The sequence below is a fragment of the Pleurodeles waltl genome, chromosome 4_2, assembly GCF_031143425.1.
Source record: "Pleurodeles waltl isolate 20211129_DDA chromosome 4_2, aPleWal1.hap1.20221129, whole genome shotgun sequence".
Taxonomy (NCBI): Eukaryota; Metazoa; Chordata; class Amphibia; order Caudata; family Salamandridae; genus Pleurodeles; species Pleurodeles waltl.
The window spans coordinates 276986020-277130198 of record NC_090443.1 but is presented as its reverse complement, the minus strand read 5'-3'; the positions used below and the strand labels follow the sequence as shown (position 1 = coordinate 277130198).

Genomic DNA, 144179 nt, shown 5'->3' with positions numbered 1-144179 from the left:
CAAAAAAGGCACCTGGCGTCTCAAGGCCAGGTTGTGCAACATGCAACATGCAACGATGATCTGGCACATCTTCTTGGGTGAGTAGTACAGGGATCCACCTGTCAGATGGAAGCACCGTAATCTGGCCTTCAGGAGGCCAAAGGTTCTTTCAGTTATCTTTCTTGTTCGCCCATGTGCCTCATTGTAACTTTCCTCTGCCCTTGTCCTGGCATTCCTCACTGGGGTCAGTAGCCATGAGTGGTTGGGGTAACCAGAGTCACCTGCAAATATTCGAGGGATACATGTTAGCCACACCCTCACCCCTAGGGCCAACCCCACAGCCATATACCTACATCAACTGAGTGGGGACCATGGGCTCACCTATTAGCCAGACCTGGTGCCTCTGGAGTTGAGACATCACATATGGAATGCTGCTATTCCTCAAGATAAAGGCATCATGCACAGAGCCAGGATACTTGGCATTCACATGGGAGATGTACTGGTCTGCCAAACATACCATCTGCACATTCAGAGAGTGATAGCTTTTTCTATTCCTGAACACTTGTTCATTTCTCCAGGAAGGGGGGGGGGGGCGGGCAAATGCAATATGTTTACCATCAATGGCACCAATGATGTTAGGGATTTGTCCCAGGGCACAGAAGTCAGCTTTCACTGTAGCCAAATCCTCCACCTGGAGGAATACGATGTAGCTGCACATGTGTTTCAGCAGTGCAGACAACACTCTGGTCAACACGTTTTAGAACATAGGCTGTGACATCCCTGATGCCACGGCCACTGTCTCTTGGAAGGAACCACTTGCAGGAAATGGAGCACTGACAGGACCTGCACTAGAGGGGGGGTACATGTGGGCTGGCGGATAGCTGAAATCAAGTCTGGCTCCAGTTGGGCACACAGTTCTTGGATTGTGGCCCTATCAAGTCTGTAGCTCAGGATAATGTGTCTGTCCTCCATTGTCGCCAGGTCCACCAGGCGCCTGTACACGGGGGGATGTCTCCATCTCATATTCATCCTCAGCTGTTGAACTCTAGGGATAAAAACGGTGAGCAGAGGGGCATATTCACACATATGTTAAAATTAAAATGCATTTCTTCCTTTACAGAAACAGTATGTGACATTGAGAGTCAGTTGATGTGCCAATGTCTGCTGTGATACAGTTAGGTGCCTGTGCCACCCTGAAATAGTGGCTGCCTGACTCCTGAGGAGAGACAAGTGGAAATGAGGTAATTCCGATGGTGTTGTGCGCTGTAGTGGTCGGCGGTCGATGACCGCTGCGCAACTTCGCATTGGTTAACATTGGGTCCTATGGGTTCCAGGAGCCAATGGCGATGGACGCCGGTGGTGACGGTACGCACCGCCGCGGAAGTGATTGCCATTTTCTATCTGTTAACTCACTTGCTACCTGACCTTCAACAGGAGAGGACCTACATTGCAAGTACTGCAGTGACCTATGTCTGGAAGCAACAATGGCTCAAGTGTCTGGCAAAAGGGCCCAGACCTTCACTTCGGAGGAGTTGGAGAAACTGGTGGATGGGGTCCTACCCCAGTACACTTTAGTCTATGGTCCTCCAGACAAATAGGTGTGTGAGCATGATGCGTGCTCCATGAATGTATGGGGTGCTGTGTGTGTAAGCCTCATGTAGAGGGGGCCCTGGGGGTCCTGGGCAGAGTTAAAGTCTGTGTTGGCGGTTTCTGCTGTGGTCATGATTTCATTGTTTTTACTGCTGGTCTGTTGGCGGTATTACCGCCTCTTTAACATCGACCGTCAGAGTTGTAATGAGGGCCTATATGCCAAGATTTCCCTTCACAATCCCCTCAAGCTTAGTTTTCAACTGTACAAGGTTAATCTTTTGGGAGACATTTTCTTAGGCCGATGTGATAATAGTGCATCTGTATCAAATGCTTCAGTAGACTCTCTTTCCTTTTTTCTTAGTGCAGGGTCAACACCTATGATTGCTTTTCAGCCAATCCTAGCAATACAGTGCAAAGGTCAAGCTATCACAACTTGGCTCTCAACGCTAAGGGACCTATCACAGTGCAACACCCAAGTACGTGATGGCACAGAATGTACTGTAGTTTCAATAGTAACATTTTAAATAAACAACTGTTGCCTGCTTTACCTAAATTGAAAAGCAATTCACAGTTCAAGGATGTGAAATGTGCTTTCTACAGCACTCTCAATCTAACATCAGCAAACTCTCAACCTGCAAAGGCTTACTTCGAACCAATCCATGTGAGTACATACACACACAACAGTTTGATATTACATTCCTATCATGATGTGCCTGATGAAGCATTTTAAATATAAGCTTTTAACTTGAGGTTGACTGTTCTCTTTTCCCTGAGAAAGGAATAACCAGGAAGTTAAGTAACAAATCAATCATCCGAATTTACAGTGCAACCAATTTGATCAAAGAATGAAACCCAGGTCAGAAATAAAGTTACAGGGTTTTATTACAAATTAACACTCAGCTTAATGTAGACAAATCTCAAAAAAATACTATAGAGATAGAGAATAACCATTGGGTAGCCAAATCTCCTGAAGAAATATAGATGAGTCAGCATAAGGCAAACCAATAGCTCAGTCACAGCAATACAAAAGATTAACAGCAAAATCCGGTGCTCTGAGAACAGTTTCCGGTCTTCCCTCTTACACATGATTGCACATACATCATAAAGCTCAGTTAACCTAAAAAGTATGACTTCTCAAAATCAAAACTATGACTAAAATGAAAAAAACTAAAAAAGATTGGAACAAAGATCAGAAATGAAAAATGGAAATGAAGAAGGTGGTGAAAGGGAAGGTGTCAGTATTTCAGAAGCTCAGTCAAGAGTCTTCTTAAAGAGATTTCTGTGTAAGCCTAAGCCACACTCAGTGAAGCATGGAGAACAAAGGGGTAAGTTAGAAGTCTGGGCCTCTCTGCGTCCAAGAAAATCAGATCTACTCCCAATCAGTGAAAGTCCTAGTTAATAAAGCAAAACTCTATTAGGTAACACCTTCTTGGTCACACCATTACGTGCTCCATTGTATTTTCCTTCCCTCAGTGCAGTTGCAACCTCAACTCTTGTTCCCACAGGAGTCTTGAGAACGCAATTGTCCTTGGTTCTCTGGACAATATTTACATCATGTATGAGTAAGGGACAGTTGTTTCTCTCTTGGTCTCGCAATGTTCTTTCCTATTAACATTCTTCTCTCAGAATCTTTATGAATAAAACAATACTTCATCTTTTTCCAAACTAACATTTCATGTGAAGGCCCCTGTAATTAACTGGCACATTAACAGAAATGGAAAACAGTTTCTTATGTTAAAGAAATTCCAGCCTAGTAATGTCAATGTTCACACATTTTTCTCGAATGCACCTTTAATTTCACGTTATACTGTGCTCCTTTATTTATAAAATGTTGATTACATTTTCTCATAATAAACTTCATGTTACAGTTAGTATAAATGAAATACAATTTTAATATATGTACTTACATCTGGCTGAGGTCCACCTTTCTCAAAGTTATCGATGAACATTAGTGCAAACAACACACAATTGTTATTGTTTCGTGCAAAACACATTAAAATAACATAAGGATGGTTATACTAGTTCACTCAATGACTGTATTTCATTTAATAATAGTAAGAATACATTTTCTCCTAATAATACAGTGAATGTTCCTCACACCACAGTACATTAGTATAATATTAATTCACACATTATGTCCTGTATCATGGTCGCATGTAGATCAACATTGGGACGTCAGGTGTTGCAGCAAATCTACTTTGCTCCATGCCTGTAGTGCTTCACAGTACACACCTCACCTCTTAGCAGAGATTTCAACAAAGGAACCATATCATACGAAGACGGACTTCTATGAACTCAACAACTTAAATCACAGCTTTATATCACAATTGCATTAAGCGCAGCAAGCATAAGTGAAATCACACAGTGCAAGCCATTTTTGTTGCATCTCAAATGGTGCTTTCAGAGGGTGTGAAAAACACATCAAAATTACAATAACTGTGGTTCCTACAAGTCCATCAATCAAAGTCACATAGTTCTTAGATTCAAATTCAAACCGATTCATAACAACACACTCTATCCTGAACTACAAGTCCCAACATGCATCACTTTGTACTACGTTCCCTCACACTCTAGTGCATGCACAATTCCTTTCCCTATCAACACTCACAAAAACTGCTTAAAGAAACATGTTAGAAATGGGTTCTCTAGTTGGCAGAGGTATACACCCTGGTTCAATTAGGGAATACAATTCTAGTCAGGGTAAGTCACAACACAATCCAAATTATCCTGTGCCCACCCTCTGGTAGCTTGGCAATGAGCAGTCAGGCTTAACTTAGAAGGCAATGTGTAAAGTATTTGTGCAATAATTCATACAGGATACAGTGAAAACACCACAAAAATACACTGCACAGGTTTAGAAAAATAGATAATATTTATCTGAATAGAATAAGGTAAAAACGACAAAGATCCAACAAGCACAAGATTAAATATCACTTTTAAAAGGTTTAAAAGAATCTCAATCATTAGAAATAAACAGTTGTTTCTTTGTTGCATCCAGTATCTGGGATGCGTCCAAAATAACGATGCACACAGACTGCAGAGAAAGAGATGCGTGGAAAAATAAGGTGTTGCGTCGGATTTTCCGGCGCAGCCTCAGACGATACATCTTTTCTTTCCATGCTGCAAGGGTTTGTGTCATTTATCGGTGTGCAATCTTGATTCCTCACTGCGATGCAGGGATATGTGAACACCCAGGGATGATACGTTGAAAATCCTTGATGTGCTGGAAGAAGGAATAGGTGCTGCATCGATCCGGTAGAGGATGCATCTAATTTTTCATCGCAAGGCAGGCACTGCGTTGATTTTTCAGTCAGGAAGTCAGTGCTGCGTTGTTCTGGTCAGCTGTGCTGTGATTTCTGAGCCGCGATGCAGGCTTTGTGTCGATTTTCAATGCATAAGGAATATCTTGAAGAGGTGAAGTCTTTGGTGGCCCGGAGACTTCAGAAACAGCAGGCAAGCTCAATTCAAGTCCCCGGAGGGCAATTCAGGGGCAGGCAGAGTCCTTCCAGCAAAGTCAGAGGCCAGCAGGCCAGCAAGGCAACAGCAGGGCAGCAGTCCTTCTCAGCAAAACAGTCCAGATGAGATCTTTGGACATCCAGGCAGCTCCTCTGACAGGGAGCAGGTGTAGGTCCAGGAATGTCTGAATTGGTGGGGTCAGAGACCCAGTTTATATACTCAAAAATGCCTTTGAAGTGGCGGCAACTTCAAAGAGTGGTTTTAAAGTGCACAAGTTCCCCTTTCAGCCTAGTCCTGTCTGCCAGGGTCTCCGTGGAGGGTTATCAGTCCTTTGTGTGAGGGCAGGCCACTGGCCTTTGAAATGTAAGTGTCAGGCCCTCCACCCTTCCAGCCCAGGGAGACCCATTCAGTATGCAGATGAATGCAGATGTGACTTAGGCCCTCATTACAACCCTGGTGGTCGGTGATAAAGTGGCGGTAATACCGCCAATAGGCTGGCAGTAACTACTGCCAAATTATGACCATGGCAGTGAGAATCAGATAGACAGCCACTTTACCACACCAACCGCCAGGGAGAAAACAACAGCCACCACGGCGGTAGCCGGCAACAGCCAGGAGGAAGTCAATGTTCCACCCATCGTATCATGAGACAGGAAACTGCAACTTTTTCTGGGGTGGTACCAACGACATCAAAAGCCTGGCGGAAACACTGCAGAGAAGGGAAAGGACTCACCTTTGGAGACACAGTGAAGAACCATGCTGCCATGGAGCCCGAACTGTAAATATTTCCAATGATTTTCTACGTTCTGCTGAACAAACACCAACGACGGCGAAGACGACAACGGTGAGTACAGCTGTCTAGCACACACAGGGGAGGAAAAAGAGAGTGACACACACGCGCACAACACACACACCCACCCCAAACACCATACACACAATCAGCTGCAGTAATAAAACATCTTTACCCTGTACCCCTGAGGAATAATGCAAGGACAAAAGGAATGTGCAAAAGTGAGTGTAATAATAACAACACATTAGAAATACGAAAATCAAATGTAATGGTATATACATATGTACAGTTCAAGGGACACTGCCCAGTCCTCATTGTGTGTGGGCCACAGGGCCAGAGGCCAAAGTCCAAGGCCCCACTTGTCACCTGCACCAACACAGAGAGAATACTGCAGGGGCATCAGTTGGAAAATAGGCAGGCACCTCAGGGGGACAGGCACCGGGGGCACCTCAGCCGGCAGATGGAACAAGACCACTGGTTCTGGAGGGGGCAACATGCCCTGTGCTTGATCCTGGGGAGTGCAAGGCCACAGTTTCTCAAGTGGGTGACTTGCCCACATGCTCTGGAGGGGCAACATGCCCTGTGCTCGGTCCTGGGGAGTGCAAGGCCACAGTCTCTTAAGTGGGTGACTTGCCCACATGCTCTGGAGGGGGCAACATGCCGTGTGCTTGGTCCTGGGGAGTGCAAGCCCACAGTCTCTCAGGTGGGTGTCTTCTCCTCTGGTTCTGGAGGGGGCATTGTGCCCTGTGCTCTTGATCCAGGGGAGGCTGGGGTTGGTGGGTATCTTTCCCACTGGTTCTGGAGGGGGCATCGTGCCCTATGATGTTGGTCCTGGGCAGGCTGGGGTTGGTGGGTGTCTTACCCACTGGATTTGCAGGGGGCAGGCTGCACAGCAGCCCATGGAGGCAGGACTACATACCGTCCGCCGGTGGTAACGGCTGCTCAGTGGTGGTAGTGGTGCTGCTGCAGCTGCTGGTGGGGGGAGGCTCCAGCCCATCCCCTGCAGCCTCGGATGGCTGCCCACTGGTGGTGGCGGTGCTGCTGGTGCTGCTGTTGCTAGTGTTGGTAGGAGTAAGCTCCAGCCCATCCCCTGCAGCCTCGGATGGCTGCCCACTGGTGGTGGCAGTGCTGTTGGTGCTGCTGCTACAGTGGTGTGGGGGGGAAGCTCCAGACCATCCCCTGCAGCCTCAGACGGCTGCACAACCATGGTTGGTGGTGAGGACTCCATCTGAGTCCCTGCACCAGGCCCTTTGTCCTTCCTGCCTTCTGTTGCTGGCTCCTTGCCCTTCCTGGCAGCAGCTGGGGCTGGCTCCCTGCCCTTCCTGGCAGCAGCTGGTGCTGGCTCCTTGCCCTTCCTGGTAGCAGCTGGGGCTGGCTCCTTGCCCTTCCTGGCAGCAGCTGGTGCTGGCTCCTTACCCTTCCTGGCAGCAGCTGGGGCTGGCTCCTTGCCCTTCCTGGCAGCAGCTGGGGCTGGCTCCTTGCCCTTCCTGGCAGCAGCTGGGGCAGGCTCCTTGGATTTTCTGGGCCGCAGCTGGGGCAGGCATCCTTTACTTGAGGCTGCCTGGTGCAGGCTCCTTTAACCTCTGGACATGTGCCCTGGATCCTTTCCTACCACAAGTGGGTGTGGAGACTACTGTGCCCGTGGACTGGGTGGCTGAGGTGCTTGCCTGGGTTTTTGCCACCCTGGGAGGGGTAGGGAAGAGGTCAATGGGGGAGAGGAAAAGGGACATTGGGGTGGGAAGAGGGAGAAGGTTTGGCAGTGGAGGAAGCGAGAGTGGTTGTAGGAGGTGTCTGATGTATTTAGTTGCAGATGCATGGACTGGATGCTGTTGTGAGGTGGATGGCCGTTGGGTGTCTGAGTGCTTCCGTTTGTGTACCTTGGGAGGGGAGATGACAGACACAGTGGGAAAGGACACAGGGGATTTTTGCATGGCTGTTGTGGAGGTATCTGCCAGTGAGGTGTGTGTTCTGCTAGGTGTGGTGGTGATGCTGGTAGTGGATGAGGATGTAGTGCATGCAGGTGTGAGTGTAGACGGAACTGGGAGGGAGGTGGAGGAGGGGGAGACTGTGGAAATTGTGGATGTTGGTATGTCTGCATCTGGATGGTGTTTGTGTGAGTGCCTGTGGGTGATGTGTGGTGCTTGTGTTTGCCTGTGACACTCTTGTGTGTTACCTTGTGTGTATGCTCATCTGCCTGTGTGCTTGGGATAGGTTGGGGTTGAGGGGAATGGGATTGGGAAGAGGAAGAGGAAGTTGGAGGGGGAGGGTGGAAACAGGGACAATGGCTGCCATCAGCAAGGAGGCCAGAGCCTGGATTGATCTCTGTTGGGCCGTCAAGCCAGTGTGAATGCTCTCCAGGAATGCATTAGTCTGTTGCATCTGGGATGCCAGCCCCTGGATGGCATTTACAATGGTTGACTGCCCTACAGAGATGGATCTCTGGAGGTCAATAGCCTCCTCACTCTGGGCAGCACGGCTAACTGGGGCAGGGCCTGAGGTGCTGGGGCGAAGGAGATGCCCATCCTCCTGGGTGAGTGGGCATGGGCAACTCGCTGAGGGGCTGCTGGGAGGGCGGTGCTGGTACGGGGTGGCGGTTGTACCTGTACCTGGGATGGGCACAAAGGTGTCTGCCACCCTCAGGGAGCTTCCATCGGAGGAGGTATCTGTGCCCAAGATGTCCCCTCCTGTCTCTGGCGTGGTGCTCCCCTCGCCCTCCGTCCCACTGGTGCCCTCACTGTCGGTGGACTCTGCCTCCTGGGTCCTGTGGGATGCAGCTCCCTCCATCGCCAGTGCCTCTGCTCCTCCGCCAGACGATGCTAATGCACATAAGGACAGGGTGACAAAACAAAAAGGGGAGGGGAAGAGACAAATGATACACTGGGTCAATGGCTGCACCAACACCACCGTTGGCGTATACACCACTGTCACACACAGGGAACAGCCCTACACACTTTACAATGCACTACCTGGTATAATGCTAGCCACCAAGGTATGGGGAAGGGCACATACTGCCAAATGCAGTACACCTGGGACCCACAAAGCCCTGACCAGTTGTGGATGCCTACGAGCTAGGTAGCAGGATTATCACTCCAGAACCCTGGCCAACATGGGACCTACTGTGCAATGTCGGCCTGGCCCTGGGGCACCCACTGACACAAATGCCCCACCCGGGTACCCCCTACCATGGGTAAGTGGTAATTATGAGCACTGTACCCACCCCTTTGTGGCTGCTGTGAAGCCCTCAAGAGCCCATCCAGCTCTGGATAGGCCACTGCCAGTATGTGGGCCATCAGGGGGGTCACAGTTCGACAGGCACCCGTTCCTCGATAGGAGGCCATCCCCAGCTGGGCCTCCGCCATCTTCTGTGGCCAGCGTCTCAGGTCCTCCCACTGTTTCTGACAGTGGGTGCTCCGCCTGCCGTAGACCCCTAGGATCCGCATGTCCTTGGCGAAGGCACGACCATATACCCTTCTTTTGATGGGCGCTGGCCTGCAGAGAAATACACACAGGAAATGGTATTAGTCAGACCGTTCTGCCTGTTACACTTATGGCCCACCATACCCCTTCACATCACTATTTACACACATATGGCCCAGCACACAAGCTGTATGCTGCCCAGGGGACATCCACCCACCCCCCTAAACAAGGCCTTCACACACACCACTCCATGCATTCATGTCACATGCATCGTGCTCAAAGAGTACTCACCTGTTGGTCTGGAGGCCCATGCAGCAGTCCTTACTGGGGTAGGACCCCATCCACCAGTTGTTCCAACTCCTCCGAGTTGAAGGCAGGGGCCCTTTCCGCAGTCACACGAGCCATGGTAGGTTCCAGACACAGATCACAGCAGCACATGCAGTGTAGGTCCTCTCCTATGAAAGGTCAGGTAGCAAGTGAGTGATCAGATAGAAAATGACAGTCATGTCCATGGCGGTGCATACAGTCACCGCTGGCGTACATCACCATTGGCCACTGTACCCCTAGGGTCCAATTTTAACCAATGAGGAGTTGCACAGCGGTTCCCGACCGCCTACCGTAAGGGCGCACAGTGTCAGTGGAATTACCACACTTCCACCTGTCCCTCAACACAGGACAGCCAGATGCCATTTCGGGGGGGGTGCAGGCCCTGGATAATAACTGCGTCACAGTTAAAAATAGGACATACATGACAAATACCACCTAACCATTACAAATTAACATCATGCATTGTACTGTTGTGGGTCCGATATTCAGTTTGTGACCAGCTCCTCACTATTTTGTCCCTTAGACTGCAACTGCCTCAGATGAATAGGAGATGGAGACATACCCCCGTGTACAGACCCCTGGTGGACTTGGCAACACTGGAGGACAGGCACATTATCCTCACCTATAGACTTGACAGGGCCACAATCACAGAGCTGTGTGCCCAACTGGAGCCTGACCTGATATCTGCTATTCGTTACCCCACTGGGATCTCCCCTCTTGTGCAAGTCCTATCGGTATTCCATTTCTTGGCAACTGGTTATTTTAAAAGTGACAGTGGGCTTGGCAGCAGGAATGTCACAGCCAATGTTCTCAATAGTGCTGACAAAAGTGTTGCCTGCCCTGATTTAACACATGTGCAGCTACATTGTTTTACCCCAGGTGGAGGATTTGGCCACAGTGAAGGCTGACTTCTATGCAATGGGACATATCCCCAACATAATTGGGGCGATAGGTGGAACTCATATTGCATTTGTCCCACCCCGTCAAAATTAACAGGTGTTCAGAAATCGAAGGAGTTTCCACTTCATGAATGTACAGATGGTGTGTTTGGCGGACCAGTACATCTCCTATATCAATGCTAAGTATTCTGGGTCGGTGCATGATGCCTTTATCTTGAGGAATAGCAGCATTCCATATGTGATGTCTCAACTCCAGAGGCACAGGGTCTGGCTAATAGGTAAGCCCATGGTCCCCACTCAGTTGATGTAGGTATATGGGTGTGGGGTTGGCCCTAGGGGTGAGTGAGTGGCTAACATGTATCCCTCAAATATTTGCGGGTACTCTGGTTACCCCAACCACTCATAGCTACTGACCCCAGTGAGGAATACCAAAACAAGGGCAGAGGAACGTTACAGCAAATGTGATGGCCCAACTACAGAGGCACAGTGTGTAGCTAATAGGTGAGCCCTGGTTCCCACCCAGTAGGTGTTGGTGTATGGGTATGGTGTGGGCCATATAGAATAGTGTGTGGCTAAATGTGGTCCCTGGATATTTGAAGGTGACTCAGGTTACCCCAACCTATCATGGCTACTGACCCCTGTGAGGAATGCCAGGACAAGGGCAGAAGAACGTTACAATGAGGCACATGGGCGAACAAGAAGGATAATCAAACTGACCTTTGGCCTCCTTAAGTCCAGGTTCAGGTGCCTCCATCTAACTGGGGGATCCCTGTGCTACTCACACAAGATGGTCTGCCAGATAATCGTGACATGCTGCATGTTGCACAATCTTGCCTTGAGACGCCATGTGCCTTTTCTGCAGGAGGAGTAGGCTGGGGATGGCCGTGTTGCAGCAGTGGACCGTGTGGACAGTGAGGATGAGGAGGCAGAGGATGATGATGAACAGAACAGCAGTGATACTACAATACTTCCAATGACACACAGGTAAGACAGTGTTACTTCACATTTCATTGTCATTATGTAGATTATCTTTGGCACTGGCATGCTGTTATTTCCCACTGCTATGCCACTGCTATGCCTACTCACTGTACCCTTTGACAACTCATTTTGAAGATGTTGGTGCCCCACTATCGCTCCTGGTGTGATCACTGCAGCTAACTACAGGTCTTTCCTATGTGAACATTACTGTACAGTTGAATTGCAATGTTTGAACCTGGTTATATGAATACATACATAAAAAGTTTGACATACTCCATACTTGTATTTTTTCAAAGGTTGTTTATTGAAGTGCTAAGAAGAAGAGGGGCAAGTGCATTGGGATGGGGTGATGATGGAGAAAAGTCCAGGGTATTGTTCCAGTCTATGTGTGGCACAAGTGCATTGTCCATGGGGACATAGGAAGGGGAGCAATGGCATTTCAAGGTGGACAGGGTGAGAGAGTGGGACACAAAGGTGACAATCAGGAGAGTCTCATTTCCTGGCGGGGGTCTTGGCAATAGTCTCTGGCTTCTGCCTGGTTCGCAGGGAACGTTTGCGGGGTGGTTCACCTTCTGCAGGGGGAGTGGTGCTAGTGGCCTATTGGTCCTGTGGCGGGCCTCCTGTCAATTAGCGGCAGCGGAGGTGGAAGACAGTTCAGATGTCTGGCTAGTGGCAGGGGCTGTTGTGAGAGTGCCTCCCTCATAATCTTGGCCATGTCTGGGAGCACCCCTGCTATGGTGACCAGGGTGGTGGCCTGCACCACCCTGACCCCTGGTAATGGCCTGCAAGTCCTCCCTGACCCCTGGCAATGTCCCTCCTGCGCCTGCCTGTTCTCCTGCACGTTGTCCAGGATCTGGCCCAGCGTATCCTGGGAATATTGGTATGCTCCCAGGATCTCTGCAAGTGCCTCCTGGAGAGTCAGTTCCCAGGCTGTCCTCCCCCTGGTGCACAGCAGTCCTCCCAGTTTCCCTGTTTTCCTGTGCCTCAGTCCCCTGAACCGTGTGCCCACTGCCACTGACCCCAGGTCCCGGATTGTCTTGGGTATGAGGTGTCCCCTGGGGTCCCTGTAGTGGTGGACACACTGCTGATTGACGTGTCCTGGGGACAGAGGTTTGGGTACGCTGGGTGGGTGCTGTGGTGGTGTTACCAGATGGGGGAGGCTCTTTGGTGGTGTGTGACTGTGGCTGGGTAACGGACTGTCCAGAGGTCCCTGATGGGCCAGGTTGGTCATCCAGATTCAGGCGACCAGAGTTGCTGTCATCACTGTGGGGCTCTTCAGATGGGGGACTGGATAGTGCTGGCACCTCTTCTTCACTGACATTGGCTGGGATACCTGTGGGGATGTAAATGCTGTGTTGTTGTTTCTGTGTGTGACATATTTGGCATCAGTAGGTTGCCTTCTTTTTATGTATTTGCCCTGGCAGCTTTCACTTGTGTATATTGGTATGTGGTGGGCTAGCTGATTCTCTCTAGTGTGCATGCTTTAGTGATAGGTGTCCATGCAGGTCTGTGTGTGGTGTCCATGCATTGGTATGGCATGCAGTGCTTGGCATTGGGATGAGTGAGATGTGATGGTGGGGTATGTGGGAGGTGGTGAAATGATGGGAGTGAGGGTGAGGGTGGGGTTATGTAATGGCATGCAGGTAGGGGGGGTAGTAGTAGTATAGAGTTGACTTACCAGAGTCCAGTCCTCCTGCTACACCTGCCAGGCCCTCAGGATGCATGATTGCCAAGATTTGCTTCTCCCATGTTGTTAGTTGTGGGGGAAAAGGTGGGGGCCCACCGCCAGTCCTCTGTACAGAGAGTTGGTGGCTTGCTGCAATAGAATGCACCTTCCCCCGTAGGTCGTTCCACCCCTTCCTGATGTCTTCCCTTGTTCTGGGGTAATGCCCCACGGCATTGACCCTGTCCACGATCCTCCACCATAGTTTCTTCTTCCTAGCAATGGATATCTACTGCACCTGTGCTCCAAATAGCTGTGGCTCTAACCTGATGATGTCCTCCACCATGACCCTTCCCTCCTCCTCTGAGAATCTGGGGTGTCTTTGTGGTGCCATGGATGTTGTGTGAGTTGTGTAGGTGAGGGTGTGTAGGGTGATGTGTTGGGGTGTGTGATGTAGGGTGCCTGGGTGGTGTATAGGTGTAGGTGGTGTGTGGCTCTGGTTTTGTCTGTACTCATGGTGTCTGTCTCGTGGCAATGGTTTGTAGTCGTAAAGGGTTGTGGGTAATGTGGGTGTGTGTGTTATAGTAGTGTGGGTGTGGTGTGTGTGTATGGGTGTCAGCTGTGTGTTATTTAAATTGACCAATGTAGTATTGTTTTGTATGTGTGTGTGTGTATTTTGAGCACAGCGGTATGTACCGCCAATGGTTTACCGCCATTGAATGTCCGCCGTGGTGATTTGTGGGTCATAATGTGATGGCGTTGTTCTGTTGACATAACGGTTTGGGTTTTGATACCGCCAGTTTATCACTGACCTTTGGTGCGGCGGATTTGTGTGTGTGGCTGAATATTTACGGATTGGTGTGTGTTTGTCATATTATGGTGAACGGATATCCGCGGCGGCGGCAGTATGGTGGCGGCAGTCAGCATGGCGGTAAGTGGGATTTGCTGCCAATGTCATAATGAGGGCCTTAGTGTCCTGTGTTTGTGGTTTTCTGGGGGAAATCCACAAAGGATCTGTCAACCTGCACAGACCAGACGTTGATTGGAAACAGGCTGTAAGGCACGGAAGGTTTTAAGTGCAGAGAAATGCTCACTTTCTAAAAGTGGCATTGCTAAAATACTAATATAAAATCCAACCTCACCAATAAGCATCCTGGTCGTACTAAATATGACCTAGGTACCCCTTTCAGATCAGAATCTACCACTCAAAAAGTATATGAGGGTACTCCTAATGCCGGTCTATGAAAGGAGCAGGTCTCACAGTAGCGGAAAATGAATGCATTTAGGAGCTTTTCACTACCAGGACATGTAAAACACACATGTACATGCCCTACCTTTTACCTACATAGCGCCCTGCCCTACGGGTTACTCAGGGCCTTCCGTAGGATGACTTCTAAGTAGAAAAGGGTGAGTTTGAGGCTTGGCAAGTACTTTTAAACTTTTTAAATGCCAAGTTGGAGAGGCAGTGGAACTACACACACAGGCCATGCAATGGCAGGCCTGAGACATGGTTAAGGGGCTACTTATGTGGGTGGCACAATCAGTGCTGCAGGCCCACTAGCAGCATGTAATGTACAGGCCCTGGGCAGATGTAGTACACTTTACTAGGGACTTCTAAGTAAATCAAATATGCCAATTGTTGATGAACCAATGTTACCATGTTTAAGGGAGAGAGCATATGCACTATAGCACTGGTTAGCAGTTGTAAAGTGCACAGAGTCCTAAAACCAGCAAAAACAGTGTCAGAAAAGTGGAGGAAGGCAGGCAAAAATTTGGTGGATGACCACCCAAGGATGTCAGGTCTAACAAAACATAACACAGATTTATCAAGTCGTATGAAAAAACATGGGTAGTACTCTTGATGCTACTGTGTATTCATTAACCTGGCACTCACAGATACTAGACGTACTACTTGGAAGCAATTAGCATCCTGGGTGATTTCAACAGGCAGCAGCAGAGAGAGAAGGGGGGTGCATTACAAAATTGGTGGGGCCACTGGAGCAGCAAAGAACACTGGGAGGGAATTTGAAGAGGTGGGGAAAGGGTCCACTAGGCCTCCAGGGGACGAGGCAAGGAGATGGGGGCCACTAGGCATATTCTATTAGTCACAGAACAAGTCAAGTGGAAAGTGGTGAGATAAATATATGATAACAGGGCTCATGTGAAAAGGGAAGGAGAGGTGTCACAAGAATACCAGGCACAGGAAGGGAATTGTGGGGTAGATGGGTTTCCTACTTGTTCAGAGTATGAAAAAGATGTGGTCAGAGGGGAAGGAGGGAATGGAGGTCACTGAGCCACCAGGGATTGAAGCAATGGTGAGGGAGAGGAATACAAGTGACAAGGATCACAAGGGACAATGTCAGGATAGCGGGGAAGCCAGGAGAAAGTTGTAGAAGGTGGGCCAATTTGGAGGGCTTAGAGCAATTGAGACCCTTGTTAAACCTACTGTTGCTGAAATGAAGACCATTCAATGTGTGCTGGTGGAAATGAAGGCCAATCATGAGCAAGAGTGCAGGAATCTGTACAAGCTAGATAAAGGTGGGGGTGTGTGGAGTGTGGCAAGGTGCGGCGGGCAGAAGGAGCTGTTAGGGGCATCAGGGTGAGGACAAAGGAAGAGAAGACAGGGTGAAAGAGAGAGCAATAGAGAATTTACTAGGGGAAGAGACAGAGGAAATAGAGGCCCTTTCAGAGCACATGATAAATACGGTTTGGGATGGTAAAGGGCGGGGCAATGTAAAAGCAGAATAGCCACAGTATGTGGTTCACACAGCTAAAGTAAGCATGTTTGGAAAAAGCCAGCAGGGAAACTGATAGGGAGGGAGAAGAGTACATAGTGCCACCGAACTAGTGGCAGCTGTCGCCAATCTAAAGTGGTGGGGCTGGGCAGGGGGGAGGGCGTGTAGGGGAATTATAATAAAAAAATAAATTAAAAAAAAGGTTTACCTGCTGCTGCCGGCCGTCTCAGTTCTCCTCTCTTCCCACCATGGGTCATCAGCACAGGCTTCCTATCCAATCCAGATGCAGCTCTCCTGCTATACCAAGCCTGACAGCACTGATGGGATTGGCCTGAGTGGGCTGGTCAGATGCACGCTCAGGCACAGGGAGCGCGTACCTTTTCTCCACCCGGCTGTGCAACGCAGCTGGGTTGGAGAAAGATAAGTCCATATGTCTGTTTGGCCATCCTAAGACGGCTGGCCAAACTGAGATGCACACTTACAGTGTGCACCACTCCTCCTCCCTGCCATGACTCGGCTGGCCCGCCCTAGATTCCATTAGCTCAGTCAGTAAGCCAAAAATAAAAAGACAATACAAATTTTTATTATCACTTTATTTTTCACTGACTGACTGTGCAGGAGAGCGACACTCCTCCGCTATCACGAGGAGCTGCCCCAGCACAGAACGTCATACAGGAAGTAGGGAAAAGAAGTGACCAAGTGATCATTGGAGATGGAAATGCAGGGAGCATGAATGGAAAGAGAAACAGGATGCAGCCTCCGTTGAGGAAGGTGAGTAGGATTTTGTGGAAGGGTGACGGAGGTGGTAAGGAAGGAAAGGAAGGAAAGGAAGGGGCAGAAAAGCTGCAAGGTGGCTTGACAAAGGTGGAACATTGCAGGTGAAGAAAGCAGAGGACGCTTGTTCAAGCAGTCAGGTAAGGAAGTAGCACACAGAGTGGGAGACATGATACTAAAGTCATTGTTTCGGTTGCTGCCAGCCCATCCAGTTATGCAATGTAAATCTAAGCAGGAGGGAGTCTGGATAGGGTGGCACATTATCTTGATTACTTCCTGTTTACTGGGAAGATTGACTCAGGTGAATGCCAAACATCGTTAGAATGTTCCCGACACATGACAGCGAGACTGGTGTACCCTTGGTCTCAGACACTTACGAGGCCCCTGTTGTCCATTTTGGTAACTGATCTTGTTGGCGCATCGGACCTTGGCGCATCGAACTTACAAGGGGTCGCAAATAGGTCGATGAACCTCTTTAACTTGTTTAGGATGTTCTCGCCATAGCTCTAGAGCAGGAATCATTTAACTAAATAAGCAATAATCAACAATCGCTAGTGACCAATAAAATCAATAATCAATGGAGTCAGTAAATATTACTCACCATGACCTTTCAGTCATGAATAACCACACCTTCAGTAAAGTTTAGTAAGTTTATTTCCCTTATAATAACAATGCTAAAGTTGTGTAAATGAATCTCAGAATCAAATGAAACACATATAAGAAAATAACTGGTTGTCCAAAACGTTGGAAGAAATGCAATCTAATCAAAGCTTTAATCACAACGCATCCTATAGTTACCGTACATATCAATAGCAGAGTCAGCTGCAACGAAGTAATGACATACATAGAATTCAACAGGATAACTCATCAACTATTAGTCCCTGTAATTTGTTAGTCATTATGTGAATTTCCTCAACTAATTTCAGATTAGCATCAGCATGTTGGGCTTCATGCAAAACAATTTAGAACACAAAGTTTAGGAAAAACATCTAGCTATGGAATCAAAACAGTGCAGTTGGTACCAAGAAAGAGAAGGCAAAAATGCATAATAGTAACATTGTCATATGTACCTATCCACAGTATCGGTCAGCAAGCAGAATCAGTCTTCGTCCTCAGGTCATCAATCGATCAGCAAAACATCAGGCTCTCAGTCAGAGAGTATGAGCCCAATGAGAGAATCTCTAATCTCGTCTAAAGTCTATTTGTCTCTCAAACTCACAGTAATTCTAAGCCTGAATAATTTTCCTCTGTCGCATTGTTATAGCAAAGTCACCTAAACTATCCCCTAATTCCCTATTGGTCAGTCAATCATGCGTTTATACTCTACCCAATAATACTTCTATACCAAATCTATGAATTCTAATATTTCGTTCGTCAGGCTCGTCAGGTAACAGTTTTGTTACATCTTCAGCTCCAGTCAGTGTTTACATTATTCTCATCCTCGGAAAGTACATCTCACACACATTACACACAATTTGTTATACTGCTAGGAACATCATCTCCTGTTAGTTGGTTCTCATGAAAAGCTTCTGTTAAGCACTTTTAGCAAGACAATGGACAATTCACAGTTTAGATCACTCTGTCAGCATTTTATTAACCGCTAAGAAATACAGCTTCTGCATGAGGCCTGGCAAAACTAGGCCAAGACACTCGCTAAGTTAAGGCCTACAATTAATAAAGCTAAAACATACTTCATAATCCTTAATATGACATATTACTACATTAATCTAATACATTTTCAATATTTCATAAGTATTGATCATTAATTAGTACATATCGTGAACACTAGTGGCCATTCTTCGAGGTCACATTTTCAAACATGTGCATTATTTTTCTCTACATTATTAAATTTCTACAAAATTCATTATTCAGATTTACATAAACACTCATTAATAATTTCTAGTTAAGACACCTGCTTTAGCAATCTGAATACAGTTAAACAGGAGTTAAGGCTTCCTAGAGATAAAGTTCAAGACTTCAGTGCTTCTGCAAGGTTTTGTATGTTAGCAAAAAAGGAAATCTTGCTACAGCCATTAATTGGACAGTTAAACATTTTGATACAGGCTATACTGCTGGAGAAGCCTTTTTCAAGGTTAGCTATGGCTACAGCTGGACTGAGGCCCAGGCCACTCTTTACTAGGTTGTCCAAAGGGGTAAAAGAAGATTTGAAAGTGTGGGATCTCTTTTTGGCTGACCTTAATGTTGTTTAACTAGTGAGGGTGCTGGCTCTGTATATAGATAAAGCAGACAACATTGGCTTTGGGAACTCGTTAGGCAGAAAGTGGTGTGCAGAACAGTGGCCAGAATCATTGCAAGTTAAGGGCCTAATATAGAATGCTAACTTCCTGGAACTATTCCCCATTTTGACCGTAGTGATAGTACAGGAAGAGCAGTTGAGAGACAGAAGCAAACTCTTTTGGTCGGAAACTGGTCTGTAGTGAAGGTCTTGATTAAGCATTTTGTCAAATGTGCAAACATTATGCAGTTACGGAGGGTGCTAACTATGTAGGCTTTAAGGCTGAACATTTTGTTTACTTCACAGTTTGCTGAAGGCTGCAAAAACATCATTGCACATGCTTTGTCTTTTGGCAAGTTCAATGATTTCAAGAGGCTGGTGCCAGGTGCCAATAAAATCATGCCTTTCCCTTTGGCCTTTGGAATCTTGGCCACCCATAAATCAGCTAGAACTACACTTTCCTACAAAAAAACAGGTGGTAGGTATAAGGTGAGTATGGAAGAGTAAATGACTTGGTTCCGAATAGCAAGGGGTTCCAAAGCAGTGGCTTACTGAAGTCAGTGTGCTACTGTTGGGAAAGACCCTTTTGGCAGGGTTACCCCAAACTTGTTGCCTTCCTCCTCTTCTTTTTCTGACCTTGTTTTTGTTGGTTTTAGTACTCTGGGCACTTTACCGCAGCTAACCAGTGCTAATGTGCATGTGCTCTCTTCTCTAAACATAGTAACATTGGGTTACACCTGTTTGGCATATTTAATTTACTTGCAAGTCCCTTGTAAAGTGGTATACCATATACCCAGGGCCTGTAAATTATCTGCTACTATTGGGCCTGCAGCACTGATTGTGCCATCCACTTCAGCAGCCTTTAAACATGCCTCAAGCCTGTCATTGCAAGGCCTGTGTGTGCAGTTTCACTGCCACTTCAACCTGGAATTTAAAACTTCTTGCCAAGCCTTAAACTCTCTTTTTATTACATTTATGCCACCCATAAGGTAAGCCCTAGGTAGCCCAAAGGGCAGGGTGCTATGTAAGTAAAAGGTAGGACATGTACTTTTTAATTTTGCATGTCCTGGTATTGGAAAACTCCTAAAGATGTTTTTCACTACTGTGAGGCCTACTCCTCTCTTAGACCAGCTTTGGAAAATTCCTTAATATATTTTAAGCTGTAATTCCTGATCAGAGAGGAGTAGCTACATCATGTTTTGTATCATTGGAATGGTAATAATAAATCCTCTTTTCTGGTAAAGTCGAGTTTGAAATTACAATTTTAGAAATGACACTTTTAGAAAGTAGGCATTTCTCAGCTCTTTTTGCTCTCTGTGGCTTGCAGCCACTTCTAGGGTAGGTGAAAGCTATACTTTGTGTATTCGCCCTAGACAGCCACAAACACGGGAAGGGTGGGTTTGACAAAGGACTTATGTGCATTCTGATGGGCCTTCCTGGGCAGGAAGGGTGGAGGGTTGAGGGGAGCTGATACTTACATGTGAATAGGAAAGTGCCTGTCACACACAAATGGCTGATTACTTCCTATTGGTAGCCTGGCGCCAAGGCTAGGAAGAAAGGATTTTTGTGTACTTGAAGACCTTTCTTTGAAGTCACCCCCACTTCAAAGGCACATTTGAGTATAAGTACTGGGGCTCTGACCCTAGCAAATCAGTACACTACTGGACCTGGGAAGAACTCTGCTGGAGTAAAGACTGCTGTGCTGTAAGGATTGCCACTTGGCGTGGACTGATTGTTCCAGTGAAGTGCTACTCTGCTTTGCTGAGCTTCCCTGCTGCTCTCTGTCCTGCTGAGGACAAGGACTGGATCTATATCACTTCAACCCAGAGTGCCTCCAAGTGCCTGCTGGCTTGCCCCTTGTTCTCCTGCAGTCTCAGGGACATCAAAGAATTCCTGCAACTCTCCTTGTACTGCTGGACTCTGCCATCTGTGAGACCTACCCTTGCCTGATGTGCCCCTTCTAGTCCTAGGCCTTAGAAATAGGCTCTGCACATGTTTTCTGCAAAAACCAATGATTTGTCACCATTGTGCCAGTTAGAACAGACGCATCACCCCATTGATGCTGACGCAGAGGCTGCTCAATAGCAGCAGATTCACAGCCTGCATAGCCCGACGACGACTCTATGTGCGGCTCGACAATGGCACAGTGCATTTACTTCAACACAGTTCGGCCCAGGACCTGATTGCGAGGCTCGACAATAACGCATCTACCTATCTGCATAGATTAGAACTAACGTATTGTGTCCACAACGTCGATGCTTTGCTCCATCTTAGGTACTTTTCAGCAGACGCTGCATGGGTTCTGTAGCCAGCCTAACCTCCATCGTGGTCAGCGTGTACTATGAATTTGCACCGCTCCTTTGTGACCGAAGGGAACCTTTTGACAGCTAGTGACTTCTAAACAATAATTTAAGTTTTATTTTTTTAAAATTAATATATCGACTTCTACTGATTAGATTTTTGTCATTTTGGTCTTGTTTTACTCCAATAAATATGTTCTATTTTTCTAAACCTTTGTGAAGTCTTTTTGTGGTGTTTTCATTGTGTTACTGTGTGTTTGTGTTGCACACATACTTTACACATTGCCTGTTAAGTTAAGCCTGCCTGCTCTGTGCCAAGCTACAAGAGGGTGAGCACAGATTCATTTAGTTGTCTATCTGATTTACCCTGAGTAGGATTGTGATCCCTACTTGGATAGAGTGCACACCTCTGCTAACTAGAAAGCCAATTTCTAACATTGGTGATTAAGGTGATGATAGAACTTACTTGTGTTTGTGCAATACCATATAGTAACTCAGTGTTTACTGCTACTCCACACTTAAGACCAGTTCAAACCATTTTCAATGCTCCCTGTTCTGACATCTTTTGATTTTTTCCAAAGTCCTTTTGCCCAAGTCTAATTTTTCTGCAATGTCTATGGTCCTGCCTGACAATATGGAATTCGAGCTGGGCAATCTGGAAAGGCTAGAACTTGCACAGTTGAAATTGGAACAGGAGCAGGCCCTTGCTAAAATGGAGAAGGAGGAAGCTCTAGAGGAGAAAATGCTGGCTATGGGGGAAAGAAAAATGGCCCATATGCTCAGCATGAGAGAGATGGATATCAGAGCCCTGAGAGAGGGGTCCAGCAACAGCAATGGTGGCAGAATACCTGCAGTGTCCACTGGTAAGTCCAGAGTCAGGATATCTAAAGATTTGGTGCCCGGACATGTGGTGGGGGATGACATAGGCAAATGGTTGGCAGCCTATAAAGTGGCTTTAAAAGTACACAGGGTCCCAGAGAAGTTCTTGCTGGGGGAGGGGGGTAGTCTTTGTTGGTATATGCCCACAGTGGGGAGGGACACACTCCTACCATTAGAGGTGGGGAACCAGACCAACTACACTGCCATGAAGTCCATTTTAGTCAGTTAGTTTAGGTTGACCCTGAGAAGTACAGGCAACGGTTCAGGGCCATTCAGAAACTCTCTACATAAACATGGGTGGATTCCTCAGACTATGCTGCTAAGGCATTAGGGTTTGGTGAGCGGCAGCAAAGTTAGTGATTATGAAAAGTTGTGTAACTTATTTTTGAAGGCGCACATTCTTCATACTTGTTTTCCAGAGCTGCATCAACACCTGGTTGATGGTGAGCATTTTGACTCCAGGATGCTTGCTGAGGAGGCACTCATCTGGGTCAGCACCAAAGTATCCAGAAAGGTACCTGAAAGTGACCCCAAGAAGGGTGGTTCAGGTTTCCCCCAAGAGAGTGGGGGGGGTCAAGTAAGACCCAGACAGGTCTCAGGGTAAGAGGGACGGAAAGGGTTCACATGATAATTCTGAAAAGAAGGAGGGAGGTTCTGCTGGCCCAGGGCACCCCACGTCCAACCCCACTGCTTTGTGTTCCCAACTAGGACACAAGCAGGGGGGCTCTGTCTGTCCAAAGAGACCACCCACCGGTGAGAACTCTACAGGAATGGCCAATATGGCCTTAGGAGAAAATAGTTCCCAGGGCCAGGTCATAGAACATGCCATTATCTCCCTCAGCTGGGAGATAGACTAAGAGGGTGAGTTGGTGATCCCTGAGGGTAGGAGTTGTCACTTCCACCAGGTGGGAGTGAATATGGTCCCAATCACTGCTTTGAGGGATACTGGGGTTAACAGGACCATGGTTGTAGATGAGCTTGTCTCCCCAGAGCAATACACAGATGAGGTTTTTAGAGTGATTGCAGCCCATGGGTAGGACTTCTTCTACCCTATGGCCCTGGTGTCCCTAGAGTGGGTGGGGAGGTGACCCAGAGAAGGGTAATAGTTAGTCCCTTGATGCCCACTGACTGCATTCTAGGGAATTGGTTTCCCCAAGTGTCATGGGAACTTAGAGGGGAGGCTGCTGCAGGTGCCCTGACAATTCAGTTTCCTGGGAGTACCACTCTCCAACGGATGCTATAGAACTCCAAATGTAGGGGAAGGAGGAGAAAGGGCTCACCTCTGGCTCTTGTCCATCCCCAAGGGTACAGGACCTAAGTTGGAGGACCAGTTGCAGAATACCACCTCTCAACTGGTGGGAGGTGGAGTAGAGAAAGTATACAAGGCATCTGAGGCTACTGCCCCCCACTCTGAGAAACCACAGAGGACAGAGTCACATGGATGCTCTTGTTCTTGCTCTTGACACTGACAGCTGTCAGTTGCCTCTGTTGGCTGCTGTCCCTGTCAATAGAGTTTTCCGTGGGTTGGGGACAGAAGTCTGAGCCAAGGGGTGGAATGGGCCACACCACTTTGTTGGCCTTGGTGATACTGTCTACCTACTGGGATGCATCTGTGAGCAGATTAAAGTTAGGTGCTTCACAGATGGGGTCTACAAACGAGGAGAAGGGTTCCCCATAAGTCAATTCAGTGACCCCAGTGAGTACTGATGGAGGGATCCAACTGAGTTCAGAGAGGCATAGAACTGGCAAGTACCCCTGCAGTAATGGGTCATTGTCCAGGTTCTATCACCCTAAGAAGGAAGTACATCAAGGACCCTCTGGGTGGCTCAACAATGATACATTGCATTCACTTCATCAGGGTTCGACACAACATGGGACCTGACTGCGAGTCTAAACGAAGATACATCTGCCCTCAACATCGATGCTTTGCTCCATCTATGGTCATTTTTAGTGGACCCTGCATGGCTTCTGTAGCTGGACTACCCTCCATTGTGATCGGCCTGAACTTTGGATTTACACCAGTCTCTTTCAACCTCAAGTAACCTTTTGACCGCTAGTACCCTTCTTAGCACTATTTTGAGTTTTATTCTTTATAAATGAGGATCTCAACTTTTACTGATTGGATTTTTGTTGTTGTGGTCATGTTTTATTCAGTTAGATATTCGCTACTTTTTTAAACCTATGTGGAGTCTTTTTGTGGTGTTTTTCATAGTGATACTGTGTGTGTTACACAAACACTTTACACATTGCCTCTTACGTTAAGCCTGCCTGTTCTGTGCCAAACTATCAGAGGGTGAGCACAGGTTAATTTAGGTTGTATATCTGTTTTACCCTGACAAGGGTGTGGTCCCTACTTGGGCAGGGTGTAAACCTCTGCCAACTAGTGACCCAATTTATAACAGGTACAATTTAGTATTTGGGCCATAAAAAAGGGTAAGTGCAGATCATGGATGGCTCAAGGCTAGCTGCTCTAGGTTTTGTGGCCAAATCAAGGAATAGATACGTGTCACCAACAGGGTTCCTAGCCAGGAAGATGATGATAGGCTGGGGCACGCCAAGGAATGCCCCTCTGGATAAAAGGGAAAGGATTGTATTCCACACTCTGGAAGCTATAGTGCAGATATATTGCAAGGTTATGTGCATCACAGTAGGGGATTCCTTTTTTCAGTGTGCTTTGCTCTATCCTTATTTGGGACGCTGAGAGATAGTGAAGTGGTGATTAAGCGAAGATGTGTAAGCAAAGCCAGTGTGGTTCAGAAGAAATATGCTTGGGGAAGAAGGATAATATGGGCTTCAAGATATCATGGTCCAAGATCAGTCAAGTATGGGTGCATGGGTGGTCTTTGAAGCTCAACCAACATCACTTGTTTGCCCAGTTAGGATCACTGCAGACTACAAGGCTCCGAAGTTAGGAGAAGCACAGTTGGTTTATAGCAATTGGCCACCAGTAATGGCATAGCAGCTCAGTGCCATGTTTAAAGCAGTGCTCAGGAATGTGGATTAGATTGAAAGCTGTGTGGTAAGCATTCTTTTTTAATGTGCTTCTGAAGTGGCTGCACCAGGAGCGGATTACAGGACTATCATGAAGATCAGACGTTGGAAGTCACAATGTTATAAGTGTTATGGTCACAAGATAAATCAGTTAATGCAAGGTTCTCCTATGCTTTAATGCCCGTTTAGGGTTGCCAGCCTGGGTTCAACTGGTCATCAATAAGGGGACTCATGGGAATTTCCCCATCACAATGTTTTTCCCATGTTTTCTTTTCATGACTTGGTCGTTTTCACCCATGGCACAATGACATGACCTGGGGTTTGGCGCTTATAAGTCCTAAACTGTGTAATTGGTTGTAGCTGGCATAAAACGAGGGTCAACATACAACTGATGATGCATATGGTAAGGCTGCCGGGTTACTGAAAAAATGTTAAAGCTTCAAAAATATACTGCCTTATAGTCAGTAATATATAGGGCATTGGAAATATATTGCATCTGGCGAGCAGAAATATGAAAAATAAAAATAATCATTTAGGTTATATGCAGGAAAGCACGTCTCTTTGTATGATTACCCACCAAAGCTTTGGACTGATGCTGTTAGTTTTTCTACTCTGTAGTGCGCTGGGTCCTGCTGTCCAGGCCCCACTGCATGTACTCTAACCGAAAAAGTACACTGAAAATTATTAGTACCTGATTGGCTCATTTAACTTACTTAAAAGTCCTTAGTATAAGCTGTACCCTGGGATAATAGGTTAAATGTATGAGTGAACTGCAGGACTTGATTGTGCCACTACTACAGTGACCAAGTGAAAACGTGACTCTAGGCCTGCTACTGTAGCCTAGTCGGATAGCTTTAAACCTGATAGCGGGCAGAACAAACACTTTTGCTATGTTCCAATTTTGCTAGGTCAGAACCTTCGTTTTTAATATTAGTAAGAAACCCCTAGGGAAGGTCTACATAGCTCACCAGGCAGAGTGCTTAGTATTAAAGCATGCCTTGACAGTAAAAACACAAAATTGCCGTTTTCACTGTAACAAGGCTGGTGGTCCCATTGGCTAACATGGCGGTTAACAAGCCACAGTAGAAAGTGCTAACTTTCACTTAGGACCACCAAAGAGGAAACATCCTGAACAACGAAGTCTGAACAACGAGTTACGTGAAGGATGATGTCAGAACACCCAAAAACGTTGAACAGCGCTTTAAATAATCAACTACTGCCTTAATAACGATTATGTCTGAACAATGAATGCCTGAGCTGCGATTGTTGGGTAAGTTTATGTATATATATGTTTTACATAAAAGTTGTCTAGATTTATTTATGAAAATATAGGTATAGGTATATCGGTAATTTATATATATATATATAAAATATATATGTATATGTGTGTATATATATATATATTATTTTTTATATATATATTATATATATATAGTTATATATATATATAAATTGTAAATAGTAACTTATATTTTTATTTGGAAGGAAATTTAATAATTTGATTGTAATATTTTATTTTTATTTTTATTTTTAAATGTAATGTATTAATTTTAAAACACAAGGAGTATTTTTTTGTAGATTTTAATTAATAATAATTTTTGACAAAAAATATATTTTTTGGTAATTGTATTACTTTTATAGTTTCAAATAGGAACGGGCTGGAAGGGATATAGGAGTTATGGCTGAGGTAGTGTATTAATACTCAAGTATTAATTGTTATTTTAGATAAAAAATTTTTTTAAATAATCTAATAATTTATTTAGTTTTAGTGTATGTTAACATTTATTAAAGACATGTAAAGGTCTTCACTAGATGTTGGACCAAAGGTAGACAGATGTTAATAGTGGGAAGAATTTATAGTTTTTATTTTTTGGATTTATTTTGGGACATTATTTAAAATATTTAAAAACGTTTTCGGAGTATAAAACAAAAAAAGTGTTAAGAAAAATTGCAGCACTTTCATTTAGGGATGGGATGTAAGGGATAAAGGGGTAATTAGTGGGGAGTGTGTTAATACTCTAGTATTAATTTAAATACTTGCATAATATTTTTTATTACTTTTGAAATGATTTTAAAATTATTTCTAAAATATTTCTAAATGTGAATCAAATATTCAGATATGTAATAATCAATATGATATTTTTTATGAATTGTGACTTATAATTATGCAAAGAAATTAATCATATTATCAGAGAATTATTTATTCCAGGCAGCATTAGTAATACTGAAGTATTTAATTTTTAGGTAAAATATTTAAATATTTTTTGGGGTATAAATCAAAAAGCTTAGGAAAAATTGCTGCACTTTCATTTAGGGAACGTGATGCATGGGATACATGAGTAATGGGTGGGCGAGTGTATTAATACTCAGGTATTAATCTTATCACTTGTGTTTTATATTGTATTAACTTGAAATTGATTTTATTTCGCTTTTAAAAATATTTCTAAAATAATTCTAAGAGCTAATTAATTATTTAGAAATGTAATAATCAATAACATATTTGCTATGAATTGGGAATTATAATAATAATCATAATAATAAAATATTCATACTATCAGAGTCTTATTTATCCCAGGTACCAATAGTAATACTAGATTATTTTTGTGGAAAATATTTAAATATATTTTTGGGGCATATAAAACATAAAGCGTAAAACAAATTGCTTCACTTTTATTTAGGGGCGGGATACAGGGTAATGGGTGGGTGAGTTTAATAATACTCGGGTATTAATTTTAATACTTGTGTATTCTTTTTTATTAATTTTATGTTGATTTTATTTTGCTTTTAAAAGTATTTCTAAAATATTTCAAAACGCATATTAAATATTCAGTAATGTAATATTCAATAACATATTTGCTACAAATTGTGAATTACAATATTAAGAAAATAATCACATTATTTATAAATGAATGTTTACTAATTCTAATATTACATATTTTAATGTTTTTTTTAAACAAGTAATACTTTTTGTAAAACATTTTTTATCAAAAATACATTTAACAAAATGTATTCAAGCCATAATATTATTTTATGTGTTTGCATACAATTAAAAAAAATGAAAACACTATTTTCAGCTTTTTCAAAAATGTGTATTGTTATTAAATAATTAAATAACTGTGAAAAATACTTATTTATATTATATATTTTACTAATATGTAAAGTTTTTTACACAGTTATTTACATTTTTTAAAAACATTTCGAGTGCTATTTTTCACTCTTTACAATTGCTTTTAATGAAGAAAATTGTCCTTTTTCTATTTTCAGAGCTTTCCTCTGTCGAGTGGGTTTAGTGTCTCTTTCTTTAGTGGGTGGAGCATTACAGTCATGCTCAGAAGCAAGGAAAGATCTCACACGAGTAAGTCCTTACTAAGTTATTAATTTACGTATTTAGAAGGGGATCGTTAATTGTAGATAGAGAAAAGGGAGGTAGTTATACGGTATGTAATAGGATTTTGAAGGTATGTTTATTTTCAACCTTTGTTTTTATTCCCATACAGGTTGAATTAGAACTAGTACATGGAAGCTGTTTTAAAAAAACATTTTTAATAGTGGTAGCAAAATAAATGGCATATCACTGTTTTGAACTTTTTTTTTAGAATAAAAACGTACAGTTTCCGATTGTGATGCATGTTTTTTCCACATTACGCTTTACCAAATTTTATGTATTTTTTTTTCTTTGTAATCCTTTTTTAAAAGCTACATGTTTCTTTTTTTAACTAATCCCCTTGTGTGGTTTTTCCAATTTCATGTCTTTGTTCCCTTTCTTTGATTATGTTGCGGCAATGTTTTGTATTTTGAAAAGTGAATTAAATCATCTTTTTCTCAAACTATTGGGAACTGTTAGAAATTGGACTATGGAAAGATAATCCTTGATTTAAGCTAATAAAGGTGTTTCTTTTTTTCTTAGATGGTTTTTTATTCTTCTTTTTAGTGGGGGGAACACAAATTAATTTTTGGATTAATAATATGATTTCTTCGAGTGGATTAAGGCTATTCTACTTGCCCTTCCTTCAAGACATGAAATTGGCTACAGGTAGGAACTCTAACCTTTTTTATAATTTAGTTTTTAAAAAACTTAAAAAATTCCAATTTCATTCTTGTTTGAGTTAAAACTGGCAAGTAATTTAGATAGAGGTTAGTATTTGTTAGAAATGTAGTATGTATGCTATACTGTCAAGGAAATCAGAAGCCACCATTAAAGAAAATTCTTGTAGTTTAGCCAATAGTCTTTCTGACATTTCTTTACTTTTTTGTGTGGTGCGTGGGTTCAGGCTACCTGACAGTGACTGAGCAAGTCTCATTTCCTGGAAACTTTGCTCCTTCTTCAAAATTTCCATGAAATGATACAGGTTTGGCTGAGGCTTGCTAATTGCTCTGTTGAGGGAGTTGTGCCTTCCCTCAATGGCATTGTTAGTCTTTGCACCACCCTCTAAGCAGGTTGTGTAACAGTTCCACCATTCAATTGGAAAGCTTAGTTGCCTCCTGCAACCTGATCTGCGTAGGTGGCCAATCCAGATTTCCTCAAAGTAATTTAGTAACTCTGCCAATTTGTACTCATTTTGTGTAAAATAGCTAGATTCTGTGATGGATGTGTAGTACTCATCTACTTTGTCAGGTGGTACAAACATAATGCAGTTAGCTTTCTTAATTCAAATTGTAGTTTGCTGCTTGAGAAATATTCCTCAACCAAAGATGACCTTTGAGTTCTACACCAATATGTCCAAGAAAAATGAAAGAAGCATCCTGATATTTGTGTTTCAGGATATCATTTGATTATCGTGTTAATCATTGATAATTCAAAATCTATTATTACTTTTCTAGGACTTCTGTTGATAGTTTGGCTTTTGATTACTGTTAAAAATTCAGTGTAACCTGAGGACTGTTTGTTGGGCAGCAATGCATAGACTAGGGGGACTGTTGTGGTTATTTTTTGTTGCATGAATGGTGTAAATTTGGCTGATTTAAATGTTCAATCCTTAATCCAAATTTCACTATTCTTCAGAATACTAATTTCATCCCCCAATCACTGTCCAGCACCTATCCTGAGGTAAGTACCCAGTGGAGTTAGAGTAGTAATTTTGCCCCTTGGTTAATGTACAGCACCTGTCCTGAGGTACATACCCACCGGAGTGAGAATAGTCATTTTGCCCCCTGGTCAGTGTCTAGCACAGCACCTGCCCTGAGGTAAGTACCCAGCAGAGTGAGAATAATAATTTTGCCCCCTGGTCAATGTTCAGCACCTGCCCTGAGGTAAGTACCCAGCGGAGTTTGAACAGTAATTTTGCCCCCAACACTTGCCCTGAGGAAAGTACCCAGCGGTGTTAGAATAGCAATTTTGTCTCCCAGTCACCATCCAGCACTTGCCCTGAGGTAAGTATCCAGTGGAGCTAGAATAGTAATTTTGCCCCAGTCACTCTACAGCAAATGTCCTGAGGTATGTACCCTGCAATTGAAAATAGTAATTTTAACCCCTGGTCAATGTCCAGCACCTGCCTTGATGTAAGTACACAGTGGAGTGAGAATAGAAATTTTGCCCCCCAATCTCTGTCCAGCACCAACCCTGAGGTAAGTACCCAGCAGAGTTAGAATAGTAATTTCATCCCCCAGTCACTGTCCAGCACCTATCCTGAGGTACGTACCCAGTAGAGTTAGAATAGTAATTTTGGCCCCTGGTCAATGTCCTGCACCTGCCCTCAGGTAAGTACCCAGAAGAGTGAGAATAGTAATTTTGCCCCTTGGTCCATGTCCAGTACCTGTCCGGAGGTAAGCACCCAGCCGAGTGAGAATAGTAATTTTGTCCCCAGTCTCTGTCCAGCACCTGCCCTGAGGTAAGTACCCAGTGGAGTTAGAATAGTAATTTTGTCCCCCAGTCACTGTCCAGCACCTATCCTGAGGTAAGTACCCAGTGGAGTTAGAATAGTAATTTGCCTCCTGGTCATTGTCCAGCACCTTCCCTGGGGTAAGTACCCAGCGGGGTTTGAATAATAATTTTGCACCATGGTCAAAGTCTAGCACCTTTTCTGAGGTAAGTACCCAGCAGAGTGAGAATAGTAATTTTGCCCCCTGGTCAATGTCAAGCACCTGCCCAGAGGTGAGTACCCAGTCTTCAGGTCACCAATCGATCAGCATCACATCAGGCTCTCAAGTGCATGAGCCCAATGACAGAATCTGTAACTCTTCTCCCCAATATCGCATCAATTTCGGAACAAGGTCTCCTCCCCTAACATCTGCACCTAACATATATCTCCTTCTAACAACTGAAGTTTTCTCCCTTTGTCACAGCGTTATATCGAAGTCACTCAGACTATCCCCCAATTCCTAATTGGTCAATTAATCACACGATTCTTCTTCATCCAATAACCCTCGTATTTCAAATCTATAAATTCTGGTATTACTCAGTTCCCATGTAGTTGATTGGTTCACTTTACGATGTCCTTATCATCCGGCTCGTCAGGTATCGAAAATGTTGCATCTTCCTCTCCAGTCAGTGTCTCTATTGTTCGAGTCCTGGGAAAGTACACTCAGAATGCTTTTCATACTTTCTGCTACATTTTTATTCCATCATCTCCTGTCCGTTGGTTCATGCAAAGGTTTTCAGCTAAGCAAATTTTATTAAACAATGAGCAGTTCACGATTAGTTCAGCCTGTCAGTGTCTTAGCTTGAACATTTATATTCAGCTTTTGCACAAAGCCTGGCAAAACTAGGCCACGACTTTGGCTAAGTTAAGCTCTACAATATAATGCAAAACATAAGTGATATCTCTCAAATGACATACTTCTACATTATTTTGAAACATTTTTAGCATTTCACATATGTTAGTTTCTCTTTTAATATAATTCGTGAATCTTGGTAGTCACTCTCCGAGGTCACAATTTCAAACGTGCACGTTATTTTTCTACGTTAATCATTTTCTACATTTTTCATTATTCAGAATACATAAACATTCATTAATCATTTCTAATCAAGACATTTGCATTAACAGTGTGTTTTTGTTGTGGTTTAGGCTTCGTTATTTAGACTGTAGTGGTTCAGGCTTTGTTGTTGTTCAACATGCGCTGTAAACGCATGCGTTGTTTACGAAATTGTTGTTCCATCATATATTCCCAGAAAAGATATTAAGCATATTTATCAAATTAATTGTTAAATTAAACCTGACTCATTGGTGTGATTGGATTTAGGGTAACCTTTACTAGAATGGCACCACTTTGTTGCCCAAACCTTCTGTAGCCTTTCCTGTTTAGCTGCAACATCAACAGGGAACAAAGAGAACTTCTGATGGGAGTGGGTGTGACCTCCTCCAGCATGATGACTAGAGGGTGGTGGCCACTTTTTGCCCACGTTCAAGGAGGCTAAAGCCTTGGTGAAGCAAATGGTGATCTCATCTTTGCCTGCCCACTTCTTTGTGTAGGCAGACCGACTGGCATCTCCTCCAGTTCACCTATTGGACTCAAGGGTGATGCAGAATACACAAGGTAGTGGTGAGGGAAACAACTACCCACCAGAGAGGTTATGTCTCCCTGATTCAAGTTAACAAAATGCTGCAAGAGTACAGATGTAGACTACTGCAAATGATTCAAGAATCACTTAGACAGTGAGAGTTGTAGCGAATCAGCTTAGCACTTGCTTTTTATTTGCCTTGAAGGGGCAGCAGTTGTTTGTTAATCAGTGTTCTGATGGCAGGTTGCTTTTGCAAGGTCTCCGTATTTGAGGGCCCTTCTATCATATGGACAATGTATTCTTCTGTAGTATAGTGTATAAAACTCTTGGGCAACATTTTCTAAAGTCCTGATGATGATCTTATGATTCTGTAAGGATTGAAACTTAGTTGACTCTGCGCCTTGTCTCTATTGTAATGTTTATTGTAATAATGGCATAAGTGCTGCTTTTAATTATGACTGACCTCATTTCTTGGTTTTTTGTCACATACTAGTGCTAGTGCCTGAGTCTCTTTGTGTGTGCAATTGTTTGCTCTTTGTGTTTTCACCCACTTCTTTATTTGTTATTTCACAACAATAAAGATTTTATTGTGTCTATTAGACAAAATATATGGGCATAATAGTTTTCCCATTTTATTAGCAGTAAGTGTTCTGATGAGGGATCATTGTTCCTTTATAATAAGACTCAATGGACTGGCAAAAAGGACTGTGCCTGCTGTGCTCTTTCATGGCAGAAATGTTCCGCTTACTCCCGTAAGTGAAGAAATACTGCCCTGCTGCTCCCTCGACCCAGAAAAGAAAGGGTGTACTAAAGACTGGACTGCACCTGCTGAACCATAGAGACTCACAAATAGGACTGTCCCTGCAGTGGGCACTTGTGGAACAAGGAACCACTTGTGCCAGGACAGAAGAAGTGAGTCCTGACCTTCCTAAGGCTACAGATTTTCTGGCCCTGGCATTAGCTCCTGGGGTGGTCCACCCATTAGCTAAGGCATCGGGCCATGGCCTTCTAGTCGGCCTGAGGCAGAATCAACTTGACACCTGTAACACCAACTACACCTGGAGTTGCACTGGTGTAGTTGGTGTTACAGGCTCACCTACAGGTTGGTGTAGGGGCGTGATTACAAGTAACATGTAGGGGACTGAGGGGTTATCCACCCTAGTTGTGACACATTGCAGGTTTAAGTGGTAGGTGGCAAGCTAAACAGGAGTGCGCAGCCTGAGGCCCATCTTGCACAATACTCCCCGAGGTGTGAGCCTCTTGCTGGGGTGATTTATGTGGATGTGGCAAAGTGCGTGAGCTGGGACTCTAACTTTGCAGCACTTGCATATCCATCTGAAAACTGTAAAAAGGAAGAAACCCAGGAACATCTATTTCAAGTAAACTGAATGGGAAAATTGATCTTCAATTGAGTAAGAAAACAAGAGGTAGATGTGAGAACTTTGCATGTAGTGTAATGTAACAATGAAAAAGAAATACCAATAATGAAATGCCTACTTTTCAATGCAAGACCAATGAACAAGAATCACATGAACTACTCTTGAAAGCGGCACCAGACCTTACCTTCAATACAGAAACTTGGTTCAATGCCAATGATGATCCTAAGTCATGAAGCCATTCCCCCTGAATACGTCATAATGAAAAGATACCAAACCAATATGACAGGAGGAGGCTAGACTGCCATCTTTAAGACATCCATGAAAATCACACGCCTCAAAGACTTTGGGCCTGATTTAGATCTTAGTGGTATGACCGCCAACCAACCACAGTGGTGGACTCGAAAACACCGCTAAGTCAATGGTGTTTCGCCCTCCGTATTTAGATGTATTGCGGCAGAACCATGGACCACCACAACAGAGTGCTCTTCTGACCCTATTTAGATGTTACATCCTGCAGGCGGTCTACTGCCAGAGGATTGCAGATGGAGGGATACTATTGAGGGAGTTATAGGGCATTTTACAATGGCAGTGGCTATCACACTGAGGTAAGTGACACACATACATTGTACCTCAGCCATATATGGCCAACTGCACAGCACATAACAATGCACACAACATACACGCCATTATGCATTGCCATTCCACCACACCATGATATCAACATGCAGAAAACACACATTACCACACATTCATGACACAGTATAGACTCACCATTGATACTACACACACATACAATACAACCACAACAACCAACACAATGATACACTCATCTAACCAAAAACATGCACACAAAAGCTCACTTCGCAACAATTTCTGCAGAAGTCCTGTGCTCATATGCTGTGCCGACAAAACATACATAGCACATGCAGTATCCCTACCTTCGAGTCCGGCGACGGTGGGGTTGTGTGTAGTTTGTGGTCCAGTGGCAGCAGCGACAGCAAGTGATGTCCAATCAAGCCCATTTCAAAGCAGAAACATGGAAAGAGGTAGGTTTTTTGCCTCTTCCTCCTCCAATACACCAACTCAGGTGTGAAGGTTGGACCTCTATAGTTGGCATTGGCGGTAAGGCACATCCAAGTCTGCTCAGCAGTATGGGTGGCTGGAGACCCACCTTCAGCCCCTATTTCCAATGCCATTTTCAAGGCAGCCGGAAATTCTTGGTGGAGTCGGTGGGACTCGGGTGCTCGTTCGCCCGTGGTCCCGCCAACATCTAAATCGGGTGCTGGACCACCTAGAAGGTGGATGGGTTTTCCTTTCAAAAATCAACATCAGGAACATTACCATCAAGATCTAAATCAGGCCCCATTTCATGAATGACTGTAAATCCATGCCAGTAAGGTGATACCTAATTCCAACCTTTTCCCGCCCCTTCCTCCTGATCTACAGATAACCTCCAAGCAGTGAACAAATTAGGACTGCAACAATGGATTAATTGAAAAAACTCTGCTAACTCATATGTTATAACTAACTGATGGTACCCAGATAATCCCCGAATTGGAGAACTTGAACAAGAATGGAACCTCAAAACTAAGTGACTGCTTGAAATCCTCTGACTGCTGGATGCAAACAAACCACCTTGATCTCAACACCTCAGAAGCTGAGGTCCTAATGTGGAAACTGGCCAGTGGAATTAGGAAAACCATCAACAACCTCAAAAGAAGTAAAAACCCTAGGAATTATAATCAGCTAAGCCATATATATGATCCTCCAGATAAATCAATGAGCAACATAGACATTAAATACAGTAAGGATCCTATGTTATTGTTGGAAATTTGCCTTTTTTTTGCAGGATCATGCTATATTCGTGCCTTCTGTCGCTCAAACTGTTTTTGTTGCCTTTAGGACGCTGTGCACTTTGACCCTGCCAAGGAGAAATAAAGTATGTTTGCTCTGTCCTTTAAACATGGTGAAATTTGCCTCCATCTGATTGGCGCATTTCATTTACATGTAACTCCCTAGTATATGCTACTACATGTACCTAGGTCCTGCAAATTAAATGCTACCTGTGAGCTACAGCACTTATTGTGCCTCCTACTAAAGCAGGTATGTAAAACATGTCCCAGGCATGCTATTGCACCCTGGGTATGCAGATATAAAACTGCCATTTCAACCAGGCAAACTAAAACGTTTGCCAGGCCTACACCTTCCTTTTTTAATAATTATATGTCACTCCTAGGCAGGAAATACATGCTCATAGGGGAGTGTGCTTGGTACTTAAAAAGTAGGACATGTATATTTAAACTTTTACATGTCTGGGCTGTGAAACATGCATGAGATATTCAGTTTGGGAACAGCTGGGAAATACTTCTTCCACTAATTTTAATGGTGATTTAAAATCCTTTTCAATGGTAAATTTAAATTTTAAATTGCAGTTTTGAAAATGTCACTTTTAGAAAGTTGGCATTTTCTGCCTCAGCCAAACATGCCTTTCTGCCAGTGCCCAGGGTCTCCTGTGGATGGCATTCCCACTGGTAAATATGTATTGGAACCAGACAGTGGACAAAGGACCAGGGTGCTCAGAGGAGCGGGTATTCAAACTGGATGGATGGGAGATGAGGGGCTGTGCCCCTGCCCTTATTGCACATCAAAGTGTAGCCAGGGGCTGTGCTCAGCCCTTCAGAAGAAGTTTGTTCTATCATTGGCAGATGCAGCTCATAACTGAGCCTGCCTGCCCTTTGTTTCATTAGTCAGACTGACGCCAAACACAGGGCAAAGAGAGGAAATGTCCAGAACCCATTTAAGGTTAGATAAAGGGAGTGTTTCACACCAACTGTCAGACAGAGGGCTATAATTGGCACCCCCAGAACCTGAAATAAGAAAGCCGCTGGACCTGAGAAAATTCAGAAGATAGACTGCCTTGCAGTCTGAAGAAGGAAGATTGGACCTGCTTGCCTTAAACACAGAACCCCAGAAGTAACTTCAAGGGTCAGTTGGCTGACCTTCTGTTTGAGATACATGGACAAAACTAACTTCCAAAGGCCTTTTCTGCTTTCCAGCTGACAAGACCCAACTGGACCTGACATGATGTCCTCTGCTGGCCTTGGCTCTATTGGCGCGAAATCTGGACCCCTTGTAGTTAGAGTGTACTTCTCCCTCTTGACAAAGGCTTTCACCAAAACTGATACAGAGGGGCGCAGAGCAATGCAGGTCCTCACATCACAGCACAGCGTAGCTCCTGCTCAGCGACTTCAATTCTACTTGCTCAGGCCTGATCAGTGGCTTCACTGGATCCGCCGCAGAGCCCTGTACTGGAGCACTGTGCAGAGCCTGAGCAGCAGCTTCACTAGATCCGACATAGAGGAACGCAGAGGATTGTCTCGCACTACCGTTGCCGCCCCCGCCCCCCAATTCTGAAGGTAAATCTCCCAGCAGGTCAAACCTGGCCATGTATCTGACCCAAGCATTACAAGTCAGAAGAAAACCCATCAGAGACACGTCCTTCTTGGTCCAAGCAGCCAAATACAGAATTCAAGTCCAGAAACAATACAAACCATTAAGTCATCTAAATTCAAAGGGATGGTGAAAACTTGGTATTTCCCACCTGAACATATTACAGGTGACTAATTAATCTTTCAAACAGTCAATCATGACAAGATCTACCAATGGTATACTGAGTTAAGTAGATAAGGCTACTGCTTACATCACAAATCTTAACCCTCATTAAATAAGAATTATTGAATCATTATTGTGTAATATACACCTGCCTGGCTAGTGCATATCAGATACAAACAACAACCTGCCTATACGTTACACTTCACATAGTAATACAGTCATCACAGCAAACCACTTAACGAATGTACACCGCCAGTGTTATCACACAGCAATCAAACCAAATAGTGCAGTGAGCAATTGTATAGGTCAACATCACCATGATAATATTTGCTTTATCTAATGACACTCATGTGAATGTTCCTAATTATATGTAACCTGCTCAAACCTGCATCAGAAAAAAGTTTAAAACACATACCCCACAAATGAATTATCACAAATAAAAATTTCTTGTCTGATTATTAGCTAAAAATAGGTACTCATGAGTAGCTACTACTTTGCTAGAAAGAGCATCCATAAAAATGTTCCTAAATCTGGGATTAACCAGTCCGTACACTACCTAACCACTGGAGATGAATCACAATAATTACACACACATGCATGATAAGAAAAAAAGTTACATAACTTTAACTGAAGTTTTCCAGTATTGGTATCTTTCATAGATTCACCTGTTGAATCATCTAACTTGTTGAGCTGGCAATCCGACTGTGTACATAGTGAGCAGTACAATGTTAAACATAAACCTAGCTAGCTTTAACATAGTCACAACAATAGTCTATCTACCTTTTTATTTAACACCCATACTCAGCCAATCAGAGCAAAATACAGCATTCCCCTCGCCTCACACGGGCTAGCACATTCAGATTTCAGAGCACCAGAGAAGAATAGAGTCAGAGATACACATGCTTGAATCATAATAGCAAGCAGTAAACAGTTAAGCAAGTACAAAAAGGTGTAGGAGAGAAATGAAGGTGAAATAGACGTACCTTACTGGAATAAGTGTAAATAAGCAAGTAATACTTTATTGCAGATTAATTAAAATCATTGCATGTACACACTACAACAATTAAAAGTATCTAGAAAATTTTAAAATGAATATGTTGACACAGCATCCCTGGTCATTAAAATAAACAGTTATACCCAAATAAGATTGATTTGCAGGGCCGACGGCATATCATATGACATGTGTGAGTCCCACAGGGTTAAAATACTTATGGTCAAAAGATTGAAGACACACACCCAATCAATAAAGTGCACATTTTGAGTAGGTCCTAATTAAATTGAAATCATTTCAAATAACAGCCACTATCAAGAGGTTACTGGTTTCAGAGTCACACTTCTACTTGGACAGGCCATTTTTACAATTTGGTGGATTTTAAATTGTTCCTATGAAGAAAAACTTTGAAAGCACAAAAAAGCCTGAAACAAAAACTGTGGGCAGAGAAAAACAGGAAGTCCAAAATCACAGGATAGGGGAGCAAGGAGCACAACCAGAGCCAAAAGGGGAAGTTTCAAGTCACGCCTGGCCCAAAAAACAGGACCTGAAAAGTGGCCCGTAGCAGAAAAGGCTGTCTGAAACGTGGACCGCCGATCTGACCGCGGCCCGCAAGTGGGGCGCAGCCGGTCTCCGCAGCATCACACGCACATCCAAATCTTTCTGGAATTTTGGGCAGCGCAGTCAGGAGGCTCCTCAATTAGTCGAGGATAGCTTGGAACAAGAATGAGTCAAGATCAAAATGATTCCGCACTATAGAATCAGAGGAAGGCACAATACTTAAAATAGGGCGGCCATCTTAAAATCCAATCCAGCCATACCAGGAAGTGAAATTACAGTTGTCACCTGGTTGAACCCAAGGACTGCCAAAGCAGTATGGCAACACAGGGACTGCTTTTCCAGATGGGGTATTGAACTTTTATGGCCTGCTACAGAGCTCTACCCAAACCCCTCAATGCACAACAGAATCAATTATCAAAGAGGGGCATCTTTAGCACTGGGGGCTAAGGGGAATAATTGGCCCTACTGACCAACCACCCTACATTTCACAGAATCTCAGAATTCATCAAATCATGGCCCCAGGAGCTCCTAACTACATGAGGCAAGTTTCTTTTTATACCCAGCCACATGTTCCATCACAGAGCAGGATGGTAGCATGAACTCATAAACATAGTCCAAGCAGCCACAGCCCCAATGCTTTTTCACTGTGCTCCTGGAATGTAAACGGCCTTAGTAGGAAGATGGGTGGGGACAATTTCATTACCCATCTACAAAAGTTCTACATTTTAATGCTGCAGGAAACCTGGGTGGAAAAACGGACTCCGATTTATAGGCTTGAAGGAATTTCAAGATTCAATTGACTTGGGCTTAACAGGGGCACAATGAGTTACATTTTCAGCTCCTCCAACATTATCTCTTGATTCTGATTTTAGTCTCTTAGTATGTACTGCATATATTCATCCGAATCAGAAAAAAGTTTTGCTAGCACTAGTTAAATCCTTACAACACAGATTTCCCCAAGTACAATTGGTTCTGTCACGGGATTTTAATATGCATTTACTAGAAAGCAACACTAACCCAAGTCAACTCCCTTTGATGGTCCCTTTCCAAACTCCTCCTGGTAATTTCACCTTATTTCAAAGTTGATCAGCTTGGGAAGGAATGCGCCTCTGCCTTGGCAAGCTTGGGTCTTTACACATTAAATGTCCGCCTTCCCCAAGACCAACCTACAGCCTCTACTAGGTTTATGAACAAGACATCCTCCATCCTGGGCTATACATTTGTGGATTCAGAGTTGTTTCCTATAGATAAAATGTTGTAGAACCACTTGGTATACTGCTGCATCCTTCTGTTATGATGTCAAGGCAGTAGTATGGCATAAATGTATGTCAGTTTTTCCATGTTACTGTCCCGTATATCAAAAACCATAGGAAGCTAGCACACTAACAAGTTTCTCATTGTTTCTTTTGAGATGCCCCATACACTAAAATTGTGAGGAAAATGCCCTTAGGTTTTTATAAAAGACCTCTCACCAACCAGGGGCGAGCCAAGTAGTCACACATTTGTCCAGGGTAATCGTCCATATTGGTAACTATATTACGGCCTTCAGAGCTCCGTACTGGTGGGCAACCATAACACAATTTTAAATTCACTTCTTCTCTAATCTGGGAAAAACAACTTTAACAAAATCACTCAGACATTGAAGCTCACCCCTACATGCTTGGTGTCTCTGGTGGTACCGCAATGATGAAGCATGCCACTAACTAGGATGGTGGGCAAGGGATCTTTTATAAAAACCTCAGGGGGTATTTTTCACAATTTTAGTGCATGGGGCATCTCAGAAGAAATAATGCGGAACTTGGTAGTGTTCTCACTTCCTATGATTGTTGACAGTGATTCAGGAAGGTGAGCAAGCTCTCCGTCTTCTCACTCTCTTTAGTGTTACCCCTACTGCTCTACATATGTCAGCAATAGACCACAAAGAGTGCTGTAGATGTAGATACACTTCTTGTAGAATAAGGCTTAACACTTCCCTCTAATGAATGATCTGCTTCTTTATGGCAGAAAACTATTGCTGAAGAAGACACCCAGCAAGCTATGCCTTGCTTTGATAGAGGTTGTCCTTTAGGAGGGTGACCAACCCTATAAGTAACTGATCAGATTTTCTGATTTGCTTGGTTTTCTCATTGTAAAATTTGAGACATCTTCCACTATCTAAAGTGTGGAGTTCTCTTTCAGTTGCAGGAGCTGGATTTTGGAAAAGGTTTGGGTACTGCCTCATTCAAATGAAAATCAGAAAATACTTTTGGAATGAAGCATGGATTAGTTCACAGGATAATTTTATCCTCTTCAAACTGAAGGAAAGTCTTTTTTATCTTGAAGGCTTGGATCTCACCTATCCTTCTGGCGGAAGTGAGTGCTAACAAAAGTGCTACTTCCATGAGATATACTTGAGGTTGGTTTGTGAATGGGTTCAAACTGTTTCTTCATTAGACAAGCCAGAACTGTTTTAAGCCGCCATAACGGAGGATGTCTTATTTGGGAAACTCCTTGAAAAGTCTGTGAGACCAAAAAGTTGGTTCATTCCATGTTCTTTTAAAACAAGAAATAGCTGCTAGATGTACTCCAACTGAAGCATGACTAAGCTCTGAATTTGACAAATGTAGAAGATATTGTAATATTTGCTTAGGCTAGACAAATAGTGGATATAGGCCCTGATTTTGGCAATGGCGGTAAATGCGGCCTACCGCCGCGGCTTATAAGCTGAGATAGCGAGGATCTGGGTGAAGAGTTTGAGCACTGTGGCGAGACAGTAAAGTTGGCACTGTTTCCAGTACTATTTGTTGCTGTTCTGACAGAAGAAGCAACTCTGCCAACTTAGGTCCCTTCTAATTTTCAACAGTACTGTTCGTATCAATGGGATCTGAGGAAATTTGTATGCAAAGGTACCTGACCAGTTTATTAAAAGGGCATTCCCCGACAAACATTGCCAGGTGATGTCTACTGGCATAAAACTGGGATTTCTTGTTCTGGTTGGTAGCGAACATGTGTAGTTTCAGCTGGGTTCATATTTAGAAGATTTAGAATATGTTCCTTAGTTTTAAGTGGTTCAGTTCCCATGCATGCCATTCCTTTATTATTCTGCGGCTGAGACTGTCAGCCCAGAGGTTTGATAGGCCTGGTAGTTGTTCTGCTCTTATGTGAATGTGATGTTCTTTCAGCTCCATATCGTTTGTGCTTCTTTGGACAAGGAAAGGGGTTGTGTTCCTCCTTGTTTGTTGACATAATACATGCTTGTTGTATTATCTGTTCTTATCAACACTGACAAGTTTTGTATTTGAGGGAGAAAAGAGTGGAGCCTTAATGTGATTGCCCTTAATTCCAGTATATTGATGTGCATCTCGGTTTCTCCTTCTGTCCTTTCTCCGCTGACTTACAACTCTTGTAAGTGCTAACCTCAACCTTCTAATGAGGCAGCTGTTGTCTTTATAAAGTGCATCTTCTTCTGCAGAAAGGACAGTTGTTAGACCTGACAGCCTTAGGATGGTCTTCCACCCAACATTTTGCCAACCTCCTCCACTTTTCTGAGCTTGTTTTGCTGGCGTTAGGACTCTGTGCACTTTACCATTGCTAACCATGCAAAAGTGCTTGTGCTCTTCCTCCTAAACATTATAATAATGGCTTATCTCCAATTGGCATATTTAATTTACTTATAAGTCCCTAGTGAAGTGCAATACATGTGCCCAGGGCCTATACATTGAATGTGACTTGTGAATCTGCAGCACTGACTCTGCCACTAACTTAAGTAGCCATTTAACCACGTCTCACTTTCTCTCCAGGTGAGAATTTTATCAGAGTGGTCTTCTGGTCATACCATTCCTTGCAGAGTCTGTGTCTGCAGATTTACACTGCCATGACAACCTGGCAAAATAACGCTATTGCCAGGCCCAAACCTGCACTTTTTATACATATAAGTCACCCCTAAGGTAGGACCTGTGCAATCCAAAGGGCAGGGTGCAATGTATGTAAAAGGCATGACATGTTCTGCTATGTTTTACTTGTCCTGGTAGTGAAAAGCCCCCAAACTCCCAGGCCTTCCTCTCCCATAGGATAACATTAGGATTACCTTATTGCATCTTTTAAGTGTAATTAACAATCTGGAGAGATATGGTTTTCGAGTTTGCTGCCTCTGGAATCACAATTTAAAATCACAACTTATGATGAAGTAGGATTTTAAATTGTATTTCTGAAAATGCCACTATTAGGAAGTTGGCACTTTCTTACTTTAGCCACCTGGTGCCTGCTGCCTGATCCTGTTCACTTGTTTGGGGTGGGTGACAGCTGGGCTTTGTGTATTCCGCTAAAGACAACTGCACACAATGGGAGCTTAGGTGTGACTTGATGGGCCATCCTGGCAGGATGCGAGAGAGGAGCTGGACATAGACTCACTTATACGTGAATAGGTTGTGTCCTGTTCCTACACAAGGAGCTTCATAACCCCTGTAGTGAGGCAGGAGCCAGGGCAGGAAGGGTAGGACATCAGTACATTAAGGCCTGTCTTTGAAGTCTCCCCCACTTCAAAGGCAAAACTGTGTATAAGTACTGGACCTCTGACAACACCAAATCAGTACATTTCTGGACCTGTGACTACTCTGCCAGGAAGGACTGATGTGCTGCTGAAGCATTGTCACTCTGCTGGACTGCTGCTTTGTTGGACTCCTGCCTTGCTGTGAGAAAAGAATGGATCTGCATCACTTGAACTCAGGGTGACTCCAAGGCCCAGCAGACTGGTCTCCTGATCTGAAGCCTCAGAAGCACAAAAAACTTCCATCCTACCTACTGCTGCACATGGACTCTGCCATCTGTGAGCCTTCCTTGCCAAGTGGTGCTACCCTAGGCCTTGACCTTGGAAGTGAAGCCTAAGGTGCTTGTTCCAGCAGAACCACTGCATCTTCGCAATTGCATAGACAGAACTGGTGCATCACTTTCAGAACCAGCACTGTGCCAATTCTTTCGGTGCAAGGCTGCTGCTTTCCAGTCAACTACAGCCTCAACAATTAAGCTGAATTCTGCATCGCAGCCACTGCACTCATCGGAACCAGCACATCGGCTCGACACCGATGCAGCTGACACTTGCATCCGAACTCCATCATATCACGCCTCTGACACATTGCCACCACTGCATGGGGAACTTCAAAGCATCTCCTCAACTGCGTGGGGAAAATCAGTGCATCCCCTCTGCTGCGGGATCAACACAGACACATTGTTTCTGCTGCACCCCATATCTTCGACACCAACGCAACCAAGATTAAGGTACTTTTGTTTTGTGGGCCTCACTGGGTCACCGTATCTGGTCTGCGCTCCAGCATGGTCAGCCTTTTGACTATGTCCTGGTGCAGCCTTACCAGATATGTCCGGTTTGTGCTTCGTTCTTCTAAGCACTAATTTACAGTCTACAGTTTAACTTTTCAGATTTTAAGTTCTAGTTATTGGATTTCTGTTGTTTTGGTCCTGTTTTATTTATTAAAGTTTGTTCCATTCTTTTTATCTGTTGAGGAATCTTCGGTGGTGTTCTCACTGTTTTACTGCTTAAAGTGCTGCCCAATTACTTTAGTTAATTTAGGGTTTGCCTAACACCCAAACTAGGATTGGCATTGTTGCTTGACTAAGGTTAACATCCCAGTCAACCAATAACCCAATTTCTAACAACAGTTGTATTGCTGTGTTTTTTTGTTGAAGTCACCACACAAACGCCTTTTTCATTTGAGGAGTTATCCTTATCTGGTCTTTAAAAGTACCTGTCTTCTGCAACTACTGGTTTCCCAATGCTTCCTGAAATGGTCTCATATGAAGGCGGCAGTGCAGGATCAAATGAATGCGTCATCATCTCTAAAAAGGCCTTGACAATTCTCATGGTGGTTGCTTTTTTTTTTTTGTGCAGGAGTACCATCATGGCTGCTGGACAATCTTTTTTTCTGTCAGGAAATCTTTGTCTATTTTTGTATCAAGGACTGCTCCTAAGAATTGAACTTTTTGCTGGGGATACTAAGAAGAGTTCTCTTTGTTGAACCCAAGGCTCAGTTTTTTTAAATAATGCAGCAGTGTCTGTGATGGCCTCTGCAGCTGTTCTTGAAGTTCTTGCCTTGATTAACAAGTTGCTTGGGTATGAGAATATTTGGTAACGATTTTTCATGAGATAGGTAGCTATCAGTTCCGTACATTTGGTAAAGACTCTGGGTGCAGATTTGATGTTGGAAGGGAGAACTTCATATTGATACTGACGATTGGCTACCTTAAATCTTAGATATTTTTGATGTGTGAGGTAAATGGAAATGCGAAAGTATGCATCCTGCAGGTTTAGAGGGGTCATAAAATTGCTGTGTCTTAGAAATTCTAGAGCTTCATTCAATGTTACAACATAAAACTTTTGCTTCTTTAAACATTTGTTGAGATTCCGAAGAACTAATATTGGGGTCATTCTCCTGTCTTTTTTCGTACGAGGAACGAAGTAGATTAACACCCCAAATTCTGTTGCATTTTGGGAACCAAGAGCCCCATGTAAGTACCTTTTTTCTCATCGCAAATTGCCTGATTTGCGACGAGAAAAATGCTTTTTGGTATGTACAGACCCATTTTTGCGATTCGGTAATCTATTTACCGAATCGCACTAAGGGTTTGAGAGTCGCAATTAAGAAGGGGCGTTCCCTTCCTAATTGTGAGTCGCAGTCCGATGTACGATTGTTTTGTGACCGTGAACGTTCTTTACAGTGCTGTAGATGTAGATACACTTCTTGTAGAATAAGGCTTAACACTTCCCTCTAATGAATGATCTGCTTCTTTATGGCAGAAAACTATTGCTGAAGAAGACACCCAGCAAGCTATGCCTTGCTTTGATAGAGGTTGTCCTTTAGGAGGGTGACCAACCCTATAAGTAACTGATCAGATTTTCTGATTTGCTTGGTTTTCTCATTGTAAAATTTGAGACATCTTCCACTATCTAAAGTGTGGAGTTCTCTTTCAGTTGCAGGAGCTGGATTTTGGAAAAGGTTTGGGTACTGCCTCATTCAAATGAAAATCAGAAAATACTTTTGGAATGAAGCATGGATTAGTTCACAGGATAATTTTATCCTCTTCAAACTGAAGGAAAGTCTTTTTTATCTTGAAGGCTTGGATCTCACCTATCCTTCTGGCGGAAGTGAGTGCTAACAAAAGTGCTACTTCCATGAGATATACTTGAGGTTGGTTTGTGAATGGGTTCAAACTGTTTCTTCATTAGACAAGCCAGAACTGTTTTAAGCCGCCATAACGGAGGATGTCTTATTTGGGAAACTCCTTGAAAAGTCTGTGAGACCAAAAAGTTGGTTCATTCCATGTTCTTTTAAAACAAGAAATAGCTGCTAGATGTACTCCAACTGAAGCATGACTAAGCTCTGAATTTGACAAATGTAGAAGATATTGTAATATTTGCTTAGGCTAGACAAATAGTGGATATAGGCCCTGATTTTGGCAATGGCGGTAAATGCGGCCTACCGCCGCGGCTTATAAACTGAGATAGCGAGGATCTGGGTGAAGAGTTTGAGCACTGTGGCGAGACAGTAAAGTTGGCACTGTTTCCAATACTATTTGTTGCTGTTCTGACAGAAGAAGCAACTCTGCCAACTTAGGTCCCTTCTAATTTTCAACAGTACTGTTCGTATCAATGGGATCTGAGGAAATTTGTATGCAAAGGTACCTGACCAGTTTATTAAAAGGGCATTCCCCGACAAACATTGCCAGGTGATGTCTGCTGGCATAAAACTGGGATTTCTTGTTCTGGTTGGTAGCGAACATGTGTAGTTTCAGCTGGGTTCATATTTAGAAGATTTAGAATATGTTCCTTAGTTTTAAGTGGTTCAGTTCCCATGCATGCCATTCCTTTATTATTCTGCGGCTGAGACTGTCAGCCCAGAGGTTTGATAGGCCTGGTAGTTGTTCTGCTCTTATGTGAATGTGATGTTCTTTCAGCTCCATATCGTTTGTGCTTCTTTGGACAAGGAAAGGGGTTGTGTTCCTCCTTGTTTGTTGACATAATACATGCTTGTTGTATTATCTGTTCTTATCAACACTGACAAGTTTTGTATTTGAGGGAGAAAAGAGTGGAGCCTTAATGTGATTGCCCTTAATTCCAGTATATTGATGTGCATCTCGGTTTCTCCTTCTGTCCTTTCTCCGCTGACTTACAACTCTTGTAAGTGCTAACCTCAACCTTCTAATGAGGCAGCTGTTGTCTTTATAAAGTGCATCTTCTTCTGCAGAAAGGACAGTTGTTAGACCTGACAGCCTTAGGATGGTCTTCCACCCAACATTTTGCCAACCTCCTCCACTTTTCTGAGCTTGTTTTGCTGGCGTTAGGACTCTGTGCACTTTACCATTGCTAACCATGCAAAAGTGCTTGTGCTCTTCCTCCTAAACATTATAATAATGGCTTATCTCCAATTGGCATATTTAATTTACTTATAAGTCCCTAGTGAAGTGCAATACATGTGCCCAGGGCCTATACATTGAATGTGACTTGTGAATCTGCAGCACTGACTCTGCCACTAACTTAAGTAGCCATTTAACCACGTCTCACTTTCTCTCCAGGTGAGAATTTTATCAGAGTGGTCTTCTGGTCATACCATTCCTTGCAGAGTCTGTGTCTGCAGATTTACACTGCCATGACAACCTGGCAAAATAACGCTATTGCCAGGCCCAAACCTGCACTTTTTATACATATAAGTCACCCCTAAGGTAGGACCTGTGCAATCCAAAGGGCAGGGTGCAATGTATGTAAAAGGCATGACATGTTCTGCTATGTTTTACTTGTCCTGGTAGTGAAAAGCCCCCAAACTCCCAGGCCTTCCTCTCCCATAGGATAACATTAGGATTACCTTATTGCATCTTTTAAGTGTAATTAACAATCTGGAGAGATATGGTTTTCGAGTTTGCTGCCTCTGGAATCACAATTTAAAATCACAACTTATGATGAAGTAGGATTTTAAATTGTATTTCTGAAAATGCCACTATTAGGAAGTTGGCACTTTCTTACTTTAGCCACCTGGTGCCTGCTGCCTGATCCTGTTCACTTGTTTGGGGTGGGTGACAGCTGGGCTTTGTGTATTCCGCTAAAGACAACTGCACACAATGGGAGCTTAGGTGTGACTTGATGGGCCATCCTGGCAGGATGGGAGAGAGGAGCTGGACATAGACTCACTTATACGTGAATAGGTTGTGTCCTGTTCCTACACAAGGAGCTTCATAACCCCTGTAGTGAGGCAGGAGCCAGGGCAGGAAGGGTAGGACATCAGTACATTAAGGCCTGTCTTTGAAGTCTCCCCCACTTCAAAGGCAAAACTGTGTATAAGTACTGGACCTCTGACAACACCAAATCAGTACATTTCTGGACCTGTGACTACTCTGCCAGGAAGGACTGATGTGCTGCTGAAGCATTGTCACTCTGCTGGACTGCTGCTTTGTTGGACTCCTGCCTTGCTGTGAGAAAAGAATGGATCTGCATCACTTGAACTCAGGGTGACTCCAAGGCCCAGCAGACTGGTCTCCTGATCTGAAGCCTCAGAAGCACAAAAAACTTCCATCCTACCTACTGCTGCACATGGACTCTGCCATCTGTGAGCCTTCCTTGCCAAGTGGTGCTACCCTAGGCCTTGACCTTGGAAGTGAAGCCTAAGGTGCTTGTTCCAGCAGAACCACTGCATCTTCGCAATTGCATAGACAGAACTGGTGCATCACTTTCAGAACCAGCACTGTGCCAATTCTTTCGGTGCAAGGCTGCTGCTTTCCAGTCAACTACAGCCTCAACAATTAAGCTGAATTCTGCATCGCAGCCACTGCACTCATCGGAACCAGCACATCGGCTCGACACCGATGCAGCTGACACTTGCATCCGAACTCCATCATATCACGCCTCTGACACATTGCCACCACTGCATGGGGAACTTCAAAGCATCTCCTCAACTGCGTGGGGAAAATCAGTGCATCCCCTCTGCTGCGGGATCAACACAGACACATTGTTTCTGCTGCACCCCATATCTTCGACACCAACGCAACCAAGATTAAGGTACTTTTGTTTGGTGGGCCTCACTGGGTCACCGTATCTGGTCTGCGCTCCAGCATGGTCAGCCTTTTGACTATGTCCTGGTGCAGCCTTACCAGATATGTCCGGTTTGTGCTTCGTTCTTCTAAGCACTAATTTACAGTCTACAGTTTAACTTTTCAGATTTTAAGTTCTAGTTATTGGATTTCTGTTGTTTTGGTCCTGTTTTATTTATTAAAGTTTGTTCCATTCTTTTTATCTGTTGAGGAATCTTCGGTGGTGTTCTCACTGTTTTACTGCTTGAAGTGCTGCCCAATTACTTTAGTTAATTTAGGGTTTGCCTAACACCCAAACTAGGATTGGCATTGTTGCTTGACTAAGGTTAACATCCCAGTCAACCAATAACCCAATTTCTAACAACAGTTGTATTGCTGTGTTTTTTTGTTGAAGTCACCACACAAACGCCTTTTTCATTTGAGGAGTTATCCTTATCTGGTCTTTAAAAGTACCTGTCTTCTGCAACTACTGGTTTCCCAATGCTTCCTGAAATGGTCTCATATGAAGGCGGCAGTGCAGGATCAAATGAATGCGTCATCATCTCTAAAAAGGCCTTGACAATTCTCATGGTGGTTGCTTTTTTTTTTTGTGCAGGAGTACCATCATGGCTGCTGGACAATCTTTTTTTCTGTCAGGAAATCTTTGTCTATTTTTGTATCAAGGACTGCTCCTAAGAATTGAACTTTTTGCTGGGGATACTAAGAAGAGTTCTCTTTGTTGAACCCAAGGCTCAGTTTTTTTAAATAATGCAGCAGTGTCTGTGATGGCCTCTGCAGCTGTTCTTGAAGTTCTTGCCTTGATTAACAAGTTGCTTGGGTATGAGAATATTTGGTAACGATTTTTCATGAGATAGGTAGCTATCAGTTCCGTACATTTGGTAAAGACTCTGGGTGCAGATTTGATGTTGGAAGGGAGAACTTCATATTGATACTGACGATTGGCTACCTTAAATCTTAGATATTTTTGATGTGTGAGGTAAATGGAAATGCGAAAGTATGCATCCTGCAGGTTTAGAGGGGTCATAAAATTGCTGTGTCTTAGAAATTCTAGAGCTTCATTCAATGTTACAACATAAAACTTTTGCTTCTTTAAACATTTGTTGAGATTCCGAAGAACTAATATTGGGGTCATTCTCCTGTCTTTTTTCGTACGAGGAACGAAGTAGATTAACACCCCAAATTCTGTTGCATTTTGGGAACCAAGAGCCCCATGTAAGTACCTTTTTTCTCATCGCAAATTGCCTGATTTGCGACGAGAAAAATGCTTTTTGGTATGTACAGACCCATTTTTGCGATTCGGTAATCTATTTACCGAATCGCACTAAGGGTTTGAGAGTCGCAATTAAGAAGGGGCGTTCCCTTCCTAATTGTGAGTCGCAGTCCGATGTACGATTGTTTTGTGACCGTGAACGTTCTTTACAGTGCTGTAGATGTAGATACACTTCTTGTAGAATAAGGCTTAACACTTCCCTCTAATGAATGATCTGCTTCTTTATGGCAGAAAACTATTGCTGAAGAAGACACCCAGCAAGCTATGCCTTGCTTTGATAGAGGTTGTCCTTTAGGAGGGTGACCAACCCTATAAGTAACTGATCAGATTTTCTGATTTGCTTGGTTTTCTCATTGTAAAATTTGAGACATCTTCCACTATCTAAAGTGTGGAGTTCTCTTTCAGTTGCAGGAGCTGGATTTTGGAAAAGGTTTGGGTACTGCCTCATTCAAATGAAAATCAGAAAATACTTTTGGAATGAAGCATGGATTAGTTCACAGGATAATTTTATCCTCTTCAAACTGAAGGAAAGTCTTTTTTATCTTGAAGGCTTGGATCTCACCTATCCTTCTGGCGGAAGTGAGTGCTAACAAAAGTGCTACTTCCATGAGATATACTTGAGGTTGGTTTGTGAATGGGTTCAAACTGTTTCTTCATTAGACAAGCCAGAACTGTTTTAAGCCGCCATAACGGAGGATGTCTTATTTGGGAAACTCCTTGAAAAGTCTGTGAGACCAAAAAGTTGGTTCATTCCATGTTCTTTTAAAACAAGAAATAGCTGCTAGATGTACTCCAACTGAAGCATGACTAAGCTCTGAATTTGACAAATGTAGAAGATATTGTAATATTTGCTTAGGCTAGACAAATAGTGGATATAGGCCCTGATTTTGGCAATGGCGGTAAATGCGGCCTACCGCCGCGGCTTATAAACTGAGATAGCGAGGATCTGGGTGAAGAGTTTGAGCACTGTGGCGAGACAGTAAAGTTGGCACTGTTTCCAATACTATTTGTTGCTGTTCTGACAGAAGAAGCAACTCTGCCAACTTAGGTCCCTTCTAATTTTCAACAGTACTGTTCGTATCAATGGGATCTGAGGAAATTTGTATGCAAAGGTACCTGACCAGTTTATTAAAAGGGCATTCCCCGACAAACATTGCCAGGTGATGTCTGCTGGCATAAAACTGGGATTTCTTGTTCTGGTTGGTAGCGAACATGTGTAGTTTCAGCTGGGTTCATATTTAGAAGATTTAGAATATGTTCCTTAGTTTTAAGTGGTTCAGTTCCCATGCATGCCATTCCTTTATTATTCTGCGGCTGAGACTGTCAGCCCAGAGGTTTGATAGGCCTGGTAGTTGTTCTGCTCTTATGTGAATGTGATGTTCTTTCAGCTCCATATCGTTTGTGCTTCTTTGGACAAGGAAAGGGGTTGTGTTCCTCCTTGTTTGTTGACATAATACATGCTTGTTGTATTATCTGTTCTTATCAACACTGACAAGTTTTGTATTTGAGGGAGAAAAGAGTGGAGCCTTAATGTGATTGCCCTTAATTCCAGTATATTGATGTGCATCTCGGTTTCTCCTTCTGTCCTTTCTCCGCTGACTTACAACTCTTGTAAGTGCTAACCTCAACCTTCTAATGAGGCAGCTGTTGTCTTTATAAAGTGCATCTTCTTCTGCAGAAAGAACAGTTGTTAGACCTGACAGCCTTAGGATGGTCTTCCACCCAACATTTTGCCAACCTCCTCCACTTTTCTGAGCTTGTTTTGCTGGCGTTAGGACTCTGTGCACTTTACCATTGCTAACCATGCAAAAGTGCTTGTGCTCTTCCTCCTAAACATTATAATAATGGCTTATCTCCAATTGGCATATTTAATTTACTTATAAGTCCCTAGTGAAGTGCAATACATGTGCCCAGGGCCTATACATTGAATGTGACTTGTGAATCTGCAGCACTGACTCTGCCACTAACTTAAGTAGCCATTTAACCACGTCTCACTTTCTCTCCAGGTGAGAATTTTATCAGAGTGGTCTTCTGGTCATACCATTCCTTGCAGAGTCTGTGTCTGCAGATTTACACTGCCATGACAACCTGGCAAAATAACGCTATTGCCAGGCCCAAACCTGCACTTTTTATACATATAAGTCACCCCTAAGGTAGGACCTGTGCAATCCAAAGGGCAGGGTGCAATGTATGTAAAAGGCATGACATGTTCTGCTATGTTTTACTTGTCCTGGTAGTGAAAAGCCCCCAAACTCCCAGGCCTTCCTCTCCCATAGGATAACATTAGGATTACCTTATTGCATCTTTTAAGTGTAATTAACAATCTGGAGAGATATGGTTTTCAAGTTTGCTGCCTCTGGAATCACAATTTAAAATCACAACTTATGATGAAGTAGGATTTTAAATTGTATTTCTGAAAATGCCACTATTAGGAAGTTGGCACTTTCTTACTTTAGCCACCTGGTGCCTGCTGCCTGATCCTGTTCACTTGTTTGGGGTGGGTGACAGCTGGGCTTTGTGTATTCCGCTAAAGACAACTGCACACAATGGGAGCTTAGGTGTGACTTGATGGGCCATCCTGGCAGGATGGGAGAGAGGAGCTGGACATAGACTCACTTATACGTGAATAGGTTGTGTCCTGTTCCTACACAAGGAGCTTCATAACCCCTGTAGTGAGGCAGGAGCCAGGGCAGGAAGGGTAGGACATCAGTACATTAAGGCCTGTCTTTGAAGTCTCCCCCACTTCAAAGGCAAAACTGTGTATAAGTACTGGACCTCTGACAACACCAAATCAGTACATTTCTGGACCTGTGACTACTCTGCCAGGAAGGACTGATGTGCTGCTGAAGCATTGTCACTCTGCTGGACTGCTGCTTTGTTGGACTCCTGCCTTGCTGTGAGAAAAGAATGGATCTGCATCACTTGAACTCAGGGTGACTCCAAGGCCCAGCAGACTGGTCTCCTGATCTGAAGCCTCAGAAGCACAAAAAACTTCCATCCTACCTACTGCTGCACATGGACTCTGCCATCTGTGAGCCTTCCTTGCCAAGTGGTGCTACCCTAGGCCTTGACCTTGGAAGTGAAGCCTAAGGTGCTTGTTCCAGCAGAACCACTGCATCTTCGCAATTGCATAGACAGAACTGGTGCATCACTTTCAGAACCAGCACTGTGCCAATTCTTTCGGTGCAAGGCTGCTGCTTTCCAGTCAACTACAGCCTCAACAATTAAGCTGAATTCTGCATCGCAGCCACTGCACTCATTGGAACCAGCACATCGGCTCGACACCGATGCAGCTGACACTTGCATCCGAACTCCATCATATCACGCCTCTGACACATTGCCACCACTGCATGGGGAACTTCAAAGCATCTCCTCAACTGCGTGGGGAAAATCAGTGCATCCCCTCTGCTGCGGGATCAACACAGACACATTGTTTCTGCTGCACCCCATATCTTCGACACCAACGCAACCAAGATTAAGGTACTTTTGTTTGGTGGGCCTCACTGGGTCACCGTATCTGGTCTGCGCTCCAGCATGGTCAGCCTTTTGACTATGTCCTGGTGCAGCCTTACCAGATATGTCCGGTTTGTGCTTCGTTCTTCTAAGCACTAATTTACAGTCTACAGTTTAACTTTTCAGATTTTAAGTTCTAGTTATTGGATTTCTGTTGTTTTGGTCCTGTTTTATTTATTAAAGTTTGTTCCATTCTTTTTATCTGTTGAGGAATCTTCGGTGGTGTTCTCACTGTTTTACTGCTTGAAGTGCTGCCCAATTACTTTAGTTAATTTAGGGTTTGCCTAACACCCAAACTAGGATTGGCATTGTTGCTTGACTAAGGTTAACATCCCAGTCAACCAATAACCCAATTTCTAACAACAGTTGTATTGCTGTGTTTTTTTGTTGAAGTCACCACACAAACGCCTTTTTCATTTGAGGAGTTATCCTTATCTGGTCTTTAAAAGTACCTGTCTTCTGCAACTACTGGTTTCCCAATGCTTCCTGAAATGGTCTCATATGAAGGCGGCAGTGCAGGATCAAATGAATGCGTCATCATCTCTAAAAAGGCCTTGACAATTCTCATGGTGGTTGCTTTTTTTTTTTGTGCAGGAGTACCATCATGGCTGCTGGACAATCTTTTTTTCTGTCAGGAAATCTTTGTCTATTTTTGTATCAAGGACTGCTCCTAAGAATTGAACTTTTTGCTGGGGATACTAAGAAGAGTTCTCTTTGTTGAACCCAAGGCTCAGTTTTTTAAAATAATGCAGCAGTGTCTGTGATGGCCTCTGCAGCTGTTCTTGAAGTTCTTGCCTTGATTAACAAGTTGCTTGGGTATGAGAATATTTGGTAACGATTTTTCATGAGATAGGTAGCTATCAGTTCCGTACATTTGGTAAAGACTCTGGGTGCAGATTTGATGTTGGAAGGGAGAACTTCATATTGATACTGACGATTGGCTACCTTAAATCTTAGATATTTTTGATGTGTGAGGTAAATGGAAATGCGAAAGTATGCATCCTGCAGGTTTAGAGGGGTCATAAAATTGCTGTGTCTTAGAAATTCTAGAGCTTCATTCAATGTTACAACATAAAACTTTTGCTTCTTTAAACATTTGTTGAGATTCCGAAGAACTAATATTGGGGTCATTCTCCTGTCTTTTTTCGTACGAGGAACGAAGTAGATTAACACCCCAAATTCTGTTGCATTTTGGGAACCAAGAGCCCCATGTAAGTACCTTTTTTCTCATCGCAAATTGCCTGATTTGCGACGAGAAAAATGCTTTTTGGTATGTACAGACCCATTTTTGCGATTCGGTAATCTATTTACCGAATCGCACTAAGGGTTTGAGAGTCGCAATTAAGAAGGGGCGTTCCCTTCCTAATTGTGAGTCGCAGTCCGATGTACGATTGTTTTGTGACCGTGAACGCGGTCACAAAACAATCGCAGTTAGCATCATTTTCAAACTGGTGCTAACCCATTCGAAAACGAGAAGGGAACTCCAGGGGGCCCTTCCCACTGCCTGCTCTGAAAAAATTAAAAGAAAACTTTTAATTTTTTGTCTTTGAAATGCATCTCGTTTTCCTTTAAGGAAAACGGGCTGCATTAAAAGAAAACTGATTTATTTAAAAGCAGTCGAGTCACAAAACCGAATCTTTGTACATGTGGCCCCAGGTCTCTCACTCCCTTCTTTAGCATAATGTTTGTTTAGTATAATATCTATTTCCTTCTGTAACAGATTTTGATTCTTTAACAGAAGAGGTGGTGTTGCTGGAATTTTTCTACAAATTCTAATGTGTGCCAGCAAATTTATCAGGTCTAACACCCAGCTCTAGGATGTGATATTGGCCGAAGGTGCAACTCTGTGTTCCCTAGTTTGCAGTAGGGTGTCATTGTCTTTTCGAACACTCAGTACCACTAACTTGGTTTCCTGCTTTGTAATGAGGGGCTTGTCTACGATAAGATACTGGTGGCGGGGCTCTATACTGTTCCTGGTAAGGTTGTTTGAAATTAACTTGTTATGCACCATATTGTTGGTATGTATGCAGCTTATAAGCTCCTTTGTAGGAATACCTGCCTCTTCCTCAAACTCCTTGAAAGGACTGCAAGCGCCTTTGCTGTAAGGCTCCCAGAGATTTTGGTGTTTCCCTGTCTGACATAATGGATTGTTATGTTTCATCAATATGCCGACCAAATAGGAATTTGCCACCAAAAGGCATGTCTAGAATTCTACTTTTTACCTCCAGTCTATGGTAGGTTGCCCTTAACTATCTTTGTCACCATAGTACAGCTGCTCCTGCCAATTGTCTAAAACCTGTGGATGCAATATCCATGGCGACGTTAATAATTGGCAAAGATGTTCTTTCTCCTTTCTGCAATACTGCTTTCAGCTCTGCATTTCTTTCCCTTATGGTAGGTGTTCAATACCTATATCAGATCCCATCTGTGGACCAAATCATGCTGGAATTGCTAGAGTATTCGAGACCCTTCAGGTGGAGGCAGCAGCTGCAGGAAAATGTTTTCCAATGTGGTCTAGCTTTCTACCTTCTTTTTCTGGTGGAGCAGCACATGGTGCCAATGGATTTCTGGACCTTCTTTATGAGGGCTTTATGCAACAGAATCTGCTCGAGTGTGACCAAGCAGACACGTCTGGGTGTTATCCATTGCTTTATATTTTTTGTCCAATCGCAGGACTAATGCTGTAGTTGTAGCTAATGAATTCATAAAATTAAGGCCTTCTTCCCAAATTTGATCTATTATAGCAATTGGTTGGCAGTCTTCCTGGCAGGGCCTTGAAATCATAAAGAAAACAATCATTCTCCTTTGGTATTACAAGTAAGTCAAATCTCTTTGAACCCCTTTCGATGAGGTGATGAAGACCACCTATGTTGTCTTCTGGTGAACCAACTGTTGGAGAAGTGGTGTAATCTGGGGTAGAAGCCGCATACTCTTCCCATTTGGGGTTTGAATACTGCAGAGTGTCTGGTAACTGCCCCTCTTCCTGATTATCATCTGTGCCTGATTGCAGTGGAAAGGATTAAGGTCGTGCTGGAGACAATTGTGGCAAGGACATTGGAGTAGGCTAAAAGAACTTGCGCTGGTGAAGGAGGTGTAGGTGTGATCTGGAACAGTTGGGTCGACATTGATGTTTGTTGCTTTGAGAGAGCAGAGTACGTTTATGGGAAGTGTTCATAAAAATCAGATGCCTTTAGGCATAGATCTTTAAGCAGACTCAATGGAATTTACATCATCTGTTCCTGCTGATCCTGAATAGGTTGCTCAGAAGACTCCATACCATACTACCATCAAACATCCTTTTCCTCATGTTATATGAAGGACTGATAAGTGCTTTTGCCTTCACCAGGAGCGAAGATTGTTTGCTCACATCCCTTATCTTCTTCATTAGAGACATGATATTTTATGTTCAACTGAGTTGGGCTATAAGCTGGACCAAAAGGACCTTCCTCATCCGATTCCTCTGTATCAAGCAACTATCTTTGTGCATAAGTGGGTACTTTGCAAGGGGAGAGTGCCTAAAATGCCTTCTTTTGAAATTATAGTTATTTCATATTCTTTTGTAGTTGTTATCATCTTTTATGATGGTGTCGTCATAAAAGTTGTGCTTGACCTAGCTGTGGAATATGTATCTGAAGTGATAGTCTGAGTAGGAAAGATTGATTTTATCTTGTTTGATGGTTTCCTTCTTGATGGTGTTGTCGATGATGTTGTTGTTGAAAATGCGTCTGACTACTGTTCCATCAGTCGGACTGGACTGGGGAGGATTTGAATAGGGGGTTAAGAGGCCGCTTTTCAAGGTGCTCCAGTGAACCAAGTGGTAGAGAGGAGGCCCTCTCAGACGATTGGGGAGACATTATCCTTGGCAGACTATTAAGAAAATAAATCCACCAAAGGGGGAATCCGGGGCAAAAGCAGGACTGAAATGGGATTGCTCAGCAATCCCACAGCTAGCAGTTAATATATGAACTGCTCAGATGGGCAAGGGGCTGGCCCAACCAGTCCATGGAACCCTGGAGGTCATATAACATGGAAGAAACCCAAGCAGGCAGCCGCAGGGCACAGACCACTAACACGATTATTCAGGGTGCCATATGAAAGGTTGCAAAAGCGTGCTCTGAGATCTCTGATAGAATGACTGTGGTTGAGAATAGGGTGACCATCCTAGAGGCTGACGTGCTTACAAACCTCAAAATGGGAACAGAACATGAAGCACAATTGACTGAGACTCAGTGGAAAATTGAGAAATTTGAAAATAGACTGAGACACTCAGAAGGGTATAATTTAACTATTCAAGAGTTCCTTCCCTGAAACGACAGACTGGGACTTGGATCTGGAGATCCAAAGACCTCGACGGTTCCTTTTTTTAACAAAATCAGTGTTATGTGCAAGATTCGGGGAGATAAAGGGACATTTTAGTGTTCTTTGGAAATATCCTCCTCAGGCAGGCTGTTTTTGAAAAAGTCAGTCCGGACTCAAAGCGACAGTCGAAGGTTGCACATTTATTGTGAGGCCAGATTTTTGCTACACTCCAGTTGAAAAGCATTGGTGTATGAGGCAGATGATACACTCTTTCCAGTCTAAAGGAACCCCGCCAAGTTAAAAGTTATCGTGAAGGCTAAAACACATTTCTTTCCCTCAGAGATTAAAGCATGATTGAGCATGGGATATGGGATGTGTGTTTGAAATAGGTTTGGGGCGGTTGGCCTTTTTACAGCAGGAGACGTGGCAAAGACAGAGCAAGATGTAGATTTATGATATTTATGATTCTCCCTTTTCTCAAAACAGTGTACTAATGGCAATGTGTGAGAAATTAAGAGTGATATACTAGATAGGTGGGACCAAAATAAGATCAATAGGATGTCTCACAGTAATGTACGTATTTGCACAATAAATATATGTGGTCTTAATGATAGACTGAAACGAGGCAGAATGGCACTAGGTCTCAGGGCCATGAAGCCCGACATTATTTGTACATAGGAGATGCACATTTCCTGAGGGAAAAGGAAATTGTTTGGAGAGCTGGGGTACTCGCTTCTTGTTTGTACATCGCAGTGGACAACGTCTAAGGGGGTAGCCATCATCGCCAATAAAACTTTCTGTGCAGTAATTCAAAGTTTGACAAATACATTTGGGAGGTGGGTGATCTTGGAGCTTCTTGTGGGTGCAAGGACACTTAACATAAGCTCTGTATATGGCTCCAACTTAGATGAAGCGGCTTTTATTGATTATCTAAGCCTGGAGCTTTCATCCTAGCTAAACAGATTTAAGATAGGGGATGGTGCGTTTAAGTTGTGGTGGCAGCTGAAAAGGAGAATTGGCATCACTAGACATAGTCATTATACACTTCTATTGGTCTCTCTCGCCTTACCGGTAATATTCCATGATAGCTTGGGCAGAAGATTTGATTTAAGTGATATCTCAGGACTATGAGATTTTTATGATGGGGATCATTTATATTTATTTAGCGAGCTACAAGAAAAATTAGGCCTGACAAGGGAGACGTTTTTTAAATACCTGCAGGTCTGAGATTTCATTAACAAGCTAGATAAGAAACTAAGGGCCATATGTAAAAACACTTTTTCCCATAGACACAGAATGGGTAAAAACCTTTGCTACATCTGGCCCTAATTTCGCTTGCTAAAATCGCTATCATAGAAGCCTTAGATTGTGGAGTCAGAATTGGTCATATTTATAGTCTATTAATTGAAGCCCTGCCAGACGATTTAGAGCTCCAAAACGCTAAGTGGGAAGGAATATTGGGCCCAGGAGGGCCATTGCTTCAGGTCTCCCTGGATAATCTGTAGGGATACACTCTTAACTGCAGGACTAACAAGCATTTACAATGCAATGGGTCTCGCGTTTGCTCATGTTAGAGCTGATCGCGTTGTAAACTCCTAACCCGACTTTTCACCTTTCGGGCAAAAGTGCATTTATGTACATAACCCGAAAAAGTGAAATTAACTATGTAAAGCGCTCGACTTCTGCCAAGGGAGATCGCGCTAGTAAATTAGAGAAAAAGAAGTCCACGAGCCCGATGGAAAACAGCGAGCCTCGCATATTTTCAGTACTTGGTCGCTGCGCTCGAGGAGGGCTAGCCACCGGAAAAGGTATGACGTATGCATGCCTTCGACTAATGAAAGCAAGCAGATTTTATTAGGCAAGCCCACGAACCAATAAAAAACACTGACATAAAGTTGACAGGGCTCCGAGCCCTTTTCTAAATACAAAAGCGTCTTCCTGCGATACGCATGCGCGAGCGCATGCAACGCAGGCTCGACCCTAAAAAGCCAGCATTTCAAAACCGTATTTGATTTATATTATCCTCCGATTAAGCAGGAGACCTGACTCCAAATGTCATAGGCGCGGGTTCGAACAAGCGGAGTCTATGCATATGTTTTATATATGCTCAAGCCTAACTAGTTATATTCAAGGAGTGGAGACATTCATGGGGATGATTTTCAAGAAACACCTCAATATTACTCCCCAAATGATGTTGCTAGGATTCAGTGAGTAATGTGGGCAATCAAAGGGGGAAACATACCTAATTATTGTCGCCATGGCAGTAGCCTCCATGTGCATAGTCTCTAGTTGGATAAACCCTGACCCCCCATAGTTTTTAAAATGTATGGCACGATTTTTAGCAATGTATAACATGGGAAAAGGCTTGTATAAATGTAAGGGACGGAAGGCACGTAGGTTGGGAGATCTAATTTGCTTGTCTCCAGTAACCGAATGGATGGAGAGTTTTTTCAAGTAGGGATCCTATACTAACGACAGGCTATGATGTAGGGCATCTATGGCACTTATACCACTGAAGCACCTTATGGTAGATCTTGAGTGGTGATAAGAAATGTGATATGCTCAGCGCAGGTAGCAGCGAGGTACGGCATGTATGCACTTTAACATCTGGGGTGCCTTTTGTATGTCTCTGTCAGGGCTACGTGAAGAGTTATTTCATCTCTGTATTTTATCAACTGAAACATTATTATGCAATTTTTGTAGGGCATCCTTTGAACACTCTCCTTTCCTAAACTAAGGAGAATGCAATAATCACACTATTGCACTTTGTGAAATGAAATCTTAACTTGCCATTTTGCACTGCTCTTTTTTTATCTTGTTTTTACTGTTGTATGGAATATGACTTTGTATCATGCTTTTTTAACATGTCTCGCTTACGGTTGTAGCGAGGGTCACCACTACATTAGAGATTATTCAATATTCAGAGCTCCTGTTTACTCCTGAAAAGTGCAAGTACATGTAGCGTGTCTGCTCCCGGTGAGTCTTTCCCCATGGCGAGGTGGTACAGTACAGTACTCTCCGATTAAATGTATTGCAGTAGTGCTGAGAAATGGAAGTATTCTCCCTTTCAAAATAGAGAAGAGCAGGTACTCAGTACCGGACAGTACCTGCCCATTTAAAACACTGTTGCAATGCTCCATTTTGTTTTTGTTATTGTTTTTATGCTGCGTAGCACAAGCTGCGTTCTCACCTGTTTGTTTTCAAGCACTGGACATGCGTTGATGTGGATCTCGAGCAATGTTACAGGCATAATCGCTACCTTGCGCTAGTTACCTCCTTGTGTGCGCATATTAGGCAATTTGTTTTTACAAAATTCGTAATTGTGTGGTATATATAATATATACAACTGCATTTCTTCACTCAGTTTGATCAGTCAACCTGATCTGATTACTGGAAGCTGTGATCTTCCGTTTCCGAGATTTTTGAAGATGGTGCAAAGGTAATTATAGTGACTGAGTTCTCAGGTTCAGTCTTTCCTTCACCATTCTCGATTTAAACATGGATGAATCAAAGGCCTAAAGTGAGAAGAGTCTCTGCTGACAGACTTGCCAGGGCACTAGGCAGTCATCATGTGTCCCTTGGTAGACACCATGTGGAAAGGTCAACATCATATGGAGCATCAGGTTTCCTTCTTAGTGTCAGGGCTACATTTCCACTGGGTCTGTATGAAGCTCAACAGGGCCCACCTCCAGATACCTCCAAATCTGAATGCTCTTATAGCGCCGATTTTTTGAGTGATCTGACGAGTGGAAGGTTGTGGGATGGGATCAGCAGGAAAGGAGATCTGAGAAAACAAAAAGGTCACAGGAAAACAATACAAAGCACGTTAACAGTTCTGCACAGACTTGAACTGCAGTCTGGAGTAAGGGTTTCAGATTACTTTGAATTTTGAGTTACAGTATGGAAAGATGATTGAGAAAATGAAAAGGCACCAGGACTTTCAGCAGTGGGTTTTGTCCAGCCTTTCCCTAATAAACATGCAATTGGTTGTCTAATGATACCTTCTTTAATGTAATATATATATATATATATATATATATATATATATATATATATATATATATATGCCACAACATTCACCCACTTGCACTATGCTTGCATCATGAAGATGGTATGTCAGCAATAAAACTCTTCAACTTGTAATCCTATTTATCATGTTTATAAAACTCTTGACTTCAGAGTTAGTTGCAGGCTAACAATATTTTCAAAATAATTCAGTGCACTTTTAATTGTATGAGAACATTCTGCCTGGAAGATGCTGAACTCAGATTGACCCTGTAATAAATCAACACAGACTTCAGGACACAAACCTCAAATACCTAGAAAGCTACATGAACCCTGATGCACTTTCTTAGAAAGAATAATCTTACCTTCAGAGCAGGGTCTGCTCTGGAAATCCACTCTGCTAGAGGCTCACATGAAGATTAATGAGCAGATTAATGAGTGAGCTGACTGCAGCTGATAACAGGTGAGACTCTGCAGGAAAGCTGCGATGACAGCTGCCTGACTTGATTGAGGAAAATAGCCTTAGGAATGTCTTCACGGAGATGAGAGCAAACCGGACTTCCACCAGGGAGCCCCAGGGCAATAGTGAGCATCATTTGCTGGGCGGGGCCAGTTTTATACTAGGTGCCAAGCCCAAGATGGTGGCTGTACAGCCTGCTGGGAATTGTAGTCTCTTTCAGACTACTACAATGAAGCAGCACAATGCTAGCAAACACCTTTATGGAGGAACAAACATTTGTTTAACATTCAAGACATGCCATACAATACCATAAAATTTCTCATGAGGTAATAGCACAGTTTAATAAGAAAACGAACAACGAGACCACCAGTTAGCTCTGCAGGGGGCCTTGTGAGCTTTCCCACAGGATGGTTTGGCACAAAATGGTAACAATGAGCGCACAGGTAACTTAGCTGGGGCGGGCCCTAGATCGCGCACCATCCGTGTTCTGACACTTAGCGTCTGTCGGGCGATCACCAAATCTCCTCTCTTAAAAGTGATATTCTTTGTATGTCACCTCTTGTCCGCATAGGCTTTCATTTTCTGCCTCTTAATCAAATCTCTTGTACGAATCATGTTCTCACGTCTTTCACTCTTGTTAGTCCATTAAGGTGACTTAGTTGTCAGTGCTCTCCTAAACACCAAAGTCGCAGGACTTTCGCCTGTGTTCAAGTGAGGTGTTGAACGATAAGCTCATAGGGTAGAATTTAATACAGTTTTCAAACTGACCTTCTCAAGATTTACACGCTGTGCTGCTTTCTTTAGCATACTCATATAGTGCTCAACAAGTCAGTTGGCTTGCAGCCACATATGTGTACTATTTTGATGCTTTATTTTCAGAATCTCCAGGAATTCTTTGAATTCGCTACTGTCAAAAGGATTGCCATTATCAGACTTCAAAATGGCTGGAATGCCCCATGTCATAAAGATGCCATCTAGTCTCTCAATAATGCTTTCATCGGTTGTGGATGAGAGATCTTGAACTAATGGAAAACGTGAGTATTCGTCCACAGTCCCCATCAGGTGATGTCCATTATGGAATGGACCAAAAAAGTTGATGGCTATTTTCTCCCATGCCTGCTTAGGGAGTTCAGACATGTTCAGAGTATGTTGAGTAATATTTTTAGCAAGGCAGTTGCATAGATGACAGGCCTTGAGTTCTTTTTCAACCCTCTTATCTAAATACGGATACCAAACTCAGTCTTGGAGAGATCTTTTTGTGGCAACGATACAACAATGCCCTTCATGAGCCACTTCAATAATTTTCTGTCGCAGACTCTCCGACCAGAATCACGATTCTCGAACGCGACAGTATAACTTCCTCCTGAGTTATGGACAGTTCATCTTCAACATTTCTTTATTTTTTATATTCACCATCATTGGTGAGAGACTGAGTGTGTCGGTTCCATGACTGATGTGTATTTACGTGCTACTGAATTGGTGGCGGGTTAGACCTTACAAATGCACCTGTCTTGGACTACCATAAATATTAAAACTCTTTGAACTATATTGTCGCCCGATGTCTATGGCACAAATCATGGCACCTGCCACCACAGGGGCAATCCTGAAAGGATTACATACAAAAAGATATGGATAGTGCACCACTGCGCAAAGTCAGTAAAGTCCAGTAACACAAAGTTGTCTTTTAAAAATCTTCATTTTTTATTATTGTTTTTCTTGAACAAACGAGCAATCAGCCAACGCGTTTCGTCCTATACAAAAGGACTTGTTCAGGGCTTATATTTGCAAGGTCTTTAAATTGATTGTCTTTCCATATTATTGGAATTAAATGTCCAACCTGTTATTACCCATAACATAAGGGATCAGCCATGTCTGTCCCGGTCAGCAAAAAAAGTAAAAAAGTTACTTTTTCCACATTTGTTTTGCTGGCGGTAATACCTCCACTATTCAGCCGACCGCCGGGGTTGTAATGACCCCCATAGCTTCTTCATCATTAAATCCACTAAACCTACAGTGTTTGATGAATGTAACGAGCCTCTCTACAAATTCATCTATGGTTTCACCAACTTTTTAGTATTCTTGACTGAAAATGTAGTTTTCATAAAGTTTGGCACTCAGTTGGATTTGAGGTTCAACGCTATTTTAATCTGAGGGTACATGACTTCTTTGTCAATTCTCAGCATTTGCTTTCTGAATTCTTTCACACCACCTCCAACAAGATTTGTGAGATATTTGATAATCTTTCTATTATCAGTCTCTTCAAGTGCATCAATGAAATCATCAACTGTCTCTATTCAAGCAGTCCATCTATGGCCAATATTTTGCTTTTTGGCAGTCTTGAAAGGTTGTGGTGGTTTCAGAAAGCTGGAAGCATGGTGACTAGTTGTGGGAGTACCTGGCATTGAGGGTGGAGCTCTTTCAGATACTATCTGCTGTCTACTAGGACCTGCATCTTCAGCGCCATCACTCAGGCCCCGCGATGGATGAGCCTCTGGGTCATCAAGGACAGTCTTTGGGACTGTAACCTCCTTCGGAGCCCTTTCACTCTTGGAGGCCTCTGGAGTTGTCCTGAGCTGTCACCTGGCAGCTTTGGTGGTATGCCGCATCAGGTAGTGGACAGCTCGATAAGCACAATCCCTGTGCTTCTTCTTGGGTCTCCTCACTGGTGCTGAGGTCAGAAAGCGCCACTTATCAAGACTCTGGTAAGTATAATGACAGCATGCTTTCTTCTTACTTGTTCTATCTGCAATCACTTCTATATATTTTGTTAGTATTTGACTACAGTAGTTGTTAGTGCTTCTTTTCTGTATCTGTACGTAACCACCTTTTTTAGTAGTGCTCTGTATAATGTACAATTTTATCTTGCGTGGCAGTGCAGTACCTTTATGTATGGCCTGACCAGCAGGTTCTCGGCCAATTACGTGTATATTATTTACAATGCTTTTGTTGTCTCCAACTGCTTCACAGTGGCTGGAGCTGTGCTTTGACTCCACATGCATGAACGTCAATTCCATACTTCGACAGCGACACTCATGGCCCATGCAAGCAGTTTGCTTGCCCCAACACCACCACCCTGCTCGACAACCTCGCCAACCTCGGCCTCAAACAACTGGTGAACACCGCCACCCACATCACCGGACACACGCTTGACCCCATCTTCTCCGCCAGCAAACACGTCTTCTTCAGCCACGCCCCCGCCCTACACTGGACCGACCACAGCTGCGTCCACTTCACATTCCGACGCGAGACCCGCCACCTCCGCACCCAACCCATCCCTCGTCGACAGTGGAACAAGATCCCCGAAGAGCAACTCTTCTCCGCACTCGCCGCCAACCAACCCACCCTCACCACCGACCCCAACGACGCAGCCCTCAACCTCACAAACTGGATCTCCAACTGCGCAGACATCCTTGCTCCCCTCAAACGCACGCATCGACAGACCAACACCAAAAAACCTCTCTGGTTCTCTGACACCCTCAAAGAATCAAAGAAAACTTGTCGCGCCCTTGAGAAAGCCTGGCGCAAGGACCGCACCGCTGACAACATGACCGCCCTCAAGAACGCTACCCACGAACACCACCAGCTGATCCGCGCCGCCAAAAGGAACTTTTTCACCGACAGACTGGACAAAAACAGACACAAAAGCAGAGAACTCTTCAGCATCGTCAAGGAGTTCTCCAACCCCAGCGCCAACGCCAACGCCGTCACACCCTCACAGGATCTGTGCGAATCCCTCGCCACTTTCTTCCATCGCAAGATTAGCGACCTCCACGACAGCTTCGGACACCAGACCCAACCAAACACCACCGAACCGGCATCCACGGCCATCACCCTCAACAACTGGTCCCACATCAACCCGAAAGAAACCAAATCCATCATGAACTCTATCCACTCCGGTGCCCCTTCGGACCCCTGCCCGCACTTCATCTTTAACAAAGCCGACGACATCATCGCCCCGCACCTCCAGACCGTCATCAACTCTTCTTTTTCTTCTGCTACCTTCCCCGAATGCTGGAAACATGCCGAAGTCAACGCCCTACTAAAGAAACCTACGGCTGACCCGAGCGACCTGAAAAACTTCCGCCCCATCTCTCTTCTGCCTTTCCCAGCCAAAGTAATAGAGAAGACCGTCAACAAACAGCTGACCACCTTCCTGGAAGACAACAACCTGCTCGACCCCTCACAAACCGGATTCCGAACCAACCACAGCACTGAAACCGCCCTCATCTCAGTCACTGACGACATCAGAACCCTGATGGACAACGGTGAAACAGTCGCCCTCATTCTGCTCGACCTCTCAGCTGCCTTTGACACCGTCTGTCACCGCACCCTAATCACCCGCCTCCGCTCCACCGGAATCCAAGGCCAGGCCCAGGACTGGATCGCCTCCTTCCTCTCAAACCGTTCCCAAAGAGTTTACCTCCCTCCGTTTCGCTCAGAACCCACCGAGATCATCTGCGGCGTACCCCAAGGCTCATCACTCAGCCCGACACTCTTCAATGTCTACATGAGCCCCCTCGCCAACATCGTACACAAGCACGACATCATCATCACCTCCTACGCCGACGACACGCAACTTATACTCTCCCTCACCAAGGACCCCACCAGCGCCAAGACCAACCTACAAGAGGGTATGAAGGACGTCGCAGATTGGATGAGGCTCAGCCGCCTAAAGCTGAACTCTGAAAAAACGGAAGTCCTCATCCTCGGCAACACCCCGTCCGCCTGGGACGACTCCTGGTGGCCCACAGCCCTCGGCACCGCACCGACCCCCACAGACCACGCCCGCAACCTCGGCTTCATCTTGGACCCTCTTCTCACCATGACCAAGCAAGTCAACGCCGTGTCCTCCGCCTGCTTCCTCACCCTCCGCATGCTCCGCAAGATCTTCCGCTGGATCCCCGCCGACACCAGAAAAACCGTGACCCACGCCCTCGTCACGAGCCACCTGGACTACGGCAACACCCTCTACGCCGGGACCACAGCCAAACTCCAAAATCGCCTGCAACGCATTCAAAACGCCTCGGCCCGCCTCATCCTCGACATACCCCGCAGCAGCCACATCTCCGCACACCTGAGACACCTGCACTGGCTCCCAGTCAGCAAAAGGATCAGCTTCCGACTTCTCACCCACGCACACAAAGCCCTCCACGACAAGGGACCGGAATACCTCAACAAACGCCTCAGCTTCTACGTCCCCACCCGCCTCCTCCGCTCCTCTGGCCTCGCACTCGCTGCTGACCCTCGCATCCGCCGCTCCACGGCGGGTGGGAGATCTTTCTCCTTCCTGGCGGCCAAGACCTGGAACTCCCTCCCCACCAGCCTCAGGACCACCCAGGACCACTCCGCTTTCCGGAGACTCCTAAAGACCTGGCTGTTTGAGCAGCGATAACCCCCCGTTTTTCCCCTAGTGCCTTGAGACCCGCACGGGTGAGTAGCGCGCTTTATAAATGTTAATGATTTTTTTTAATGGCAAATTCTCTGGGAGAGCACAATCGTTCTTCAGATAACTTATCCCCTATCTCACTGGTTCCCAACCTTTTGACTACTGAGGACCCCCACTGAATCACTTCTGGAATCCGGGGACCCACAAGCAACACATTCAATTTCAAACATTAAAAAAGTCATTTTAAAAAAATATGCAAACAAGTACACACCAAACAAATATTCGAAATACTGAAGATATAATTATTTTATATTGAAAAAGCAATAGAAAAATGTTAATGGGAAGGTTGGTGCTGCATCTCATGTTTGTTTTTATTTCGGGGAGTTGCATCCTCAGGTCAGAATCTACATTTCCCAAGTGATTTCTGTATTGATTTTTTAGGTACATAAGATCTGAGAAAGCTTTTTCACATAAATATGTGGTGGGGAAAGGAAGTAAAACTTTAAGTCCCTCTCATCTTCCCAAAGCCCCTCTGTCACATGTATTTTATTTATTTTATAGCACCTCTCATACCAGTTTAGGGTGTTGGAGCACTTATGAAGACAGTGGTGTATAGCAGAATGCAGTGGTGCAGACTGCAGTAGTGCAGCGGGCAGTGGCACAGATAGCAGTGGCACAGAGTAGAGTGGTGCAGAGTGCAGTGGTGTAGAGTTCAGTGGTGCAAAGTGGTGCAGAGTGGAGTGGCGCAGAGTTGAGTGATGCAGAGGGCAGTGGTGCAGAGTAGAGTCGAGTGGTGTAGCATGCAGTTGCAAAGAGGGCAATGGTGTAGAATAGAGTGGCGAAGATTGCGCTAGCATAGAGTAGAGTGGTACATGGTAGGGTAGAGAGGTGTTGTGTGAAATGGCATAGAGTGCAGTCGCACAGAGTGGAGTAGGGTAGGGTGAAGTGGCGTGGAGTGTCGTAAAGTGGAGTGGTGCAGAGTAGTGTGCAGCTGTGAGAAATGTTGCAGAGTAGAGTGGAGTAGTGTAGAGTGGAGTGTTCACGATGTGGTAGCTCACTGCCATTACAGGCAACACATTTTCACAGACATGCAGTTTTACCAATAAAACTAAACAATGCACAGGCAAAACATTGTGGAAATTGCATCACATAGTGCAATGATTTATTTGATAATATTAAAGTATTGGTTTCCAACACACTTCAGAAATAACAAAAAATGTGCTGCACTTGTGTTTCAAATTCTGATATATTCGGAAATACTTACACAGTTCAGTTAAATGTTGTTGTGTGCTAGAAAAAACTCTTTCCTACCTCCATTATCCAGCAAGATTGTCACATAAGTCCTCTCACTTTGAAGTCAGAGAAATAAAAGTAAACCAGCACCCTCGGAAGACAGCTCCTGACAATTGAACTCTTTTTTTTAATGCACAGCAAATGCGACGAGATAAGATTTACAGACCTATTTACAAAAAGGGAGGAGTCTGAAGAATACTGTAATTAAGATTCTGGCAGAGAAAGGTACGAACCCAAGCTGGACAGCTTAAAACAAATAAAGCCAGCAAATGGAAAGCAAGAAAATGTTAGTTACAAGCCACAAAGCTGATGGCAAGCAACGGGCAGAATGCATTCCTAGGTCAACTTTCTGAACGTCCCCAAAATGTCTTTAGCAAACTGCGACCTAAATAGGACTGCTCCTTGTTTGTTGATTTTATAGGAAGGTGTTGGAAATAAAGAGAGGACTGTGAGAGGAATTTAGAGGAATGTTCCAATCGTCATAGCTATGTGAGCTAACTGTTGTCATGATGGAAGTACCCCTTCTGTTTCGGTGGATTTGCAATTTTTTCACAAACCTCATCATTCGAACTGCTTCTGCAAGGATTGTTTTTCTTTGTTCTGCAAACGAACATTTTACAATGTTGTGTATTTGCTCTGGCAAATAATATTTTTGCAATCCATTTGTTAAGAGATAGCCAGATACTACTTTTCTACTGCAAGTTTGAAGTTGTCGGTGCTAGTCTAGCTTGGGAAGCAAAAGATACTTCTGACTGGAAGAGAGGTTAGATGATGAATATGAGAGTGCAATGAGGGCTGTGGAGGAGACTTTTGGCAAGAAAACGATAATTGTGGTGGAACTACATATAGGCCCTAATAATGACATTGGCAGTCAGCTGACCGCCACGCCAGCGATGGCGGTAGTCCCGCCGCCAGGCTGGCAGTGAAGACTGCCAAATGATGATCACAGTGGTGATCCCTCCTATATACAGCCAATTAACCTCCTGAACCGCCAGTGCAGTCCAGCCACCGACCATGGTGGTTGCCATTTTCAGGCTGGCAGAACACCATTCCCCGCCCACCATATTATGACATTGCAAACCGCCAGGATTTACGGGACGAGTCCACCGCCACGAAAAGTCTGGCAGAAACAAATCATATAAAAGGAGACACCCACCTCCAGGGACACATAGGAGTCCACGGCCGCCATGGAACCCAAACTGGAAGCCCTGACGATGCTGTACGATGCAATGGCTGTCCAGGAGCAGCAACGCCAACGACAACGGTGAGTACAGACACCTAGCACACAAGTGAGGGAGGGGAGAGTGACACACCCACACGCACAACACACACCACACACACATTCTACATACGGACAACAATCCGCTGAATAGTACAACAACAATAGGAGCAAGAAGTTAAAAAAGCCACGACAAATACGTTTGGTCCAACCACTGTAATCCAGTGGAAATGATGGAAACCAAAATATCAATGAACAATATACAAAGGGCCACTGTCCATGGCATCCCACAGGGCAATGAAATTGGCCCAACTTGACTCCTGACAGCCCAAGTCACTCCACCAGGCAGGGACATCATAATGCAAGGAAGGCACCTCAGGGTGTGGGGAAGTGGGGTTCTTTGGAGGGGCATCCTTGGATTTGGGTTTGGGAGGGGGCAGGCCTTTGCTCTTCTGTTTCGGGGGTGGAGGAGTGGGCTTGAAGCGGGGGTCAGAGTGACAGTCTTGTTCCCCTGAGTGGGAGCTTCTGCTGCAGGGGAGGGACAAGGGCAACGCAAGGGGTGTAATGAGAGGATTGGGAACTGGAAGTACTGGGATGTGGGAGCAGGACCTTCCTTTTATGGACAACACGGGGTGGAGGAGGAGAAGAGAAGAGGTCAAGACGGGCAAGGAAAAGTTTTTTGGTACAGTGGGCGGAGTGTGGGAAGCGAATTGGGAGTGGAGGTAGAGGGAGCGGTTGTAGGAGTAGTTGTGCTGGACTGGGTTGCAGATGCATGTACAGTGTGTGTGTAAGATGAATGGCTGTTGAGTGTCTGAGTGGGAGCTTTTAAGTGTTTTGGGGGGCAGACAGGGTGGGAGAGGACAAACAGGTTGTGTGCATGTATGTTGTGGTGGTGTCTGCAAGTTAGGTCATTGTGCTGCATGTGGTTGTGATGGTGGTGGTGGGGACTGTGCATGTGGTGAATGGGGTGCTAGTCGGCATGTCTGCTGTTGTGGTGACTGTGAGCAATGCTGTACAGGTGTCAGGATCTGTGACTGAAAATGCAGTGCTTGCAGGTGTGAGTGCTGATGTGACTGTGAGGGAGGAGGAGGAGGGGGAGACAGTGGAGGCAGTGGCTATTGTTGTGTGTGCACCTGGGTGCTGGTTGTGTGTGTGCATGTGTGGGATCTGTGGTGCCTGTGCTTGTCTGTTGTCTTGGATGCATGCTGGTCTGATTGTGTGCTTGGGATGGGTGGGGGGAGAAGACTTTGGGGCTGGGAACAAGTAGTTGGAGGGGGGACGGAAGAACCAGGGACACAGGCTGCCATCAAGGAAGAGCCAGAGCCTGAAACGATCTCTGTAAGGCAGCCAAGCCACCGTGAATGCCCTTCAGGTAGACATTGCATTGCTGCATCTGGGAAGCCAGTCCCTGGATGGCATTCACTATGGTTGACTGCCATACAGAGATGGATCTTAGAGGTCAATAGCCTCATTAGTGAGGGCAGCGGGCTGACTAGGGCAGGGCCTGAGGTGCCTGGGGTGAAGGAGACGCCCTCCCTCCTGGGTGAGGGGGCACAGGCAACTGGGTGGGGAGCTACTAGGAGGGCAGTGCTGGTACAGGAGTGGCAGAAGATGATGTAGCTAGGGTGGTCCCAGAGGGGCCCGCCACCACCAGGGAGCTTCCATTGGAGGAGGAATCAGAGTCTGTTGTCGTAGCTCCTGTCTCCCACGTGGTGCTCCCCTGGCCCTTCAAACCAATGGTCCCCTTGGCGTTGGTGGTCTCTGCCTCCTGGGACCCGTGGGCTGCAACTCCCTCACTCGCCGGTGCCCCTGCTCCTTCACCAGATGATGCTGATGCACACAAGGACAGGATGAGAAAAGAAGAGAGGTGGGGGAGAAAGAAAGGGAGCACAAGGTCAGTTACAGCAACAACAGCACATATAGCATACACATCACAATGATTCACTGGGACTAACACTGAGCAGTATGATCCACAATACTAAACCTTTGCCTGGGAACAACAGCAGAAATTAACTCAAACACTACCATCTGCTCACCTACTAGGATTCACTCAGCCATATCTGCCATGGTATGCCAGCTACTTGCCAATACCAAATGTACATACCACTCATCATTGCTAAGCAGGACTCTACAAGATTAGCTAAACAGGCATATTGGGCCATCCACTGATTAGAACCTTGCACCCATACAACATGGCTGTCATCAAGAAGGAATTTCACACAGTTTGTACTCACCCCCTTGTGGCTGCTGTGCTGCCCTCAAGCGCCCAGCCAACTCTGGATTGGCCACCACCGGTATGCGGGCCATTAGGGGGGTCAGGGTCCAATGGGCACCCCTCCCTCATTGAGAGGATGTCCCCAGCTGGGCATCAGTGGTCTTCCGGGCCCAGCATCGCAGGTCCTCCCACCTCTTTCTGCAGTGGGTGCTCCACCGATATGTACCCCCAGGGTCCACACGTCCTTGGTGATGGCAAACCATAACCCTTTCTTCTGATAAGTGCAGACCTACATAGGGAACACAGGCGAAAGGACACCATGAACTCCAAACTACATTTGTTACAGCAATGGCTTACATACTGCATAGTTCCCACATTAACCTCACACATTACTCGTACCACTGTGTACACATTGCATGCAACAAAAATACACTCCCCAAATGACATTCTGCCAGCACACAAATACATCTACATACAGCCATGTCGCATCCAAATTACCCAAAAGGGGCTCACCTTTTGAGCTGGAGGCCCATACAACTGTCCATACAAGTGAAGGACCCCATCCACAAGCTTCTTGAGTTCCTTAGATGTGAAGGCTGGGCCCAATCCCCTTTAGCACAAGCCATCAGGAGTTCCATACACAGGACACAGCAGCACACGCAGTGGAGGTGTTGATGTGGTGAGAGTCAGGAATTAAGTGGGATATAAAAATGGCGGTCACGTCCATGCCGGTCCACCGCTGGCGTTGATCATCATTGGTTCCTGTGCTCCATAGACTTCCATGTTAACCAATAAGGTGTGGCACAGCGGTGCAGACCGCCTTCTGCCATGACGCCAAACACCTGCAGAGTGAGGTAATTTCCACCTGTCCCTGTATGCAGGACAGGCGTTGTCATTTCCTGATGCTAGTACTCATGGTGGTCAATTTCATGTGCGTCATAGGTACCAATGATAAACACCAAGGCAATTCCAGCCCACTACATACTTTGGTTTGGTTGTAGACTCTGACACTCTAATTAGATCTCATGCCAGTGCACTGATTGCAGATGAGTAGTTGACAGAACATTTCAAATGGGATGCTACTAGTCACAACACATGACTCCGACTACATCTGTGAGACACAATGGCTAATGAAAAGTATTGGTATTTTTGAAGAAGTACGTTTGCATGTAGGGGACACCAGTGCAAATTACAATTATTGTTTGTGTAAATTGGATGTGACTGCTTTGTGTACTGTGATATTGTGTGTCAGTCATTCCTTTAGTCACACACTTCTGATGCTTGGTTTACATATATACCAACCACTGCGGAGGAGGAGGCAAGCACCCGACTTGGCTACACTGGGGGAACACCACACTATACTCACCTGTCATCTGGACAGGGCCACAATTACTGAACTGAGTCAATAATTGGAGCCAGATCTGATTCCTGACATTCGTAGCACTACAGCAATACCCCCTGCAGTACAGGTACTGTCAGTGCTCCACTGCCTGGCCGGTGGTTCTATCCAGGTGACTGTGGGCTTGGCTGCAGGCATGTCATAGGCAATGTTTTCAAAGAGTTTTGGCTGCCTTTATGAAACACATGAGCAGCTGTATCTCATTCACCACAGTGATGATTTGCCCACTGTGAACACTGCATTCTACATCATGGAACACATACCACATGTGATTGGGTCATTGACAGGACCAATATTGCCTTGGTCCCTCCCAGGACAAATGAGCAGGTCTATCTACAGAAATAGGAAGAGTTACCATTCAATAAATGTCCAGATGGTGGGCCTTGCAGATCAGTATATTTTCCACGTTACTGCCAAGTTTTCTGGATCTGTGCATGATGCCTATGTATTGAGGAATAGCAATGTCCCAGAGGTGATGGCACGACTACAGAGAGAGAGAGTGTGGCTCATAGGTGAGCTTGAGGTTTCACCAATGTATGTCACTGTAAGCCACCTGAAGGTGTACTCGGTGCTATTGAACATGAGTAATGTGTGTCTCTCACTACTTCCAGGTGACTCCAACTTCCCAAATCTATCCTGGCTGTTGACACCAGTGAGGAATCTGAGGACAGGGGCAGAGAATTGGTACAATGAAGCACATTGTCGGACCAGTAGGTAATTAGAAGGACTTTTGTGTTATTTAAAGCCATGTTCCGGTGCCTCTATGTATCTAGTGGATCCCTACTCTGCGCACCTGGGAAGGCCTACCAGATAGTGGTAGCCTGCTGCATGCTGCACAATTTGGCCCTCGGACGCCATGTTCCATTCCTGCAGGAGGAGGGGGGAGACAATGCACCTGTGGCAGCAGAGGACAGGGAAGACAGTGATGAGGATAGAGAGAAGGAGGATGTGGACAATAGGACACATCTGATACAGCAGTACTTCCAATGACACTCAGGTAAGACTGTACTTCTGTTCATACCTCCATTACAATTAAGTGCTGTGTGGCTGCTGTGTTGTGCTAAGCACAAATGTGTGCATTATGTGACCTGACACTGTTCCATCTGTGGTCAGTCGTGCCAGTGTATGGTGATGGTGAACAAGCTTATTCAGCCTATGCAATGTGTCAGTAGTTTAGCTTTCTCAAATACATGCCTATTGCAAACTGTGTCCTCATCCCATATATTGCTGAGCATATGTTGCTAGGAATATCATGTGACTTACAATGCGCTTACACAACCGCTCTGTGACTTCAATTTCACTGACATTGTGGCCCAGACTAAGTGGTCCAGAGGAAGGATTGGCATACTGATAACATGGCATATCTAGTACTGTGGTATCTTGTGTGAGGGCCTGAAATGAGTTGTTTCTCCTCACTTATGATGTTTGGAGTCAATTGCTGTGCAAATTACTGAGTAGAAGTGACCAGCTGAATGTAGGCTGTTATGTTACAGGGGCTCATGTTGCTATACTTCTTTTACTTCTCAATTGCATATCACAAATGGTTTCCCTTTTTGCAGATGTTGATGTGGTCACAACTGTGAACTCATGTGTTTGCAACAGACTGCTTTTACATAGTTTGGTGGATGGTGACTTGTGGCATGCTCTCACACTGGTTATGTGTAGCCCAAACTGACTGCCCATTGGATGGATTCACACTTTACATTTCATTTGCACAGGATAATAAAGTTCAAGACATTGTATATTGTTGTAATTAAAGCAAAAAAAACTTCAGTTGTGTTCTAGTGTGTTTATTGAAGTGACAAAAAGGATAGTGCAATAGAGTGGGTTGATGGTGGATGAAATCTTCAGTTTAGTGGTCCAGTTGGTTTGTAGCAAACATCCAGTATCCATGGGGCCGTAGGAAAAGGAGAAATAGCAGTCCAAAGTGAACAAGGTGTCTCAGTGGCACACAAGGGAGACATTCAGGAGGGGCTCATTTCCTGGCGGTGGTTTGGGTCTTGGCTACAGGCTCTGGTGTATGTCTGGGTCACAGAGAATGTTTTTGGAGTGGTTCTTCTGCTGCAGAGGGAGGGGTGCTGGTGGCTGCGAGCCTTGTGGCAGGTCCTCCTGCCCACTAGCTGCAGAAGATGTGGAAGATTGGTGAGTACACTGGCTAGTGGAAGGGGTCCGCTGGTGGTATGTGTACTCACGCAAGATGTTCGCCATGTCAACCAGCACCCCTGCAATGGAGGCCATGTTGCCATTTAAGCCCTGCAACTGCTGCATGACCTCCTGGTGGTGTTCCCCCAGAGCCGCTGGTTCTCCTGCAAGATGGTAATCACCTGGCCCATCCTGTCCTGGGATTTCTGGTAGGCTTCCAGGACATGTGTGAGCGCATCATGGGCAGTCGGTTCCATGGGTTGGGCTCCCCTTGATGCACAGCTAACCTCCCACTTGCCCTGGTCCCCTTTGCCTGTGTCCCCTGAACTGTGTGCCCACTCCCACTAACGCTAGGGCTTTCATTGTCTTGCCTGTGTGGTGTCAACTTAGGTCCCTGCACAGGTGGGCACATTGTTGATTGTTGTGTCCTGGGGACAGAGATTTGGGGACGTTGGGTGGCTGCTGTGGTATTGGAGTCCGATGGGGTAGGCCCTGTGGTGGACTGGGTGTTTGCTGTGGTGTCCGACTGACCAGTGGTCCCATATGGGCCAGGGAGATCATCCAGATCAAAACATCCAGAGTTGCTGTCATTACTGGAGCCTTCTTCTGGTGGAGGACTAGGTTGCTGTGGCACATGCTCGCCACTGACATTGGCTGGGGTACCTGTGGACATATATAAGATTTGTTACAGTCATTGTCAGTTACATATTCAGCATTTCTGGCTTTTTCCTATGGGATGGGTGTTGTCGTTCCACCTTTTGTTAGTGTATGGTGATGGATTGTGGGATTGGTAGTGCTACATGCTGCCCATGCATTACTGTTGTGGGTGCATGCAGAGTTGGGGAGGGATTGGTGCTTGCAGTGGGTAGGGGATGCAGTGGTACACAGTTGAGGGTGGTTATGGGGGTGGTTCTCTGTATGGGATGGAGTGGGGTGAAGGGAGTGAGGGTGAGGGGCGACATGCCATGCAGACGTCTGTGGTGTTGAGGTGATAATGGTGACTTACCAGTGTCCAGCCCTCTAGTGATTCCAGTGAGGACCTCTGGATGCAGGATAGCCCAGACTTTCTCCTCCCATGCTGTTAACTGTGAGGGAGGAAGTGGGGGTCCACCGCCAGTCTTCATTACGGCAATGTGGTGCCTGGAGGCCAGTGCACACACCTTCCCCGTAGGACGTTCCACCTTTATCGAATGTCCTCCCTTGTGTGTAGATAGGTTCCCATGGAGTTCATCTTGTCCACAATCCTCCGCCATAGCTCCATCTTCCTGGCAATTGATACTTGTGCACCGAACAGCTGTGGTTATACCCTGACGATTTCTTCTACCATCACCCACTACTCCTCATCAGTGAAACGGGGGTTCTTTTGTGGGGACATGCCCAGTTTTTGGTCTGTTTGTGTTGTGCAGTGGGTTTTAGGTGTTAAGGTATAGTGTGTGGTGTGTGATGCATGACAGGTGTATAGGTGGTTGTGGTGTGTGTCTGCAGTTCTGTCAATGTACGTACTGGCAATGTGTAGCAGAAATGTCGAGTTTGCAAAGAATTGTGGATTGTGTGGGGAAGTGTTTTATAGTGCTGTTGGTGGGTGTGTATGGTGTGTGTGTATGTGTCAGGTGTGGGTTTTTCAATCTGGCCAATGTTGGCTTCTGTTGGTGTGGAGTGGCCAAATCGGCCGCAGCGGTCCGCACCGCCAATGGGTGACTGCCGTTGAGTGTCCACTGTGGTGATTCATGGTTCATAATTTGGAGGCCGGTGTGTTGCAGGCGTAGTGGGTAGGGTGGTGGGACCGACTGTTTTTCACCTCCGTTGGGTCTGGCTGGATTATTTTTTTGGCTGCTTTCTGACGATTTTGTGTTTGTGTGTCATTATCTGGCGGGCGAATTGCCACCTCCGTGGCAGTCTGTTGGCGGCCGTCACCACCAATGTCATTATGAGGGCCAAAGTAATTTCCTTTGCACAAAGACTGGATAAATCTATAGTACAGTAACTGTACTGCATATATTAGCATTTACATGCAAGTTTGAGGATCTCCATGAGGTGATCAGTAGAGAACAGTTGATCAATAGGATGAGTAGTATGAAGACTCAGGAAAGGTTGTGAGTTAAAGGGCCCTACATTGGATAAGACTTTTAGTGTAGCCTGTCGCATGAAAAATACTTGTTATGCAAAAGATCTCAACCAGGGACAGAATGACAGGAGGAGGGGCCAAACTGATTCAGACAACATGTATGCATAACAACAAAAAAACACCTAGAAGAGAAAGGGAAAGTGGTAGCAGAGCAGAGAGTGTGGTTCAAGATGGTATGGAAAAACGGCAGTGTTAGAGGTGTGGCAGTAGAAAGCATATAGCTGTGTCCACATCATGTACTGAATTGAAGTTCAAGTTTTTTTAAATGTAAGAAACAAGTGCATTTTTCTAGACTGTGTAAACTTATTGAACAAGCAATAAAACAGATTCAACAATGTGAAAGAATGCTGAATGGTCAACACTGAAGATGAGTGTTGGTGATCAAGAAATGATTGAGGTTTAAGTAGTGAGAATAGGAGTGTCTCAGGAGCTGTATACAAGCAATGTATGTGAGACACATTGCTCTTGAAAGTGTTCCAAAGTGGACTGGATATTTCTGTGTGAGCACATTCATGGTCACCTTATATTTTGATTGACAAAGTGAATTGAAGGAGTATTGCGACATTTGGAGCCAGGGTTTGGGGGCTTGCAGAATGTACAGGACTTCAGGTTATAGAAAATACATTTTTAAGAAGGTTATTAGCAGTCCCTCAATCTACATCAGTAATGTTCTGTCATAAAGAAGTAGGTTTGAGATACATATCTAGCTATATAAAACTTCAACCTCTCATACTGTGGGTAAAAATCTGGACTAAGTCTGAAGCGTTTTTATGTAGAAAGGTGATACAGGATTGTCTCCTCTTGTCACGATTTCTAGATATACCCTGGCTTAGATATGTTTATCTCTCTCTCCTATCATTAGGATTAGGAGAATTTTTCCTCAAACCAGATACTCTAACAAGACAGGACATTGAGAAGGTTAAAGACATATACTGGCAGAAAAATCAGGCCATGGTGCCAGCCTCTGGTGTAATGAGACTATGGACGAGGCATGAGACACAACAACTTCAACCAAAGTTGTATCTGACCATTATTAATCACGAGCGACAAAGGTTTTTACTCACGAGGCTACGTCTAAATACTTTACACTACCTGGTAGCATTTCCAGTTTGAGGAACCTGGTTCAAGAACCTTCCTCCCTGTTGTTGCGATTGAAAGACATCTCAGAGTATATTACATTTTATGCTTTTTTGCACTTTATATGCTGTTCCAAGAAAAAGGTTTTTACGTCCGTTATTTCTGTCCAACAGTATTAGAACTAGCCAGCTTGCTTATTCCCACGTACATGATCTGGGAAATATGGACATAATTCAGGCTGTGTTAAATTTTATATATGCTGCTTATGGTGTTCGGAAAATTTATTAATAACGTTTTTTAGAATTTTTTTATGATTGAGAAATCTGTATGTTTTATTTATTTGATGTCTTTTATGGTCTTTTTCCACCGAATAAAGTAAAGTAATGAATGAATGAAGGAGTATGCAAAATGTTGATTTGATCCCACCTCATGTTGAGCCTGAAGGCTACTGTGGATTTAAATTACCCATGGTGGGGTATTTTAATACTGTTTTGAATTATAAGGTTAGACAAGATTCAGGAAGAGTATGTGTTGTGGAAAAAGGAAACACCTTTTTGGGCTGGAGGGAACAGCGTACCTTGACCATTATATGTGATCAGAATTATCCTGACCAAGTGCAACTCATGGCGAGGGTGATGTGGAGAAATGGAAAGTAAAATTTCAAAACCTGTTTGAAGCCCAATTGGGCTGTTTGAAAAAAGTTTTAACACCATATTGTACTAAAGAACAAAGTAGTACTAAAAGTACGCAAAGCGAGAAATGTCCCATTGCATTGCAGGGTCAATTGAAGGAGGAGTTAGGCAAGCTGTGTGATTGCAAGGTGATTGAGCCAAAGAGTCATCTCAGTCCTATGGTTCTGGCCACTGAGGCTAATGTAAAATTGCACAAGTGGGTGGATCTTTACCCACGGCTGCACATTAATGATATGCTGACGTATGTAAGAGGCGCAGCATTGTTTTTATCCCTTGATTTGTCTTGTGCTGATCACCAGGCAAGTTTACATCCAGAAACCAAACATTTAACATATTTTGTGAGACTAATCGGGGCATTCTAGTTTGCAGGAATGCCTATTGGCTTGGCTTCAGCCTCCGCACTGTTCCAGTAGATTGAGTAATGTGTTATTCTTTCAAGATGATATTTTGGTATGAGATTCATATTGAGTGAAATGTGATGCCAAATTAGAAAGTGAAATGTCACGGTTGGAACAAGCTGGTTTGACAGTGAGCACTGAAAAATGCAAATCTGTCGTCGATCTGGTAAAATGTTTGGGACATACTCTGTCCTGCGAAGGTGTGAAGCCCAAAAAGATCTGGTAGAGGTGACTGAATGTACGCCATCACCTGCCAACAATGAACAGCTACATTCTTTCCTTGGGCTAGTAGAGAATTATGACAAGCTTGTAGACCATTTTCTGACAAGGCGTATGTCTTGCAGTTGTTAGTGAAAAGGGGTGTGAAGTTTGTGTAGCCTGTTAAATGCCAAGGTGCATTTGAAGAAATTAAGAAGTGCATTGTACAGGTGGCTAGTTTGATGCCTTTTAAGCCATAGTATCAACTAATGGAAATAAGGGATGACAGTGCTTAAGAGCCTGGTACAGTTTTGATGCAGGGGAAAATGGATAAGGGAGGGTAGTGGTCTTCACATCTTGCACGTTGAATGGAGCAGAATGTACATACTACACTATTGAGAAGGAGCATTTGGCCTGTTGGTGGGGAATACAACATTTCAGAATGTATGTGTAAGGAAACATGCTTTTTGCAGGTTCCCTTGCCCTCCCCCCACACTTTGACCCCAATTTGGACAACTAGCTGCTGGTTTTTCGACTCTGAGAGTGCACTAAGGCATGCTACCCAGACCTCTCTGCCAGTGGTATTACCCCATACAAAGTACATGTTGAAAGGGATATACCCAGGCATGACTTACTTATAAGTTCCTAGTATATGGTACCTAGAGTACCCAGGGCAGGTAAGACAGAGTGTCCTCTCAGGGCTGCAGCACTATTTTTGCTTCACCCTTTGTGTGACATGGTACAATATGGCTCCCAGCCTTCCACTGCAGACAGGAAGGACAGTGTTTTCATTGCTAGTTCAACATTGCCATTTAAACCAATGGCCAGAGGTGGATTTTATTTTTAGGCGTTAGGGCCACACCTCTAGCCTTTTGTAGCTTCATTCGCTTAATCAAAGACAGTTTACAATGAGCAGACATTGGTTATGCCTGCCCTTTTCTCTGAGAGAGTATGACACATTTGCAAACTGTTCATGTCTAAGTGTGATGCTCTAGCATTGATAGGGCTTCCCCATGCACTGCCGTTGTATTTCTAGTAATTGTGGTGACATCCTTTGCCAATCTCCTCCTCCTCCTGGAGCTCCAATAATAAAAAGCATGGGACATTTTACCATCCAGCCCATGTTAGAGAAATCTTCATGTCACTCAGCCTGCATGTTGCTCTCTTCTTAACTCCACCCTTTCCCATCTTTCACTGAATGGGTCGGATTGCAAGATTATTTAACCACATCCTACTCTACTAAAATGGCAAAGCTGGCGACGTTTACATTTTCTTTAGCGCATGCAATGGCTCAGGAGAAACTCATCAGAGTTCCAATTAATACACTATGCAGTGCAGAGTCTGAAAATCACATGTAGGTCAGAATCTTTCTGTGGCTATGTGTAGAGAAAAAAAAGTATAAATCCGTTCTTTTCCATTTAACTATCTAATTAATATTCTCGCTCCAACTGCAATGTGGTCGGTGTTAATTGTTTAATAGTTATGATGGCTGATGCTTATTTTTCCCCCTGCAGATTATAGCTTTTAATGTGATGGTGGGACAGCTACATATTTCACTGTCACATTAAATAAATGTAGTCTGGAATGGAAATAAAACCAGCATTAGCAAAGCCGCTAAGGGTAGTTTTTGTTTTTACGGGTAAATTATGGCCCGTATTTATACTCCGTTTGCGCCGAATTTGCGTCGTTTTTTTCGACGCAAATTCGACGCTAAACTAACGCCAACTAACGCCATATTTATACTATGGCGTTAGAGGCGTCTAGCGCCAAAGTTCCCGGAATGTGCGTCATTTTTTAGCGTGAACCCCTTCCTTGCGTTAATGATATGCAAGGGAGGCGTTCCCGTCTTAAAAAATGACTCCCAGGCCTTTACGTGGTATTTATACTCCCGGGCAAAAGAGACGCCCGGGAGTGGGCGTGGCTAAAAACGGCGCATTTGCGCCGCTTTTTAACGCCTGGGTCAGGCATGGCGTTAAGGGACAAGTGGGCTCAAAATGAGCCCAGAGTGCCCTCCCCTGCCCCCAGGGACCCCCCCTGCCACCCTTGCCCACCCCAGGAGGACACCCAAGGACGGAGGGACCCATCCCATGGACATTAAGGTAAGTTCAGGTAAGTATTTTTTTTTTAATTTTTTGTGGCATAGGGGGGCCTGATTTGTGCCCCCCTACATGCCACTATGCCCAATGACCATGCCCAGGGGACAGAAGTCCCCTGGGCATGGCCATTGGGCAAGGGGACATGACTCCTATCTTTACAATGATAGGAGTCATGTTGATGGGGGATGGGCGTCGAAAAAAAATGGCGCAAGTCGGGTTACGACGATTTTTTCGACGTAACCTGACTTGCCCCATTTTAAGACGCCCATACGCCATTTTCCCCCTACGCCGGCGCTGTCTGGTCTACGTGGTTTTTTCCCACGCAAACCAGGCAGCGCCGGTCTGATTGCGCCGTCTAACGCCATTCCATAAATACGGCGCCCGCATGGCGCTTCAGAATGGCGTTAGACGGCGCAAAATTTTTTGACGCTAAACTGCGTTAGCGCAGTTTAGCGTCAAAAAGTATAAATATGGGCCTATGTGTCTTTGGGGAAATGGGCGAGTCACTCATTGCCAGTTTTGGACTCACCTGTCAAGCACTCTACAAAAGCCAGATGGGCAGGTTGAAAAGGGCCAGTATATAGTCCTTTAAAGTGTGCTAATCCTTCACTGTCAGAGGGCCTGACAGCCCTTCCAACAGTGCTGTTTGGAGAGGGTTCCTAGGTGGGTGGGTAACGATGCATGACTGTGTATTTGAGTTGGCTGAGATACAGTGGGAAGCATAATGTAGGTGTGTGAACGTAAGTCAATTATTAAAGTAAGACACTGGGGCAAGGTGAGAGAATTGTTGAATGTGGGAAGGTGAGTTTGCATTAATGAAGTGCAAAGTAACTGGGTTGGTGAGCGAAAGCCTGGTAATGTTGGTCAATGTTTGAAGAAACTCTGCCATTCACACTGTTTGCCTCTAGCCAGGTATAAAAGATAGGCTGATTCAGAAGTTCTAATTTTATTAAGCTTGGGAAAACAAAAGGCAGAGAGCACCTACTGTAAGGGGGCATGAACAGCCAGCTGTGAAAGGATTGGTCCCACTTACTGTGCTTGCTTGAAGAGTGCAATATCATGTATTGACCTATGCCCACCACTTTTTGCAATCACCAACTGCCACTGCCAAATGGCAAAGCCACCTTATCTCTCAACACTGTATACAATTCTCTCATAAGGAAGGCCTACAGAGCCCTATGGCAGCAAGCATTATTTTGTTATGTAAGACATAGGTTCCACAATATGTCTTAACAGTGACACTTTCAAGTTGTTGCTTTGCTGTTGGTAGAGTTGGTAGTCGCATAGGCTAACATAAGATTGCCGGGTGGCTTCCTAAACCAGATAACTTTTGACTGAGACTACCTAACCAGGTCATGTAAGGTATCAAATTAATTGAGCATTAAATGATACCTGATGGTCAGGTCAAAATTAATGCCACTGTGAAAGCTAGGCAATTCTTTAGAAAGCTGCCACTCTTTGTTCTGCTCATCCAGTCGCCTAACAAAAGCACAAACACACAAACAGCTTTCAGACGATCTGAGGAAACGTGTAAAGGACTCCCAGGTTCGGAACAAAGGCAGTGCTGCAGCAGGGAGGGGTTACCTCCTCTGCCAAGTTGACCACTGGGGAGTTAGCCCAGAGGTGAACTTCAGGGGGGAAGCTGCCTTTGATGGGCCTCCTGGCCCAACACCTCTGAGCAGGATGCCTTTTGTTCCTGTAGACAGCATAGAGACAGGGCCAGAGAGTGGAAATTCGGCACCAAACCAGTATTATCGTGGGCGTGTAGCTCTCCGGGAGCCACACCTCTAGGGTAGGCTACTAAGCAAATGATGATTGAGGAAGAGTCATGCCTTTTTGGAATGGGCAATAATATGGCATTCTGGGATAGCAAGATACCACACATCATAGGAACTTTGCCACTAGGTAGGAGGGTACCCAGTATCAGATTTACTAGTGACCATGTGGTCACCTCAAAGCACTTTCTTGGGATAAATATGGCACCAGTGACTCCCGAACCTTCAAATCACACTAGAATTGGAGAGAGGACCAAAGAAGGGCTGCCCAGCTGCCCTTGGATCCACACAAAGAGATGCTACATGAGGGGAAGGACTGTACCACCTGCACTTTAGGCTATCAAAGAACGGACACTGCCTACGGCTCCTGTCTCGGAGGAAAGTTGATTCCTGATATCCAACAACAATAGAGACTCCTAGGATCAGTCAGCTGATGTCCTGGAACCTGTGACATAAGAGCTGAAGTTGCCTAAGTCACAAAGTTGGTAGCCACCTCAGTGGTCTGCCACGACCAGTCGCCAAGCACCCAAAAGGACAAATCTGAGATAGCAAAAACATGTACCTAGGAGTGCTATCCAAGACTGGATTTGTCGTACCTAAGGAATACTAGCCCCCACCCACAGACTTTGCTCCAGTCACAGTGCAGACTGACCAGTAGCCCTGCACCAGCTGGTCAGCTACTGCAACATAGAGGACTTCAAGGGACCCCATCCTCTGTGGACAAGTTTGCCTCCCTTCACCCATGGACTGAAGAATCACCACAAAGGCACCCTTGTCAATTGCACCACAATGGGAGCATCCTTTGAGCATCTTTTTGCCAGCATCCTCCCGCATTAGGACCACTCCATTGATGTCTATGCCAGTCGTCCTGTAAACTTTGGATATTGCCTTAAAATGCTCTTGTGTAACTATTCAAAGTATCCTTTCTGTCCCCCTAGACCTCTGTTCTGCTGGGGCCAAAGTTGTTGTACTGACAATCTTTTCAAAACTTTTCAAACTTTTTCATGGCCAATGCTTGTTTGCGGTTGATCTAAAGGTTATTTATTACTGTATCTCTGTCTCCAGAACCCTCCAATGGATTTTGCTACTTATGTTCTCTAAAAATCAGTATAAATCAAATCTAGTTTTATAAATTGGTGTCTTGTTTCTTTTTTTTATTGTGTGACTTTATTATTTTGTTGTTTGTTTCTGTTAAATGCATTACACATTGTTCCTTTGCTAAGCCTTACTGATCACAGCCACAGCTACCCAGGGTTGAGCTTAAGGTTAAATAAATGTACCTGACTAGACACAAGATGGTATTTGTGAGTATACTGCACAATGAGGCCCCTCAATCATATCATATAGTACACCCAAATGCTCACAGTATGTATGGGGAATGTTTTTGAGTTGTGCAAAGGCTACAAGCCATTAAAAGATATATTTTCAATGAAGGATGTGGGCAAAGGTACTCCGTAAATAGCCAAATGGAAATATCATTTACAGGAATACTTTTTCACCATTAAGTATGTTCTAGGTACCAAAAACTTCAGTGCTGATTGTTTGTCACATTTACCTTTGAAGACGTTTGAGCTCGAAGATGAGGGTGAATGGGTTGTTGCTGAGACAGGCCAGTTGGGCAGGGGAGCCATTTTGGAGGAAGACTGGAGAAGGGCAATAGAAGATGATCAATCAATGTAACTGTTGATCAGACTTTTGACTCAGAAGAAGTACTCAAGTGAAATAAAAGAAGTAGGGTTGAGTTCCTGGCAGATCTAAGGTGTCTGTGCCCTGTGATATATGTCAATGACCTGACTCATCAGGAGTAGTATTTTGTGCCACAGGGTTCTAGGGGTTTGGGGACCCCGTTGGCAGGGGGAGTTTCTGGCAAATTTCCAATATTTTTTCCAACTCCCACTCCAATTTGTCCAATTTTGCATTAATAGGTTTAAGCAAGTTATCAAGAAAGGATGTGAAATCATTCCAATCATTAGGTGACATACTTTCAAACATGGAGGGACCCAGGTAACAGCTCTCCTTCATCATTTGTTCCTTTTTGTGATGGGTAACTGGCTTACTAGTGTAGGGTTTAAACTGGGAGGAGTTCTAGGCTCTACCTGGGTGTCCTCATTCCTCATGACCACTGTATCAGTTGTGGGATGAATATCGGGTACATATTCAGGGGGTACGAGGGTTTCCTCTAATCCTTCTCCCAATCCTGCTGCCCCCAGGGATAAACGCCTTTCGGCTAGGTCATTTTCCTTGGAAATTACCACTACCGCTAGAACTAAAAAGGAATCAATTATGATACAGCATGGTTCCATATCTACTTTCTGTCCCCCCACCTTCCTCTTACCCATAGTTATGTTTTTAGAGTTACCACCTTCTTGAGTAGACACTTCTATCTAGGTGGATTACACAGTAGCCGAGGCCTAAGAGGCCAGATCTCCCCAAGTTGCAGGCTTATACTTATCAAATATCCAGCTATATTACTGGGAAGTTTTCAAAAAGCCAAAGGAGTACAATGCATAAGGAGGAAAGGTAAAAAAAACAAGAGGGCAGGCCCAGCTCAGCCACTGATGGGCGCAGATGGGCCCGCTCTTGGCCGGGTTTTTGCCCGGGCAGTGGAAGCGTGAGTCTCAATTATGGCATCTTGGGCGCGTTGAAGCATTGTCAGTGGCCTCCTCCCTCTGGTCTCTTGGGAGGTGTGCTCAGCCCAGCCTTCCGCCCCCCTGTCACTGAGGAGAGTGATGTGCGCAGCGGAAGCGCGAGTCTCAATTATGGTGGCTTGGGCGCATAAGAGCATTGTGGGCGGCCTCCTCCCTCTGGTCTCCTGGGAGGTGTGGTTCAGCCCAGCCTTGCACCCCGTGCCACTGACCAGAGTGATGCGCGCAGCGGAAGTGCAAGTCTTAATGATGGCGTCTTGGGTGCGTTGGAGCGTTGTGGGAGGCCTCCTCCCTCTGGTCTCCTGGGAGGTGTGGTTCAGCCCAGCCTTCCGCCCCCGTGCCACTGAGCAGAGTGATGCACGCAGCGGAAGCACGAGTCACAATTATGGCTCCTTAGGCGCATCAGAACGTTGTGGGTGGCTTCCTCCCTCTGGTCTCCTGGGAGGTGTGGTTCAGCCCAGCCTTCCGCCTCCATGTCACTGAGCAGAGTGACGCGCCATGTTCATGTATTATGAGTAATGGGTTTGTGTAGAAAATGTAATACCTTAGAAAATGCATGCACATATTTGAAAATGTGATCATGATTAGAGGCTGCCAATGTTCACAAAGTATACTTATTAATAGTTTATTAATATGAAATGTTGAGCATATGTTAGAATAATGTAGCAATACGTCATATTGAGAGTTATGCATCATATATTAGCTTTATTAAGTGTAGGCCTTAACTTAGCGGAGGTCTTGTCCCAGTTGCCTGTCCTCATGTCATGCTGTATTTCTCAACGTTTAAAAAAATGTCTGTCTTTGAGAGTTAAACTGTGATTTTCCATTGTATTGTGTAAATGTGCTCGTAGCTAAAAATCTTTCGCATGAGAACCGACTGCTAGAAGATGCTGTTATTGCTAAATGCAACATTGTGAGTTAAACTATGTAAGACTGACTTTCTCAGGAGAAGAACAATGAAGACACTGACTGGAGTGTAAAATGTAACACTGTTGTTACCTGACGAGCCGGATGATGAGAACATCGCAGAAGAAGCCAGTCAGCGACATGTGAATAGAGTAGTGGTAGAATTCATAGATTTGAAGTTTTAATTTTACCGGACAAAGTGGGAGCATGTGATCGATTATGTAAACAGTGGTCACTGTTAAACAATATCCCATCAGTACAAAGCAGCTTACAAATGTGTCCCCAGATGAACTTCAGGAGAACACCCCACCTGCGTCGAAAATTAAGTCAAACACGTTTTTGGGATATTAGAAAAAGGAGGTGCATTCTAGGATAAACCAAAATGTTTTTATACCCGTACCAATTGTTCGAGCTCTAAATTGGGAAAAAACAAAACCTTTGAAACTACCAATAATTGCCACAAGTACTACATTATAGACTGGATTAACTATGAAAGCACTTTTGTCATTTATGTGATCACAAGGGCAATCAACCTTAAATAGGAAGCACAACCCGCCCACTCAAACACAGGACCAAAGAACATTACAGGAACATTAAAAAAATGGATAAAGCACCACCTTTGGTGGAACATTATGAGAATCAGTACACATACATGTTTTCGCTAGATAAATCAAGGGTTTCATACACACTCAGGAACGTATTGACTGCTATTTGAGAGGCATTGTTCGCCCAACCCTTTCATGACTGTTGAATAACCCATCTGAATCGAATTCCATACCCAGAACCTGGGTATTAACAGTGGGTTCTTGAGTGTGTAGGTCCTCAAGAACCGACTACCGACTACCCGGTGGTTAAACTGGGGAATGATTATTAGTCCTTTCACTGATTATTTTGTTGTTGAGTATTGTATACAATTACTTTATTTATGTTATGTACCTGAACTCTTTTGTGAATTTAGGTCCATATTTATACTTTTTTAGCGCCGCATTTGCGTAATTTTATGACGTAAAAGCACTGCAAACTTACAAAATACAAATGTATTTTGTAAGCTTGTGCTGTTTTTGCATCAAAAAGCAGCGCAAATGCAGTGCTTAATAAGTTAAATGTGGGCCTTAATCTTCTAAAGTAAAAATTCAATTGTATCGTATTTTGTTTTGTTGTAGAAAGGGGAATGTGTTATGTTGTCAGCGTTAATTATTATGTAGGCAGACTGCTGTTGTTGCTACTAGTTCTCGAATGGTAACGTGGAAAATATTGAAGGGATGAGGGATGAGCTAGTGTTGCCAAGGGGTTGTACGCCGACAATTGTTAATGAAGCATCAATAATTTCCTGTTGTCTGCTGTCTTCAAAGGAGGTCACTGACTGAAACAACTCACTTGGGCACAGATGGTGTGGCTGTGTATCTTATTTAACCCTGTGGACACCACGACTGAAGGTTCATTTTAAGGTCCAATTATTTTCAATTTATTTTGGAAAAGGTTTATGAATATTTGGTTCTATTCTGTGAGATAGACACATTCAAGCAAATGTGCCAGGAGCATGGGTTCGGATATGCCTTGTATTATTTCCCAGAATGGCGGAAATGCGGTACATTGTCTTGAAACATATTAGAGTAATATCAACTCTTAAGTACATAGAAGTATCATCATCAGCACATTGAACTTTTGTTTTGATGTGGACCGGGGCACTCAACATAGTTTTTACTATTTTTATGTTATCTTGTGCTAATTTATTATTTTATTTCATTTGTAGTAACTTAGAATTTTAGTTTGGCATGTTGGCTCTCCTCAAACTATGGAGTCAGCTAGTATGCTTCAGCACCCTATTCTCAGATTATGTAAAAAGTAGAAGACATATTTGACTCATGCTTAACCCTAACTAGTGTCAAATATTCTCACCAGCTAGGAAGGGCGAAGTCCTGTTGCAGAATCTGGGAATTGAATGGAGAAACATTTACAAAAGCATCAATGAACTAACTATTGGGAATGGAGAAGGTGAGCCAAGAGATTTTTTATAAAATCATTATTAAAATAATTCAAGAATTTTTTTGCCACATATAAACTTGATCTTGTAAAGGTAAATTGTTCACCCAATCAGGAAAAGGATAAAAAAGCAGGTAACTATGTGGCAGGATGGAAGAGCTTTGCACACATATCTCAATGTAGAGAACTACAGATTCCCTTATAACTGACTAACGTGTCCAATGCATGGTCAGTCAGAGGGTGCAAATGAAGTTAGCAGCTAAAATCTGTCCTTGAAGGATGCTATGGATGTAGGGGATGGAGCATCCCTCTGGATGGGGAATGAGATGAGAAATGGAACGACAGGTGCATTAGAGTGTCTAAACGTACACCATGATAAGTAGTGTTAAAGAACAGTTATTTTATAGTTCAGAAAGCTGAATGCTAGAAAGGATGTGCTATTGGTGCACCCACAACACAACTTGCTTGAAGTGTGGCATCCAAGGTCATTTTGCATGAGTGTGCAACAGGAGAAGGGTGTTAAGTGTCTAAAACACTATAGGTGATGTCCAGAAACTGCTCCTGCAAATTGGTTCCCAGAACAGTGACATGGTGGATCAGGTAGATGAAATGGAGGATGGTTGATGCTTAACTGTGCTGGAATGTGATTTTGAAGTGGGTGGCAAAATGTACGAAGGTTTAACAAATCACAAACCATTTGCAAGATAGTTTGCATCATTAAATAGGCCTTCTTTGATGTATTATGAATCGGGGAATTTAGTTTCGCTAAAACCGCATAGCAAACCCACTATTTACAAAGTTCTTATTTTTTGTTTGCTTTTTGCATTTTTTAATTTGCGATTTGTAATTATTGATTCACATATTATATGTACTAAGCATTAACAAATTGTGAATGGCCACAAAAAGTATGGGCATGCATGTGCAAATTAATACAAATTTCAATCAGGTGGTCCCCAGGCACAAAGGTGTAAAAGGTCACCCAAAACGTAATTGCAATCTTTCACAATAGCAGCACTTTGTGATAAGGTGAGCAAGTTTTACATTCTAGGATCTCAGCAGAATAGGAGGTGAAGAGACAGGATTTCTAGTCAGATAGTTACTTTGCTTGAAAAAACTGATCAGGAGCTGTATAGTAGGTACACGTTTAGTAAGGTAATTTAAAGTCCAGTTTCTGATTTTGGGTTTGTTTTAGGAAGGTCCACCCAGGGTGGTGTGGCTATCCTTACACATATCCCGATTTTATGTTCTCTAGACCGCCTTGCACCTGAAATTTATCTGTGTTCAGCAGCAGTTACTGGTGGTATATTGCAGTGTACTCTTTGAAGAATATGGCCAACGTATTAAATGCTATGCTTGAAAAATTAAATGGAGAATCAAAAACAAGATGATGAATTGCCCACCATGCCACCTCAGTTTGGACTCAGCCATATGCAAATCAGTCTTGATCCTGCTCCGATGGGAACAATCCCGCCTGACACTGCCAGGCTACACAGAACACAGGCAACCCAGGACCGGTTTTACCATTATTCAAGCTCATCAACCAGATTATGCTATTCCACTGTATGCCACTTCACTCTGTGTCACTGTACTGAACGCTATTCCACTCTACTCCACTCCACACTACTCTGGTGTATTCTGCTCCACTCTACACCACTCCACTCTACTCCACTCCACTCTACACTATTAGACTGTACTATAACTCAACAGTTTACCATTCACTATGTTCTCAAAAGTTATGTGATTTGCAAGATCTTAAATGTTATTGTAAGTGTTTTTATTTTAGATGGTACCAGTAATACCACAGAACGGTATAAGCAGTGCATGGGAAGGTGTGAGATATAGCACATGTAGTCTGGCTACCGAGTTCAATGCACTGTGTAAGGAGGTGCAATAGTTAAACTAATTTGAATGTGTTGTGTAAATTCTAAGTTAAAACATAAGTTTAGAATTTATAATTCTTGTGTAGGTAAAGTTCAGTTTGTATCTAAAGAATAAATAAAGTTATAGTAATTTAAGCTTGGTGTGTAAATTATAAATTTGAGGTATAACTGTAACTTTCAAATTTGTAATGTTTAGATAAAAAGATCAAACAAAGTGTTCCTAACTATAACAACACTTTAACCATTGTTTTGTATATTAAATTTTGATGCTTTTTTATTTTAATAAAAATGTATTTTAAAGAGTATAGTTTTGTGTCATCGAGTGGAGTGTCATACAGCAGAGTGGAAGACAGTGGTTGTACCCTGTAGTGTTGTAGAGTGTAGGGGAAAATATCAAACTGAATACTTACTACATCTAAGGGCAAAATGAGGAACACAGCAAAAGTGTACTGCAACAACAGATATTAGGTTTAAATGCATTATACCTTACCTGTAGCCCCCAAAAGGATCATCTGGGCACCATAGTGTAATCCTGCCACATTTTATGGAAGTATGATTGAGCATTTGACTGCTAAGCATGAGTATAGTCTTTGCAAAAATGTATTGGTGACCAAATGTGTTATGGGACCCCCTTTTTAGGTTTCGGCTATACATCGCTTGCACTGTCTCTTCGAGACATGTTGTATATACTTTGTGGTCTTCAGCCCGTCAGTAGGCTTCCCATTTGCTGGGTCCATCACTGATCTCATATTCTTTCTCCCCATTGATCCATGGCAAGCATTTGTCATGCCTCTTCCTGGGTTTTGCCGTCCCCACGAGTAGCGACCAAGTACTATATCAATACACTGGTCGCCATTGTAGCATGTGTTAGGAACTACTTTTATTTCTCTAACAACAGTTCACACAAGTGCCTTCGCTGGTAGCTCCTCTATAAATACGTTTGTAAATATTGTTCTTATCCAGTCACATTTCCTGTGTTTTCAAAGACTGAGATCATATGCCAGACGCTGTTTTCTTAGGGCGCCTCAGGCCTCATTCAAAATAGAGCATTGCCTACTTTGACCACTGGTGCCCTTAACAGTGAGGTCCGTGTAAGCTAGTCAACACCTGGTGAGGATCTCTTGAATCCTGACTGCTGTAGCCACAGTCTTCCAAGCACTCTCTTTCACACACACATGCACACACTAGCAAACACACACAATTAATCAACACTTCACTTAGTGTGCGGCTGCTATACTCTACTGCTTTTAGCTTTCCCTCTTTGAAAGGTGGACCCAGTGTGTAGCAGGAAGCAGCGGCGTCAGTGCTCTGTGTTCAAATCGTGAGCACAGTTTTGTTTTTTAATTTGAAGACGTCCATCACAATCATTCAAGAACAAAACAGCTGAAGCGTGGAAAAATACAAATGAAACTGAACACGTCACCCTTGTGAAGCAGACCTAGAGCAAACCATAGTTTAAGATGCACTGCTGGGGCAGAATACAGACAGACAGTGCCTGTTCCCAGAAATATGTATCAGTACAAACAGGCATGGATTAACCAATGATAAAGTACCACTTGCGTCACATGAGATCACCACTCCCCCGCCTGCCCCTCCTTGGCTTAAACGAGGCTTGAGACACACAAAACAGTGCATTTTTTTCTTGGCAGTTTTTATGTAGTGCAAACTCAACCCAAAAGTTTGGGAGTGCTTTATATGAGCACCATTACCATTTTGTAGGAAAACATTCATTTTGGGAGGCATGGGGAGAGTAAGTGATTTGCCTTGAAACACGGGATGTTGAGTTTACCCCAAAGCTCATACCTGGCTCCCAGCTCCAAAGTCGGCAGCTCTGGCCCTTATGTCAAATCCTCCCCCATCACATTAATGTCAGACTTGGTTAAGACTAGGCCATGAAAGTGCCACAGTAATCATTAGGACCTGGAGAGTGGGATCACATGCTGGCCATTGATGCCTTGCAAGAAAGAATGTGGCTTTCATCAGTGCACATGGGCCACACACTTTCTCATCCCTCATGCTTTGAGGGAGCAAACACTGCATGTATGCAGTAGCAAGAAAGGTGGAATAAACTTGGCACATGGGCAACCTGGATGAAAATGTTTTTTTTTTAAATCTAATGCAAAGAAATTGTCAATGGAGGACATATGTAAAAGTAAATCTGCTCAATATTACTTAATTGGTCACAAAGACACTGCATTTTAAAATATTTTACAGGGTTATTATACACGCTGCAAAGATCATTGTGTGTGAGCTGCTAATTTTCAGGGGATTATATTAGCTGTAAAATAACTGTAGTGGTTAAAATAGTTCTGGCAGAGCTCTGTGTTTTGTCCAGTCACATTTAAAAGGTACCATACTGAGGGTTAATGTACCTGCTGCAGAGCACATGGTGTAACAAACAGATCGTAGATTTATATTTTATTTGGATAGGCAAGCTAGCTACTTCTTTTGACACGGAGATCATTTTGTTGCTTCCAGTTCATAAATTGCATGCCTTCTAATATAGCGCAGTGATTTATTTACCGTCATCAAGGAGCTGCATGCAAACTGTAAACCATTTGTTTAGATCCTTACTGCTTTTTTCTCAATTTGTTGTTATGCACAGATTGTGTTCCTTTGGGAAGTAATAACGTCTTGTTAGTACAGACTAAAACAATCACTATGTTTTGTTGTATAATCCTGATTTTCTGATCCTCCCACCCATTCAGTCTTAACATATCATGTCTACAAGTATAGATGATATGTGATTCCTGCATCTTATAATCAGAATTGTCTTATGTAACATTTCCTGTACATTGATTTACACATTTGTATGACTGATTGTGCCTGTGTGTTGATGTAAAGAGTGCTGACACCCTGGGATAAGTAACGCTATTAAAAGGATCAAATTAAAAAAAAAAAGTTGGTGCCATTTAAATCAATATTTGTGCAGCAATTACCCATACGGAAAAATCTTGCATTCTTCTAGTGCAAGCACCTCTGTTTCATGGGAAGTTGAACAAAGTTAAAAACTTGCCTCCAATAGTTTCTTTCAAGTACCTGCGAAGTGGTAACAAGCTTTGTGCCTTTGTTTTCTTCCCTTGCATTGGCATTTAGGTGTTAGGCTCCATATGGCTCCAACCCAGGAGGATACTTGAACTACAGGAGGGGTGATTTTTTTTAAATTAGATCTTTGTTTTGCTCCCAGCTGGATGTTAATATAAGAAAGCCGCCTGCATGTTGCTGCACCAAAATGAATATTGATAACGTGCGACTGCTGCTGATATATGTCCTGGCATCGGAATATGATACCGGGACAATTTCTGCATGCTTCTGGGGAAATCTTTTCCGGAACCAGCATCCAGCGGGTTCCCCTTTTGCAGCACTGGTCAAGATTAAACATTATGCCAATGATTGGTTCAAAGTTAAAACTAAACTGATGCACTACTAGCCCAAATCTTCATAATAACAATTAACATGTAACTACAGTGCATCAATTGTTGGTGTGATTTGGCAGCCTTATTAAACCGTAACACAGGACAGTTCCCACAGTGGCAATGTATTTCTCCACCATTGCAGATCTTCAAACCGTTTTCCATGCAGTGCTCTTGGTCTCTGCCCGCTTCCTGTCAAACCGACGTCAACTCTTACAGTGCCTATCGATTCCTTTGTTGTCCTGTGACCCAGCCTCCATCACACTCTCAGTACAGTTGCAGGGAACTGTGGAAAGTGGTGAACACCTTCTAAATAAGGGCCCTGCTCTAAAAGTCATTAGTGGGCTACCAAGCTTCTTGTTATTTACTTGCATCCCCTGCTGGTGCAGCTATGGAAATCTCACTCTGGAGTCAGATAGCCAGGCACCCCCTGGAAGCATAAATGGCTTACTTGCACTAAGTATATAAGTACAAAGGTGATGCTACACCAGTTATAGGATCAACATCCTTGCCCATCCTCAACCATCTCCTTCCAACTGGCTTTCACTCTCAGCTAACACCCCAACATTCTCAGCTGCTATTCATAACTTTCCTGTGAAAGATTATGACTCAAGATTGGGCGGGTGACATGGAAATTACACAGATATAACAAAACAGGCAGATGGCTGGTGGTCTGGTGTAAGAGGCACACAAGCCCATCTCCAGACATTCCTCAGCTCAAGGAAGTTATAAGCAGTAGTACCATGGAAGCAGCTACCGCTCCTTTGTTTAGGGTTTCTGCACACCCACTGTGTGTACATAAATCTCTAGCTGGGCTGCATGAGTGCCCGATCCTAGGCTCTCACTGACATGTCAGAATGGCACAATAGTGCCCTCGCTGGAGTGAGCCTCATTGGTACCTGACCCATATGCACCGTACTAGGGGTACTGTAGTTGTGAGATTTGGGTAACAGCAGCTGCTAGTGCGCAACATCACCAACCATGGTGTCCTCTATTACTTTCTTTTGTAGGTCTCGGCTGGATGGCGCATGCGCTATCTCAAAGAGATGCACTGTGTTCAATCTGTGGGCTTCAGTCCGCCCATTGGCTTTCCATTTGCTTGTCCCTGTTTGTCTGTAGCATGAGTGCATCAATACTTCTTCCTGTGTTTAGCCTTCCCACAGAGCATGGACTAAGTACTTGTTTCCATTCACTGCCTCCGTTTTGGGAGGTACTTTTTTACTTTGTCTTGGAGCACTCCATAAGAGTGCTTGTGTTTTCCATCACTCCATCCTCTGTCTCCTGTTTTAAAAAAATGTAGTTGTATATAGTAAACTGGGGGGTGGGCCCTTCTAGGGGGTCCTCAAGTGATCCCAGGGGGGGCTCCCGGCCCTGGCCAAAATAAATCTAAAGCAAAAAGTAGTGATTTGTTTTAAGCAGAAACATGTTGCATTTGTAAAAAGGTAACAGAACTTAACTGCAATGTTTAAATAAGTCTAGACTTATTTAAACATTGCCAACTTAATAGAATACATATGAAAAAATCAGATGGGGGGGCCCTATGATTTTTTTTTTTCCACTGGGGGGAGGGACGCAGCATTACCACATTTGAAAACCACTGGTTTATGGTGTGTGACCCGCAGAGTTGATTTCTGCTTTCTTTAACAATGTTACCGGGACGCTGGCAGTAGCAATAATTCATTTGCTATATAAATATGTTAAATCTTTAATGTATTTAAACACCTAATTTTAAATACTTTCGTTCTCACACAAACAAAATATCATGTAATATTTTATTGCATGCACAATGTTGCTATACAAATGATTCACCAACACATACATTTAATATAAATGTAATTAATAAAAGTATTAGCATTTTCTTTGAGGGTGTGCTGCTCTTACTACACGTTGCCTCACTCTATGAGATATTTTCTGCCCTTAGACGAACAACAAAATTAAAACTGCATTATGATTTATATTCTTACTTTGATGAATGTTTCTAATTCGTTAACTGTTCCTCAAGTGTGCCTTTAGTAGAACAGTTTGACAGATATATGTTTTTACATGAAAATATAGTTTTGGTTAAAGAACAGGCACTGATATAGGTATGTGTACGAAACATTCATGTAATGTGATCTGTTGTATTTTATACTTGTGTGTTACTTTTTGGTGTGAGTTGTATTACGAAGCACGTACTGGGTTTTCCCTAGACAGGATTTCATTGTAGCATACATGGCGAGCAGGCAGTCTTGCGCCAAGAAATAACCTGGTCCCAGAGTGCTGCCAGAATTTGTCCTGCCCGTGCTCATTCTTTCTTTCAGCCACAAGTGAGTCTGTTATCATTCCGCTTCTTCCAGTTTGTGTGTGCAGAATCAAAAAGTCGAGCACCGGTGCAAAGGGTAGGCTAGTGTAAAAAAAATGACGTTAGTCTGGTGGGGCTAGCGGTATGGAAGAAGGGGGTTTTGCACCAAAAAATGATGTTAGGCAGGTTAGAGTCAAAAAAAATGACCCTAACCTGCCTAGAGTCATTTTCTGATGCAAAACCATCCATACCACATAACTCCTGTTTTAGAAAAGACAGAAGTCATGCCCACCACCCCAATGGCCAGCACAGGGGACCAGGGTCCCCTGGGCATGGCCATTGCACCCTGTGCCATGTATGGGTGCCCATTTCAGGGCCCCCTATGGCACTTTAAAAAATAAAATACTTACCTGTACTTACCTGGGATGGGGTCCCCCATCCTCCGCTGTCCCTCTGGTGTGGATGGGGGTGTCCCTGGGGCCTGGGGATGGCCCCTGTAAGCTTATTCCATGGTGTTCCACCAGGGAAATAGGACCACAGGTCCCCGAACGCCTGCCCTGACCCAGGCATTAAAAAAATGAGGCAAAGCAAGCATTGCACCATTTTTTGACCTCTCCTCCCTCTCGTGCACCATTTTTGCATGGGAGTATAAATATGGCGTTAAGGCCATAAATTCATTTTTTGCACAGGAACGCCTACCTTGCATCTCATTAAGGCAAGGTAGGCTTCCACGTCCCAAAAATGACTTTACATCCATAAATTTGGCGCTACACTGGTCTATTAACCATGTTTTGTAAAACCCTACATTGAGTTGTGTTTGTGTAATTACTTGGACCGTATCCTAGTTCATTGTTATTTTGTACACAATGCCACGTAAGTTCTGACTCGGTCATTTGCAAATTATCCTTGACCCTGTTCCACTAGCACAGTGCTTCTGCCGGACAAGGTCCTCCCGGCACTGAAAAACAAGCGACACAAGAGCAGTTTTGCCCTGAATGGGGCTCATCATTCTGGTGTAGCCTAGTTCCAGTGTCACAGTGAGCATATGGCCCCATCTGGGTAGGGACTTGGGGCCATATTTATACTTTTGGACGCACAACTGCACCAACGCAGTTGTGCGTCAAAAAATCTAACGCCGCCCAACGCCATTCTGAAGCGCCATGCGGGCGCCGTATTTATTCAATGACGTTAGCAGGCGTTAGCCGGCGGAGCTGCCTGGTGTGCGTCAAAAAAAATGACGTACACCAGGCACCGCCGGCGTAGGGGAATATGGAGCTTGGGTGCCAAACAATGGGGCAAGTCAGGCTGAGGCAAAATTTTCGCCTCAACCCGATTTGCGCCATTTTTTTGACTCCCAACCCCCATTGAAATGACTCCTGTCTTAGCAAAGACAGGAGTCATGCCCCCTTGCCCAATGGCCATGCCCAGGGGACTTCTATCCCCTGGGCATGGTCATTGGGCATAGTGGCATGTAGGGTGGCACAAATCAGGCTCCCCTATGCCAAAAAAAAAATAAAAAAAAATTACCTGAACTTACCTTATGTTCCCTGGGATGGGGCCCTCCATCCTTAGGCGTCCTCCTGGGGTGGGCAAGGGTGACAGGGGGGGTCCCTTGGGGCATGGGAGGGCACCTCTGGGCTCCTTCCGAGCCTACAGGTCCCTTAACGCCTGCCCTGACCAGGCGCTAAAAAACGACGCAAAAGCGGCTGTACGTCATTTTTTTTGACCCGCCCACTCCCGGGTGTCATTTTTGCCCGGGAGTGTAAATACGGCGCACATGCCTCGGAGTAAATTTTTTAGATGGGAACGCCTACCTTGCATATCATTAACGCAAAGTAGGTGTCCACGCAAAAAAATGACGCAAACTCCATGGACTTTGGCGCTAGACGCGCCTAACGCCAGAGTATAAATATGGAGTTCGTTTTGCGTCAAATTTGCGTTAAAAAAAATGACGCAAATCCGCCGCAAACGGAGTATAAATATGGCCCTTGGACTCTCCTGATTGGATGAATGTAACAAAACTTCCTCATGGTGAAACTAGAGATTGGCAAGATTGCTACTTTTGGACACTTTCATGTTGCAAGAAACTTTATAATGTTCACAGATGCTAGCATGCACAGCATAGGAGCTGTATTGTCCCAAATAGTGGAGAAGAGAGTTTTAGCATTTGTATTATGCTTTTTCAAAGGAGCCGAGGAACGTTAGGGATTGAGCATTAAAACACCTGTATGGGACATGCAGCATTTAAGAATGTTCCAGTCGAGGTTTTCCTCAATTGTAAGGTCTGACCACAGACTCTGTCCAGATTTTTACATTCAAGTGTTCTGAGAGAGATACCCTCAGGATTTAGAGATAAATTAAAGAGTTTGAGCTCAATTTCAGAGTGGAATACCACCCTGGTCTCTTTATGCGGCAGCAAACTATTTGTCACATTTACTTCTTAAGAAGTCTGTGTTGATGAGCAAAGATCCACTTGTCCTGTGGATTATGCAGACAGCTTCAGAAGAATTGAAGCACGAGTCTGGCCAGGACATGACGTACATGTTTTTTTTTTTTTAAGTTTTATTTTTATTTCAGGTAAAACTATACAAAAATAGTACAAGAATTATGCCTAAGTAGCATTAAACTGAGACAGTCCACTTTCTTTGGGTGGTCAGATCCCAATAACCTTGGCATATAAATCTTGATAATAGAATCAGCTAAACATTGGTTCTAATCTGTGTTCGATTTATAACCATATCAAAGTTACAATCATTCAATATAGTGTGTCCATAAATATATTATATTGACAAGCTCTATTTCCCACCAGACTAACTTTCCTTATTTATAACTTACTACTCCTCTAAGTAGCACCATATAGCTGTAAATCTTTTTTTGCTCCCAACACGTTTACAGTATGCTTCCTCATAATTCCTAGATCTTAGCATTTTATTCCACCAATTCTGCATGGTAGGAATCGTTTGAGTGCACCAATGCTGAAGTATTAATGATCAGGCTACAGCCAAAACTATCGCTATAAAGTAGTGTTGATATTTTATTAGCTGACGTGTTTTCTCGGAAACTCCAAACAGAACTAAGTATGGATCTCCCTGGATCCTAAAGTTGGAGCTGAGGTTTGTTTAATTCTCTATTTCCAGCCGGAATTTCATTAGTTTAGGGCAGTCTAAATAAACATGTAGCCAGTTCCTGCTCCCCTCCTGATAGCAACAAAAACATTGATTGGGAACTGCCGGGAACATTTTATGTATAGTAAGCCATCCATCTGGAAAGAAAGTACATTCTTTTATAGTTAGCTGCCCTCAAAGAGTTATAGCCTACTTCCGAAATAATTGTCAATTTCTCATTAGATATTAAGCATTGTGTTGTTCTAAAAATATTATCCCTGAAATTGGAAATTATTGTCGAGGCATGGCTATCAACTAGGAGTCTGTACCAATTCCCTGTACCAAGTTCATTACATCTGATTAAAGACCTCTATGTTAGATGTTCCAGGGTATTTTCCTGAGGTATATTGGCTGTAAGAAAATGGGAAATCTGGAAAAAGCTAAAAAAAAGTCTAGTTGCCAAATCCCGAGCCTTTTTGTAATCTCCTCCCAAGTAATGTACCTCTTAAAATAAAGTCGCCAATCTCTTTAAAAACTTTTCTATTCCATTGGTCTATTACTGTTTCTGGAAGATATAAACCAAAATATTTACACTCCTGTAACTGTAAATAAATACAACATGTTGGTATTTGATATGCTTTGCTTAAGATCTCTGCTCTTTTCCTGAAATTATAAATATATTTATATTGAGGTTTTTTTGGAAGTTTTGTGGTTTCAATAAATGCTGGGAGACTTATTGCTGATTCTGCAAACATTCTTTTAACCAAAAAATGTTCCATGGTTCCTCCAATAGCCAAGAGTCGTGCCAATATATCCTGCAATGCGGCCCGATACTAAACTTGAAAATTAGGGGGTGCAAAGCCCCCTTGCTTTATGTTGAGTTGAATAACTGAAAGCCTTACCCATGGAGCTTTTTTTCCTCCATACAAAATATTGTATCATGTAATCGAGTTCACGAAAGTAAGCACTGTTAATTCATTTTGGGACATTATTGAATAAAAAAAGAAACAACGGGAGAATTGACATCTTGATTGAGGAGACCCTCCCTATCAAAGTCAACAGAAGAGCTATCCATCTATCCAAAAGTGCGTGTACTTTTGCAAGCATCTTAAGATAATTAAGATGAAACAGATGTCCGTAATTCTTTGTGACATAAATTCCCAGAAACCTAATAGGTTCGGATGAATGAGCTTGCAACTGTAAAGTATGAGGAAGATTCTCTATTACTGCATTAAATAAAAGAACCTCTGTTTTACTTTTACATTAATCTTGTAACCCCCTATTTGAGTGAACTCATTGATCTGATCCAGTACTCTTTGGATATTATCAGTCTCTGATTTTAAATATGAACTAATGTTGTCAGAGAAGAGCTTGATTATGGGCATATTAGCAATAAGGGAAATGATTTCCTTCGAGCTACATATTATCTGGGCAAGAGGTTTAATAAAAAAGGCAAAGAGTATGGGAGAGGGGACATCCCTGTCTAGTACCTCTCTTAATCTGGATTGTGCCTCTAACCTTTAAATTAATACCAATTCTAGCCTGAGCATCCTGGTACAGATGCTTATCATCAACGTAAATTGCATAGGGAAGCCAAATTTAGTTAGGTAATGTAACAAGGCTCCCCAGTTAACTATATTGAAAGCTTTCTCTGCGTCTAGCTTTATCATTGCTGCAGGGATAATATTGACCGAGAAATAGTCAATTGCCTGTATTAAGAAGTTTGTATTTGGAAATTATCAGCCTGCTAGCAACAAAACCGTTCTGATCTTTATGTATTAATTGCTGCATGACTGGTGTGATCCTGATAGCCCAGATCTTTGTTAAGATTTTATAATCTGCGTTCAGCAGACTGATGGGATGGTATGCATTAGGTTTCAGCTGATTGTTATACTTTTTTCAGAAAGCTAACTATTGTTGATTCTTTGAACGTTGCAGGAATTACTGCTCCCTGGAGTATTGCTTTATATAAAACCGAAAGAAACAGTGCAAGCTCCTCACAGAAGGTTTTGTAGAATTCATCTGGAAAGCCATCCTCACCCTAAGCTTTAGCACTTGGAATTTTCCTGATAGGTCCCATAATCTCCGGTGGGATAATCTTCTGTACTATGTCGTTTTGAACTTTCAACGAGATTTTGGGTAACTTGATAGATTTGTAGTACTGCTCTAACTGTGCCAGTGAAACTACATAGTCAGTCTCATAAGTTCTAGAGTAATCTGCAATAAATACCCGAGCAATATCCTCATCCTCAGTAACAATAATGCTAGTATTGGGATCCTGTATTTGATGTATTGTCTGTTTTTTGTAGTTTGTGCAAGTGGCCCAGGCCAGGTATTTAGCTATCTGTTGATTTCTTCATAGACCTGCTGTTGATACGCCCTCGAGCTAGTTAATTCCTCAAGAACAAAAAAATCTTTTAACTTAACCCTAGTTTGACTAAGATTCCGCCTGGCCATTCCCTGACCTCCTGTTTTAATACATTTGGCTTTCGCCTTATACATTGCCATCTGAAGTTTTTTAATTTGAAGCTCTCGCTCTCTACTTTAAAAGAAATAATTTGGCTCCTGGCTGTCACTTTGAATGCTTCCCATACATTGAATGGGGGTGAAGAATTCTGATTAGGCTGGAAGAACTCCTGTATAAATTTACTCATATCTGTGACCCACTTCGGATTACTAAGCAAAAATCAATCTAACTGCCATCTGGCTCTTTCTTTGCTAGCTAGTTCAAGTTCTAATGTTACTGAGACCACTGAATGGTCAGAAAAAACATTTGCCCATATCTTCGACCCAACCCTCTTCAGCGTACGAGATATTAAAAATAAATCTATCCGGGAGGCAGTTCTGTATCGATGCGAAAAACAAGTATATTGAGTGGCTACTGGATATTGTTCTCGCCAGGGGTCAATTAACTGAAAATCACTTTTTATAATATTAAAAAATCTTTTAGTTTTGGATTTTAGTTGCCTTTTTTCCTGATTAGAGGTATCCAATTTTATATCCTGAATGAAATAAAAATCCCCTCCCATAATAAAAGGGTCGGTGGCACTGATAGCAATATTATAGAGTTGCATTAGTGACTCAGCTCCATCTGTGACTGGCCCATAGTAATTAACCAGATTAACTGGGCCTCCAGATAATAAAGCTTTGAGCCAGATCCACCTACACTTGGGGTCTCTAATAACATCTTTTATGATCCAGTCAAATGTATTACTGAGATATGTTACCACCCCTCTGACTGCTAGTCCCGATGAGGCGAATAAAGCCACTGAGTACTGTTTTGGAATATATATTTTGGAGCTGTTACTCTTCAGATGTGTTTCTTGGAAATAAATGACATTGGGTTGAATGAAATCAACCATTTTAACATTGCCTTGTATTTTTGCCTATTTGAGACATCATTTACATTGCAGGAAATTTCTTTAAGCTTCACCATGCTTGTTAGATAGCTCAATAGTGGACCTCATCCAGCTATATCGAGAATATACCACTTCGTAAAAAAAATCAGATTTTTTTCATTCTTTGAATCCCACCATGTGGCTTCCCTTATTCCAACCCTGAACCCACCCCATCTCTCCCCTACCTCCCTGAGTGATCTGAACTCGAGACCCTCCTGCTTAGGGACTCTCAGAGCACCCTCAACCCACATCCCTCCCTCACCCCCACCCCCACTAGTACTTGAGTGCATAAGTGTGGCACTCGAGAACCCAACCCCAAGAGCGAGCAAGATTGACCATGTTGAACAAAACTAGACCATACTGGGCCCTGGTAAAGAGAAAAAAAAAAAAGGTTAACGCCTCCTTGATACCGTGATATTTCTCTATTCCTGCTCCCTTATAGCTTGGATGGAGATCGCCCCCTTTTTACTATTCATTTAAGTCTCTGGCCTTTTGCACATTTTGAAAAATATGGGCCTGTCCCTTATGCAACACTTTTAAATATGCTAGTTGAACAATGCCTGCTGGAGCCCCTGTTTTTTTAAAGTGATCTATGAGACCTACAAATTCACGGCGCCAGCGAGCAGCAGCACTGGACATATCGATGAAAACTTTGAAAATATAGTTCTCAGTTGTTTTTAAAGTTTTTACTCTCATCGCATAGGAGAGGACCTGCTCCTTAATCCTAGTGTCCCCAAAATTTACTATAACAGTATGTGGATATATAAAAGACAATGGTTTAGTAAAGGGGACGCTATTAGCCCGAATAATGGATAAGTCGGTCCTAGTGTCCACTTTTTTCAGAAGTATATACTTATAAATGAGATGAGATACTACTTCTGGCATTGAGGATGTTGCCTTGAGGTCTTCAGGAATCCCAGTAAATCTCATGTTAGAACGTCGTGATCTATTTTCATTATCGTCAAGTGTAAGCCGAATCTCCTCCACGTCCAGCTGTGATTAGGCCATCACTGACTCTTGCCGGGTTTGTGTATCCTCGAGGTCTGAGATCCTTTGTTCAACCTTAGAAATCCTCTGTGAATGGGATATACTAGAGTTAATCTGTTCCAAATGATCATTAATTTTCCTGTTAGCTTTATCTTGCGAAACCTTCAGTACTATAATCTCACTGAGTATCTGGATTAATTTTAATTCAATTGAAGATGGAGGGTCGGGAGGACAAAGAGGGCAGTGAAGTCCTACTGGGACTACCCCTGGATTTTGTTCCATTACAAAGTGATTCATTGCTGCCCCAGAGCTGATGTTAGAGTCAGATTTGGGGGAGGCCTTTCAACCATGGTTCGCTTTAGCACGGTGCCAAATAGAAGATCGTTAATGGAGTTGGCAGAATAGTCTGAATGAGCTTGGTCCTGAAAGTCATTATTACTGCCATCCTGCTCCCCCCTTTTCCGCTGCTTTGTACAAAAAGAGGATATAGTTTCTCCCTGAAAGAATCAGTTGCTTCCATATTAAGGGAAAGATTAGTAGTGGCAGATGACTGTGTAGAAAGGAGGTCAGGACTATGATGGGAAACAGCAGTGGTGTTATCATTGTCTCGAGTCCCTGACTGTGCTTGCAGAGCTTGCCCATTAGTTTGTAAAAGGTGGAAGATCCTATTTTAGGTCTCAACCTTCGTCTAGGTGGACTCAGCCTCAGAGGTACATTCCAAGCCGGAGGGAGTGGAGGTGGAGCCTTGATCAGTAAATTGAGTAGTACCCATAGATGGTTGCAGAGGATCCTGGCCCACACCTCCTATCGCTAGTTGTCCACCTCCTTCTCCCCCGGATTGTCTCAGTGAGTTGCCCTGTGGAGCCGACTTTCGTTTCTTGGGGAGAGTTTTAGTGCTTTTAGCTGTAGCAGCCTTGTTGGTCTGGCGTGGCATGAGAGAGGTATCGCCGATGTTTCATCTCATAATGGAAATTTTTTCTTTCCTTTTCACCCTCCTCCTTCTCTCTTTTCTCCTTATTCTTCCCTCCCCATCTCCTCCTTTTTACCCCTTCTTCCCTGCTCCTCCTACTTTTGTCTCTTAGCACACATTTGATGGGCTTTGTCGCCTACTGCCACTGTTCACAGGGAAGGCTCAATCTCACTTCTGTAGTCGTTTACCACTCTGAGAACTGAGGGAATTAAGGGACCAAGGTCCTAATGTCCTCGATCAGCTTTCAGAGTTGCAAGTGTGCTAGGGGCTCTTGGTCCTGGAAGCTGGAAAAACTAGGAGAGTAAAGAATAGCCATGGTGTAAGGAAATGCCTCCTTGGCATGGTGACCCCCTGACTTTTTGCCTTTGCCGATGCCAAGTTATGATTTTAAAGTGTGCTGAGGCCTGCTAACCAGGCCCCAGCACCAGTGTTCTTTTCCTAAAACTGTACCTTTGTTTCCACAATTGGCACACCCTGGGATCCAGGTAAGTCCCTTGTAACTGGTACCCCTGGTACCAAGGGCCCTGATGCCAGGGAAGGTCTCTAAGGGCTGCAGCATGCCTTTTGCCACCCTGGGGACCCCTCACTCAGCACAGACACCCTGCTTGCCAGCTTGTGTGTGCCGGTGGGGAGTAAATTACTAAGTCAACATTGCACTCCCCTCAGTGTGCCATTCCAACCTCACACTGCCTATGGGATAGATAAGTCACCCCTCTAGCAGGCCTTACAGCCCTAAGACAGGGTGCACTATACCATAGGTGAGGGCATAGGTGCATGAGCACCATGCCCCTACAGTGTCTAAGCAAAACCTTTGTAAGTGCAGGGTAGCCATAAGAGTATATGGTCTGGTATCAAACTTCTCAGCACAATAAATGCACACTGATGCCAGTGTACATTTTATTGTGAAATACACCCCAGAGGGCATCTTAGAGAAGCCCCCTGAAAACATACCCGACTTCCAGTGTGAGCTGACTAGTTTTGCCAGCCTGCCACACACCAGACATGTTGCTGGCCACATGGGTAGAGTGCCTTTGTCACTCTGTGGCTAGTAACAAAGCCTGTACTGGGTGGAGGTGCTTCTCACCTCCCCCTGCAGGAACTGTAACACCTGGCGGTGGGCCTCAAAGGCTCACCCCCTTTGTTACAGCAACACAGGACACTCCAGCTAGTGGAGATGCCCGCCCTCTCCGGCCACGGCCCCACTTTTGATGGCAAGGCCGGAGCAGATAATGAGAAAAACAAGGAGGAGTCACTGGCCAGTCAGGACAACCCCTAAGGTGTCCTGAGCTGAGGTGACTCTGACTTTTAGAAATCCTCCATCTTGCAGATGGAGGATTCCCCCAATAGGATTAGGGATGTGCCCTCCCTCAGGGAGGAGGCACAAAGAGGGTGTAGCCACCCTCAGGACTAGTAATCATTGGCTACTAACCCCCCAGACCTAAACACACCCCTAAATTGAGTATTTAGGGGCCCCCAGAACCAAGCAAGAGAGATTCCTGCAACCTGAAGACGAAGAAGGACTGCTGACCTGAAAGCCCTGCAGAGAAGACGGAGGCACCAACTGCTTTGGCCCCAGCCCTACCAGCCTGTCTCCCCACTTCAAGAAAAAACTGCAACAGCGACGCGTTCCCCAGAGTCCAGCGACCTCTGAAGCCTCAGAGGACTACCCTGCATCTAAAAGGACCAAGAACTCCTGAGGAGAGCGGCTCTGCTCGAAAGAAGAAACAACTTTGCAACAAAGAAACAACTTTTAAAGGACTGCACGTTTCCCGCCGGAAGCGTGAGACTTGCCACTCTGCACCCGACGCCCCCGGCTCGACCTGCGGAGAAGCAACACTACAGGGAGGACTCCCTGGCGACTGCGACCCTGTGAGTAGCCAGAATTGACCCCCCTGAGCCTCCCCCCAGCGACGCCTGCGGAGGGAATCCAGAGGCTCCCACCGACCGCGACTGCCTGCTTCTAAGAACCCAATGCCTGGTAAAGACACTTCACCCGCAGCCCCCAGGACCTGAAAGATCCGACCTACAGTGCAGAAGTGACCCCCAGGTGGCCCTATCCCTTGCCCAGGTGGTGGCTACCCCGAGGAGCCCCCCCTTGCCTGCCTGCTTCGCTGAAGAGACCCCTGGGTCTCCCATTGAAACCTATTGCAAACCCGGTGCCTGTTTGCACTCTGCACCCGGCCGCCCCCGTGCCGCTGAGGGTGTACTTTTTGTCCTGACTTGTGTCCCCCCGGTGCCCTACAAAACCCCCCTGGTCTGCCCTCCGAAGACGTGGGTACCTACCTGCTGGCAGACTGGAACCGGGGCACCCCCTTCTCCATTGAAGCCTATGCGTTTTGGGCACCACTTTGACCTCTGCACCTGACCGGCCCTGAGCTACTGGTGTGGTAACTTTGGGGTTGCCCTGAACTCCCAACGGTGGGCAACCTTGGACCCAACTTTGAACCCTGTAGGTGGTTTACTTACCTGCAAAACTAACAAATACTTACCTCCCCCAGGAATTGTTGAAATTTGCAGTGTCTAGTTTTAAAATAGCTTATTGCCATTTTTGCCAAAACTGTATATGCTATTTTGCTGATTCAAAGTTCCTATGATACCTAAGTGAAGTATCTTTCATTTGAAGTATTGATTGTAAATCTTGAACCTGTGGTTCTTAAAATATACTAAGAAAAGATATTTTTCTATACAAAAACCTATTGGCCTGGAATTGTGTTTGAGTGTGTGTTCCTCATTTATTGCCGGTGTGTGTACAACAAATGCTTAACACTACCCTCTGATAAGCCTACTGCTCTACCACACTACCACAAAATAGAGCATTAGAATTATCTCTTTTTGCCACTATCTTACCTCTAAGGGGAACCCTTGGACTCTGTGCATGCTATTTCTTACTTTGAAATAGTGCATACAGAACCAACTTCCTACACATGGCGAAACTAGTCTCACGACAGTGTCAGCTAGCTGTAGATTTGAAGAAAGGCAGACTTTCTCCCTCCAGCTCTCAACCACCACTGCTCCTCTGTACTCTATTCTACAGAATAGTGTAATATGGTGTAGAAGGTGGGGCCTTATGACCCCCGAAAACTGCAGTCAGCTTGAAAATAGGTGTTGGCAATGTGTCCAGACCGTACCTATCTTTAAAAGTGTCCTTGTAAGTTAGTAATGCAAGGCCTACTGCCTCTCCTAGAAACCCCCAGCCACCACTGGTGTTATTCTGCGAAGCTCCCTTCTGCCTTGGAAGTGCAGCCTGGAGAGCTGGGCTGACATCTTGCTAAACACCGAAGCCAAGAAAACTCCCCCGTCATGTTCCCAAAGGTGTCCCCAATGGTTAAAGTGGTTAAAAGTTTTTGACTACTTGCAACTCCTCAGGAGTGCTCGTCTCACTGGGCAGGGTGCCTTTAAAGAATCAGGAATCGCGGAGTATGGTACGAAAAAGCGACACAACCATTACTGCGTCTCTGCACCGCTCCTGCGTTCTGCCACGACATTCACTCGGCCAGCGTCTCCTCCGTGCTAACAGTGGCCATCTTGCACCTCTTGGTCGGGTTCAGTCACTGAGCATGACGGGAGCTCCACATGACTGATATCTTGCTATTCTCATATTTACGTACATGGTTGAAGGATAGCCTAATTACGCTATGTTAAAACCGTTAAAGTAACATTGGAATGTAAGGAGTGAACTGAACATCACTGAAGAAGGATTGTCTAGGGTTAAAAAGCTTATACATCCAATGGTTTGAGCAGCAAGGTCATTATCTTGCCTAACAAAGGATATTTTGGGAAGAGCTCACTAAAGCTATGGTAAGAGAGAAATATTGGTGGCCCAAGGTGGACAAGCAGGTGGAGGAGGTAGTGAAGGGTTGCCTCTTGTGAGCTGGAAATAGCAAGTCGCTGGTTGTGAAGTCAGCTGATCTGTCACCTATGAGGTTCCGGCTGAACCATGGTCAAAATCTGGCCTGTCTATTCTGGGCCCTTTTGAATTGTTGTCCTCTAAGGAAATATAGGCTTTAATCTTGGTGGACTATACCTTCAAGTGGGTCACTGAGTGCTGTGTGAGTTTTAGCACAATGAAAAGTGTTTAAGACATGGGGAGGCATACCAAAGATCATAGTCACCAACATGAGCATGGACAAAATCATGGCCACCTGGACTGAAGATGCAGAGAGGTCATTATGAGCACATGGTCAGAAGGAAACCTGCTTCCCTAAAGGGATTTTTTCTATATTGATTCTGATTTGTTGAAATGTAGGGTTGTAGGTGTGCCCTAGGGATGGCATGTGAACTCTCTTTCTAGGCAACCTGATACAGTTTTCTATATTTGTGTACATGCTTTTCCTAACTGCATTAGATTAGCACTCTTAAGCCTTACTGAATTCTTAACAATGTTATGTGACTTGTGTCTTCCTTCTGTCAAAGCTCTAGCAGAAAACTAGCAGGGTGATTGGTCAGAGGACTAGCTGGGTGAGCCAGGGATAAGACTGGATACAGGGTTTGTGTGTGGTCTCTGAAGGGAATACAAACAAGAAAGTACCTGAATGTTGGAATGGAAACAGATGGAAGCTGAGGGCTGGAAGCAGGTTTGAGCAGGTAATGAATGAGGAACTGGAAGTATGCAAGGGAAGCACATGTACACATAATAGAAAGGTAAGCAGAGAAACAATGGGCAAACTATCATAAATAATAGTTTGTATGCTCCTCAGAAATGATCTCTTCATGAGGTGAAATGACTTTATGCGAAAGCAAGGAACACATTAATCACACAGAATTCTGGGAGACACCGAGCAACTTCTATGTAGAAGGTGTGCTGAATGGTTCTCTATGTCAAAGGCTCAAGCCCTGGAATCTAACTGGCAGCCTTGGAAACACTGAAACTCAGGATAACAGTACAAAACAGAACAGCAGGGAACAGAACAAGGCACACCTAAACAGAAACTGGGCTCAGACAAAAGAAGGCTGGAGTCAGGGTCAGGAAAATGGCTATGAAAGATCTGCACTCATACAAAGCAATACAGAAATATGCCGACAAACAGGAACACATAATACTAGGATAGGACCCTGCATTTATTAGAGCATATCAAGACAAATGCAGACAGATGACTATGGCTAACATAGGAACAGAGATGCAAAAAACAAGGGACACAAACATATACTACAAGTAGCCGAAAACAATAAAGTGGGAACAGGGAACAAATAAAACATAATCAAAGAACACGCCTGTAATAACAGCAGCAGGAACACAAGGCAAAAGGAGACTCAGCAGAAGTCAGAAGCAAGCAGCTGCTCTCTCACAGGGCTGACACAGCTGGAGGCTCAGGGTAGGAACACAGGTGCTGGGTGAGAGCTAGGTGCAGGAACTTGACTCTGTGCAGGGAATCAGGGAACCACGAATGAAGGTAAGGCTGAACTGGGATCTTGGGAAGAGAAGGCCAGGGGAACCAGACAACACAAGACAGGGAATAGGAAAACCTGGAACAGATCCAGGAACAATTCTAATGAACAGGAAATCACTACCAGGACATGGTCTAGGAAGGGTCTGAAAAGAGAGGGAACTACAAGGATCATAATGCATCAGAGGCATGGAACAGAACCCTGGACTAAAAGATTAAGCAAAACTAATTATGGTAAGAATTGATGTGTATACTGATTTATAGTGATATAATGGCAGGTTTGTAAAGGGCCCTCGTGAGTGACATCTAGTGGCAGAACTGCAGAATCCTGATATCTTCTGTATGGTTTGTGGATTCTTTTGTGGTAGATACTTGTACCTTAGATTGCAATGCGCTTTTACCATATGTTTTCTATTCCATTATTGTTTGCTTCACCCACTGCACACTTCCTGCTATTGTTTAATGGAAAAAGGTAGACATGTAGTGGTCAGTCTTTTTCTGTTTGGAATTTCTTACTTCATAAGTCCTGCAATCTTGTTATTTCACAGAAAGCTGGTGGGGGCTCAGATTTCAGCAAGATGAGCTAGAGTATGCCTTTGCCTGCATCTTAGAGGTGTTCAAGAGGCTTGAAATAAAGTATGTCTTACACACTATCCTCGTAGGTCTCTTTGATAGCCACTACTTAACATACTAAGGTTAAAATTATCTTAAATTTCTTATACACCTTTGATCTTGCTGAATTTTACTTTGCAGTATCATGCTTCAGACCAGTGGCGGCCGACACAATTTAAAACTAGTGGGGTGGGTGTAGGAGGTGCGGGGGGAGTGCACCAGGGGGGAGTGCAATGAGGGAGCACGCATGGGGGGTTTAATAGTTAAAAAAAAAAAAATCTCACCTGGTGCTGCCGGTCGCCTATTGCTCCTCTTCCCGTTCCCAGCAGTACCAGCAGCTTCAGAGACTCCCTGTGTAGTCCAAAGCTGTGCTCATGCTATTACCAAGCATGAGAATAGTGTGGTGATTGGCCTGATGGGGCTGGTTTACCGCTCACTCAGACACAGGGAGTCTGTGCTGTTTCTTCAACCCGGCTGTCAAATACAGCTGGGTTAGTGAAACCCAAGTGAGCGTGTCTGTTTGGCCAGCCTAAGACGGCCGGCCAAACTGACATGCACACTTAAGTGCACTCCACACCCCCCCACTCCCATGGCCAAGCCTCATCCCGCACCTCCCTGCACATGCTGGCTCAGCTAGCAGCTGAAAAATAAAACAATAATAAAATATTGTTTTATTTTTCAGTTGTTGGCTCTGAGCCAGTAGGGCGACGCTCCTCGCCATTGCTAAGGAGCCGCAGCTGCTTCAGACTGAAAAAACTCCAGCATTTTCAGATCTCAGGATTCTTGTCCCCACCCCCCCTAATTCAGCCCTTTAATTCTTCTTCCTTTATTTTTAACCACAGGTAACTAGCTCTGTGCAAATCACAGTGTAAATAATTCCCTCTACGTGTCCCCTCTTAGTGGTGTCTGTGCCTTTCTCTCAACCCGAGACCTCCCTCCCACTCTATCCAGGCCTATTTCTATCTTTTTCTGTCCGTCTTCTTCACTTCTTTTAATTTAAACTGCTCATAGAATACTCTGTCAGCAAGACAACAGCACAAGGTAGATTTGAATTATATATATGCCACAGAAAGAGGGAAAAATATTTGAGTTAAAGCCAAGTAAAAATGTTAGGATAAAGAAAGAGACGATTAAAGGTTTGCTGGTGCTAGACAAAGAGTTTTAATGAATGTTAAAGTAAAGCATTCAACTCCATTAAAAGAGGCACCGGTCACTGCACACAGTGTTACAAATGATTAACCTTTGACAAAATAGTTGAATTCACTTCAAAACCAAGATCAGAGGTGACAATGCACAAACCTTTACCAACAGCATTTGCCTCAGAAATCCAGTTCTAGCATCATTCTTTATGTTCTTTTGTCTGCAATTTTGCAACATAACCTTTCAAAAGACAGCCTCACTTTTTTCTCTGTGCACCCGATTGACGAAGGTAAATTTACACTTTTGAGTACGTTTACTCTTTTTCGACATCGCTCAAACAACTATTTTAATAGTAACTTTATGGATATTGACACTCTGCAGCTGAGGCGGGGTCCTTCGCCCAAAAAGGTCAAGCCAAAGTAGAGTGTATTTTACCCGACTGGATGGGAAAATGGGCAGTCATTTCTCACGTCTACTTCTTGATATATCAGTCAAAATATCAGTGGGGGTTGTTACGTTTTTCTGGGATAGGGTGTTCTGTCATAAATGTGGTGGAGAACTCTGGCCCTGATTTAGAGCTTGGCAGATGGGTTACTCCATCAGAAACATTGACAGATACCCTGTCTGCCCTATTATACATGCATTATATCCTATGACACGTGTAATAAAGCAGACGGGATATGCATCACATCTGTGATGAAGTAACCCATTGGCCAAAGTCTAAATTAGGCCCTCTGTCCAGCAAACTGAGGTTCGGCCCCAAAATTAGCTGGCCAACTATCTGAGGTACTTTTTTTTACTGTTTGAAACCGTTAAGGATAGCCTGGTGGTCCCTAACAGAAACAAATACAAATTTTCACTGCACCACGGTAAAAAAACATCCAGGTATTCAGGGTCATTAGATTTATGCTTTTGAAAAACGAACTCTGGCTTTGGGAGTTTGTTTTTGAAAAGAAAAAAGGTTTACTGGAGTACAGCATGAAATATGATGGCCACTCAGCAAATTTACTGTGCCTTCACATGAGCTACTGCGGTAGTGGCCTCCTCTGAAGGCACAGAGATCTACTGGCGGGGGAAACTACTGGTTATGGCAAGCTGTAGTCCGCTAGGGCAGTAGAGTACATCTCTGCTGCCCTGGCAGAACAGACCACAGTCCGCCAAACCCTAAATAGCCACCTAAGATTTTGCTATCTCTGTCAAATAAGATTATAAAACAATTGTAAATAATAACGGGAATTAATTTTGTTGATTTTGGACTACACTGTCATTTGCTATTATCAAAATGTTTTATTCTTTTTTAAACAGATTTCTGCCAGTGCAATCTTTTCACTAGAGAATCAAACCCAGGTGAAAGAATTCATCCTTCTGGGGATGTCTGATGACTCTGAGGTGCAGATTTGACTTTTTCTGACATTTTCCGTCTTCTTCACTGTGACCTTAGTGGGAAATGGAGCCGTTATTGCAATCATCGCTATCTACCCTCGACTGCACAACCCTACGTATTTTTTCCTTTGTAATTTATCTTTCCTAGACATCTGCTATTCATCTGTGACAGTCCCCAAAATGCTCACCAATCAGTTAACGGAGAGGAAAACCATTTCTTTCAGTGGCTGCATCGCTCAGATGTACTTTTTTCATGTGTTGGGGAGTGCCGAAATGTTCCTACTGGCAGTGATGGCATATGATCGCTATGCTGCAATATGTAATCCGCTTCGTTACACTATGATCATGAGCTGGAGGTTGACTGGGCAGTTGGCAGCTGCGGCTTGGCTTGGAGGCTTCATTCATTCAACACTGCACACTGCCCTAATATTGCGACTCTCCTTCTGTGGCCCAAACCACATTGAGCATTTCTTTTGTGATGCAACACCTCTTTTGGGCCTGGCTTGCTCGGACACCTCAGTGGACGAGGTGTTGATTCTTACCACCCCAGGTTTCCTGGGTCCTAGCTGCTTCTTACTGCTTCTTGTTTCTTATAGTTACATCATCTCAAGCATCTTAAAGATACACTCAGCTGAGGGGAGGCGGAAAACTTTCTCCACCTGTGGCTCTCATGTCATGGTTGTGTCTGTGTTCTACGGCACTGGGGTGTTTGTGTATATACAACCCATGTCTGTCTATTCTGCTGCCAACAACAGTTTTATTACTGTGTTCTATGCAGTCATCACTCCAATGCTAAATCCAATTATTTATACTCTGAGAAACAAGGATGTGAAAGGCGCTATTGCAGCAGTATTGTGTAGGAAACACACAGCCATGAGAAAGACATAAACTGTTAATGTTTTCTAGCCTCAGGGGAACAAACACAAAATAAAATCTTGGAGCACAACTGTTTCCTGCTGTGACCTTCAAAGCATGTTATAATGAATTAAAATTGAGCGAGAAGAAACTACTAAAAGAGTCAAGGCCCCCAAGTTTGTTTTGAAATGTTTTACACAATATTTTATAAAGAATATTCGTGAACTGAGAACAGTCTTGTAAGTGATGTTTTGGACTACAATACACAAATGAATGGCAGCGCTCCCACAGTTCACAGGTCCATGCTGGAGCACCTCCCTCAGTCCAGGTTTTTTCTTTACATTCTGGGACTGTAGTCCTATTGATTCCTTTATAAAATCCACGCTACAAGCCCCAGAATGAAAAGAAAAATAACCTTGGCTGAATGAGGTAGTCATGGATGGGCCTGGGAAATTTGAGAGCTCTTAAATGGTGTCAGTACGGTGCTGATTTGAGTAGTCATTAAATGACAGGAGAAGTCACAGAACAGTCACAGTAGATGTGAATATAATTGATAATGTGCTTAACACTGGGATATTGGTATTTTAGACCATTGGTTAAGACTTGGGTCATGCTCATTTCCTCTTCGGTCCCTTCCCTGTTCAGCTTATTATGTCCCGAGGCATTTATGTGTCCTGCTAGATAAACTTTGACAAGCTCAATCCCCAAATGAAATACATTATCAATAAACTATGGGTGTATAACCATGCCTGCACCCTCATGCATAACCTGTTCTTATTCTGGCTCCCAGAAGGTTTGACAGACTCAGTCGAGTGCCTGGCACCCCTACAATGAATACAATTCTCTCAGGACATTTGCTGTACTCGGGTTGTAATTGATAGATTTTAAAGAAACCCTGTTGAAATCAGTCTACCTTGGCGATGACGTTGTGCTCAGATGGGACGGATGCGGTCCTGATGCAGCCTGAGGCATGATTCAGGGGGGAAGGGCTTGCAACTGAGGCTTATATGGGGGGAGGGGGGGAAAGGGAGGGGTGTTCCTTTTCACAGAACAATTCCAAAGTAATGTATGTTTACCAATCCGTGAATAAATGGAAGGAGTTTGCCCAGTTAAGTAGCAGATGAAATAGGGCCCTCATCCTCATCTTCATACTTTATTTCTGCTAAAGAGCAATTAAAGTAATAATTAGAATACATTAAAATGCATTTAAAATTGTTGTAAAAGTATAAAATCAAACATAAATAAATGAGAAATATGCATACTAAAATCATAGGTGTACATTACAAGATTAATCGGTCTCTGGAATTCCTCATAAGTGCAATAGGCCAAAATGAAAACATAGCGATACAAAATCAAGCTCAAGTGGGAACATGGAAAATGGAAGCCGTTTCAATCATTGAAGCTAGGCACAAGTTAGACATAGTCCCACAGGTTATTTCACTATTCGCGAAATAGACTCTCTAAGTGGGCTGAAAATTACTTTGGCCCTACTGTTATATTTCGACCGCCCCTTTGCATGTAAAGTTTATGTGTCGTTTGGGACCAATACGTTTCATCCAGTCTTCCACGCCCACTGCAGAAATTGCAAAACAGCAAGCACAATCCGTCCCACATGTAACGTTTCAGCATTCACAGTGCCTCCCATTAATGCCTCACACCTTGCATTCTACATATTGCAATAATCTACTTCTTATGGGGCTGTGTGAAGCACGGGCAAAACAAAATAAAACGTTCTTCCAATTCTTTATGCAGCGGGCAATGGGGGCAATGGTTAGGGGAATGGACAGTATTGTCCCCCTTGGCGGTAAATTACTTTAATGGCAACGCAACACAACAAAATTGAACATATAGGCATTTGGCTTGCAAGGGAAGAATTCTGTCCATAAATGGTTCAAACCTCGGGAAGCATTTATGGCTCATCAACTGCTCTGATTGATTCCCAGCCGACTGACCACTCCAGTTTTGAACCATAATACATTCCAATATATATTTCTCAGCCTGAGAGTGTCAGCTTTAACTATGTCTGCTAGGAAGTTTCACAGTTGGCCTAATTTGATCATATCACAAAGGGACTTGATCTGTTTTAACCAAAGAGTTGAAACTTGATTGCCACAAGAGAAGAGATCTAATCGAGATTCCCTGTAGGTGGCTGACCACAGCCGCACCCAGTATAGCAGTGGTTTTAGAGAGATCACCTGGCGGATGCTGTTTAAACCTAGGTCAAGTCTCAGATATATGAGCGGGGTACTTGGTGGTAAGTGGAGGAGGGCCCTTATAAATTTATTTTCTATCTTAGCAAGGTCAGACGCCTCAGTATGGCCCCAAATCTCCATGCCATATGTGGCTGCTGCCACTGCCGTAGCCCTGTGTACTTCAAGGGCAGGTAACAGGGATTCCCCTAACATGGTCTCATGCATCCTCCCTATTACTGAGGCTCTCTGATGTAGAATATTTCTACTCTTCCCCATTTGCGGACCCCATGCCAGATGATCTGCGAGTTCTATGCCTAAATAATCAAAGCTTTTGACTTGCACTATCGGGCCACCCTCAATGGACGTCTTGCCTCTAAGGACTGGTGAGGGTTTATAGCCATGTACTTAGATTTAGATTGATTCAGTTCAAGGTCTCTAGAAGTGGAGAAAGCTGCAAATGAGTCCAGTTCTGATTGCAGGTCATTGGGGGTTCTAGAGATGAGTAGTGTGTCGTTGGATGAACATAAGGATTGGTACGGGGACACCAGCAGATCCGGGAGCATCATACTTACATTGCCTCAGTCAGTGAAGTGCTCCATTAATTTAGAGGCTGAAGAGGGTGTGTGCTAGGACGCAACCCTGTCTGACTTCCCGTTTTATGGAAATCATATTGGTTAGATCCCCTCCGATGTTCCACCTCACCTTGGCGTAGGTTTCTGCATGTAAAACTCTCAGTATCCACATAAGATCGCTTGGGGCTCCATAGGCTTCTAAGGCTTTCCCTTGGGACAAGGTCAAATGCTGCTCTCAAATCAATAATAGCAACGTAAAGGTGGTTCCTCCTCAGGGTAACATTCTTCCAGCATAAGACCCTGAAGTAGAAGACTTGATCAATGGTACTGACCTTTCCCTGAATCCTTCCAGCACATCTTCAAGTATATGGTTGTCAGATATCCAGGACTGGAGCCTCACCAGGACCTACCTGCCAAAAATCTGTAAACTCTCATCTAAAAGGCTTATTGGCATGTAATTTGCTGGGTCTTCCCTGATGTCCTTTTTGTATATAGGGATAATACCAGCTCCACAACATGAGGGCGGAATGGCCTGCCCCCTCAAGATAGGACACAAAGCGTTTAAATATGGGATCCATACTTCAGGGTGTGATCGGTACAGGTCGCCAGGGATCCCATTCAACCGTAGAGCCTTTTCTTTCTTCATGGGCACCTAATATTATATTGTAGCATAGGGGTTCTCCAATGCCTATGAACAAAAATACTTCTTGTCAAACCAAAAGCACAAAGGAATTTTCATACTTTTCCAGGAAAAACAAATACTAAATAAACCACTGGTTTTAAAAACAGTATAAAATAGTCTCTGCATAGAAATAATATTCAGAAGCAAAATTACTATAATTATTATAATCATTCAGCCTAATTGTCAACATGCAGATGCTGAAAATTGTTAAAAAACAAGAAGCATTCATAAGTGAATTTGGCTAAACGCTGGGCAAAGAAAGAAAGAGGTGAGAAGAAACCCTTCTTCCCATGAGTTGAGTGATACTTCAAACAGAAATAATGACTGTTGTCAAGAAATAATGGGTTCTTGAACCTACAAGCAAATCTTTAAATAAAACATCTAGTGCATTGTTTTATGCCACATTTCTGAGTATGAATAAGAGCTTATCATGTCTCTCAAATGTCCTTTTTGCCCCATGAGCATTTTATTGATAATTGAAATCAAATAGGGGTATCCAGGGAAACACTTAGGCCCTCATTACAACCCTGGCGGTCGGTGATAAAGCAACGGTAATACCACCAACAGGCCGGCAGTAACAAAAATAGAATCATGACCACGGTGGAAACTGCTCAGACAGACAGCCACTTTAACACACCGACCACCAGGGCGGAATCAACAAGCACCACGGCAGTAACCGCCAACAGCCAGGCGGAAGACAATGTACCTCCCACTCTATTATGACCGGCCTGTCCGCCACCTTTTCCGGGGCGGTACCAACGACATCAAAAGTCTGGCGGAAACAGATCTCAGAAGTCAAAGGACTAACCTGTGGAGACTCAGGGAACAACCACGACGCCATGGAGCTTGAGTTGCAAATTTTTCCCATGCTCGTCTACCTTCTGCTACATTATGAACACCAACGCCGGCGAAGAGGACCAAGGTGAGTACTTCCGCCTAGCACACAAGGGAGGGGGAGGAAAAAGAGAGTGACACCCCCCCACCCCCAACACAATACACACAACCTGAAGCAGCGACATAACATATCTACCCTCTACCCCTCAGGAATAATGCAAGGACAAAATGATTTGAAGAAAGTGAGTGTAATACGATAAAATACTATGAATAAGTGCATAAAAAAACAAACGTATATACATATTGACAAATGTAGGGACACTGCCCAGTCCTCAATGTCCATGGGCCACAGGACCACAACACATAGGCCAAGGCCCCACCTCCCTCCTGCAACAACACAGAGAGAACAGTGCAGGAGCATCAGGTCGAAAATACACACGCACCTCAGGTGGGCAAGAAATGGGGCGTCACCTCAGCCGGAAGATGGTACAACACCACTGGTCCTGGAGGGGGAAACATTCCCTGTGTGCTGTCTTGGGGAGTGCAAGGCCACAGACTCTCAAGTGGGTGGTTTGCCCACTGCTTGGTCCTGGGGAGTGCAAATCCACAGTCTCTCTAGTGGGTGGTTTGACCACTGCTTGGTCCTGGGGAGTGCAAGGCCACAGTCTCTCAAGTGGGTGGTTTGCCCACTGCTTGGTCCTGAGGAGTTCAAGGCAACAGTCTCCCAAGTGGATGGCTTCTTCCACTGGTTCTGGAGGGGACATTGTGCCCAGTGATCTTCATCCTGTGGAGGATGAGGTGAGTGGATGGCTTCTTCCACTGGTTTTGAAGGGGGCATTGTGCCCAGTGAGCTTCATCCTGTGGAGGATGGGGTGAGTGCATGGCTTCTCCACTGGTTCTGGAGGGGGCATTATGCCCAGTGAGCTTCATCCTGTGGAGGATGGGGTGAGTGGATGACTTCTTCCACTGGTTCTGGAGGGGGCATTGTGCCCAGTGAGCTTCATCCTGTGGAGGATGGGGTGAGTGGATGGCTTCTCCACTGGTTCTGGAGGGGGCATTGTGCCCTGTGATTCAGATCTTGGGGAGTGCAAGGTCACAGTCTCTCACCTGGGTGTCAGACCCACAGGGTTTGCAGGGGCCAGGCTGCACAACAGCCCATGGACGCAGGACTACACACCATCCGCCAGCAGTGACGGCTGCTCAGTGCTGTCAGTGGTGCTGGTGGCGGTGCAGGCAGTGGTGGGGGGAGGCTCCAGCCCTTCCCCTGCAGCCTCGGACGGCTGCCCACTCGGGCTGCTGCTGCTGGCAGTGGTGTTGGTGGTGGTGCTGATGGTGGGGCTGGTGGCGGTGCCGCCAGTGGTGGAAGGAGGCTCCAGCCCTTCCCCTGCAGCCTTGGACGGCTGTCCACTGGGGCTGCTGCTGCTGCTGGCAGTGGTTCTGGGGGTGGTGCTGGAAGTGGTAGAGGGAGGCTCCAGCCCTTCCCCTGCAGCCTCGGACAGCTTCCCACTGGGGCTGCTGCTGCTAGCAGTGGTGCTGGTGGAGCTGCTGGCAGTGGTGGGGGGAGGCTCTAGCCCTTCCCCTGCAGCCTCGAATGGCTGAACCACCATGGTTGGTGGTGGGGACTCCGAATGAGTCCCAGCACCAGGCCTCCTGTCCTTCCTGCCTGCTGGTGCAGGCCCCTTGCCCTTCCTGTCAGCACCTGGGATTGCTCCTTGCCCTTCCATGTAGCAGCTGGGGGTGCATCCTTGCCCTTCCCTGTAGCAGCTGGGGTTGCCTCCTTCCCCTTCCTTGAAGCAGCTGGGGTGCCTCCTTGCCCTTCTTTGTAGCAGCTGGGAGTGCCTCCTTGCCCTTCCTTGAAGCAGCTGGAGGTTTCTCCTTGCCCTTCCTTGAAGGAGCTGGGGGTGCCTCCTTAGTCTTCCTTGCAGCACCCGGTGCATGCACCCTTTCAGTGTGGCTGCCTGGACCCCGGTATCCTCTCCCACCTCGAGTAGCTGTCAACACTAATGTGGCCGTGGACTGGGTGGCTGAGGTGCTCGCCTTGGTTCTGACCACCCTGGCCCGACATAAAGGACGGGGGGAGTGCTAGGGAAGAGGTCAATGGTGCAGAGGAAAAGCTTCTTAGGGACATTGGGGAGGAAAGAGGGTGAAGGTTTGGGAGTTGAGGAAGAGGAAGTGGTTGTAGGAGGTGTCAGTCTGCTGTGTTTGGGTGCAGGTGCATGGGCTGGATGCTGTTGTGAGGTGGATGTCTGTTGGGTGTCTGAGTGCTTGCGTTTGTGTACTTTGGAGGGGGAGCAGACAGAAGTAGAGGGGGGAGGCTAGAAACAGGCTAGAAACAGGGACAATGGCTGCCACCAGAGAGGAAGCCAGAGCCTGGATTGATCTCTGTCGGGCCTCCATGCCAGACTGAATGCCCTCTAGGAATGCATTTGTCTGTTGCATTTAGACTGCCAGCCCCTGGATGGCATTCACAATGGTTGACTGCTCAACAGAGATGGATCGCAGGAGGTCAATAGCCTCCTCACTCAGGGCAGCAGGGCTAACTGGGGCAGGGCGAAGGAGATGCCCACCCTCCTGGGTAAGCAGGCATGGGGAACTCGCTGAGGGACTGCTGGGAGTGCAGTGCTGGTACGGGGGTGGCGGCTGTACCTGTAGGTGGGGTGGGCACAGAGGTGTCCGCCACCACCAGGGAGCTTCCATCGGAGTAGGTATCACTGTCCGAACTGTCCACTCCAGTCTCCACCGTGGTGCTCCCCTCGCCCTCCATCACACTGGTGCCCTCACCGTTGGTGGATTCGGCCTCCTGGTCCCTGCGGGATGCAGCTCCCTACGTCGCCGGTGCCTCTGCTTCTCCATCAGATGATGCTAATGCACATAAGGACAGGGTGACAAAACAAAAAGGGGGGGAGAGACAAAGGGTACACTTGGTCAGTGGCGCCAACAACACCAGCATTGGCGTACACAACACACACACACACACACACACAGGGAACAGTCCTAACTCTAGGCTAAGCAGTACCAGTCACAATGCTAGTCACCAGCCCATGGACATGGACACCTAATGCCAATTGCAGCATACCCGAGACCCACAGACCCCTGCCCAGTAGTGGATGCCTACTAGCTTGGTTGGAGGAAGTTTACATCAGACCCTGCCCAACATGGGACCTACCCTGCAATGTCCGGCCTGGCCTAGGGGCACCTACTGGCCCACATCCCCCATCCGGATACCACCCCACCAGGCGCACGTAGTATATTGGGCCACTGTACTCACCCCATTGTGGCTGCTGTGATGCCCCCAAGTGCCCATCCAGCTCCGGATATGCCACTGCCAGTATGCGGGCCATCACGGGGGTCAGGGTTCAATGGGCTCCCCTTCCTCATTGGGAGGCCATCCCCAGCTTGGCCTCTGCCGTCTTCCGTGCCCAGCGTCTCAGGTCCTCCCACCGTTTCCGACAGTGGGTGCTCCGCCTGGCATAGACCCCCAGGGTCGGCCCATCCTTGACGATGGCACACCATATACCCCTTTTCTGATGGGCCCTGACCTGCAGAGACATGGGCACAGGGAAAGATATTAGTCCTACCGTCCAGCCTGTTACACTCATGGCCCACCATAGCCCTTCACATCCCCTTATGCACAGACATGGCCACACTTACATGCAGCACGCTGCCCAGGGCCCTTCCACCAACCCCCCGTACACGAGGCCTTCACATACAGCACTCCATGCATTCATGCCCCATGCATCGTGCTCACAGTGTACTCACCTGTTGGTCTGGAGGCCCATACAGCATTCAGTAAAGGGGTAGAACCCCATCCACCAGTCTCTCGAACTCCACTGCGGTGAAGGCAGGGGCCCTTTCCACAGTGACACGAGCCATGGTGGATTCCAGATGCAGGTCACAGCAGCACATGCAGTGTAGGTCCTCTCCTGTTGAAGGTCAGGTAGCAAGTGAGTGAACTGATAGAAAATGGCGGTCACGTCCGCGGCGGTGCATACCGTCACCGCTGGCATACATCACCATTGGCTACTGTAACCCAAAGGGCCCAATGATAACCAATGAGGAGTTGCACGGCGATTCTCAACCGCCTCCCGCAACGGGCTCAGAACGTCAGCGGAATTACCTCATTTACACATGTCCCTCCATACAGGACAGGCGGACGCCATTTCGGGGGGGAGGACAGGCCATGGCACTTAACTGCGTCACAGTACACAAAAGCACCATTTGGACCTATCCAACAATATACTGTTACAATCACAACATGCAATGGAGTGTAGTGTTTGGAAATATGAGATACTGACCAGCTGCTCACCGTTTTGCCCCATAGATTGCAACCGCTGAAGATGAATATGAGATGGAGACATCCCCCGTGTACAGACCCCTGGTGGACTTGCCAACAATAAAGGACAGGCACATTATCCTCACCTATAGAATGCACAGGGCCACATTCACACAGCTGTGTGCCCATTTGGAGCCTGAACTGATATCTGCTATCCGTCACCCCACCGGGATCGCCCCTCTTGCGCGAGTGCTATCAGTGCTCCATTTCCTGACAACTGGCTCCTTCCAAGTGACAGTGGGCTTGGCAGCAGGAATGTCACAGCCAATGTTCTCAATAGTGCTGACCAGAGTGTTGTCTGCCCTAATTAAACACATGCGCAGCTATATCGTTTTTCCCCAGGTGGAGGATTTGGCCACGGTGAAGGCTGATTTCTATGAAATGGGACACATCCCCAACATTATTGTGGCAATTGATGGTAAACATATTGCATTTGTCCCCCTCCGGAGAAATGAACAGGTGTTCTGAAATCGAAAGAGCTTTCACTTAATGAATGTGCAGATAGTGTGCCTGACGGACCAGTACATCTCCCATGCCAATGCAAAGTATCCTGGGTCTGTGCATGATGCCTTTATCCTGAGGAATAGCAGCATCCCATGTGATCGCTCAACTCCAGAGGCACCGGTTGTGGCTAATAGGTGAGCCCTGGTTCCCAGCCAGTGGATGTTGGGGATGGTTATGTTGTGGGCCCTAAGGGTTAGAGTGTGGCTAACAGTTGTCCCTCGATATTTGCAGGTGACTCTGCTTACCCCAACCTCTCATGGCTACTGACCCCTGTGAGGAATCCCAGGACAAGGGCAGAAGAATGTTACAATGAGGCACATGGGCGAACAAGAAGAATTATAGAGAGGACATTCGGCCTCCTGAAGGCTAGGTTTTGTTGCCTCCATCTCACATGTGGTTCCCGGTGCTACTCACCCAAGGAGATCTGTTAGATCATCGTGGCATGCTGTATGTTGCACAGCCTTGCCTTATGTCGCCAGGTGCCTTTTCTGCAGGAGGATGAGGCTGGAGATGGGCGTGTGGCAGCAGTGGACCCTGTGGACAGTGAATATGAATAGGCAGAGGATGAGGATGAGGACATCAGAAGTGCAATAGTTCATCAATACTTCCAATGACACACAGGTAAGACAGTGTAACTTCACTTATAATTGACAGTTTTGTGTTTGACATTGTCACTTGGCAGGCTGATTTTCCCACTTCTATGCCCACTCACTGTACCCTTTGGCATCTCTATTTGCAGATATGTGTGCCCCACTATCGCTCCTGGTGTGTTGACTGCAGCCATCTACAGGTCATTCCTATGTATACATTACTGTACAGTTGTATTGCAGTGTTTATACCTTGTTAAACAAATACATAGTTAAATCATTTGACATACACCATACTTGTATTTTTTTCAAAGGGTGTTTATTTAAGTGCTAATAAGTAGAGGGGGATGTGCAGTGGGCTGGGTTGATGGTGGAGGAAAGTTCCGGATAGAGTTCAGTCTATGTGGATCACAGATGCATTCTCCAAGGGGGCATAGGAAGGGGAGCAATGGCAGTTCAAGGTGGACAGGGTGACAGGGTGGGACACAAGGGTGACATTCAGGAGAGTCTCATTTCCTGGTGGGGGTCTTTACAATAGTCTCTGGCTTCTGCTTGGATCGCAGTGACCGTTTGCGGGGTGGTTCTCCTTCTGCAGGGGGAGGGGTTCTGGTGGCCTGTCAGTCCTTTCCACTCCTGTCCCCTAGTGGCAGAGGAGGTGTAGGGCTGTTCATCGGTTTGGCTAGTGGTAGGTGCCCCTGTGGTGTGCCACTGCCTCCCTCATAGTGTTAGCCATGTCTGTCAGCACCCCTGCAATGGTGACCAGGGTGGTGTTTATGCCCTTCAAGTTCTCCCTGATCCCCAGGTACTGTCCCTCCTGCAGCCGCTGGTTCTCCTGCATTTTGCCCAGTATCTGGCCCATTGTCTCCTGGGAATTATGGTATGCTCCCAGGATCTTGCTGAGTGCCTCCTGGAGAGTTGGTTCCCTTGGCCTGTCCTCCCCCTGTTGCACAGCAGTCCGCCCATCTTCCCTGTTGTCCTGTGCCTCTGTCCCCTGAACCGTGTGCCCACTGCAACTGACCCCAGCTCCCTGATCGTTCTGTGTTTGTGGGGTGGCCTGGGGTCCCTGTAGTGGTGGAAACACTGCTGATTTATGTGTCCTGGGACAGAGGTATGGGCCTGGTGGGTGGGTACTGTGCTGGTGTTTCCTGAGGGGAAGGCTCTGTGGTGGTATGGGACTGTGCCTGGGTAACCGACTTTCTGGAGATCCCTGATGGGCCGTGTTGGTCATCCAGATCCAGGCGCCCAGAGCTGCTGTCATCACTGTGGGCCTCTTTTGGGGGGGGGGGGGCTGGATGTTGCTGGTACCTCCTCTCCGGTGACGTTGGGTGGGGGACCTGTGGGGATGTAAATGCAGTGTTATAGTTTCTGCATGTGACATCTTGTGCATGGGTGTGTTGCCCTCTAAGGTTATTTTTGCCCTGGCAGCTTTGCCTTGTGTGAGTTGTTATTTGTTGGGCTATTTGTTTTCCTCTAGTGGGCATGCAGTGGTGATAGGTGTCCATGCAGGTCTGTGATGGGTGTCTATGCATTGGTGTTGCATGCAGGGCTTGGTACTGGGATGTGTGGGTTGTGATGGTGGGGTGTGTGGGAGGTGGTGGAGTGATGGGAGTGAGGGTAAGGGTAGGGGTATATGATGGCATGCAGGTAGGGGGGTGATAGTAATAGAGATTTGACTTACCAAAGCCCAGTCATCCTCCTACTCCTGCCAGGCCCTCAGGGTGCATGATTGCCAAGACTTGCTCCTCCCATGTTGTTAGTTGTGGGGGAGGAGGTGGGGGCCACGGAATACACCTTCCTCCGTAGGTCGTTCCACCTCTTCCTGATGTCATCCCTTGTTATGGGGTGCTGTTCCACGGTGTTGACCCTGTCTACGATTCTCCGCCATACTCCATCTTCCTTGCTAGGGATGTCTGCTACACCTGTGATCCAAATAGCTGTGGCTCTACCAGGATGATTTCCTCCACTATGACCCTTGGCTCCTCCTCTGAGAACCTAGGGTGTCGTTGTGGTGTCATGGGTGTAGTGTGAGTGGTGTGGGTGGGGGTGTGTAGGGTGATGTGTTGGGGTGTGTGATGTAAGGTGCATGGATGGTTATAGGTGATGGTGTGTGTGGCTGTGGTCTTGTCTGTGGTCTTGCTATCTCTCTTGTGGCACTTGTTTGTATTCGTAAAAGGTTGTGGGCAATGTGTGTGTGTGTTTTATAGTGGTGTGGGTGTGTGAATGGGTGTCAGGTGTGTGTAGTTTGAATTGTCCAATGTGGTGTTGTTTTGTATGTGTGTGTATATTTCGAGTGCAGCGGTATGTAGAGTCAATGGTTTACCGCCATTGAATGTCCGCCGTGGTGATTTGTGGGTCATAATGTTGTGGGCGTAGTTCTGTTGGCGTAACGGTGTGGGTTTTGCTACCACAGTGTATCACCGACCTTTGGGTCAGCAGACTTGTGTGTGTGGCTGTATAGTGACGGATTGCTATGTGTGTGTCATAATATGGGTAGTGGTGATCCGCCACAGCGGCGGTATGTTGGCGGCAGTCAGCATGGCGCTAAGCCGTACTTACCGCCAATGTCATAATGAGGGCCTTAATGTTCAATTGTACTTCTGCTCATTTCTTATTTTGGCTCATAGCTTTCCAAAAGCCCTCAGGTCATGGACATCCTCTAGGGGCGTTGTTGATGTGTTTTGACTTGCAAAAGTGATTTCAGAAGGTGGATGTGTATTCATCAGGACTCAAAGTTGAATATTCTCAGGCCCTCATTACGAGTTTGGCGGTCTTCGGGCAAGACCGCCACGGAAAATCCCGCCACCATCCCACCAGAGTTGGTGGTACAGTGCCGGCTATATTACGAGTCACAATCACCAAGCGGACGAAACACAGCCAGAAATCCGACACCACCAGTGCCACTGACGGCGAAAGAGCGAAAGTCCGCCCGGCGGGCCCACCAGGCCCGCCACGCCGACACCATTCCAGACGTCATATCAGTTACGTTTCAGCACAGTGGAACATGCATCATTGGTGGTGCGCACCGTGGTGGGCTAGAAAATCACCGCCAATAGAAGGCAACACCAGATTGGACAGTTTGAATACCCCACACCTGAAACACATACACACACTACACACACCTGTACACTGCACCATAATACACATTCCCTCAAACCCTTGTGAATACTACCACAACGCAGAGACACATGGCCCACGAACCACTGCACATTAAGCATTGATTTCACACGGTTCACGCACCCCGATAACATGTCACGCCACAAGCACCCACGCTCCACCGACAATGAGTTGCGGGTCATGGTGAACAAGATTGTCAGAGTAGAGCCACAACTGATGGGAGAACTAGTCCAGCAAATATCTATGGCCAGGAAAAGAGAGCTTTGGCAGAGGATCGTTGACAGGGTGAACGCAGTCGGAAGCTACCCACGCACATCAGAAAAATGTGGAACCACCTCAGGGAGAAGGTCCGTCCATGGCATCTAGGCACAACATCCCCCTCAACAAGACTGGCGATGGAACCCAACCTCTTCCCCTTGACTTGACATCCTGGGAGGAGAAAGTCTTGGACATCATGCATCCTGAGTTCCTGACTGGAATCATCAGAGGGATTGACTCTGGTGAAGAAGCAACACCCCAAGCACTAATCACTCCAGTCCTGCATGCCTCCTAAGCACCCACTCCCCATTCTATCACAAACCACAAGAATGCACCCCCCACTATCACCCTACCTTCTTACTCTGCATGACACACCACCCCTCTCACACCATCCACACTGCACACTAAACCTTCACTATCTCCTCAACTACCACTCCCACAATCCACCAGTACGCACGTCAGATCTGAGTCACACTCACACCTGACAATGGAGAACCTGCATGGACAATCATCCCACAGCCCACCCTGACTGCTAGCCAACACCGCCTCACTACCTATGGCAATTACAGAAATGTCAAACAGCAAACCTATGACTACACATGATGTGAAAAGCATGGCCCAAGGCCCATTCACCAGGCAGTGTCTGCATTGCTCCAAATCTCATTGCCATCCCTGGGTAACAAATCCACCCACTGCAAGCAGCACACCATAACACTAAAATGACGTATCCACATACTAACTCTCACCCTTTCCATCCACAGCTAACCCTGCTACTGCCACCCAGCAGAGGATGCCAGGGTCAGACAGCCCTCCCCAGAATGAAGGTCCCAGTGGATGTCTGGAGGACAACCAATTGCTAGGGCCTTCCGGGGTGTCTGGCCAGTCCACCCCAGGTAACCCCAGCCTAGACACCCCAGACCTACCCTTCCGTGTGGCTACACCTCAGCTAGCCCTTGCTCCCCAAACCTGGGTCTCAGGGACCACTCAATTAGAGGTGTGCCCCACAGTACAGGGACCTTAGTCAAGGGCACCCGCCCCAGACAATGATGGCCCTGGTGCTACTGGGTATGGGCACACTGTTCCAGGGGCACAGGCACAGCGGGGCATGGCTAGTGGGAGGGGATCTGTGGTCCAAGGGAGGGGGCAGCAACAACATTAGACTGGCCAGGAGGCCCTCACCCAAGTTCTGGTGCATACCACCAAACCCAGGACACCATGGCCCAGATCCTCACTACCCTGCAGGAGACTCAGAGGCTTCAGAGGGAGAACCATCAGGAGGCCATGCAGCAGTGGCAGACCCACAAAGCCACCATGGCCTCTATAGCTGGGGTGCTGATGTAACTTACCACCATCCTGCATCAGCAGGCCCCTAACATTAGCCAGATCACATCTGAGCCCCCCACATCAGCTTCAGCCAGTGGAATGGAGGTCCTGCCACAGGACACGCAGGACACCAGCACCCCTTCCCCTGTAGCTGAGGAGCACCCACGCAAGCGAGGATGTCCAACCAGACATCCAGCTTCCACTGATGCCAAGACCACTGCCAAGAAGTGAGCCACTTCTGGACATATCCCCTTGTGTGTTACAGCGACACCCTGTTGACTGTCCACTGTAATAACTCCTTTTTCACATGGCCATCATTCTAGACTTGGGCTCCCCAAAGGAGCGCTAAGTATTCTGGTGATCCCACTCGCCATGACCCCACTCATCATCCCTTGCACTTGTATAATTAAAATAAACACCTTTGAGCACAATTTCTGCCTACGTCTTTATCTACCAAGAGTACAAAATATACAGCCATGACATGTGTAACAGGCAGACCATTGTCCTACCAATGTATGTGACAGTGCCAGAAGGGGGAGCAATCATTTACAAGTTCTGTAATACAGATAACAGCTCCAGATCTAAAGTAATGGGTTCACCCAATACCCACATTGAACACACAACCCTGGTAGCAGCTGTGTAAACGTCAGACATTGCCACTGATTACATAGATGGCTTTTACACATACCTGTATGCCAGTGAAAGTATTGTTGTATCAGCTCTGCTCTGGAATCAGCTGCATCCTCGTCATCCTCCTCCTCATCACTCCCCATGCCCCCTTCATCAGCAACTGGCACAACTGCACCCTTCTCAGCATCCAGTAATGGGATGTGACATCTGAGAGCTAAATTGTATAACATTCAGCATGCTACAATGATCGGGAACAATTTTGCTGGTCTGTACATTAGGGCCCCTCCAGTAAGGTGCAGGCACTGGAATCAGGCTTTCAGCACTCCAAAGGTGTGTTCGATGACCCTTCGTGTCCTACCATGGGCCTCATTGAAACGTTTTTCTGCTGCTGTAGTCGGATGCCTGAGAGGTGTCAGTAGCCATGGCAGGTTGGGATAATCAGAGTCACCTGTGTGCACAGAGGTAATAGGCATATTGAAAACTGTAGGTAAATCTGGAAGGTGGTGTAGAGTGTTCAGAATACAGAGGCACACATATGACACGTTACATACCGATAAGCCAGGCAGATCTCTTTTCAGTGGTACCATCAGGTGTGGGATGCTGCTGTTCCGCAGAATGTAGGCATCATGCACTGAACCTGGGAACCGGGTAGTCACTTCTGTGATGTAGAGTTCTGCAAGACATACCCCCTGAACATTGGTTAAGTAAATGTTTTTATGGTTCCTAAACACCTATTCACTCCTCCTGTGTGGCACCGGAGCAATGTGGGTCCCATCAATAGCCCTGATACACGTGCTACAGCAAAGAATGCTGCTTTCACAGTGGGCAGATCGTCATGTTAGGGGAACCTGATATGGCTGCCTATATGTTTGAGTAAGGCACATAAGACATACTTCAAGACGTGGCTGAACATGGGCAGGGACATTCCGGCAGCCCAGCCACTGTCATTTGGAATGACCCTGGGGCAAGGAAGTAAAGGACTGCCAACACACGTACTGTGGGTGTGATGACATTGAGATGACGAATATCAGGCTGCAGATCTGGCTCCAACAGCCTCACTAGCTGCATAATGGTCTGACGGTTTAGCCGATAGCACTGGATGACGTGTCGCTCTTCAAGGGTGGCAGGAACGACCAGGGGCCTGGAGACAGGAGCATTCTTCACCATCATTCTTCCACTGTACCTGGGAATAGTAGGGAGTAGCAATCATTATGTGCTTAAATGACTGTGTGGACGCAGTGGAGCTGTGCACAGGTCACTGTAAAACATCCAAGACGCACCTCATAAACCCCGTCTATACACATTGTAGAAGTGAAATGGCAGCCGCCTGTCCTGTATGCACAGGACAGATGGAAGTGAGTGTATCTCACCCGTGTAAGACATCATGGCTGTAGGCAGTCGCAACCGCCGTGCAACTCCTCATTGGTTAACATGGTTGCCTATGGGAGACATGAGCCAATTGCGATCACTGCAGGCGGTGACGGTGATGTCCGCGGCGGTCGTGACCGCCATTTCATGTACTCATGTTCACTTGACTCCTGGCACTCGTGCTGAGAAGACCTCCACTGCGTGTGCTGCTGTGTTCTGCCACTGGTAGCCAAGATGCCACATGCTGCAGGGGCTAGGGCGCCAGCCTTCTCACAGGAAGAACTAGAGAAGCTTGTGGAGGGTGTCCTACCCCTGTATGCCCAGTTGTATGGGCCACCAGGGGAGCAGGTGATTCCACTATGATTGTACTGTCTGTGGTGGTACAAATGTGGGTGGGTGCCTTGGGACGAGGATGAATGACTTGTGGAGGGACCTGGCTGAGGGCTGTGAGGACAACTGTAATATTGAAATGTGCGTATGTTCAGGAGATGTTTTGTGTCCAATGCAGTCCCTAGGATGCCATGCTACATGACTGTCACCTTTTCTCTGTGTCATCCATCCATGTGAGCACCCATCAGAAGAAGGGGATTTGGCATGCCATTGCCAAGCAAGTGCGGACCCTGGGGGTCCATACCGGTGGAGCACCCACTGCAGGAAGCGGTGGGAGGTCCTGAGACGCTGGGTGAGGAAGTCCGGAGAGGCCAGCTGGGGATGTCCTCCCAATGAGGGAGGGGTGCCTGTCGGACCCTGACTCTCCTTATATCCCGCATTTTGGCAGTGGCGTACCCTGATGTGGATGGGCACTTGAGGGCAGCACAGCAGAGTTCATATTTGTACTTAGGTTATGTGGTGAGTGATAGGTGCAGCCTGTGCAGTGTGTGAAGGCTGTCGAATGTGTGCTAGATAGCTACTGTCAGACTAGGCTTGGGACACATAGAGGCCGGATGTGCTACATCCATTTGTTAAAATGTCATGCAGGATGTGAGTTGAGGTTAACTTAACTGCTAAGTAGTATTGATGACATGGCAACTGTGTAGTAGATGAGCAGGGTATTTGATGTGGATAGGGTTCCTGCTTCTGGAGTTCACACACATTGTACTCCCAACTATCCAAACAGTGTTGATGGGGCCAGATCCCTATCTGCTGGCATGTGGTGTATGTGTAGTCTGCGACGTCTGAGGTTTCACATCACACAGCTATATGTGCATGGGTTATGTGGCTGTGCAAGTATGCCTCCAAACGCCCGTAGAGTATTTAGTTTGGGTCTTGTGATCGTCAAGAGCCATGACCCAATGGGCTGGTTCAGCCGTGAGTTGAGGGTATGGCTTTCATCCTGTACAGGACTGAATGTGTGTCAGCATGAGTGAAACTCATGTGGATGACTGAGGTGGCATGCATGGACTGTTGTTGGAGTAGCATGTGTGAGTGAAGGCATGGCTTGTAATGACATGGCATTAGAGTATGTTGTAGTGACTTTTGTGTGGCTGTTGTGCTGGCATTGACCAATTACTCCCTGTCTCTCTTTCTCCCACCCTGTCTCTCACTGTACCACCCTCCCTCCCTGTCCTCCTCTGTCTTTGTGTGCATCAGCATCATCTGGCGAAGGAGAAGGGGCACCGGCGAGTGGGGAAGCTGCATCCCACAGGACCCAGGAAGCTGATACCAGCGGAGCTGAGGGGACCAGTGGGACAGAGGGCGAGTGGAGCACCACAGGGGAGACAGGAGCATCTACATCATCATCAGATTCTTCCTCCGATGTCGACTCCCTGGTGGTGGCGGAACCTTCAGGCCCTATGCCTGTACCATCTTTGTCCGCCAAACACCTAACAGCACTGCCCTCCCTGTAGCTCCCCACCCAGTTTCCCCTGCCCACTCACCCAGGAGGGTGGGCACCTCCTTCGCCGCAGGCACCTCTGCCCCTGCCCCAGTCAGCCCTCTGCCCTTAATGAGGAGGCTATTGACCTCCTAAGGTCCATCTCTGTTGGGCAGACAACCATTGTGAATGCCATCCAGGGACTGGCATCCCAGATGCAACAGTCAAATGTGTTCCTGGAAGGCATTCACAGTACCCTGTATGCCCTTCAGAGATCGTTTCAGGCTCTGGCCTCCTTATTTATGGCAGCCAGTGTCACTTCTTCTTCCGTCCCCCCCTCCAACTACCTGTTCCCACTCCCTCATCCCTCTCCCATTTCACATCCAAAGCACACTTTCATTCCACCATGCATCCTCTCCAACAAACCCAGAGCACAAGGACAATCACATGCACCACAAATGCCACCACCGTCATGTACACACCCACCATACAGACGCACACACAACAACATCCACTTCCTACACTGACTCCCCCACCTCCTCCTCCTTCACAGTCACATCGCCAATCACACATGCAGACACCACATCATCAGTCCAAGGTCCAGCCACATGTGCCGTCACTGCCACCGTTACTACAACAGCAGACCCCCATACAAGCACCTCATACACCACATCCGGACGCACCACAACAGTTAACACAACCACATGAAGCACATCCATCCTACCTGCACACACCACCCCAACATTCACTCACACATTCCCCCTGCCATTTCCATGTCTCCTCCACTCCTCCTCCCAGTACACCTATACCCACACACTCATCCACCCAACACACACATATCATACACCCACTCACCAGCACCCAAATCACATCAAGGTACCCACCTGTCAACCATCCCCTCTTCCTCCACTCCCAAAGGCCTTACCCATGACCAACCCGCTGCCACTAAAAAAAGATTCCTCCATGAGTTTTCCCTCTTCCCATCCCATGGTCCAGTCCTTGTTCCCCCAAAATGCACTGCTAGCCTTGCCAGACCCCTGCCTTCGACCTCCCTGCCCTCCTCTGGGCTGAGCCATGCCCCGCAGATAGCAGTCTGCAGTGCTGCCACAACAGGCACACCTCCCCCTCACACCTCCAGCTCTGATAGCACTCAATCTGGGTCTCCTGCTGTCGTGGTCTCCACCGCCGTCCCACCAAATAAGGCAGGAAAGAGGGGCAAGGATAAGGCGTCCCCCCGAAAGCAGAAAAGTAAGAAGGGGAAGCCTAAAAAGAAGAGTAGGGACCCCCCATACAAACCCTGATCACACACCCTCTCCCATCCCAGAGGTGCCTGCGTGGCCCATTGATGCCCCTGCCCTGTGGAGGTCTGCACATTGCAGTCAGGAGCCAAGTTGGGCAGTCCTCATATGCCCAGTGTGCCCAGGACATTTGGACATTCATGCACTGGCCCTTGTGGCATTTTGTAAATAGTTATTTTATTTACGTATTTTAAATTTCATAATATCTTTATATTTATCTACAACGGCACCGTTTGTGCGTGTGTGTGTGTACTAATGTTCTTCCCTCCAGTGTGTGCTAGGCTGGGGTATTTACGTCTGGTATCTATGTCGGCGTCGCTGGTCCTGGATGTCAATGGCCAGCAGGAGCATTGGAAAGACTTGCAATTTGCGTGCCACAGCGCCTACGGACGTGCCTGTGTTCCAAAAGGTCGGTGCTTTCTTTATTGTTATTTGTTTCAGCCATGGTTTTCGCGGCAGTTAGACCACCCCGGAAGTCCTGCCGGTGTGCAAGCTCGTAATACGGTGGGAGGAAACTGTCTGACTGATGGCCTGAAGGGGCCTTCCGCCAGCAACAGCGGTCCGTCCACAATGGCGGTCCAGATGGAAACTTGACTGTGTTCTGTAGGTGCCTTCCCAGTACTCATAATATGGTGGTCTACACCACCAGGCATGCGGCGGTGCGACTCCCATCTCCACCGCAGGTGTCCACTGACCACCAAACTCGTAATGAGGGCCTCAGTCTCTTTTCTGTATAAGAAAGACATTTATGTTCTTGGTTATTGTTGGGGTTTAAATGTCCTTTGCATAGTAATGGACGTGTACCCTTGCCAGAGTATCGAAAATTACTGCTGTCTGGATCCCCAATGCAGACTTTTGTTGTCATGGGCAAACACGGATCATGGGTGTGCACCACAAGTTTGTAGTCTTGTGGAACCAGGCGTGGTGCCCAAAGCGCTACCCTCATAGTGGTGTAAAGCCACTGCTTTTACCAGGAGTTCAGGTGCACGAGTGCAGCGTTGGCAGCATACCATGTAGTGATCAGTAGGAGTGAACAGGTCCTTTTTAATTTGTGCCACTGGAGGGAGTCCCACAGGCTTACTTTTAAAGTTCCGTTCCTCTGTGCTTAACTCATCCTTTGGCCTTCATTAGTTGGATGTGAAGTGCATTGCAATGTAGGATTGGTGAATCTGCATTGCCTATATGTCTCCTTGGGAAGGGTACAATACAGGGATAAAGCAGTACTGTGCAGTGCATGCATGGTGAGTGCATGTACTGAGTGTATGTGTACCTGTGAGAAGTACCTAACATGAGAGATGTAGTGCTGTGCAGCAGGTGCATGTACTGAGTGTATATGTACCTCTGAGAAGTACAATACATGAAGGCTGTAGTGTGGTGCAGCGCACGCGCAAGTTGGATGTATGTGCTGGCTGTGCATGGGCCTGTAAGTTCCCAAACCTAAAAGTATATTGGAGGGTGCCCTTTGTGACAAGGTCTGTGTGCCTTCATATGACACAATACAGAAAGGCACCAGTAGTGAACAATGCGCACAGAGTGAATGTGCCTGCTGAACGTATGTGTGCCCTGGATAGCACAATACATGGAGGTAACAGTGCTGGACAGTGTGTGTGCTGTGTGCATACACTGAGTGCAAGTGTGCCTGTAATGGTACACTATATGGAGGACCCTGAGTACCCTGTTGAAGACATGAGGAGGTACAATAATCCTCACAGTTAGATTTGTGCATTGGTGCATTCCTGTGAGCTGGGTGGGACACACTGGAGAAAGGAGCAAGTGATTTTCGCTATACACTTAAAAAGGGTGCTCTTTGATTCAGGGAGATATCACAAGGAAACGGCTTTTACACATATCAGTAAGAAGATGGAGATTGAAAGGGTGTCATCATGAGTAAGGCTGGGAGCCCGGGATTAACCTTTTGAAGCACATATCACAGTGGGTGACATCCAGGTGTGAACTCTTGTCACTCCCATGGCCTGTGTTGTGGGACTATTAGCTTCAGAGTCTCTCCTGCGTGACAGATGGCCATACAAGAGGATGAAGGAAAGGAGAAGTTTGGACTTCAAAAGAAGCAAATCCCTAGCATAGAACTTCAAATATCCAGACCCTAAATCACACTGTGGTATCTAGATATGGACTAAAAGTGAAGATTGAGAGCCCAAAAATTGTTATCTGGCAGGCAGCCAGATGGACTGTGTGAGAATGGGAAGCTTTACATGACTCTACCTGTGACCAGGACTCGGGACCAAGGCCTGCCAGTCTCCTTCCTGGTTAGGCTTCATCACCCAGGGAAACTAAGACCACCTGCCCTAGAGCCTCGAACACCAGCACCTGCCTGCTTGCCAAGACAAGACCTGTGTGCCCTATTAGGGAGAGAAGCGCATTGGAGAGAGTGAGGTCCAGTGAGGAGTCATGTAGAAGAACTCCTGGTGTGAGGTGTGAGAAGTCAGCTGCTGTACCAATCAGGTCATTGCCTGTATGCAGTTGTAAGGCGGTGACCCCCAAATGTCAGGAGAGGGCCTCCATGAAGAAAGCTGTGAGCTGAGTGCTGAAGTGGGAAGTGAAGCATGCATGGCATCGATGTGACGGCCCTGTGTTTCAGGACGGGCATCCGGGGTACATGCTGCCGTACAGATAGGGCTGAAGCCTCATTTGAAAGTGTTACAGCAGCCCCGTATGCCAGGAGGAGCTGCTGGAATTTAATGTGCTGTGAGAATCGTGCTGCCGTCTGAGTACTGTAAACCTGTGTGATACATAGGTCAAAGGAAACATCAAGGATTACACCTGATCTGCCGCTGTGGACTGAGGAGTACGCTGTGAGTGCATCACTCCATCATTGGCACACAGCTTAGGGTAATAGGAAACAACCCATTTGACCTGTAGGGGAATGCAACACTTAATATGCAGCACGAGAATCAGAGAGCCTCTAATTGCTGTTCGAGCTGGTCGCATAAGCTCAAGGAAAGACTACGCTTGCTGAGTGCTGCCTCGCCTCCTGTGTGCAGACTGACTCACCCAGCAGGACTGGAGCCTTGCGAATGCCCACGGACAGAGCACCCGCGGTGGCACTGCAAGCTTCCTCACTGCTGAACTGGTAAGCTTAGTTACAGGCCTACGGGGCCCAGGAGGGACTGGCTGCTAAGGGCGCTGTGGTGCCAAAGGTGCTTTTGACTATTTGCCCGGAGTTAGGGTGGACTCTTGAGTTAAGGCCGACTATAGAGTATTCCCTGGATTTAGCCACCAGTGAATGGGGAATAACTCCGACCACGTTACGTGGAGTGGGTGGGCCAGGGATTTGACGGTGATACACTAGAACCCTGGCCTCAAAGGGAATTGTGTTATTGCTTATGAATGTCATAATCTTTCATTGAATGAGCAGTTACAAATAAAAAAAAAAAATTTGACTGGCCTTTCATTTATTGATACTGCAGTGTGCTTTTCAAGTTTTGAGTTGTGTTAACTATTCTGTATCTACACTTCCCCCAACCTGCCATCCACCCCCCCACTTTCCCTTCTCCCCACAGTAAGAGCCTTTGACTTCTTGTCCACAGCTATTACTGAGAGTTAAGTGCAGAAGGGGTACTTGGCAAAGTTGCTCAGGATCCAGAGTAAGGTGACAAAAGCGAAAAGAACAGATGATGGATGGGATGCTGAACAAATCAAACATTCAACCCCATTCACAGATCTGGGTTAAATCCATCGTTCTTTTGCTCACCATACCAACCCCTTTTGAGCTCTATTGGCCTTCCTTAGGGAAAGACTTATACATAATATTAAGGAATATGGTGGCTTTGCCATTGGTGTGAATGGCAAAATTTAAGTAGTGGTGTAAACACTGTCCTTCCAGCCTGCAGTGGCAGGCTAGGAGCCATTTTGTACTTTGTCATGCACAGTGTGGCATAAACAATTCTGCAGCCTTGAGTGGACACTCTGCCTTTCATTCCCTGAGTTTCCCCTGGTACCATATACTAGGGACTTATAAGTAAGTCAGTCCTTGCCATTGGGTGAATCCACCCTTCATGCAATTTGTACATGGTCAGAACACTGGCACTGAGGTCTGGTCAGCCCAGTGCGCTGTCGAAGTCAAAAAAGCAGCAACATCAGTCCAGAAATTTGGGAGTGAGAATGCAAAAAAAGGTTTCTTTACACTGCTCCCCCTCCAGACAACAGATGATGAGCAACTAACTCTTATCCTGATAATTCTCATCAGCTAAGTGGAGGAACCTGGAAAGGCAATCTGCATTGGCATGAACAGACCCAGGTCTGTGTTCCATTGTAAAGTCTATACCCTGTAGGGAAATGGACCATCTCAAAAACGTGTGGTTCTCTCCTCTCATCTGCATCCACCATCTGAGAGATCTGTGGTCAGTTTGAACTGTGAAATGAGTCCCAAACAAGTAGGGTTTTAGCTTCTTCAGGCACCAAGCCACAGCAAAGGCTCAATGGCACTCAAGTGCTGCTCTATGTGAAGGGGTCACCTGCTAATAAAGACAAATAGTTGATCTTGACCCTGGGCATTTAGCTCTGACAGAACTGCCCCAATCCAATGTTCTAAAGCACATCAGTTTGTACACCAAACTCTGTACTAAAGTCAGGTGCCCATAGGACAGGTGCTGACTAAGAGCTTCCTTAAGGGTGTTGAAGCCCTTTTCACATGAGTCAGTCCATATGACTTTCCTTGGCTGTTTCTTGGAGATTAACTCTGCTAAAGGTGCCACTATGGCACCATAACCTTTTACAAACCTCATATAGCACTCAGTCTGGTCTAAGAAGGCTCTGATTTTTAGAGAAGTTCCCAGGCCAGAATTGTCTGGCTCTTACGCTGGAGAGATTATGCATGCCTTTCACCTAATTGGTGGCCCAAATACACTACAGACCGTTGCCCTGTCTGGCACTTACTTGCTTTGATAGTCAGCCCTGCCTGTTGAAAGGCCTGAAGCACTTACTTGTGGTGGGCCGGGTGATCCTCCCAGGTGAAACTAATATATTTATACCATCCAGATATGCTGCTCTGAAGCTTTCCAGGCCTGAATGTGCTTTATTCACGAACCTCTGAAAGGTGGCACGTGTATTTGTCAACTCCAAGAGCATCACCTTAAACTGAATATGGCCTTCTGGGGTTGAAAAGACAGCTAGCCTTGACTTGGTCTGCCAATCTGTACATTTTATTTTTGACAAGTAAACTGTCACCTGTGTCCACTTCATGGGTACACCAGGGTATCAAAACCTGAGGTGAAGGACAACAGTCCAGGAAACTGTCCAAGCAAGCTTTAACAGTTCTATCTATGTTGCTGGCTTATCAAGGTGGGAGAGAGAACTTCTCCATCCACTAAACATTCTTTGAGCTTGGTTGACATCAGGGCTTGGAGAGGTTCACTCTCTTCCTTTTCTCCACCACATGTCACTATGAGCATTGTGATATCTGTTCTATCATGCTGTAACCTGAGCCTGTTAATGTATCACCCTATAAGGGTTCCCTGAATACCTATGTCTACCAAGTATGTGACTTCCCCTTCTTTTCCTAGATGGGGTAAGGCCCAATCCATTTGTGTTGGAAGCCTCTGGGTGCCATAGCCTCTAACATCCACACCAATTGTCCAGGTTGGTACTCCACCATAGCAGACTTTTGGTCACACCAGTGCTTGACAAGGTCTTGGCTGGCCTCCAAGTTTCTGTTTGCCTTTTTTCATGTATTTTGCCATCCTAGAGCGGAGGCCTAATACATAATCTAGGATTTCCTGTTTGGGCTTTTTGAGAGGTCTCTCCCAACCTTCCCTGACCAAACTTAGATAACCCTGATAGGGTTCCAAAGAGTAGCGCAAAAGGAATGAAATCTACTCCCTTCTGAGGAACCTCCTTGTAGGCAAACAGCAGGCATGGAAGAAGAACATCCCATCTTTTCCTGAGTTTCTCAGGTAAACCCATAATCATGCCCTTCATAGCCTTGCTAAACCTTTCAACAAGGCCATTTCCTTTGGGGGTGTTAAGTTGTGGTGAACTTATAAGTCAACCCACACTCATCCCACATTGCTTTCAGATAGGCATACATGATGTTTGTGCCTCTATTTGAAATGGCCTCCTCTGGAAAAGCAACTCTGGTAAAAAAAAGTACAAGCAAGACTCTTAATACTGTAGGGACAGTAACCTTTCTAAGGGGAATTGTTATAGAATATCTGGTGTAATGGGTCACAACCGCAAGGGTAAACCGCATGCCCAGAGGCAGTAGGTGAGTCTAAGGGACCAACAATAGCAGTCTCCACCCCCTCAAAGGGAGTCCCCAGCACAGGAAGTGGTATCAGGTGAGTCTTTAGCTTGGCACCTGTCTTGCCACCAGCTCGACAGGTGACAGGAACGACAAACTCCTTCACCTTTGTTAATATTGGAGTCATTAATGTCGATGCCCACAACAATACATTTATATTCAGGAACAAAGTCACATCACTATTATTAGATTCCCCTGTTGTAAACTCTCTGTCAACCCTGGCACGTGGGTACGTGGTCAGGCAGGTTCTGAGTCCCAGGCCTGAAGGTACTGACTGACAGGTTACCGGTGGGCTAACACTTAGCTAGCAGACAAATGCACAACAGGAAACTTAGATGAAATCCAACAGATAGGTGCAGCGACTCCACAATGGTCCCGGGAGATTGGCCCCAATAAAACACACATGGCTAGAGGGGTGCGTACATTCCCCAGAACACTGCAAAGTTAGATGCCACATGTAGTTAGAAACACTTAGCCAATCAGAACACAGCACACACAGCACACGCAGAAACCAAGCGCCCCTCAGGCCGGACTTCAGGATACGTACTTGCTGGCCCACATTGTGTTAATGCAAGGCTGAGGCCCAGGCCCAACTGCATTAGTTATCTGAAACTTTATTTATGACGCCTTGACAACTGTTCACATTCTTAACCAAGAAAATAATGTTTTTTATTATTTTATGGTACTCAGAGAAATGTATAAAAACCTACTTCAAACTGGTGTACATGGAGAGATAGACCTCAGACCCCAATTCTGTAACTGTTCTCCCAGCCGTAATGTTTAATTAAACAAACCGTTGCTGATTAGCCAGGCACCTCTTGTCTTATTTTTTAAGGTAAATCCACACTCAAGCAATACCTTATCAGACATTTGAGGCCAATAAAAATGTCTGAACAACCTGTCCCAAATTTTGGTCTGTCCCAAATGTCCAGCTAAGGGGATGACATGGGCCAGATTAAGAAAGAATTCTCTGTACTCTTTGGGGACCACCACTTTCTTGGTTGTCCTTGGTTTGAGGTCCCTTGACTCACTGCACAAGATTCCGTCCTCCCAGTATACCTTAGGGGTACCACTAACATCTCTTTCCTCCTGTTTGACTGCTAACTGTCTCAGGCCCTCAAAAGTGGGACACAACTTCTATTCCTCATCAAGTCCTTTCTGAAGGAACCACCTGTTCCTTGAAGTTCTGCCAAGTCAAACAAGCCTCTCAAGGCAGCCCCCTCCTCTTCAGCAACTAGGCCCTCACCCTGAGAGTTAGGCACTTTCTGGCTCTATGGACTCTTAGTGGAAGCCTTGCCAGGTTTCCTGCCCTTCCTCTTTATACTAGGAATAGGGTACACTGTTTCAGGATCCACATTCCCTTGTCTTAACCTCAAGGCCTTCTGTGTTCTAGAAGAGACACAAACCCGCTCAGGGAGACAGAGCATTGCTGCATGAGTTCTTCTCTCCACCTCTGCACCTACCGAAATCTCAAGGTCATTGTCCAAAAGACACTCCACTGGGATGGCAAGGGACACAGCTATTTTCTTAGGGTTAGTAACTTCTCCCCACTCAAAGTCTAACACAGCTATTTTGTGTGTACCACCTGAGCACCTTTTGGATACCCTAGTGCGTACCCACTCATCAGCTATCTTCCCCAGCACTCTAGGGCTAGATAACATGGAATATGCCAGATGCTGGTGTAACTTCTCTGATGAACACTTGGTACGTATGTGCCCTTAACCATTAATTTGTATAAGCCCTCTTGGGTATTAGCCTTGATCCAGCTATCCAGTGACATCAAAGAGGCATATACAAAATCAACCCATGTCTGTGTTGCTCCTTTTTGTGTGCTCTTAAACTTTTGTCTGTACTCTTCTAGGGTGAGACCCTTCATGTGAATGTAAGACTCTGACACTTCATCCTCAAGTGTCAGTAACCTATCTCTCCCTACAGTTAGATTGAGTTCCCACAGTAAGGACGCCCAGTTTTGTGCACTCAGCCATGTTATCCTAGGAGCTCTCTCATAGGATGCCAGCCACTTATCAATGTCATTCCTCTCTACATATTTAGACACAATGCCCTTGGGCAGCCTGGGATCATAGGCACCATCTGGAGTAACCTCTCCCCCTTTATTGCTGCCACCATGTCCTTGGGGTTTGATTTCCAGCTCTCTTCCAGGGCCAGTTTCTTCTCCTGGATCTCCAAGAGGCTGAGTTGGGCCTCTAGGTTCCTTAGTCTCCTCACTACTGTGGACCTCCTTTCACTCCAGACACAGAGTTGTTTCTTGATAGAACTGAGGGGTCCACCTCTGGGTCAGAATGGATAATGCCTTCTTCGTCTTCCCCACTCTCAAGGGTGAATACTTCCTCTAATTGAGCTTGGTCCCTTCTGGCTTTATCCAAGGCTCTAAGATCTTTCTCCATCTTATTGTTCTTGATAGAAAGTCCTGGGAAAAAATTCTCTCCTTGCACTGTGCTCTCAGCTCATTGATCCTTAATGTGGGCAAGGTGGCCATGTCGACTCCCTCGTACTCCATCTTTTAAGACCTTTAGCAAGAACGTTTTGCAAACTGTGTAAGTTTTTGTTTTGAGAAGCAAGAGCCTTGTAACAGAACATGCCAGTCTGAGAAAAATGTTTTTTCAATGTCGACTTATTAATCTTCATTCAGTGGTCACTGACTTATTAATTGTACAGTACAGCTAAACACAAGTTCTGGATCCCACAGCTAGGCATCAATGCAAGGATTGAAGTGTACTGTATGATATGGTGTTGTGGTGTTACCATGCAGTACACTCACAAATACCGTCTTGGGTTTAGTCAAGCTCGTTTGCTTGACTTGAAGCTCAAACCTGGGTAACTGTGAC

General features: G+C 45.1%; 1 pseudogene; it reads left to right on the top strand.

The window, feature by feature from the left end:
* The first annotated feature begins 70476 nt into the window (after positions 1-70476).
* On the top strand, positions 70477-115753 carry LOC138293847 (olfactory receptor 4E2-like; annotated as a pseudogene).
* The last annotated feature ends 28426 nt before the right edge of the window (positions 115754-144179 follow it).